The following is a 144,179-nucleotide window of genomic DNA, read 5'->3' on the forward strand; positions in this document are numbered from 1 at the left end:
TGAACTTCTTCAGCATGGGTCCACTCTCACAGACAGCAGCCACACTGCGCCTGCTGCAGCATGAACTCCCCCCTTGGGCAGACAGTCATCCCAAAACTGCTGCAACATGGGTCACTTTTTCCATGGGGTGAAGTCCTCCAAGGACAGGCTGCTCCAGCCTGGAACAAGGGCCCTCTCCACCAAGTCTCCTGCTGGATCACAGCCTCCTCCAGACACAGACACGAGCTGTGGGTGGATCTCTGCATCCCCCTTGGATCCCCATGGGCTGTGGGTGGATCTCTGCATCCCCTGTGGATCCCCTGGGCTGCAGGGGAACAGCTGCTTCACCATGGTCTGACCACAGCCTGCAGAGGAATCTCAGCTCTGGTGCCTGGAGCACCTCCTCCCCCTCCTTCTGACCTTGGTGTCTCCATGTTGTCTCCTTCACATGTTCTCACCTTCTGTCATGGTCCGTCCTTACGAACGGGTTTCGTGATGGTTTGTGGATTGACCTCAGGGTGCAAAAAACCGACACGGCACAGGGGATTTGCAGTAATAATCAAAACAAGTGCACGTTTATTGAATGACCGCAGAAAAATGAGATAGAGGGATTAAGGGAGAGAAAAAGATAGAGAAAGAGAGAGAGAAGAGAGAGAGAAAGAGGGGGGTATAGCTACCAAATGTAGAGACGAAGTCCTTTGGTCCAGTCCAGTTGAGGATCCGCCTGTTACGTCGGGGAGATCTCAGAGGCACAGTTCATCTGGACCCCAATTATACTCTTTTTCTATGGGGGAAGGGGGATGGATTTTGCAACCGAAACAAAGGTAGTTTATTGTATCTTCAGGGGGGAAGAATAAGGGTACTCACAGTCCAAATTTGGCAGCAGGCAAGAACCATTGTTTTCGTGGCCCAGTGGTCACACCTGCAGGGAAACATCTCGCCTTGGTCAGCTCCCCCACACACCTCCCCCGGGTTGGGGGTTTCAGTCCCAGTCCATGGAAGGAGGAGAGGGGCCTTTTCACACAGGGATTTCATGTCTCAGTCCTTGAGAGAGAGGCTTCTTACATCTCAGTCTGTCTGTCACGGTGGTTGTGAAACAGGTGAGGTTTTCTGTGGGAGACCATCTGAACTCAGGAGAAGTCCAGCCAGGCCGAGAGGTGGGACAGCTTCCAAGGCTATTGTTGTAAAAAAAGCACAGTGCCCCCTTCTCATTGGGCTCAGTGTAGCATACAGCAAGCAACACCTGTGAAAACAATAAGCTAGCACTGTGCTCTCAGGTCTCAGGCATATGACTTTCTCCTACAAGATCAGCAGACAGGAGGGATCTTGTTTCTTCGGTGGTCCCTAAATGACAATCGTGAGACAGATGAGGGATATTTCAGACAGACTCTCACACCTCCTCCTCTTCTCTGACTAGAAGTAAAAACCTGTGACTTTGTTTTGATTTTCTTCTTAAATATGTCATCACAGAGGCATACGAGCCTCTCTCATTGGCCCAGCTTTGGTCAGCAGCATGTCCATCATCAGAGCCATCAGAGATTGGCTCTGCAGGACACTGTGGAAGCTTCCAGCAGCTTCTTACAGGAGCCATCTTTGTGGCCCCCTGCTACCAAAAACTGCTACCAAAAAACTAGGCTGTACCAAAACAATAAATAGGGTCAGAAGCAATCTCTGGAGATCATCCAGTCCAACCCCCCTGACAAGGCAGGGTCACATACAGCAGGTTACAAAAGAATGAATCCAGCTGAGTTTTGAACGTCTCCAGTGAGGGAAGCTCCATGACCACCCTGGGCAGCCTATTCCAGTGCTCTGCCACCCTCAATGTGCAGGCACTTATCTCACTGTGAAATTACAGTCAGGCCTTGTAAGTGGGGAAAATCAGAGTGGTGTTTGTTTTTTGTTTGATTAGGAAAATCTGCTCTGAACTTAAGGGATTCAGTTGAGGAAAAGTTATCCAGCTCACCTCTCATTTCAGGAGCTTTCAGTTAGCAAGCTAGCACTTTGGTGCCTTCTGTAGTCTCTTCAGATGTTATTTAGTACACCAGGAAGGTTTTGCATCTGGAAACAATGGATCTTCCCCCTTCTGAGAAAAATAATCCAAAAAGAGCTGGAGTTTTGGGATCTTTCCTGGATGTGGGTTTTATAATGGGGTCTAGAATTGTTACAAACTAATGTCTACATCTAGGTGTCACATTTTGCTAGCTGGATTAGGACCACTGAGATGAGAGAACTTCCAGTGGAAAACATATGCCATGGTTTCACCCCAGGAAGGCCCTTGCTCACTCTCCTGCCAGTGTGGCTGGGGAGAGAATGGGAAGGGCAAAAGCTGGAAAACTCCTGAGTTGTGATATAGACAGTTTAATAAGGAAGACAGTATCCATGTGCATAACCAAAGCAAAATAAGAAGTTATTTCACCACTTTCCATGGGTAGGCAGGTGTTCAGCTATCTCCAGGAGAGCAGGGCCCCATCATTTGTAACTCTTATTTGAGAAGACAAAAGCCATCACTCCAAATGCTGCACCTTTTCTCCATCTTCCCCCCACCTTTACGTACTGAGCATGATGTCACATGGTCTGGAAATCCCTTTGGTCAGTTTGGGTCACCTGTCCCAGCTGTGTCTCCTCCCAGCCTCTCATGAGCCCCCAGATTCTCACCAGTGTGGCAGGGCAAACAGCAGAACAGGCCTTGGCTCTGTGTAAGCCCTGCTCAGCAACAACAAAAACATCTCTGTATTATCAACCCTGTGCTCAGCACAAATCCAAAACAGAGCCCTAAAGAAAATGAATCTACCCCAGACAAATCCAGCACATTATATTTCTGGTGTGGAAATAAAAGTTGAATTTCATTTTGAATGCTGTGCCTTGGGTACGAAATAGAATAGGAGAACTGATTGAGTCACTTTTACTACAGAACTGCAGGTTTCTGTTGGAAAAATGCTTTTTTGACACTCTGTTGTCTTTTATTAAGAATTTTAGTGTTTCATGTAATAGAAGTAATGAATTTATGTAATAAAATTATACCAAATCCTTTTTTTTTAAAGGAATTTCCTGACTTATGTTAAAGTAACTAGGTACTATTCATCAATCTAGTAATTCTAATACCACTTATTTTAACAAATGTTAAGGAAGAATTTTATAATATTTGTTAGAAACAGGTACAGTGTCTGAAGCCTCACTAATTTTTAGAAAATTTACATAATTCAACATAATGACAGGTAGCAACAAAAGACAATTTAATAATCAGGTGTGGGAAGACAGTATGATGGCTGTGATGTTACAAAGAGCAGGGTTCCTATTGCTTTTACCTCAGGTCAGTAATTTATAGGGGGTGAGAAGACTTAACTTCATAAAACTGTGTTGCTTAAGAAAAAAGATAGTGACCAAAAGCAGGGAAGATGGATATGCCTCAGTGTAAATCCGTGGGACAGAAATGTTTTGATGCTGTGTGTAATTCTGGACCTGTGTGCAAAAAGACTAAGCTAGAAGGAGAAAAACAGATGATCACAGGTAGACAGTATCTGCCTAAGGGGTTACTAGAAAAACAAGGTCTCTTTAGTCTGGGGAAAAGTGGAGAAGGGTTTGCTAGGAGGGACCTACAAAGTCCTTCATGCCACTTGGAGAAGTGGAAGAACCGACTTTGCCCAACCTTTGAGATCCCAAGGACTGGCAAAGCAAATGACACAACCAAGGTGGTGCATGTGTCCCCTGCTTACCCTCTCCAACAGGCATTCACCACATCAATAAGCTTTGGAAATCCTTGCCATGGGGCACTGTGACTTACAGGCATCCATGAAGCAGCTGCACTGCTTGATAGGAGAGTAAAAAACCACCAGGCTATTAAATAAAAAGACAGGCATCCCCAAGATACAGATTGCTGAAAACTGATGAAAACCTCATCAACGTTTTTGAGAGTGTCAAAAAAGATACAGATTGCTGAAAACTGAGACCTGTTGCTTTTACTAAGAATGCAGTAGAATTTGGGTATACAATGTAGTTGTGTCTACTTGTCCAACACAAAAAAGTTGATGAGGTTTTCACTTTAGTAATTTGAAAACTGAATTCAGTAAAGATATTTCTCTTTTTCCTTTCATTCAATATCCATTCTTTCCTTATTTTTTCCTTATTCTCACTATTTCTTCAATTCTTTGACAGCTCTAGAGATAGGTCCAAAACTAAAAGTGCCTTTGGAGCTCTGTTGGCCATTCTGGTTTTCAGTCAATCCACATCATCAGTTAAGGTCCCTTTGATGTCTCTTTCAGACATTTTAAAAGCTGATACTATCATTCTGTCTCCCTGTTTCATTCATTAGTCTTTAATATCTACCTCCATGGCTAACTGCTTTGTACTCCGATTTTTTGTAACCTTTTTTTTGCTAAACAAAGGAAATTACTTTTGCTATAAGTTGAGTGTGTGGAGCAGTCATATCTTAGGAGCATAGAACAACAAGGGACCCTGATCATTAGATAAAATTATTTTCTAAACACTGCAGTGAAATGTATTTATCAAAGATATCCCAAATTTACAGCTGAAAAATGATGAAGACATACAGCTTTCAATGTTTCCAAGGTATATAGTCTTCTGGAGGCGCAGATATGTACGTATTGAAGTTTTAAAAAATGCTAGCTTTCATCCTTGTACAATATTGAAAGTCAGTGCTATGCAAGGACCTTTTGAAGGATCTGCAAACATGACCGAATGTTTTAACAAGTGCTTACAACCTCATGGCTCCAAGGGGCACAACTCCAGGTCAAGCAAGAAATCTTTCAGAGTACCAGGAATTGAAGCCTTCAGCATATAGCTGTGGCATTAGCTGCAAACCCATATTTCCTTCTCTTTGATAATCACAGTTTGAATCCAGTTTTAATGAAGGTGCAGGATTACAGTTATTTTATCTTAGCTGGTTTGTTAATTCCTGGTTGACAACACATTTGCTAATATCAGAGTAATAACTTCAGCACATGTAGGAGCTGTAATCATGCCAAGACATCCTGTCAGACTTTATAGAAACCACAGAGGAGTTAAATAGGCCTGTGTGCAAGGCCAGACTAGCAAGTAGAAGCCAGATAAAACATTTGAGCATTCAGATTTGATTAAAGGGCATGGAATTGGCAGCATCCTTGATCTCTCAGCAGAGAATTACATTGTGAAGAGGTGAAGCAGCACCATAATATAATATAATTTAATGTGGATGAGCTGATATTTCATTAGGAGCCAATGATTTGGAAGAATGTTTTCAACACATTGCTTTTGAATACGTTATATATTAAATCCATATAACTAACAGTGCTTAACTAGGTCTGAAGGATGGTTACAGCATCTGTCATTGACAGATTCCAAAATGACTGTCTTGGAAAAAGAAAGAAAGAAAAATGAGATGTCTCAGCAATTTGACTAAAATTGGCTAAGAAAGTTGTTTTGACTGGTGACTTCAACATATGAAGTTCTGTAATACTGGGTCTGCTTTTAGAAAGCAGGAAAACAGTTATTTGCTGATTTTTCCTGGGCTTGAACACTTTATTCCTAGTTAATAAGTTGTGAATAAGAGAGAGTTTCCTTTTTAAGTGTTTTAGTTTTCATTCTTGTAGACTAGGTCTCTGCATTCAGGGGAGTATGTCCTTCAGAATTTGGATAAATTGTAGTGTTCAACCCATCAAATATCAAGAAAACAAGAGTTTGGGTAGGGCTCCAAAATTTGGCGGGCTTGAACAGGAGACCTCATAGGTGGTTTATGTATTTCATAAAATGTTCTGGATTTTTGCTTGGTTTTCAGTTAACCTAGCAGATTCTATAACTATCCTTCTCTTTCTTCACACCCCCTCCACCCTCCACTTTCCTTTCTTCTTTTCTCCCTTTCTCACTTTTTCTCCTTCCTGATGGATCTTGACATTGTGGTGGTCTTAAACTGGGCTGTTTCTTTCATGCAGTACATTTTAAACATTTTAAAGAAACTCCTTAAAATTACTCACTTCTTTTTATAACCAGGACACTCAGATACTAAAATCTGTGGGTCCACGTTCTCCTTGATGTCCAAGATTTAGTGCTTTTTGTTTTCTTCATCATTCTCTTAGAAGTTAGTAGTAGCTCTTCTTTTCTAGTTACCGGGGTGGTTTTATTTGTTAATGTCACTTTTAATTGTATCATCCAAAGTACTTATGAACCTGCTTTGGTACATCAGGCTTACTTCAGAACATTTAACCTGTTTAGTTGAAGAGGAAGCAGGAAACATTTTTAACCATTTTGAGTCAGAAATATCTCTCTTGGATGTCTTTCCTGTAACCAGCTGTGCACACTGACTGCCATTTCATTTCTCCCACTCAACAAAACACTAGCTTTAACAGATTTTGGGCTTAAATACCATTGCACTTTCCTAAAAATGAAATTTTCTTGTATTGAGTGTGACGCACTTGAAGGAAAGTCTTTCTTGAATATACATTAGGAGATTATATGAATAGTGAATATAACTAATATGATTTTTGGAATTCTGTTATAGATGGTTCTTTAAAGAAAAAAGTATTTTAGAAAAATTTTATAAGTAACTTCTTAGATCTCAAAATTCCTTGTGAAGTCATGTTAGAGCTCTATCTATTGATTTGCAATAACTAAAGGTGTGTATTTTTATTTAAAGCCTTTTATTTACTATTTTTAAAGAACTATTTTATTCTTCAAGATATTTTCTTTCAACCAAAATCTCTCAATGGAGTTGAAAGTAACTTCATAGCATGACTGTGACAGAACTAACTTGCCCAAAGGCCAGAGTCACAGATGAATGGGAGGGAAATTGAAGGCATCCCCTTAATCTTCATAGCAAGAGTTAAACTGCCACATTGCTGTATATTATTTAAATTCTCTTTGTAGGTAAATCTGAAAGAAAATATGCTGTCTTGGCTGCAACTGCTTAACATGTGTTAGTTTTTGATCATTTTTTTAGTCATAGGACTTTTAACAAATGCAGAGTTTAATGCTGACTTTGAGGTCAAAAAGGTACAGAGGTCATTCCCTATGGAAGAGTCCTGAGGAGTGAGGAATATCTAAGTAGACCTTTTCACACTCCCTTCTCTTGCAGACTTTCTGCTGCTCTACAACTCCTGTGCCATCCATGCAGGAAAACTGCTGTACTCACGGGGAGCCTGCCCTCCTTCTGTGGTAGAGAAGTGAGCTGGATTTGTTTTCAGTCTTTGGTGTTTTTACTTCAGAGGAAGCAGTAGAGGCGGACATGGAGCTGAAGATCCTTCGTCTAAATTGGTGTCTATTTTAATTGACTTGTTGAATTCCTCACTGAATTTGCTTTTCTTATATGTATTCTTTCATGTTATTAGACTTCTGTATTCCTTCCACTATCCGCTTTTACTCTCATTGCAGAAGTTTTATGTGTCTTTTTCCCAGTAAAAAGTGGCTGTTCAGCAGCCTTTGAGCTTGTCATCACAGATTTAAAAGGAAAAATTTACTGGCTTGTTTTTCTTTACTCTTTGGCATTGTCCTTGTGCAGCTGGTTTCTGCAGATGTTTTCTGAACAGAGCTAGAAACCTTGCAAATATCATCAATGTTACAAGTTTCTACTTTGCTTGGAGCAGCATCACACAAGATGCCTATGTCCTTTGCAAGATCTGGCTGCATTCCTTGCCTTAAATATAACCTTCACCTCGCTGTAACTATATGTTTTCTCACAGCAATAGAGTAAGTAAATGAGTATCTGTTATTGATGCTGGAATCGCCTTTCTAATGTGAAAACCATGGTTTCAAATGAGCTGTATGTTCCATTCACAGACTAAACATGCTCTTCCAATTACCTTTGTATAATTTTATACTGCATTGATTTGCAGCTGAAGTTCTCATTAAGTATTTTTTCGTTTTAATTCTTCTTTACCCTCTGCATCCTTCTGTTGTTATCCCTTGTTGTCTATTTCCTTCCTCAGCTTTCTCTATTTGATTCCCTTCAAATGAAGAACATTCTGCACACGCAAATCTTCCATGTGTCCTTTCTTCTTCTGACTCTGAGAGTTCCGACCTTCTGTAAAGCATTTTTTGCACACCACATCCACCAAGTGCTTTACCTTTTGAGATTTTGAAGGAAAATATATTAGAAAAACAGAAATGCTCCTGACAAATACCCTTTATTCTGTTACACCTGCTCATTTGTTAGTGGCTGATTAGGATATAGGGAACAGAGGTCATTTATTCAGTAGGTGGTATATATGTAGGCAACGTTGTACATATTTCTAAGCATTGTAAAGCAAATAGTGGAAAGTGGAGTTTGGTTCTTGTCTGTGAAGAACTTTACTGGCTGGAGTATGCATCCTAAGGGGAGGGGGATTGGAGGGAAGCCTCTGTATCACCATATCCTGTATGGTATAAAATCCCCAAAAGTTAGGGCATTTGTTTTTCATTATTTGGGTTTTGTTTTAAAATAGTGAGACTCTTTCTAGTGATGGCAGGCCATATCTCCTAGTTTTAGAACAGAACTATTTTACCACTGGTGGTCCATTAAAAAAAAATGTAGTAGGAAGACAGACTAGAGCCCATTGCTTCCCTTACCTTTCAAAGATTCTTACCTTTGGGGTAGAGTGTTTGACCTAAATTTTACAGGAAAGGAAAGGCATTTCAAATGCTGACTTGAAAATGTCCCAGGAAAGAGCAAAAATGCCACTGGTGGAAGTGGAAAATTCTGTCAGCTTCAGTCTTTGATCCCAAGTGTAGAGAAGCCAATGCTACCTTCAGAAATCAATTCTTTCTTCAGTCTGACTGCTCTTATAAATTAACAAGAGGGAGAGAATGACACTGGATTTGTTACTAGTTATGTTTGGATTTTGTTTTGTACTTTTATAATACAGCAGGTACTTTGAAAAATTCTTATGAAGAAATCTCCAGTGGTTTTATTATTGGTTAAATATTTTCTTATATAAAAATATGTTATTTTCCTAGAGGGGAGTATGGAAGGGGGATAACATGAAACAAGCAAGGAAAAGGAAGATACAAGTCTGCTTTATATTCCTTTATTTTGTGAAACTGGTCCTAAGTGAGATGCTGCAGGGGTGCTGTATCTCAATAGCACCAATTGTATCAGAGATTGTGATGTTCTCAGTGTGCGGAGAACTCCGCTCAGAATAGCTATGTTAGATTTCTTGAGCTATTCCATATGGGGTTTGCCTGATTGGGATTTTGTAATTTGTAAAAATGGTATTTTAAATTGCTTTCTTTACTTCCAGAAACATGGATTTTAAGAGGGTGCTTACAACTAGTCTAGGATTTACTATGACAGATATTTATATTTAATGCAGAGCAAAACACAAAATACACTTAACCTTTATTCAGTTGCATTGTAAATGTATTCTACTTTCAACTGAAGTGAATTATATTAATAACTTGTTATTGTTGAAATGTCAAGAGTATTTTCTTTCTCTTTGAATTATCATTTCTTTGCTCAGGGTATTGAGTTTTGCTTATCGCTCCTGACATGGAAAGGAAGAAATGTAATCTTACGTGAAATGTTCAGACTTCTCCTGAATAGGTAGGTTATTTCTTTTAGATTAGCTCAAGTAATAGTTACAGAGCTGACATATGGAATGTGGAAGGAGACAGGAACCAGACAATGCACTGAAACTGAAACGCTTCCTCATTTAAAGACAGGCTCCCTGGGACTAATAGAGTGATGAGCACAACATGTCAGGCATTGCTGTATGTGGCACTTCTTTTTATTTTCACCAAGCTGATTTCAAGCATGTAGCTTTTATTTTACTGTGACATTATCAAAATAATTTACATTCACCTTGCAAAGTTGAAGTATACCTGTTTGGGGATGAAGTCAGAGAAGTTCAGGAAGGAAAAATGTACCACAAGGAGTTTTGAATTTCAGTCCATCTCTGCAGCTGAAGAAAAATATTCACTGTAAAGTATCTGGTTAATCAGATAGACCTTGAATGGTTCTCCCCTCTCACCACTACAAAAACAGGTCATTTTGCCTCTTAAAGGAAAGCTACATTATGGGAAATATGTTCATCCACTGTCAGTCTAGAAGGGTTGAGGACTGTGTGTGGATTTTCTGTTTGAGAGAACTTTCCCACCTAACTTAAAAAGTAAACAGAAATGTGAAGTTAAATTTTTGAATAATGGTATTGTTCTTAATCAAAAATATATGAGATACTCCTTCTAATGTCTTTAGTCCTGCAAGATAAAACAAATTCAAATGGCTGTCTTCATCACAAACTCTGTTTGTTTCAAAGATGGATGTAAGGTTTCAGTTTAAATTATTGTCCTTCCTTCTTTCCAGCTTCATAGAAAATAATGCAGCTTTATATTTCATCAACAAGGACAACCTGGATACAATGCTGGCAAAATTTTCATTCCAGTAGAGCTGGTTTAAGCGACATGTGTATATTTTTACATTTTCTTTTTCTAATTAATTTGTTTCCCACCAGCTCCTACTGATTCATTTATAAAACTATTGGTGAAAGAGCAAGGTTTAGGATAACCTTTTTTCTGTGCATTTTTCTTTAAAGTAAACATTTGACCCAAGAGTATTAGTAATATTATTGTTTTCCAGATTGAGTGTTTTGTTTAAATATTTATTACCTATTTTTATAAATGTATTAAATTAAAGCACAATGTACTACACCTGGGTCATGGCAATCCCAGACACACTCACAGGCTGGGTGTGGACAGGATTGAAAGCAGCCCTGTGGGGAAAGGCTTGGTTGATGGAAAACTCAACATGACCCAGCCATGGGCACTCACAGCCCAGAAAGCCAAACGTGTCCTGGGCTGCAACCAAAGCAGCATCCTGGGCAGCAGGAGAGGGGGGGGATTCTGCCCCTCTGCTCTGCTCTGGTGAGAGCCCACCTGGAACCCTGCATCCAGCTCTGGGGTCCCAGCACAGGAAGGACATGGACCTGTTGGTCCAGAGGAGGCCACAAAGTTGCTCAGAGGGCTGGAGCACATCCCCTACAGAGCCAGGTTGGGCAAGTTGGGGCTGTTCAGCCTGGAGAGGAGAAGGTTGTGTGGTGACCTCGCAGCAACCTCCCAGTAACAGGAAGGGGTGTCCAGGGCAGCTGGAGAAGGACCCTTCACCAGGATCTGTAATCATAGGACAAAGAATAATGGGTACCAATTGAAAGAGGCTAGATATTAGGAAGAAATTCTTCACTGTAAGGGTGGTGAGGCACTGGAACAGGTTGTCCAGGATGTTGTGGATGTCCCAGCCCTGGCAGTGTTCAAGGGAGGTTGGATAAGGCTTTAAAATCAACCTGTTCTAGTGGGAGATATCCCTGCCCTTCACAGTGGGGGTTGGGACTACATGATCTTTATGGTCCCTTCCAACTCTTAACATTCCATAATTTTGGCAATGAAAGGAATGTAAAAGTAAATCTTAGTTTTAGTATCTAGATCCTACAGTGATGCCAGAAATTTTCATGTGCTGTCTTATTTATGAGAAGTTTGCATATACTTTAACACCACTGGTGTGATATCTTTTGTGACTTTAAATTCTGAAGAAATATTCTGTTGTTGTCCTGTCTAATGTCAATCTCAGCTCCTTTTCCAGTTGTATGACCTTATACCTTCAAAATTAAAACTATAAATGGGAGTACCAGTCAGAGCTGGGGAAAGCACCACTCAAACCTCATTCTAACCCACCCACAGAACAAAACAAACAAACAAACAAACAAAAAAGGAAACTAAAAAGATTTCTTTTATTTTAAAATCACTGTCATGTATTATTCTATGCCAGAAAAGGAGGTTAGAATAAAACCTGGGCTTGCATATTACAGAGTCTGGGTGAAGTTGTGAGGGTTATCTCATTTGTGAACTTCCAGGCATGCTTCCTATTTCTTTAACAGAGATGCTAAAATATGAAATCAATTTACTTTGCAGAAAATTTATCCTGGCTGTCTGACATTTGCAAATTTTACTGGATTCCAGTGGGATGGAAAACATATTACAGAGAGTCACTGTTTTAAAATATTGTCCCTTGTCAATGAGAGATATTTTTTAAAATTGTACTCACGGTTTATCTCCCCTACCCAGCCCATGGAAAGGAGTGAACTGAATATGTTTTGGAGACTGTTGTTCTTAGTGTGACTGAAAGGGATAATAAGAAGCATTTTACTAGTTCTTAAACCATATTCCAGAGAACAATTACTTGTCATTGGTGTGTCTGGAAGAACAGCAACTGCTTCCATCATCTTGTCTTGTAATCCTAAAGCTACGTACAGTTCCACTCCTTATTGCTGAGCCAGTTTGAATGACAAATTAGTCCTGAGCTTTGTGTTTTCCCAAGAGCCTCCCAAATGAATGGGCCAAGATGTTATTAAGGGCATATTTATACTGTGTTTAAATCCTCTTTATAATGACATAATTTGAAGTTAAGGATTGTTAATGAGTTGGATTTTTTCCTAAGATCAAGTGCTTGCATGAATATAAACACAGAAAAATCCTGCATTCATCTTTCCACCCAATAAAAAACATTTTTTGAACTGAAGAATAAAGAGAAAACAAATAGGTATGTTCCTAAAATGGTTTGTAAATAAAAACAAGCTTCCATCTATTATCTACTTAGAAGAACTATCCTTTTTTTTTTATTGTGTTTATTCTTATTTAATGTCTTAGAAAAAAATAATTTGCTTGTGGGATAGATAGAAATAGTGGAGGAAAATTCTTATTTAACCTGCCAGGAAATGTCTTAGTGAGTAGTTAGGTGGCCCAAAACAGTGCAATTTTGCTTTGTAAAAATGTATGTGTTTTGTAGAAATCAGTTTTGGAATGAATAGCTGTCTAGACATTTCACATATTTAATAGTAAAAAACTGAAGCCCTGAATTAATTTAATACAAATGCTTGAGTGGAAAGTCTTGTGTTTTATATATGGGGCCAAGAACCATAAAACCTTGGACTCTGGTCCCCCTTTTTGATGCTGAGTGACCTTAATAATTCTTTGCACTTACATAGCACTTGGCAAACTTTATTAATTTAAACTTCACAGAGTCCCTGTGAGGTACAGAGGTGTAATTATCTGACTTTTTCAAGTGTGAGAATTGAGACTTGTGGAGGTTATGCTCTGCAATAAAACAAGTTAAGAAAGGGGGTAGAAATCCAGGTCGCTTGGCACTTACTCCTGCTCCTAATCTGCTGGAATACTGCTGAAAGCCTCAGCTCCTTAGCCCAGCCCATGGGGTTAATGCTGCTTCCCAGCCCGTAGATGCTCATGCTGAACTGTGTGCAGGGAGATAAGGAAGATACACATCTGTGGCATCTGTCTTCCAGAAGGTACCACTGACCAGCTTTGAATTCATAGGAAATTCCTTGTAGGCAAGGATAGGCGATTCTAGCCCAGAAGAAGGCAATGAAAGGATCTTTTATTTTGACAGATATTGAAATTCCAAGAGAGGCTGCCACAAATGTACTTGAAGTGGATGCAGAGCAGAGCAGTAGATTGATTGCACAAGCAGGACTTGAGGCTGTCTTGATTACTCATTTCATGAGTCTGAGCCTGGCACTTGTCCTTTTTGAGCCTCAGATTTCTTTTTTCAGGTTCTTAATTTGCTTTTAAGCCATGTTGTGCTGCCTGAGCTTAGGAAATGTTGGATTTTAATGTGGTGTTTTATGGCTTTCAGATTAATCTGACTGAATTTCTAGTGCAGAAGCTTTTTCCTAACTAAGGCTTTCACTTATTTGTTTGCTGTTCTAAGACAGGTGAAATTGCTGAAATCAGAGGACAAGATGACATGATGTGAATGTGCAACCTATTTTTATTGCTAGCATTTACATCTGGTGGAGGTGCCTATGGGTGGTCAGATTGCAGGAGGGGCAGCATAGGAACCCTATCTGAGACTTCCAGCTCATACATTGTGAGGTTTTCCATTCCTGAACCTCATTCAAAGGCACTGCAGAGCAGGAAGAAAGAGGAAATTTAAATTTACCTTTCTGACTGATACTGAGTGCCAGCTACAGAACAACAGGTGCAATGGTACTTTTAATTTATCATAATCTATACCAACCTGCCAAAGTGGCCTTAGTGCACCATTCTAAAGTCATGTGTCTTTTCCTTGTAATGTATGTGGGCTGCCCCTGGATCGTGGTGTTTCCCTTACTCAAACAACATTTTGCTTTTTGTGGATAAATTTTACAATAACAAAATATGCTACCCCTTTGCAGAATTCAGTAAAGCACTTCTGTTTATTCCTGTGATTTTTTTGTTGTGGTTTTTTTTTCACCTTATATTTTTGGGGTTTTTTTTCTGTTTTTGTTGTTTTGAGGGTTTGTTTTGTTTTTCTCCCAATTAACAGTTTTTCCTTTTGTAAAGGTGGTTTTATTTGCTATGCATCCCAACACTTCTTATATGTCACTTATTCATAACAATTTTGATATAGTGAATTATTTTTTACACAAGTGTGCATTTCTTTGTATTTTTCAGAGTCTTCTGTCCTCTTGGTTTTCCAGTAAATTATTATTTTCTCTGTATTACTTTACATGCTGTAATTGCTTTGTTATCTATAAAATAAAGGTAGGCTTAGTTTACTCCTTTCATCACTGCCAGAACCTCAGTGAATGAACTGCAGTTCCTCTCATTACCATAGCTTTGTTCTGCTTTGTTCTAGTGATAATTGCCCTTGTCATCCTCTTGTAACATTTGCTGTGAAAACTTGTGTTTAAAAACAGACAGAAAGTAATAGGTGGTGTTGGAGAGAGATTAATTAGGCAGAATATTTTGCAAAATGAGTTGATAAAGAAATGTTTGTATTTCACATCATTAAATAACTGAGTCAGAATTGATTATGTAAACAGCAGCAGACATAGAGGAAAGGCTAAGCTGCTTTACTGCAGCAGATGCAGGAAGAATATGTCTGAGACAAATTGCATTGTTGATTCATGATGTACTTTTGGTCAAGTGAAGACAAATGAAAGTTTTCAAATGTCTGTCTTTAAACTTGTTTTTTTTTTCTCTCTCTGGTGTCCTTTGTCTTTCTTTCTTACAGCCTAATCTCCCTGTTTTTACACTTAAGAGTTATTTTTGTAAGATGGTTATACTGCTTTTTAAACCATGTCTTTATGAATCCCTTTCCCAAAGGCAAAGAAGAAATGTGTTTTGCTCACAATGACCAAATTAGTGAACAAGTATGAAGTTAAGGTCTGTTTTGTGCTGCTGGAGGGCTCACTAACACTGTCAAAAACAGTTTCTGGGATCTTGCAGCCACAAAATTTAGGTGATGCCACTAAGACTTGAAATGGAATACCTTTTTTATGAGAAATGGGTGTGAAGTGACCAATAGAAGATACAAATAATAAAAATATAAATAAGAGATTCGGCTTCATTGATATGTATACATTTTTTCCCTAGTTCTGGAATGCTTAGTCAAATTATATTTTTTTATAATATCCTCCAGTAAACACAGACTTCACTGCTCCTCATTCAGCATTATTTGTGTCCTTAGTGTCTTCCAAAGGAAACAAAAGATTTGGCAAGGCCTGGAAGCTTATACAGAAGACTGTTTAGTGTAGGGGAGTTTGGAAGATAAAGTTGTCATCAAGGAAACTAAGGTTACCAGGTGAAAATGAAAGATAATGTTACTTTATAACAGGATCCATGACGGAGGTGTTCCAAAACAGTGGAACCAGTTTGGGAAAATACCTGAGACAGAAGCCAGAGAGATAGTTGCAAGGGCAGTGGGCATGTGTTGCTCTGGTTCTGTGTCTCTAATGACATTGTGATGGAGCTACCCTGTGTCTGAGATGTAACTCTGCTCTTTAATACATGGGTGTATTTCCTCCTCAGCGCTTTTAAATAAAACACAGATAAATGTCTTTTTTAGGAGAGCTGGTTGCTGAAATCCAGTCCTTACTTCAACACTTCTAAGTACCATGGAATGGATGATACAAGTCCTCATTGTGAGCACAGCCACAGTGCAAATGTAGATGTGATCTGTTCTTGGAGGACAACACGACAGTTTTTCAAAAGACTCACATCAGGCTGTTGGTAGAGCAAGGGAATGTGCATTTGAAGATGTAAGAATTCTATAGACCACAGATGTAGTCCTGTCTCCAGCAGTGTTTCCAAGCCTATATCCATTACAGCAGAGAGCAGCAGCTGTTGTCACCACAGGGTGCTTGCTCAGTTCATATGGAGAGGCGTGGAAATCCACAGCATATTTTTTCCTCTTGCTCCCTCCAATGGAAGGTATGCTCAAATGGAGAGAGATATTTAGTGATTACATTCATCTGTAGAATACTGGTAGTTGCATATTCATGATGTACCATTGAACTGCACTAAAATCAAGTTGAAAAGTCAACCCTGTTGATTTTGACGGCTGTTTTTGTGTGTGGTATGTGATGCAGGAGAGGAAGGAAAGCACTCTCTGCTCTTAAACAGCTGCCAACTGCACTCCGGTGCGCTGGAGCTGTGGTGTCTGACCTGTGACCTGATTGCCACAAATAAAATGAATACATCTCAGTATTTTCATAATTTTAAAAGAGCCTTTAGTTAGATATACAAAGTCTCATAGAATTAAGTAAATGAGAATGAACATCTACCTTTAAATTTTAAGGAATGGGTAAACTAATTGCAATTTACTGTTACAAAAGTACTCATTTTTTGCCAGATACATAATAAAAATACTCTGAATTCAATCAGAATATTTGACATTGATAAAGAAAAAAGTGCAGAAAAACCTTGGAAAGACAGGGCAAAATATCAAATAAGTGAAATGGTTTCTCTGTATATAGCTGTGATTTAAGGTCCAATATGGCTCCAACTAACTTACATATCAACTGAGGAAGGAAATGTTTTCTTCAGTTGATTATAAAAGCAATTGATTTTTTCCTAATAGGTTATGTACCCTGGTATTTGTCACAGCAATGAGAAGGCTCAACTGAGAAGCTTCTAAAGCCTGTTAATTAGGAATGGACTGGATACAGCCCTATGCATCTGCCCATAATCTGTGAGAACCAGGCTAACAATATTCTCTCTGTAGATGGAGTTCGAGTCAAGTTAATGCTGTTTGTCTTTCTCTATATTTTTATTTGCTCAGTCTGCTTCAGTTCTTTGACTCTTGTTAAGGAGCTATTGAAAATGTTGACCCAATACTCATATCAAAGTTTATTTTCTTTTTTTCCCCCCTGTGTTTAAGTATTACATCTCAATTCAGTGATGTTTTTTTTTCAGAGAGGTAAGTGCTTTTCATATAAGAATCATTATATCCAGTAGGAATTCCTCATGCACATAAACATTTGATGAACCATTACCAGAGTGTGTTTGTGCAGGGAGACTACAGGATGTTTATGAGACAACAGATTTTACTCTCATATGCTTTAGCTTTCCATGTGTTTCCTCTCTTGCTCTTTTATTTTCATAGGATACATTTTTTTTCTCCATGAACATTTCCTTCTCACTACTTTGCATTTTGTTTAACAGGAAGGAAAAAAAAAGCAAGTTTGTTTATATTTATAATGAAGAAAGCTTTATAATGCAGAAAAATGATGCAGATGAATAATACAGAAATGAAAAATGGTCTGTTCTCTCTGCTTTGATTTATAGTCTTTGTGAATTACATAACTGTCCCCTATTAATGCTGATCTCCAAGAAGAAACTCCTACCAGTAGGAGTAATTTTTAATATGAAATGCAGAGTCTTCTTCAATTTTACTCCAAAAAGAAATGAATATTTTTTTTGGCTCCCTCTAGAAACTCCGTTTTTATTTAAGAGAGACTGAATCTAATTATCACAGAGTGTCTCTTGAACCACTTAAGGATATCAGTATAAGAGTATAGCAAGCAGTCCCTTGACCTGTAGGTAATAATTTCTAGCTGTGCTACTGTAATAGAATTGAGATTCTTCTCCTGAAAACAAGGTGAGTATAAGTTCTATCAAACTGTTCAGCTTGCCAATGCAACTATTAGTAGGAAAGAATTAAAATCACAGTTTGAACCAGGAATATTTCTGTCTTACCATCAAGTAAGTAGTCTGTTACCATAATGTAAAAGCATAATCACTATAGTTATTCCTTCTCTAAGGAGGTGAAAATACAAAAAAAAAAAAATCTGCAGTCTTGCCTTTAATTATATTGTTTATAGCTAAAATATTAGAAGATGAAGAATTAGGAAAAATCCTTTATTAAGGTTTTTTTTTTTTTTTTATTAAGCATATAAATCTGTGGAAAGCAAAAACATGTACATTTGTTAAAGGCATCAGAAAGAACCAATGTACTGCTGAGAAAAGCTGTTGTAGTCTTGTTGACACCAGCCAACAATGTATTTCTGCTAAAGGTCATTTCTGGTGGGTTTTTAAAGGCTCCCATATTTATCTTCATGGGACAATTGTATACCTTTCATGGTTTTATCACTTTTTTTGGTCTTGATGATAGGAAACACTTCTAAACGGACTTTGGATAGTGATTTATTTTATTCATTATTTGCAATATCCTTTTTAAACCCACTTCTATTTTTCATTTGTGATATAATCTTAGCTGTGGCATATTTGTTCCTTCAAGTCATCAAGGGTATTTGAATATGTGATCTGGGATAAATATGTCTTGGTATGGTCTCTTTCTATATCAGTTTTAATTTATTGTTATTGTTATTAATTTTGCAATAAATTTACTTTTATGGCATTACTAGTATTATATAGTTATGCTATTTTGTAGCTTTAATTTTGATTATAGCTGGACCCATGTTACCAAAATTTAATTTAAATTATTTTTTTAATATTGTTTGAAAATATTTCCCTCTCTAGCTATTTTTGCAGCCTTGAGATGTAGTGTAATTCTGTCTTCAGCTTTATAGAGGAGCAGTTTAAGTTGCTATTGCTTAAATGTTATTTCCCCTCCCCCACCAACAATTTAGTATTTTAAAGAAGTGATTCAGCTTTTAAACTGAGCTATATTCCTCCCTATATTTCTGTGAAGGATTTCTCAGTCCTTTTACTTTATGATCTGAAGAAATTGCTAATGTATTCTCTTGTATCTCTTTCACTGATTATAAAAGTAATGCTGTGAGGCAAGAGTGTTTAGTTTTTGATTTATGCAAATAACTCAGTACATAAATTAGAAGTTCCTTCCCTGATGGCTACATACTACCTTTAAATATGTTCCAGAGGACTGGGTTCATTGGAGCTCTATTTTTAAATTCTAAAACTACTAAAGAACAATAGTTTTTCTGGCGCATAAAGCCACGAATGGCAAATGTTCAGAAAATGAAAACTAGGAGCAGCAGTAGTAGCAGATCAGCTGAGAGAGAAAAGAAAGAAAGAAAAGAAAAACCTGTTTAGATGAGCAGGCTGTAATTTCATATCTAAGTATATCTATTGACAAAATGGGGGTGTAACCAAAGGCGGAACAGAGGAATTACTGTAATATTTAGGTGGTTGCTATTGAGTATGCTCTGTCTTTTCTGTAGCATTATCCAAAAAATATTTCTGAAATCACTGAGAAAAATATACCAAAGATTGTAGGTTATTTGCTAAAGCCAGCATTAATATCCAAGAAATTATCGAATCTTAAGCTATTGTGAGAGATACTTTCTGAACCAGGGCAATAGAAAGAGCTATTTATAAGAATTCCTTCACTTTTAATTCTATGTTTGTAAGAAAAAAGTAGGAATCTTCACTAGTAGTAAAAGGTAGTATTTAATTTGTCTGAGAGAAACCGTAAAGTCAATAAAATTCTGGCTGAAGAATTGAGTAAAATAAATGAAACCTGGATTTACAATTACTAATAATTTTAAATATCTAGAGACTTCAGTGTCTGGAATTACTGAAGAATTTTGCAAGTCTCTTCTCAGCTCTCCTTTTTGTCCAGCACATAAAATCTGTCACAGACCAGAAGAATTGAAATGATTTCCAAAGTGCTTGGAAAGGTTAAACCAAAGGCTATGTAAATGGTTTCATTCTGATATGTCTACCTCCACAATAATTCTCCTGAGAAATTATTTGTCCCCTGAAGTCCTTTGGCTTTGTTGACCTTCAGGGCATAAAATACTTTCTTCAATGGCTTCTCATGGTTGTGGTTTGAATATTAATATTATGCATAAATCAGGCTTGCTCCTGTAAGGAAAGGCTACACTCTTCAGCTGTTCCTCAGCTGGGTAATGATGCTATACTCCAAGGTCCTGTTGCTTCACAGTGGTAGTAAAGGTGGCATAAGATCACTGACAAAGGAGTTGGCTGAGAGGCTTGGATGCTTTTGAGCAGAGTAATGATTCTCTAACTTCCATAATTTAGGCTTGGAATGATTTGAGTACTTTTACTCTGACTCTTGGAATCATCTTCTTTTTACAGAGTGCAATATAGTCACCCAATTTTTTTAAGGAAAAGGTTTTTTCATATAGCATGAAGCGATGATATTGGTCATACATCATATATGGATGTCACTAGATACACTGAGTGAAAGAGAGCTTGGATTTCTGTATGTGACCCGAAAAATTTATGTCAGAAGTAATGGGACTTGCTGAGAAATTTCAGAGAGATTAAGGAGGGTTTTCCCTGCTTGGTTTCCATTGGAAATTCACAGTTATCAATGCTTTCCCATGGATTTCAGCAAACTAATGCAATGATGCAATTTGAACAATGCCTATTGATTTGATTGATCTTTAACTTGTTAGCTTCATCTGCAACATTCTTCTATTGATTTTTATGCTCCTTTTCACTGCCTCTTGTGGTGTTTTCAGTGTCCCTGGAGTATTTTCCCTCCTGCTGTTATGTGTACAGCTCCCACCTGGTCAGCTAAACTGACAACAAGGTGTGGCTAAATATTTGCAGGGACGGCTGTTTTGTTACTCCGATCTTCCCAGCACCTGTGCTCTTTGTTAATGTATGTTTTATCTTAGGCTAACCTTGCTTTTGACATCTGTGGTTTTACAGCCCTGAATTTTCTTACATTTGTTGGTACAAACTGGGCTATTGGCCCTACTTGAAGAATAGTAGTTTTGAGTATTTTGAGGGAATACATAAAACCAAAATGTTTCCAAAGAAGGAAAAAATATCTTTCAGAAAAATATTTCTCAGAAAAATATTCTGAAAAATAAGCAGTAAGTTTCTTGAAGAACACAGAATTTTAGATTAAAACAATAGGATTGTCTCCTGTTGGAATTTTTTTTTTTTTTAAATATGACTATTTGTGCTAGCAAATTACATAAAGGGATGATGAGGACCAGACAGATGGATTTGAACAGAAATGATGCTGAAAGGGAGAATATACAAATGTCACAGTAAGGGAGAATTAATTAGCTATACAAAGGTGATGGGTACAGCTCTCCTTTTTGCCCAGCAGACCACTCTAGGTCTGGAAATAAAGGACAAAGATCCAAATAGCTAATTTGTGAAAGGAAGTTTAAATGTATATCTTTCTCCACAAAAACATTGCAGAGAATTGCAAAGCACAATGATTACTTTTCCAAGGGCCCCTGACTGAGTATAAACAACCATATATCAGAGGCAAATTGTGAGGAATGTGGGACTTCAAAGGCACTCCCTGTCTGATTCCAAGCCGGGAAAGAAGTTCCTGTGTCTCAGTTTAATGGGAAATAAGAAAGAAATATGTTCATTCTTCCTCATGATTTCCAGGCTTCAGTTTTGAATTTATTTTGTTGAGGCAAAATGGGAGAAGCAAAAATGAGGAAAAGATTACACTCTTTGAGGTGATGATTCAAAGCAGGTGCTCCTTAATAGGAGCAGGAATGAATGGAAGGTTTGTAGGAAAGCTTTACTACAAGAACTTACCATTTATAGCCATTCAGCCCCAGGCCTAGCTCTTACTATGTTTTTCCAGGACTTGAGATAATGTGACTCTGTGAATGCTGCAAGGGAATCAGATTCAGTTTCAATAAAAGTATTTAAAACACTCTTATGCATATATCATTTTTATATCCCCTAGTAGAAACATGTAGAAAAATGGGGACAGATGTACTCTGCCCAGGTTTATTCTAGTCATAAGTGGGTCATCCAGAGTGCAGGGAAAAAGTATTTAAGAAACTTGCATTCAGAAGGATGAACATCTACTGAAAATCAATGCACTTATTTACAAATGAGATCATTGTAATATTAAATGATGTTTCTTTTTCTCTCTTATTTTTTATCTTAGACCTGAAAGCCTCTGTGCTTACACTTTTACTTGTATGCTGAATTCTGAACTGAGAAGGATTTTCTTGAAAAAAAGGTTGCTTGAGGAGACGGAAATAGATAACTAGCAGACAATTTGAAACAGTGATGGGAGGGATGGTAAGTTATTGCTTTGTAATTCCTTTATATATGGCAATGTGGTTTACTGCACAACAACAGAAATACAGAAGAATATCTGGACTTGCAAGCATGCATGAGATTACAACAAGGAGATAGTTTATAGTTTTTGCCACTAATCCGCTGCATTTGGTTGAAGAAAAGAAGTTGGGGCCAGAGCTTTAAAAGTTGGACAAACATCTGATAAAGGATATCCCTTATTATTATTATCCCTTTTCTTCATTCCTGAATGTTGCTTTATATTTTAAGTAGAGTGTAAAACTCTTGCTAATGACAAATCTGTTGGAGAATAACCTTTTGATTATATATATTGACATAGAGATTTTGACTAAAGTGGTTACCCCAATTTCTTTTTCATTCTTTTTCCTAAGTCAAAGGAAAAATTATGTTTCCTACAGTAAGTGTTCTGCTTCCAATTTTCATGCTAAAGGCTATACTAACTCTAGCCATCATCAGTAAAAAAAAAATAAAAAATAGATCTGAACATGCCTGTATTATTTCTGAGTAAAGTTCTTCTTCAGTTTTATGTGAAGGCTACAAACACTGGATGAAAGATAAAATATTGAAGTTTCATTGACATACAGGGGGAAAAATTATGCCTTATCATCACGGTAATTGTGTACTCTATTTGTGCATAAATTGCAGGAATTTCATGGGTTTCCACAAAAATACTAGAAGAGCTAGATCCAAGTGATTTTGGCTTTTGGCTTAGAGCTAGTAGGTTTTGGTTGTGGGTTTTTTGGTTTTGTTGTTGTTTTTTTTTTTTTTTTGGTTTTGTTTTTGTTTTTTTTTTATTTTGGGTTTTTGTTTGTTTGTTTTGGTTGGTTTTTTTGTAGAGTTAGAAGTAATACAAATACTGATGTCACCTTTTACTTGTTCTACTCTTAACTATTTGATCCATACACTTTTGAATGCAGTATATATATATGTTACCTTTTGTTCATTCATCATCTTTCTGAATTTATTTGATAGTTTTGTTTGCACCTGAACTTTGGAGGTGCTTATATTATAACCTTGTCACTGGCTAAAAGTCAGAATTTGTTTCAGATATTTTCAGTGTTCCTTTTTCTGATGGTGAATGGCAACAAATTGGAAATAATTAATATTGACGTTTAAGGAAAAAGCTGTTCTAATTTAATGGTTTTTTTTACATAGAGAATAATTTCTGTTAAGAATAACAATATAATTTTATGTTGCATACACATCTGTGGAAGTTTTGGAGGATTTTTGAATTTTATTTACCTAAAAAATTATGACCTATTTGAATGACTGATCTAACTAACAGAAGTGGTTGTCAATGTTAGAGAAATTGCTCCAGATTTTGAAGATGTGGTGTATTTTGTTTTGGAAGGTTAAAGTCATTAACTGTAAGTCTTTTTCAAATGATCCCATTTGAAGGACTGCCAAAATATAAAGAAGCATATGTTCATATGAATGAGGAAAGTAGAAGATAAAAGTGCATTATGTACATGCTCTGCAGGATTTAAAATAAGGTATGAAGGAATATTAGAGTGTGCAGCTTAATGTGAAATATGCTCTAAGACAGGTACAGAGATTAATAGAAATCCCAGGATTCTTTTCACCTGCACAAATCCTTCTAGAGGCATTGACATTGGTCTTCATTGTTGTTTTTCTGTCGTACTTAATAATGAGAAAAATGGTGTGTGAAATTACACCCTTTCCTCTCTAGCCTTTCAGTGGAGGGCATGAAAGCAACTTAATTCTTCTTTTTGGAACTATTTTGCTTTTACGGAAGATGCCAAAGTGGGGAGTATAGCTAGATGTGTATTTGTGGGTTGGAATTGATTGTGATAGAGTTTAAATATTAAGCCTCATTCATTAAAAAGAATCTCCAAACATTTTGATGGGTTAGAATCTAAAAACAAATGTTTCATGAAGATACCATGGTACTCAGGTGTAAGAACAAACTTTAGTCAGGGCTTTTTATATCTTCTTCCATTCTGGTTTAATTCTCCTGCCCACAGCTCCAAACTTGCTTCCTGACAAACAACCATACAAATCACCTTTCTTCTTGAGTTTTTTTTCCACTTCTATTAGGACTACATCCCAGACTGTGGCGCAGTACACTGATCCCAGCTGGGCAGCTTAATACAAACTCAAAATCTAACTGCAGTCATGTGGAAGTCTGTAAGCAAATTCATCTGATGGATACATTTTGGGCTACAATGTGCAGATTTGAAACACATACTATTAATATTTTTATCTCCAACATCTTTCTGGAGAAGCAGGATAAACTGGTTATCTGTCAGGCCAAAATCCAGCTTTAGCATATCCTTCATTATCCCAAGTACAGATAAAAATTAAAGTGTCTGTTGATAACCTACACCTGGTTGGAAGCATTGAGCTTCATCTCTCTGCCAATTCACTTATAATTTGTAGAAGGAAGAGGGAATTCTTTTGCACTGTGTGAAAGGCTGTTGAGGAAAACAGGCAATGACTGAATTGAAAACCAAACTCAGAATACCATGTTGTCATGCAGCTCTTAAAATAGGAGTAAGAGACAAAGCAAGAATCAGTGGATAGAATCAGAATGCATTCTTCTTCTTGGAATATTTTCATCTTGCTAATTTTAGGTATTTAGATTCTCCAGTTGCTTGCATCTTCATTATACGAAGTCTTAAACTAATCTTCCTTAAAACTGCCTTGTCCAGAGATCATGTTGGAGGATGGCATGCCAAAACAACACGATAACTTTAATAATAAAGTGACTTAGATACTCATGTACAGACCTAAAATAATACATTTATAGCAAATCAAACTGGACTGAACTCCTTAGGGGTTCTTTGTTTTTGTTTGGTTGCTTAGTTTTTGGTTTGTTTTATTTTTTTTTAATTTTATTTTTTTCCCCTATATATTTGAGCCCTAGTTTACTTATGGGCAATAATTTTATGGGATTGGAGTTTTCAGAACATGGAAATAAATTATCTACATGGTACAGTGCCTCAGACAACCCACATCTCTGTGTCTGTTGAGATTCAGAGTATTTATGCAAAATGCTGGAAATCTGTATCCATCAATATAAGAAAAGTCATATCAATGATCAGTTTGAGGAAAAGATAAGTAATTTTCTACACAGCTGGTCCATGCAAACAAAAATCAGTGACATTTCACTTCTAATGCAAATTAAGGAGAATAAAATTCAGCTGTAAATTTTTACACCTGTTAAACATGCCACAAATAGTAAGATTCAAAAACATCAATTCATAATAAATAAATGTAGGAGGGGATGATATGATGTACATATTTTCTGTTTGTTTTATGACCAATGAATGAGACCTTGTTCTTAACCCATTATTCTATCATTGGGCATCAGCATTGTTTAGACACATTTGTTGTCTTGCTGCCACATACTGATTTTATCTCAATAGAATAGTGGCCCAACAATAAATAGGTAATTTCAGTTTAGCTTTTCTTGCTGTATGTATATATCTGCTTGTCTTAACATAATAATGACAAGTGACATGGATATAATTCCAAAAACCCCTTCCCTGTGCAGGTTGCTCAGAGTCCTGCTTTAGCTCAGCCTAAACAAGAATGTTTTCAGGAATGGAGCCTGAATATATCTCTCTAAGCAACCTGTGCCAGTGTTTTACCATCCACAGTATTAATTATTTTTTCCTTTATTTCTAGACTAAATCCACCCTATTTTGGTTTAAAACTATTACCCGTTGTCCTTACTATAGGCCCTGCTAATTGTTTGTCCCCATCTTTCTTATAAACCTTCTTTGGCTACTGGAATGTGATATAAGCTCTCCCTAAAACTGCCTTCTCTCCAATCTTGATAGCCCCAACTCTCTCAGTCTTTTCTCATAGATGTGGTGTTCCGTCCCTTTAATCATCTTCAATGCATTTCACCTAAATAAATGTCTTAAGTCATTTGAACTTGTCCTTTCACTTTTCTATATGTATTTGATTTCTATTGTTTTTTTCTTGGTTGATTTGATAATCAGAATTTTCAATGGGCTAAATATACCTCGTGCATTAAGCATTTATATTATGGAGCAAATGTGGGGTTTCACCTTCTTGGAAATGAGATCTTGACAGTTGCAAATGAGTGTCTTGGAGCATTAAGTTTTCTTGTCTTCTGTATTCTGTGTTGAGACAAAGGCCTCCAGCTACCAATATCTGTCACACAGATGAGCTGACTTATGCAGTGAACAGTCAGGGGAATAAAATAATTGAATTCCGCTGCTAATTTTTTCTAAATACTCCAGGTATTAGAAAAATCCAGAATTCTTCCAAAACTGCCTTGCCTATGTAGAAAACTGCAGTTTAGGTTTTTCATTTCAAGTTTAAAGCTCATTCAGACCTGGCAGCTTGGCCTATCTCTCATTACAGAGAGAGAGAGTGAAAACTCTCTGGAGGTGTGAGTTTTTCAACACTCTGTTTTTTGATCCTACAAGTATTGTCAATTAAATATTTTTACCTAGTCTTTTCATAGCAGCACTGAAAGAAAAAAAAGGGGAATATACATATATGTGAAAAAATAGGCAATACCTTCTGTTTAGAATTGCACCCAGACTGATGTTAGTACATCAATTCTGCCTGCCCAGTCTTCCCAATTTTCTTGTCTGTTTGATATAGTCTCACAGCAGAGTCTTTTTCACTCTTCAACTATCAAAATTTGGACCATAATATCTAGCATAGGTCATTATTCTTTGGAATGTCACTCTGTTCCCACCCTCCTTCTTCCTGGCTACTAAATGATAGATTTGGTGGTTTTATGTACATAGGAAGCTTACAATAGGATCTCAGTTCTTTACTATGGAAATTTAATTTATGTTACTTATAGATTTTCTATTACCAGTATTCGTCTCTTGTAATGTTGACAAAATTTGAATTTATAAGAGTGGATACAAAAGAAATCCAGCCAATTGTCAAGGAATTGCTCTGGAGGCAGGTAAATATGAGACAGTTATGACTGCCTTGTACTGATTGATGAATTTCAAAATATTTTGCTTGTGCTGATAGAGTGATTCATTATCCCTTACATTGTCTTCTGTTTGGACTTTATCTATAAAAGTTTTACTCCTTCTATTAGTACTGGTGCTGGTTTTCAAGATGCAAATATTTGTCCTCTGGGAATGGGCTTAGACTTAGAGCTATCAAACAGCCGTCAGTTGAGAATCATTTCAGTCAGGAAATCTGTTCTACAGAACGACCTTTAAAAAATATTGAAGTCTGGTTCTTTGAATTCAATTTCCAATACTGTAAGACTGGCCCATAAATACCAATCATGTATAATCTTGTTCTAGTTACAGATATTTCCACATTTGAGAAGCATTTATAGCAAGAAAAATGCCTTTTAACCAAACTAATTGGATTGAGGCAATGTGGTATTTTGACTTGCTGGAAAACAGAGAAAACCCATCAATTTATGACTGGCAAAATGTTTCAGGAACTTTATTGTCTGGTCTTTTTCTAATTTAAAAAATATTAACTCACATCATTCCATCAGAATAGTGTTCAAGGAAAGATATCCAAACAAAAGATGGGTTTGTAGACTATCAATTGAATTTGATTCTTTAAAAAATTGTTAATGTTGTAGCCCTAATTTATCTGACTCTCTTAAATGAAGCTGAGGGAATACTTTAACTTACCTTTTGTTCGTGGAACTTACAGATGCAGGCCTTCCACCTCCCCTCCCCCCAAAAATAAAAAACCAACCCAAACAACAAAACTGAAACCAACCAACCAACCAACCAAACAAAAACCCCAAATCAAATAAACCCCAAACCAAACAAAAAACCCCTCAGGACTGAAGAACAAATCAGGACTTTAAATCATCTTTTGGCATGACCTACAATAGTACTATTCTGCCCACCACCTCCTGTAAATTACTGAGCTGTCAGTCTTCCATGTTTCTGCCTGTGTAAAAATAATTATAATTGAATGAAATATGGGACAAGTGAAATGGCAGATTCCGTTCTCAGATTTACTAGAGTTTTGTACTGGGAAAACTGAATATTTTATTATCTCAATAGCATAAATGTGAGTTTTCTAGGTAGATTTTTAATGCACATGAAACCTCCTTAAAATGTCTAGGAAACACTGCATTTTCCTCTTCTCCAACACCCACTCCTGGGCTACATCAGTAAAGCAGAACATTGCAGAGTATTCAGGAGAAGTGTTTGTCATATGTGATCATCAGCCTCATCTTGAGCAGCAAAAAGCAGAGTCCTCAAAACTTGTGAGAGTCTGATTAGTTGTGCAGTAAAGCTAATTTCACAGAGAAAGTAAATTCCCTGTGTCCAGCAGAGTAAGGCTGAACAGACATGGTCATGTCTTACTTTCATCAGTACTGAATTGTCCTCCAACATAAATATTAAACCAAAATGTTAGCAAAAGAAATTCCTTTGCTTTAATGTATAAAAATCATTGAATGCATTTCCAAGCACTGGGATTGAATAAATTGATTATAAGGAATTTGCATTCTGAATTTTTCTTCCTTCATTATCAGTGAACTGTCAGCTATTAGTTTGTCTATTTCTTGCTGCTTTCAAGGGCAGTTGTCAGGGGAAACCATTTTGCCATGCAAAATGAGTAGGAATTGTGCTATATATCCTCAGCATCAGCTGCAATCTTCTTATCTGTTAGCAACCATAAACAAGCAGGCTCTGGAATGTTTCTGCACAGTTTTCATAACTTAGGTCACTTGTTGAATAACTTCTGCAAATACATACCAATTACTTTTTAGAATCTCATTTTTCAGTCTACAAAATTCAATGTGTGAGCATTGATGAGTTCTGATTTTTCATATACATGTCATTATTCTCCAAATAATGTGTAACAGGAATAACAGAGTTGATACACTAGAGAATCCACTCTGTCATGGTTTGACCCCAGCCAGCAGCCACCCAGGCAGCCACTTGTTCATCCCTCACCGATAGAACTGGGGGAAGGGTAGAAGCTGGAAAAGCCCTGAGCTGAGAGACAGACAGTTTAATAGGGGAAACCAGATCCATGTACACAAGCAAAGCAGAGCAAAACAAGGAATTCATTCCCTGCTCCCCACAGACAGGCAGGTTTTCATCCATCTCCAGGAGAGCAGGGCCCCATCATGTGCAGTGCTTATTTCAACAGACAAATGCCATGACTCCAAACATTCCCCCCTTTCTCTTTCTTCCCCTCAGCTTTATGTCCTGAGCATGATGTCACATGGTCTGGAAATCCCTTTGGTCAGTTTGGGTCACCTGTCCCAGCTGTGTCTCCTCCCAGCCTCTCATGCACTCCCAACTTCTCCCCAGTGTGGCAGTACAAACAGCAGAAAAGGCTTTTAGTATTCTGTAAGTCCTGCTGAGCAAGAGCAAAAACATCTCTGTATTATCAACCCTGTGCTCAGCACAAGTACAAAATACAACCTCATGCCCAGAACTGGGAAGAAAATTAACTCCACTCCAGCCAAAACCAGCACAACCGGGCATTGAAAAGTAGGTTTTAATCTAAAAGTATATATGTCAGTCTGCAGAACAAAGAGAATGATTCTGTAAATTTGCAGTTATAGAAAATAACTAAATCCATAAATGGGATTGTAATAATTATTTTAAAATTGCTTGCATTTTAACTAATAGCAAATTTATGGAGTTTCCAGTAAAGTAACATTACAAAGTGTGGTCTATGCCTCAAATGAAAATATTGAATGAAATTGTCAATTTTTTGTATGGTTAGAAAGGAAATTGATATTTGCAAACTTAATTTATCTGTTTTCTCCAAAGATTAAGATTTTTACTGATTCTACATATAAAACATTGTACTTGAGTTGCAGAAGAAAGCCATAATAAAAAATGGAAAAGTAGGTGGTTTTTTTTTTTTAAGACTGTTTAGAGAAAATTATTTTCTTCAACTTTATTATTTTTATTATTTTTTTGGGGGCCCTTTGTTTTGGCTATATGGGCTTGGACATACTGTCCATTTTCTATGTAATTTCAATTTCAGATGTTTTGATATTGGACAATTTTAGTGGAGAAATTTATACATTTAGTCTATGTTATATATTAAATGACACAAAACATGATGTAATCTTCTAGTTATTTTGACTTATGGTAACTGTTGGTACATGGTTTAGAGAGAAGAGGAGACTGCAGCTTTTAAATACAAACAGAGGTTGCCTGTGTTCATGCTACCTGGGAGGTTTGTGGAAATCTATATTTGGAATGTAAATTCTTTGGGGTAAGTCAAAGTCTGCCAAGAGCATTGCCCGTTCAGATGGGAGTTGACTCATAGTCTGGAATGTGGAACCATAACATACAGTTGCTTGGATAGGCTGAATATTATTTTGCAACTGGCGCTTACAGAAAACTTTTAAAGGCCTAAAAGAGCACAAAGTGGCTAACCAGGGGAAAGCTGTTGAAAGCATGTGGGTTTTCCAGGGGCAAATTGCTGAAATCTCCTTAGCACCAACAATTCCACAAATGCTTATCTTAAAACCCCTTGTTGTCTGTATTGTCCCACCATGTTTTTGGGATAAAAAAGACTGCTGAAGTCCAGGACATACGGACCACAGTGAGAGAGAGTCAAAGAAATGGTTGCACAATTGCATTAATACTGCACAGAATTCCAAGAAAGCACTTGGGGTTTCTCTGTCACAATGACTTGTACTGGAACAAGATGTGCTTTCTGGACCATATGGAAAGACAATTACTTTTTCTGCCAATCAATCTTTCTGGTAATGGAACATATTTAATGTTTTTTTAAAATGCATTTCTATACTGCTGTGAAGGTAAGCCTGACTCTAGCAACAAATAAGAAATTACCACATTATGCTAATTTAGAAAAGAAGATGCAGAGAAGATAGTTTTCAGTATGGATATATCCACCAGCCCACAGACATGATACTCTGAACAATGAGAAAAAACAATATTATTTTACATCCCTAGCTATTTGTAATCTAGACATCCTGATTCAGTAGGTTGACTACTGTGTCAGCAAGTACAGGGTGCCCAGTAATAAATAAGGAGAGAATGTCAGCTATGTTGGCAGGAAATGGCCAGTCATACAGCTGACAGCCAGTCTTGGCAAGGAATATATGTAATGGCTTGGTACTGCAAGCTGTTTGTAGTTAGCATTACTAAAGCTGCCAGCCAATTGCCTCATAAGGTCTGCTGACAGGCAGTAATCTAATCTGGCCTCCCATTTGTTCTTTGTTTTTATCTGCTAAACACGACTTCATCTTTCCCATGGTTGAATTGTATGCTATTTGAAATCTGAGCATTGCGTTCAATCTTGTGGACACGAGAATAGCAGAGGTGTTATAATCAAAATCATATAGAACTGGGCCTCTGGAAACAATTTTTCATGAAGATGTGCTCAGATTTCAAAATAAACTTACTATAAAACAGGAAAGAAATGTGATGCATTATTTTCCTCATATTTGTCCTGTTTTAAGCTGAAGCTTGAACACAGGGATTTTTCCCATCATAAGGAATTCTAAATTGATATCAGGGATAGACTGGAGGGAGGATTGCAGGTACAGTGGAAAACAGATTCAATGTTGTTGGCCTGATAAAAGCACAGAAATAAGTAGCATGCATTGTGCTCAAACAGGGTAACTGTCCTGGTTTAGGGCAAATTTGGTAGAGAATTTCCAAATTAGGGCCCCTCCAGAAAGCAAACCCACACAGCCCCTCCCCCCAACTGGTTTGGGAAGGATTCCTCAGAGAGAAGTGGAAAGAACCTGTTTATTTAACAGGCACAGCACCCCCCAGCACACAAAATGAACAATACCGGATGGCACCACTCTGAAAAAGATGACAAATTCAGAAAGTGTCTCTTGGGCATGGTCGCTCTGTTCTCAGTCCCTCCGGCGCTGGGGCAGCTGCTGCAGGCCACAGGGTGCAAACTCTCAGTGTTCCCAGGTCCCAGTCCAGAGCAGGTTTGAAATGGTCAGGAAAGGGAAAGGAGAAATGGTCCAGGAAGAAATTTGGACAGTTTAGCTAAACTGGCTAATGAGCAAAAGCAAGCAGAAGTGAAGCAAGCAAGAGCGAGAGAGAGCAAAGCGAATAAGAAAACCAAAACAAAACTTTGCCTCTTCGGAGCCATTCTTAAAGGTACAGAGCATAATATCCAACATTAACAGAACACATGAATGGGGATACAAGCATCATAACGTCACCCTAGGACAGTAACTTACCTGTAAAATAAGTGAGGTTGAATAAGATATGTTCAGATTTGCTGGCTTTATTTTATGTTATTAGTTGAAAAGCTGTTGGTTTAAGATTCATCACTTAGGAGTTAATGTGTTCTTGCCTTGATTAATGGAATGTTATGTTCCTTGAGTTAATGTGCCTTGATTGACAAGAAAACTATTATTTCAGGTAGAAAAGTACTAATCTACTATGTCTGTTCATATAAAGTCAGGGTGGCCTAGTGGGAAGGGTGCTAAATTGGTGACATTTCTTTGCTCCTCCAGAACCTCCCTGTGTTGTTGATGGCATATTTGACTAGAACTGGCTCAAGAAAAGTGTTGTGTATCAAAAAGTGTTCCTAATGAATATTAACTGCCTCTGCCTAGCAATTAACTTCTCAAAACAGCCAGTTTAGTAGAGCTGAGCCTTGCAACTGCCAGTATTTTCAGATGTGAATTTCCACTGACTAAGTGGCTGCTTGCCCTGTGCTTGTGCCCAGATGTGACTCGCTCTGGTCAGCACATAGCAGCTTGGCATTCATGGCAACATCCCGCTGGTATTCCAGACCAGGTGTTGCATAACTCTCCATGCAAAGTGAAATGAGCCTATCTGGTTTATTGTGCTTACCTCTGGCCAAATGATGTTGGTGAGGAAGATGTAACCCCCGGAGATGCAGGGTCATCTGTCCCATGGTGAAGCCAACTGGCTTCTGTTCCATTTCTGTCCCATGGTGAAGCCAGCTGGCTCTGGGTTTTCTCTGTTGGCTTCCCTTTCCTCCAGTGTGATGTTATGAGACCCACTCTGAAGTGCTCTTTGGAAACCTTGCTTGGGGCCATGCCTTCCCTCCACCCTGGTCTTCCTGCCTTTCTTTCCTAACAACATAAAATCAAGGGATAGGAATGTTCTGTCTTACATGAGATTTTGTGAAAAAAAAAAGGTGAAAAATTCATGTGTTTAAGAGTAGATGCCTGCTTGCCAAAATATACTCTTCATTGTCTACATTCCTCTTTCATTGTCTACATTCCTCACGGCTGGCAGCACGCTTCTTACTATTGAAAGAACACAGATGATAAAGGTGTTCAAGCTTAGGAATTGTTTTTTCTGTAGTGTCAGGGGGTTACTAAAAAATCTGAAACTGTTACCCAGAATCAGTAATTTTTAAAGCACTGCTGGTAGCACAGCTTATGACAAGGTTCTGTTTCCTGACCTGGAAATATTAAGAATCAATTGGGTGAAGCCTCTGGGCATCAAGGAAAAAGTCTTTTTCTGACAGCACAAATCTTCAGAGATCAAAAATACATTTGCCAAAACCATTTTAATATGTGCCAAATTTAATCTCTAAAATAAATATTAAGAACAATTTATATATTAGAATATAATTTACATATATCATATAGCATTTTTATATTATCTATGCATCAAAACATAAATTATAAAATAACCTAATTTTAACAAGTAAAATAGAATGAAAAATTACCAGTATGAGTCATTATCTGTTGCCAGTCTATTACTATTTATTACTTAGTAAGAAAATATGCAACAATTTAATACAAATAATAAACCAATATCCACTCTTATCCCCCCTCTAATTATTTAGTGCCAGGTGTCACATGGACATTTAAGGATGTTCAGAATGAAATGCTGAGGAAGAAGTTGCAGTCAGCTCTAGATAAAAGTAAAGCTTTTCCACTCACTGATGGGAGAAGAAGTGGGAACTGATGCTTGAGAGAGGAGAGAAAAACGACGCCAATAACGTGTGTTTTCATGGATTTACTAACTGTATTGTAAAATCTATAAGGACAGTGTCATCCATAATAAAGAGGATTTTTTATGCAAACTCCATTAGAAGTCTCCTGTTTTGCAATTTTCTTACAGTAGTGGGAGAATAATTAGATGGGCAATCAACACAATACCATTTGATCTATTTACTTATTTCCTACAGCTTTTCTGTTTTTCTTCCTAATACAGGTGTTGTTTGATCTTTCTTGAAAGGACAAGATGTATCTCCCCACTTCAATGAAATGCCTGAAATTTCTGTTGCACCTGCTGAAGTTTTCCCTTGCTGTCTCCTTATTCTAACAAGATCTCAAGAAAATCAGGCATTGATAAGGAGATTTGCCTGCAATAGACAGGGTTCCACTTACTAGGAGCCTCTAGATGAATAGAAATAAATAGAAACTTCTTTTGTATAATCTGAAACATATGTTCCCCTATAAGAATTATTTATTTTCAGAATTTATTCCTCTTTTCTTAGCTCAAAGGGAAAAGCAAACGTCACCAGGCTCAAAAATCACTGAAGCCCAAAAAATTTGCCGAGATCACAGGTCTGTTTTTCAAAGTACATCAGAAATTTGCAACAGTAAAATACCAGAAGAGGCAGCTAAGATGAAATATGGATATCAGTGTGTCCTTGTCCCTTTGTGCCTGTAGGTTTTTTTTTCAATCAATAAAAATGTCAATGATAAGAAGTATGTGTTAGACTGAAGATATGTGGGGGTTTTTAATGGTTAAAGAAACATTACAGGAACATATTGAGATTCTGTCAGTTTGCCTAGCTAATAAGGAATTTTCCAAATCAACACAGATGTTTTGGCTTGATATTTGTAAACTTAAACATTTTTGAAAAAGGCCAGTATTCTCTCTTGAATGCACCATGTCCATGCATGACAGCCAGGCAAATTGCGCATAGAAAACATGAGAGAAGGGGCAGAAAGGAAAGAAAGAAAGGTCTAAAAAAAAAAAATTGCATCTTTACTGATTGGTGGTCTGTTTTGCATCTACTTAAATTTTTCTCAACTCATTTGAGGCTACAACAGCTATGAATTGGCATGATGTAAAACCCCAGTGGGGAAGACACTTTTGGGATGAAGTTTTTCAACAAACAGACTTGAAAAGGCACAGTCACATTGTTCTTCCCATACTTTGTGCTCATAGGAAAAAATTGGACCCTACATCAGTCGAAGTGTAATTAATAATGAAAATGAATTATAAATTTCAAGGGAATAAGTTTCTCTTTTCCACTACATGAAAACCAGAATGGGTTGGATCTAAAGAGCATTGAATAATTCTTCCAAGTAGTGCAGGACAATGCTTATATTTGGGGCTTGATTGAAGTAAAATTTTACATGTGATCTTGTCCAGATTGTTACATTTTTTGTTTTGATGATCATGATGATGATGATCGTAGAGTCATTCTCCAAAATGCCACTTCAAATACAGGCTCCAGTAGAAGGCAATAGGTCAAGGGTAATTACTTTAATTAGGAATGTGCTGAAGGTGATTTTTCTCTATTGATGATTACCCCAGGGATAGTGGAATTAATACTAGGGGCCACAACCCATAATATATAATATCATTGTTCTGAATTATTCTTTGCATAGTATTAATAACACTCTTTAATCTTAATTTCCATACAGGAAAGTGACTGAAAACTTCTATATACTTGTATTAAAATTTGTTTGGTTTTTTGTGCAGAGATAGATTTGAATTTGATTTTTTAAGTGATCAAAATACTCTTATGTCTCACCTTGAAAGTGAAAAACTGAATACTTGCAGGTTTTAGGCTTCTCAAATTCTAAAATGGCTAATCATTTTAAAGAAGAAGAGGAGGGGAAGAGAAGTTTTTGAAACAATTCAAATTGCAAAGCACATTGTGACAGACTATGATGATAAGCTTCAGAAAGTGATTCAAATGATTCCCCCAATCACTGTGGGATTTTTACCATTTGGCTATCACTTTGTCCAGTGTTTGTTGCTAGCTTCCACACTGAGAGACACCTTTGAGATTGAAGTCCTACTTTAAATCATGATCTCTTTCAACCTTATTGAAGCATATTATTTATACATAAAGAATGAGTTGAGAGGCCTGGAAGGAGGTTTAGGTTTTTCAAGATGAATTCAGTAATTGAGACAGAAGATTTTTTCATAGTTCCAGCAGAACATGAAATATGAATTCAGAGCTGACTCAAAATTCTCTTTTAATGGTGATAAGAGATTGTTGAATTAAAACCTATTTATGTGCTATATTTTAAACCCTTCCCTTCCCTTCCCTTCCCTTCCCTTCCCTTCCCTTCCCTTCCCTTCCCTTCCCTTCCCTTCCCTTCCCTTCCCTTCCCTTCCCTTCCCTTCCCTTCCCTTCCCTTCCCTTCCCTTCCCTTCCCTTCCCTTCCCTTCCCTTCCCTTCCCTTCCCTTCCCTTCCCTTCCCTTCCCTTCCCTTCCCATTTGAATAGTGTAACGAAGGAAATTTTGGAGAGCACAAATTGATCCCAAGTGTGAATAGGAAGCAAAATTAAGATATTTAAGATTTTACATGTGTATTTTATGTTATAAATCAGTTCAAATTGAAGAAACAACCTGATTAGTATGCATTATTCCTTTCATGTTTGGGGTATTATTTTCTGACTTAGGCACTATAGTTCAACCATCTCCATGACATTTTCACTTCTGACAGAATTTACATTTATTAGGTTTATCTTAACATCAACTAGTACAGATGAATATACTGGAGATAGTGATAAAAACATAGTGCTAAGCACAAAGGACAGGTAAAATATTCCTGGTGGATTGTATGTTATTGGAACTGAAGGTATTCCAAGGATACTTTTGATATCTTCCACTTGGAGTGTGTTTACTTTACACAGCAATAGCTTTATTTATTATACTCATTATTTATCATGATTAGATATGGGATTAGATTAGGATCCTATACAGCTGCCATGGGATAAATGAACATTTACTTATGAATTTTTTAACTTTACTGGGAGGGAAAATGAGAGAATGTTTATTGTTGGTAAGGTAATTTAGAGTGGAAGTGCATTGTACAGTATTGGTATCAATTTACTGACATTTTAAGTGTTTCTAATAAAACATAAACCTTGGAATTATTTCCTCAGAATATCACATAAGGTAAGCAGGCAGTAACAAGGAGTAACTGTTGCATTTGTTTCCATCACTAGCTATGAGTTTTGCTCTTTTAAAAGTTGATGTTTTGCATGGGAGTAAGTAAAGAACTGCAAAATAAAAGAATTTTTCTTTAGTTTGCAAATGTCTGAAGGCAGTTCTTGTTAGTTCTGGATTCTTTTGAACCTCCATCATTAGAAACAGCTCAGAACTTTAACTCAGTCATTTGTGATAGAACATCAAACAATCAAATGGAAATACATGAAAAACACATGTTTATGAAAAGCACCCACACGTGCAAAAACTCTTTTAATGGTGCTCATCATCTCTTATGTCAATCCAAATTAAACTTACATTTTTAATGTATTTCCACTGTACTATCATATTCAAATCTGGTGGTAATAAATTGATCAAGAGTAAAACTTTTAGTAAAGCAGTGTATTGAACATGACATGCTCTATTAATTTAGAAATTCGGTTTTTATTGACTTCAGTTTTCTGCTTTCTCTTTTTCCCCCAGCTGAACTTCGAGAAGGGCACTTTTGACCTTTCTTTTGTGCCCATTCAACACTTCTCTGTGAATTAGTTGCATATGTGCATTTCTGTGTGCTTTTTACATGTAGATGATGGAATGTAAATGTGGGAGAATTCTCTCATGTTTTCATGAGGATGGGGTTTTAGAAATGCAGCCTTGGTACGGGAAATATATTTGACTGCAAGCTGTTTGATTTATTTATATACAACTTGGAGAAAATGCTGTTAAAATCAGGTGTTGATTCCGTATTGAAAAACTGTGCAGAAAATGCTGATAACTTATTTGTCCAATTTATTTTGGAGAGACTTGCTTATTTAGTTTATTCAGTCTTCTGTAAAGTATATCTTTTATTGTGCAGATTGGTGAGCAGGTAAGGGGCAATATTTGAGTCATTTGCAAAATTTGAACCTGCATCCTGAAAATTCTTTGTCTTGCTCTTTTTCTTTCCCCTCTACAGTTTATTGAAAATATCCTTGGTTTTATCATCTAACTGAAGTTTACAACTGTAAGCCTGGAATCTGTGATTTGGACTCCTTTTGTGGGGATGTGGAAGTGCTGCAGGATCTGTGTTGTACTGTTCTTCTCTCCCCTTGCTCTTCTCCTCCCAAATGTTTGGAAAGCAAGAATCCAGAGAGCTTTAAGACTCACTGTGATTTTGAACATCTCAAGCTCTATTGAAACTTGCATGAAAATACAGCATGCCATTATTAGATTTTGGTTATTATAAAATGATCTTCCCCCTTAGTTCACTTAAAGGCATTTAGAAAGCAATGTTTTAACCACTAAGTCATGTAGTCAGGTATTAGAAAAGACTAGTCTGAGTGTCATGTACACATACATTCTTATGTTTATTCGAATTTTTTGTGTTTTATAACAAGACCTTTTTCATATTTATTTGAAAAATTGTTGGTTTTTCACATTAGAAACATTTTAAGAAGAGGTGTTGCAGTTTGAGTACACGAAAACTTAATGAAAAATGCAGCATAGAGGAGCTAACTGAAGTTTGAAATTCACTTGTAGACATAAAAGGTGCCATGGATATCCACTGCAGTTCTTTGTGGGATTAAATCAACACAAGTTAGCGTGGTGTATATTCACTGATGGCAGTAGAATGTTATTGCTTTCTGGATGTGTCTGTTTTATGTGAATCTGACTGCCAGACAGGAAGAAAATCCTGCTGTATTCTCTGGATGTCTGTTTTATGTTAAAAAGAATTTAAAATACTATCTTAAACACAAAAATACAAAACTAAAGAGATACAGAAAGAAATAAAAAGTTGAAAAAATAACTTTAATATTTTATAGAAATTTATGACTTTGTTTGATCATGCAAAATTTTAGTCAGGATTCTTTTGTTTGCCAAGTCCAAAATATATTTAGCAATAAGGGAGAAACTAATTTGATTTGCATTATGCTTTTTTGTTGCGTGAAACTGGAGATTTAGAATGGGATTCACAGTGAATTTACTACTCTTTTTTTCTTTTTTTTTCCCCCCTCTTTTTATAAAATTCATTCTTCCAGAGGAAATAGATGCAGTTTCCCCACCAAGAAAAAGAAGGTAGTTTGGTTTTTTTTTTTAACGTCAAAACAGCCTCATTATATATTTTAAAAAGATTAAACAAAGATATTTTGCTTCTTTTGCAGCTGCTAATTCATCACACCTTATCTTTACACACAAGCTTTTACCATAAAAATAGTCATTTCCTTTATCCATCATGTCATATTTTAAGACATGCTAAAAATAACACAATGAAAGGCAGGATATTGCCACAGTTGAAAACATCTTGTGTTTTCAACATTTGGATTATATTAACTTTGTGGTCTCCTTTCATTGCAAAGGTGTAATGTTGGTTTCCCTAACCTCAGAGCTGTGTTAGAAGAACTTCATCCAAGCTTGGTTACCAGAATAATATAAATACTACTTCATGTCCTTCGAATTTCTTATTGCAATTGCTCTTACCTCATATGTTGACTGGGTTGGGCTTTTTTCTTTGCAATAGTGAGCACTGATTGGTTTGCACTAGAAAGGTCCCTGTGTTTCACTCTGAACCACTTATTGCTATGCTATATACAAAAAGACAGCTTCAATTTTTTTAAAAAATATGGGTGCATGGTAGCAGAAACTTTTCAACAGCCTTATGTAAAATCCCTGAGACTAACTGTATTATTATGAAGCAAACTCAGAGTAGAAACATTTTGAATACAGAAAGAAAACTTGCAGAAAAGCAAGACGTTTTCCTTCTCGGTTACATTCTGAAAATCATACTGAGTTGTGCTGGCTGTGGTTCTGTACCAGTAGAGGCGGTGAACATGTTGCACATTTGCTCACAACCTGAATCAGCTTTGGATTTGCTGACAGTCACAACACAGAAATCATTTACTACTTGCTGTCTGTTCGAACTGCCTGTTGCACATCCCTGAAAGGCAACCAGGGCTTTCTTAGGCTTCATTAGACGCAATGGAGGTTTGCACTTTAGTCTCTGACCCTCAAAGAATACTAAGGCTTCTGTGTGCATCCACTTATAAAAGAATTTTTGTTCGTGCTAATTTAGCACAATGCTGTAGGTGACAAATACCTAAGTACACCTAAGAATTTGAATATTTTTTCCCAGTGCATCACTAGTATGGAGAGAATTTATGTCATCTCTGTGCAATTGTCCGTGGTGTTAGTAATGCCAAGGTCATGGGTTTGACCCCCATCATATGGGACATTCACTTAAGAGTCAGACTCAATTATCCTTGTGGGTCTCTTCCAGCTCAGAGTATTCTATGATTCTGTGAATCTCTTGCAGGAAGGTTAGCTATGATTGCCTATGTCATGCATCAAGAAGGAGGTACTTACATGTCCAAAATGTCATTCAGACCTCTGAACAAAAATATGTTAATTGAGAAATATAGAAGTAAATCATAGTGGTGAAGAATTGTAGAGCAAAAAGAGCCTGTCTAATAGTTAAGTGCTGCAATAATTTGTTCAGCAGCAATCTTTAACAGAAAGAAACAGACAGTGGATTAAAAATATTCTCTATGATACCACTCTAGAAAACTACATAAAAATGAAGCAATTAATTAATTATGAAGCAATTTTCCCCCTTTTTCTTGATAATCTGACTTGTCATAAAAGTGTCAAGACTTTTATCAGGCATTCATGAAACATTATGATCCACTGTCCTGCTTGAAGGAAAGGAGGAGAGACTAAAACTTGACTATGATCTGGAAGATGAATTAAGCACTCATTTCCTGATTTTTGTGGGAAACTAGAAAAGGACAGAAAAATATCCCATCCTTTAAAGCTCTATAAAGTTTAGAGTATCTGAAATTCCTTTGTATCATGCTTCACATATCACACACATCAAATAACTTTCTATATTGTAAAGCAGTGCAGATTACTCTGTAGCTCCTCATTTCAAGAGAAGCTATTCTTTAACAACTTATTTACTCTGTATTTAATGGCACAAAGTGCCTCATACAGGAGTAGAGGCAAACAGACAGAAAATTGTAAAAACACACTGAGGAGATACAGAATTCTAAAGAGATAATAAACAGAATTTGTTTTTCTGTAATTAGGACTATGGCACCTCTGGATGATCTTTGATTCCAATGTATTATGATGTGACAGATACATATTACTGTGATTTCTCTAGTGATGCTCCCTGTTGCTTTCTTGTCAGCTTTAATAGCAAAATAAGAGGACAGGCTAGATTGAAATGATTTATTCTCTCAGAACTTCATAGTCAAAACAGATTATCACAGTAACAGGCTAGACTTTCTCCTGTATGCACAACAGATTTTTCTCTTGGAACCATGTCATGCTTCATGGTGTCACTGATACTACTATGCTTTACAGAATGACTTTCTTGAGGTCACTTCCTCTGCCCTGCACTCTGCCTTCTGCCTCCTCCTCCTTTCTTCTGTTAAACAAGAACAAATGTTATCCTGTATGTTCTCATCCCATTCTTGCTTAAAGAATCTTTTTTAATAGTTGAGCTAATACTCGAAGTGACCAGATGTTATCCTTCTTAATCTGTGAAATAGTTTATCTGGATAATATAAGACTGTTCTCTGTGTTCACTGAAGGGGAAGAAAGGTATTGTTGGAAGATTGAGAGGAAAGTGCAGAATCTTGGAACAAACTGTTTCACCTCACGCTTTTAGTTTTGAATTCTATTCATGTTATAGCCCTTCTTTTCTGAAGTTTGTGGAATTTAGTTTCTTAAATTAATGTATATACTTACTGCATACATTACAGAGAAGTAACTTTCTGTGATGACTTCTTAGCTGCATCAGTGAAATAACAATTAAGCCATGTTAAAGCAGTTTGTGAAGGAGGACTGTCTCTCATGGGAGAGATCCTATCCTGGAGCAGGGGAAGAGTCTGACAAGTTGTATCACTTGAAAGAGGAAGAGGAGCAGCTCAAGGAGTCAGAGCAGAAACTCCCCTTCAGCCCATGGTGAAGTCCATGGTGAGACAGGCTGTCCTGGAACTCACACATGTTGATGGGGAAGATTCTAATGAAAGTATCTTTTAACAGTTGTGTTTTGAGTTGCAAATTATGAAAACTACTACAGCAGGAAACCCTTGCTGCAACCAGACTAAGAGAAAAGGGGAAAGTTCATTGCAATGTTGAATCCTGTATCCTGGCCCAAAGGGATCACGGGGGAAGAATGTAATGTAATGAAGAATGTAATGGAAACACATCTTGGTTGAAAGCCATGATTTGGGTTGCATGTTACAGGATTGTAACAGGAACAACCCGCGCCAGCGGAGGAGGTGCCTTACAAAAAGCAATGCAAATTACAGCAGAGACTTGTGGTGGCCTCAGTGCCCAGGAACTCCAAGAAATACACCACGTCTCCTATCTTGAGAGACCACTTTAACAGGTGGAGCCCAAAGTCATGGACTAAATGAACTCAAAAGACATTTTGTGAACATTTGTGGATGTTTTACAGACATTTGCAGGGGTGTTCCATAGGTCTGAGGTAATGATATCTGTGTATAATATTCAAGAACAGGAAGAGGGAGCATGGTTAATTATGGTGTATTGAATAGTGTCATCATAACATACATAGTATGGAATTAGGGTGAGATAAAATGATGGTTTTGTCTATGCAGAGTTAATTTTCTTCACAGTAGCTAGTACAGGGCTCTGTTTTGGACTTTTGCTGAAAGCAGTGTTGGTTAAACAGGAATGTTTTCATTACTGCAGAGCAAGGTTTACACAGAGCCAAGGCTTTTTAGCTCCTCACCCAATCCACCAGCGACCACGGGAGTGCACGAGTTGCTGGGAGGGGACACAGCCAGGACAGCTGATCACAACTGACCAAAGGAATATTCCAGGCCATATGGTTCATATGTAGCACATCAAGCTGTGGGCACAGGAAAGAAAGGAGAGGAGGGAGACACTTGTAGTGATGGTGTTTCTCTATCCAAGTAAGTGGTGCACATGATGGGGCCCTACTATCTTGGAGATGGCTGAACACCTGCCTGCCTGTGGGAAGCAGTGAATTAATTCCTTGTTTTCCTTCAATTGTATAGTTTTTTCTTTTCCTTTTAAACTGACTTTATCTCAACTCTGGGCTTTCTCAGTTTTACTCTTCTGATCCTCTCTCCACTGAGGCAGATGAGCACCTGTGTGGTACTTGGTTGTTGGCTTGGGATAAATCAGGACATGGGAAAAATATTTATTGCTGTGAATCTAAGACAGATGAAGGTGATTCCTGAATGCCTGGTAAAAGTACTGATGAGTTGCAAGAGGTACATTTCAGATGAAGTTAAGCCATACTTTAATGTTTCACTGTAGTTATCTCAGTCCAGACTGTGAGAGGGATGTTGCTTTTCAGGGGTCCCAACTTCAGTGACTGCCAAGCCACTTGATGATGATGAATAGGAGAGATGGGATTTGCCTAATACCTAAGATTAAGTTATTTAAGACTTAGGCATCCCAAAATTCAGCACTGTGGGCTCCTACATCTGGAGGTTTCAGACTGGAACATTAGTGAATTTATGTGCAACTCTGCAGACAACAGTGTATGACAGCAATTAATGTTCAAGATCAGATGGTTAAGTGGTAAAAAGAAAATTATGATAAACATAATATTGCAGCACAAACCACCTCTGAATCTGAACCCATTTAAACTACTCAAGATACATCTGTGCTTTAAAGTTCTTGAAAGATTATGATCATGATTAATTTAATTACTTACCATTCAGCAGCTTACTTCTGCTTGTGGACAGAAGATATTTTGGTCTTTATTTATGCTATCATTTTTAATAGCAGCCATTTACCAATTTCAAACATGTTTACCTAGAATTATACCCAGAGGGAAATATACCCAGTTAATTGCTATTAGTGTTTGCAGTGCCTGATTAACTTATAATAATATGCTAGTAAGGCCGTCATTTAATATTAGGATTGACATAAAGAAAGAAGAGTGGATGATGTAATTTTAATAAAATCCTAATTATTTGCAAATGGAATGAAAGGACAGGGCAAGTAGTATTTATTAATTGTGTGTCTTCTGCAAGGAGAGACTAAATTCTACTTGATTTTCTACTTTTTTGGTTTCATTTATCTCTAGACTAAAGGAGTACACAAAGTAAAGGTAGTACACTAGTACACATAGTGCATGTATGAATGGCTTGTAAATATTATTTGGTATGTGAAATGGGATGAAAAAGTATGTCATGGTGCCTGAGTAATTTTTTTGTGTTTTTATTTTCATAAAACTTAATTATTCAGCTATTAATAGTTAATGGGATTACTATGTTTATGTACTGGCATCATAAGGGAGTTGTTAAATATTTTAACTGAACTCAAATTTTCCATGTAGAAATTAGTAAGAAGTGAGAACTAAGTGTAACTAAATGTAATGCATAGCAACATATTTTAAGTAGAGGCTGTGTTTGGTGAGATAATTGCAATTTTTATTTTATTTACAATGTTATGCCATAATACTGGATTTGTTTCTGTGATGGCTTGCCACAAAGGTAAAAAACACCTTTTCACTACAAATTGGAAAATTTTTGTGAACCATGAAGTAATTCAATTGAGTTGCAGGTAAGAAAAATACATTAGCTTTTCAACAATAAATTCAAAATTTTGTTCTATTTGGGAATAAAGGCTCCTCTAAAAAAATCTATCATCCTCTGAGTATTGTATGTACTCTACTGGTAATGTGGTAATTAACTCATTTTATTTTCTTGATTTTAGTGAAACAGTTTATATTGGAAAGCTAGTCTGGTAAATGCTCATGATCTGTAGGCTAGTATAAATCATTAAGCAGTCTGATAAATAATATTTTGTATGAACTTATCAGGTGAGATTCTGCAAACTTATAGGTCATATTTTTTCTTAAATCATGTAAAGCCTCACACTGTGCCAAGTCAAAGTAACTTTCCTAGAAATAATGACTTTCTGTATGAAAATAAATCAGAACTTCATTTTCAGTCAGCACAATTTTGCACCCAGAAAAAGAAATTAAGCACAAATAAACAGTCACTTTTCCCCCTCCCTGTGATTAATGGGGTATCCTGACTGAACACACCACAAGGCTTTTTTTCAATGAAATTTTGAAAGATTCAGTATTGTAGACCAGGACTGGGAATATGCATTCCTTTATGATATAAATCAGAGTGGCTTATTTGAAGGCACAGCTTCATTCATGTTTTAATGTCAAACCTGTGATTTTTCAATTATACCGTAGTTTTAACTTCACTTGCAAGAATTAAAGCCCAGAAATTAGGTAACTGCTCTTTGCAGTGTTTCCTTACTTTAGATGATGTGCTACCTCTGTGGAAGGAAGTGCTCTTCTGAGAATTAGTAAAATTGGTGTGGTTTTATGACTAGAATGGAAACACCTGATAATTAGTTCTCTAAGTCTTAGAACTGATTCTGCCTTCTGATAGGGCCACAGCTGACAAACTGGCTGGCGATTTCAGATGGGAAGCCCAGTACCAATAAGCAGTCAGGGCAAACACTTCTTAGAGCAGATGATTCCTTCACATCTGGCAGGCAACATATTGCCAAGGAGGAGAGCAAGGTTGGTAGTACATCTTTTCTGTGTTTAGCAGCAGAGAGAAGTTAATGCCACTTCACACTGTTACCTTTCTTGGGTTAAATCTGTGGTGACATCACTGCAGATAGGGCCATGTGAAAAAGTGTGGTGATAATGTGCAGCTCACCACAAAATACCTCATCAGACAATTCATGCAATTGGTATTTACAAAAATCAACAAGCATGATGATCAGTTCATAATGAACTTCTATTAAGGAGTCCAGAGTCGCTTATCTTATGTTTGTCTCACAGTTCGTGAAGAAACAGCACCTCAAACCATAATAACCAGATGATCTCAGGATGCAACAATCCTTCAGATGTTTCTAGAGTCCACTTAAAACATGCTTGCATTAGAAAAAAATAGGAAATTAATTTCCAGTCCTTTTATATGAAGAGGAATTCCCTCCAAAGGGAATTCTGTTAGCCGAGTAAATGCGCACTTGAGTGACTCAGACCAAATTAGTGGCTTATGAGGTTTCCTTTGAGTATATTTACTATAGTAACTTCTTAAAAATCAGCTGTTTGAGTTTGTGTGTGAGATAGATCCATTTCTTTACATTTCCAAGTTATTTCTGATTCCAGCTCACTCACATACACCTTATGTGAAATTTAGAAAGCATGTATCTATTCTTTACCCTTCCTTCAGAGTCCTTTGTTCTTTCTTCTCCTTCTGCCCAAGCATAAAATACTCAAATATGTGCCTTTGGCTCATCCTACTTTTTTTTTTCCAGTGCTAAAGAATTATTTTGATGAATCAGGCAAGCTGAATACCTGTACAATTTGCAATAACTCTATTTGCTAGAAGTATTTAAAGGAATTCAACTATCGCTTCTCACAGATTTTCTTTATTTCTGCTAGCTGATGTTTTCCAGGCTGCTTGCTTATTAAAAACATGTGTTTGCAATGCTAGTAGTCTGCACTTTGTTCCAAGAAAACTGAAAACACATGTAAGAAAGATGACTTAGCATTCTGTAGCTTCTCTGTGGAACAAAATGGTGAATGTTTGTGTGTGAGCATAGTATAAAAGTTAGTTCATGTGTTTATTTCATAGCAAGGAAATAGTTACCGAATATTTTCCATACCAACATAATGGAGTAATAAGTGTGCTGTGTTTAATTGACTGGAAGTCATTAAAAGTGCTTTGTGGCTGGTAGGAAGTTTTATTCTTAATTCAGCTGTTCCCCCATGCAGTCTATTGTTAAGGACATAATAATACACTCAAACTTTGTAGTCTGGAGCCACATGCCTAACTCCACTACCCTCAGAAATAAAGCAAACAAATTTGGGTATCAGTGGGAGAGCAAATAATGCCTTACACTTTTCTCACGATTTCTGTCACAAATGTGAAAAGATGAAAGCTGATTTTGATGATTGCAAGCTGGTGGAATATCTTCACGTACCGAATAAACCATGTATTTTTAGTAACAAATCAGGGCCAGATTTTCCAGGGAATATATGCAGACTGTATTCACCAAAAGAATGCGTAGATTCTTCTTCTTCTTTAATGCTTTTTCTTTCTCTAAGCCACAGTCATATTTACAATGTCTTGTAATATTTTGGAAAAAAAAGAGATGTGCACATGTGGGAACAGAGAAGAAAATATATGATTTTCATTAGAAGTTGTCAGAAATGAGAATACTCACAGTCAAACCAAAACAAAAGCTTTCTACTAAAAAAGGTAATGCATATATTTTCTTATATAAGAAGGCAATATTTTTAAACTATGGTTTTTGTAGGTCTGCATTACTCCCTACACAGACTTTTTGTTTCCCTAAATCACTTTGAATATTTAAAAGATAATTCTAAATATAATTGCACAAACTTAATAGTCAGGCCTTTTGATAGCAGTCTGTAAACACTAGTTCTTCCCTCCATAGGATTTGCATTATTCTCTTTCCCATAGGTTTGTGTTTTATTGATGTTAGTGTATCTATCCTACAGGTATATATTATTTTACATATATTTTAGGAAATAACAAATTCTATTAGCTGTAAGGAAAAATTTCTTAAAAATTACCCTGCTAATTCAGGGTAATTTAAGTTTCATTTAGAAAACCCCAACTATCAAACAGTGAACTTCTCCTTTGTCCTCAGAATAATCCAAACTGCATCAACACTTTGTCTGTCTCCTTTTTTCCAGGTTGATTTAGTGTAGGCCCAGTTAAGCTACACTGCCATTGCAACACTGATATGTTTCTCAGAAAGTTCGGTTCTTCCTCTAACAGACACTGTCAATATCGCTTCATCCAGACTGACTCACAGCATGGTATTTCCTTGGCAGTAAGGGGTGTAGGATCTTCATTCCTCCAGCTGTGCTCCTCAACTGTAGGTTTACCAGTATGGGAGAGAGTGTACATAATTTTAATTGCAACCAAGCCAGTAAACTAAACCTTTCTGCTTTCATTAGATAGGCCTTGGTTAAAGGATGGAGATTTGAGTTCTGAATTACCACTCAAATTTGGATTTTTCTTTTATTCTCTGCCTTGTATACATGGAGAAGTCCTCTGACCTCGAGTCATAAAAGGCCTATCAGAGGTGCACACTAAGTTTTCTTTCATTACTTTCTTCTTCTCAGGATGTCAGATACCTTGAACAAATCATTGACTTCTGACAATTGACTGGTGAATACTTAGGCAGGTTTCCTGTGACAGATGTGCTGTAGGCTTTAAAACACACAGGAGCTCTAAGCCCCATGTTTCATGATGCTGGCAGTACAGTCTAGAATGGGTTCAGCTCCACACTACAAACAGTATTCATCTAAACAGCATTTTTATTTTGGGAAAAACTTGGATAATTTTGTTTGACCAGCCTGACAAAAGCCTGTGTTAGGGGCTCTACTTTGAGAAGTAAACATCAAAATTGGTCAGGAAAAAATGCCCACATGAGCAGCACAGTTCATATTTGGCAGCTGACATGCAGTACTAAAAGATATATGTATTAAGAAATTGTGGCCATCAATTTATAATAAAATTAAAACTAATATAAACTAATTTAAACTATATAAACTAATTAAAACTAAAAAGTATAGGTTTTTAGTTTTAATTAGTTTATATGGTTTAAATAGCAATGTTGCAATTTCCATTTAATGTGCAATAAGTATTTCATTGTTGAATGAAGCATTCTGATAGACTTTCACTGATGTTGCAGTGAACATCACTGTAAATTATATACATTCCTGGAAAGTATTTTGTGAGAACAAAATTTGTTGTCTACTGGTTTTGAAGAAATTGCATTTGTGAGCTGACTCACTGCAAGATCTGCAACATTGATAAAGCACTTACCTTGTGTACAGTTCAGTAGCTGTGCAAAATTTTTTCGGTGAGTTCTGCCACTGAGAGGCCTGGTTGTAGAAGTCACTGTATAATCAAATTTTGGTTCAGGGGATCAGAATAAATCCAGTCTGAACTAAAATCTCAAAGAGAATATAGGGTAGATGCTGTGTGCTCATGTGAATTAGAAATTTTGTGGTAGATATTATAATAGCAAAGGAAAAAGAATTTGGATTACTTTTAGTAAAATATTCCAAAATATGTTTAACTTGAACCTGATTCTTCTGGAATTCACAGAGCCTTATAAGAACAGAGAGGCAGCCCAAGAATCATATGAATACAGAATGTAGCTATAATCAGACCACATATATGAAGGCAGGAGAATTAGTTCAAAGAGGAATGGGATGAAGTCACACAGGATGGAAGGATAGCCTGCTTGGGCTGTTCATATCTGAAATTCAAAACAGACTTGAGAGAAAAATGAATAAAGCAGAGATCACTGAACTTAAAGTGAACCGAAACAAATGAGATTCATATGTCTCTAAGAGCCAGTTGATGAAATCTTTAAATACATGAATATTCTTTTAAATGTAAGTGCAGCTGTGACTGCTTAGGAGCATGTGGTTTTGCTAGCTAGCAAGTACTTTGTGCAATGATTGATCTCTACAAATTAATTTGCTAAGAGAAACAAATAATGGAGTAAGTGTTCCCATTTCTCAGGACACAGTCAGTTTCTCCCTGTTGGCTGCTGCCTGAGTCCCTTTCTAATGAATCAGCACAAGGCTAAGGTTATGTTATAATTAGGTGATTACAATCTTTGGCTGTTTAATTAAATATGACTTTGTGCAAATATTTTGTCACCAGGCTGTTGAAACTTGCTAGGTACACATTTTTGGAAAGAGCACGTAAACTTGGGAAATGATAGTCTTTGATCTTTGAGATTTTCTGTTCTTTGAAGTTTTTTTCTAAAGTCAATGCAATACAAGTGTTAATTTAATACAGCAGAGTGGAAAAATAATCTTAAGTCGGGGAGTATTAACATACAAAACATCCTAGCTTTTCATGTGTCTCTTAAATTTAGTAATCCTCCCTTTTCTAAAAAAAAGCTCTCCTAGGAGATTTTTTTTTTCTTAACTATTAGGAGCTCCACAATAACCCTTTTTTTAAAAATCTGTGTGCTTTAGCTTATTCTTCTTTCATTCTCCATTTTTTAACCTTTTAGTTCACTTTGAGAGGTATGTTTTATTCTATACTTAGAAAGATTATTGAAAGTATAAATGTCTATTTGTTAAAAATTCCTTATATCTCTGATGACCACTCCTCTTTTCCTGAAGTTTCCTCTCTGAGACCTCTATTGCCATGATTCCAGAGCTTCTCATGCTGTTTTCAATGATCATTTTCAGAAATACTGTTATGAGTCTAGCAAATATTATTTCCAATGTGTGAAACATGGAAGCAAGACCTCTGAATGCAGGGTTTCCAAAGTCCAAAGTCAGGAACCTCAGAGTTATTTCACAGTTGTTTTTTTTAAACTCTCCATGTTTGTGATCTTAAATGCATTATGTAAATACTTGATTTTTCTCGAAATATCTCTCAACATCTCTTAATTATATATATGGAAATACTCAAATAGTTTTTTAACACTAGCAGTTTCTGGGGTATCTCTTGAGCATGGAAAGCTTGTTTTCGAGGGATATGTTTATTTAATCAGGATTTTGAAAATGCCTGTGGACTTGGGAGAAGGATGCAACCTAATCTTTTTCCTATTCTTTACTACTGTGTAAAGGGAATACTGAGTGTACTCCATAATAAAGTGGTGTTAGGGACAGAGATATTTCTGTTATTTGCTCCAATTCAAATGTTAGAGGTTAATAATTTGTGATGTGGGTAGAGCAGAGTTAAGCAAATGCATTGTTCAGATTGCAGGGATACAAAATACTGTTTAACTTTCAAGAGGATATGAAAAATATATTTTTCTTCCTAGATGTGGTGGTTTGACAGGAAATGTGTTTTTGGGATGCTGTGTTTTGGGCCAATGGATATTCAGGCTTTAATATTGGCATTTAACCTGGCCATTGGGACATGGACACGCCTCTGAGAACACGGGGTTAAAAGCAGAGCTCTCCCCTGGGAGGGTCTCTTGGGTTTCTGGCGGGAAAGAGTTCGGGTCTCTCCCCCGGCCCAGCTGCTGGCTGGGCAGGGGGAGGGGAAAGCCATGAGGCCGAGAGAGGTAGGCCTGAGCCCGGGGGTGGAAGGGTGGAAGAGAGAGAGAGAGAGAGAGAGACACCGGGAGCCATCGGGCAGCCCCCCCTGAGAGACACAGAGAGAGAGAGAGAAAGAGAGCCGCTGCCTGAGACTGTAACCTTGAAGCTTGATAAACATGGGCCTGCGCCGGCAGCACGGCTGGGACGGAGATGAAGGGGGGAGTTCAGCCAGCCGCTTGTAAGAGCTTTTAACCCCTTTTCGGAGAATGAGAACTTTACAGATCATTGACCTCTCCTGGAAGATAGAGTGGAAGATGAAGAAAGAAATGTGCAAGTGTGAGAGAGGTCTGGGCGAGTGAGAAAGAGTGGAAGAATAGAGAAGAATCCTAGTGGGAAGAGATGATGGAGTGGCTTTTGCTGGACTCTTTTTGTATAGCCATGGACAGAACCATGTTCCTTGTGACACAGAGACTGCATTCTAGGGGGAGGCAATGGCCACAGAACCAAGAGGGTTCAGTGTTGGTGCCCCTTGGCCCCAGGGGGTGAAAAAATATGGGGGGGACAGGTGTCCCAAAGGGGAGAGATTGTGGGGACAGGTGTCCCAAAGGAGAGACTGTGCCTTTTTTGGATCGGGACAGAGCATCCTTAAAAAGACAACCCTAGAAGCAGTTCTGGTCTGTGTTCAGTAGTGAGAGCACTGGACATGAAAGGAAGAGGTCACGACGGCAGATGTACTCCGGGCGATGCCACGAGTGACACGGAAACACACGAGGCTTCGACTGTGTTTCCAGGGGAAGCCCATGGTACAAGAAAGACTCCTCTCCTCTTGATGAACTGAGGGTTGATTGTCTAAAGGTGGTGCTGGACCGAGAGTTGGTGATTTGAGGAATAGATGCATTGTATTGGAAATTTGGTGGGGGGAGGAGGAAATGCATTTGTGAGGTTTTCATTTCCCCTGTGTGCGTTCCTTTTATCTGTAGTTGTAGAGTAGTTAATAAAGTTTCATTTTCTTTCTTTCCTAAGTAGGAGCCTGCTTTGCTTATTCCTGGTCACATCTCACAGCAGCTACCAGGGAGAGGGTATCTTCATGGGGGCACTGGCATTGTGCCAGTGTCAAACCATGACACTAGAATTCCTCCATAATTCTAAATGGGTCTTTCACTCTTAAACTATGTCTTGCTGGAAAAAAAATTAACTTGCTCATAGCTTAGAACAAATAATTGACTGCTATCTAATGTGATTCAGCAAGCTACAGTACCAAAATAGATCTCCTTGCAGTTCTCTGTTGCTGTCTTTCCAGCACTGAAGTCTCTGTCTTCATGGCACAAGGCATCACGCTTCTGTTTCAGGGAAAAATCTGCACTGCTGGGGCTAAAAGTATGGTGGCTAAAAGTGATTTCCTAGATGTGTTTATCAAACCATATCCAAACAGCTGAATTTTAAGAAATGTGGCCCTCTAGAGCTAGTGGCGACACCTGTTTAACAGTAAGTCTTCAAAATAGGGTGTGATACATTCTTTTTTGCTTCAGAATAGTAGAGTCTAAGTTTCAGTGTAAATATAATTGAGCTATTGCAAACAAGAGAGAGCCTGCCTGTTTTATAGGAAGTTCCTTGTATTCATTCACTTTTTCCTTCAGAAGGATTTTTTTTTCCTGATGTAAGCCAGAATTACTTGAGTTTGCCCAGTTTTACTATATGCTTGTTACAATTTTTTAAAATTTCCTTCTGCTGAATGATGGTAAACAGTGTTATCACTATGTCTTGTAAACTGCATTTTCTATTCTTGCATCAAAATTGTGACTGGATTTGAAACTGAACAAACTCTTTACTCGTCAACAAATACTTGTTTCTTTTCACTTAAAGAAAACAGATTAGTAAATTGACAGACAGAACATTTTGGCAGAAACATTCTTCTAAATCTGATTAAATTGCTGTGTTTTGCCATGCGAGTATTACTAGAAGTATTGCATTTTCCGAGTGAGTGCATCAGTGTTATAAACTATCTTTATGCACTTTCCACATATTTTCATATGAAATAGTGATAAAATCTGTGCAACTGAAGAAAAGGAGGGTTTGTAAACAAAAAGGGATGAAATAAGAAAGAGAGCGAGAGAGGGAGAAAAATCTTTAATTCACCAATTACTTGTATATTCAGGAGCATAGTGGTTAGGAATGCATGAAACATCTTTCAAAAAAGGTGTCCTTATAGCAAGGTTGTTCCTTTCCTGAGATGTCTGACTTTCTGCTATACTGAAATGCTACTTTGCATCTGAATTAAGCTTTCCAAATGGAAACTTACTTACAGCTCGACATTTTCAAAAAAGCATTTTATTTTAGACAAAGTATTATGTTTCTGAAGTAGAAAATTGCACAACTACTACCTGAATAACTGTACTAACCTGGATTTAAAAATTGCTGACCTGGAACATAGGCTTTTTTCAACCATATTGGTATCTGAATATTTACAAGAGAAGATTATGTTCACGTTTAATGCTTCATCAGAAGATGTTTCAGTCTACTGACATTTACTATATATCTTAAGATAAAATTTTATTGATTATTGCTTGCACAATTAGGAGGCAGTGGGATCCTGATAACTTGCTGTTTCTGGTATACACAGGGCCTGCATTAGCTTGGTTGGCATCTAGGAATTGGCTAGCAGGACATGGCTGGCTATAATGCAATTATTTGAGGTAGGCTTTTTTTTCCCTTGATTTCCAATTATTTTTTTAACTTGGTGTATAAATAGTTATATGACATTAAGAGTGGGGTCATAAAAATTCATGCATCTAATTTTTTTATTATTTTTCATATCTCTATATTTTTTGTTTCATCTATTGCACATTTCACTTTTGTCTGGTGCTAGTGTGGGAATTTCCCCAAGATTCCCTTTCAGCTTCTTTAAGTTACCTACTCTACACAGCATTAAATGCTTTAGACGGCTTTAATTTTAGCTCATATACTGTTTTTCAACTGCTTAATTGACTGAAATACTGAACGTTTTAAGAATTGAATGAATTTGATATAAAAGTCCTTCAACCATGACAGGGAAAGGGTGATTGGTTGGGTAAGAATGGATAACTGAAATTTGTTTCGTTACTCTTCAAGCCTTTTGCAATGATAGTTTAGTGAAGTTCAAAAGGCAAAGAGCGCAATTTTATTTGTAAACTAAGGATTGTCCCTTTTCAGTAACCACCTTTTCCCCCCTAGTATATCTGTTGTGTAAAGAAAAACACATAGTTTATTTGGGAGAAATAGAATAGAGATTGCCTCAAGAAGGTGTTTTCCAGACTTTACGGTAGGAAGATGATAAAATTTCCTTGTCTGTGTAAATAATGCCGTTAAATGACAGATTGTGAACCTGAAAACTAGTCAGATAGTCTGACATGCTGAATTCTGATTTTTTATCCACTTGTAGTTGCCTACTACCATTTCAGATGCCCACAGTTTTCTGACACAACGGTACAGGGATAACATATAAGACACAGGAACTGTGAAGAAGAGTGCTTTTCTTGTTGGCATTTGAAGGCTGATAAAATTATACTGGTATATCTGAAATGGCACCAAACATATATGATTGGTTTTAAAGGGATCTTAATATCTAACCTTTTATTAACCTACTGTGTTGGTCTTTTATTTTAATGTTTTGATTGACAGGAAAGTTAATAGCTAGATGGCAGTAAAATTTTTGTTGTTTATCCAGAAGCAGCTCTGTACTTTGGACCTCACTGTGGGAAAAAAAATGCCTGAGCCATGAGGCTCGACCACAAAATTCCTGGATCTTACCCATATCTAATCCTCTTTTCAGGAGGGACCTGCAGAAATTGTCTATATGGGGGTAGGTGGGGGACTGGAATGTTCTTTCAAAGGAAAGTTCTTTCTTTCCTTTGACCTTAATCTCTTTTCACAACTCTTCCTTAGAATGCTATTTTATTAGGAACTCATTTTTATGTAGCAGAGGAAAATTATTGAAATATGTTTTATCCTTTCTTTAGAATTATATATATATATATGTATAGTGGAAATGTGGGATGATGGAGGCCCAGAGCATCACCTGACTTTAACTGAACAGCAATTTGCTGCTCAGCAGAGATTGATAATCTCCTGGGATCCATACCAGCCAAAAGTGCTAAGGGTAGGAATAGGTAAGGAAGTGCTAATGCAGTACTAAGTTAGATCCACTAAAATCTCATACATATCAGCAGGATATTTTAATGATTACTTTGGACTTGAAATCATATGAATGGAGACATTTAGGTTTTTCTTTTCTTCAGGTTGCACCTCAACAGATCAAGATTTTTTCTGCCCAGCATTTGAGCAAGAACAAGATTGCATTGGTTTGAAATAAATACTGCAAATGTAACCTTTGCTGGTAATGACAAGGCTTCTTTCCTAGAGATATTCTTGTTAGCTGTGCTTATCTGAATGTGTTAGCAGTTGACTCATGGAAAAATACTTATTGTTGGCTGCAAAGTAGTTTTCGAAATTGAACATGTAACTCCTAAGGACTTTTTGCCTAAAGACAAAGGTCATAAAAAGGTCTGTGAGCCCTGAAATCTCTTTTTACTGCTTCAGAATAGGAAGTCACAGAAATATTGATCTTGGATTTGCAGTCAGATTTCACTCTTTACAGAAATTAACTTAATTCCAGTTCAGAATCTCCCTATGGTGTTACAGCATAACCATACAAGTAATTAAAATAATGAATTGTGAGTGTTGCTGACTCTTCAGGTAGGATTAGATCATCTAACAGCGTAGCAAGTTGGAGAAAATCATGAAAGTGCTTTGGAATGGAAAGCTGCATAAACATCCTGATTTATTAGAGGCAAAGAAAACTCCTCTGGCAATTTAATTTAAGATACATCAATAGTCCTTGGTGTGTGGACAGGTATCATGTACTGATATCTCCAAGGATCTGCTTCATATCTCCAAGAAGCTGCTTTCAGCATAGGTTATAATTTCCTTGCACTTTCATTCTCTTCTGGATGAGTCTTGCATTCTCTGCTGCAATTAGTCCAAAATACTTTTTTTTTTCTGTAGTGAGCTGAGTTTATAACTGACTGATTTATGTTTAAGAGGTTATTTACAATTCTCTATCAATCTGTCCCTGCACCTGAGTCCCCAGCCTTTTAAGAATTGTTGTAGTATTAAATTCAAGAAAAACTGTGACTGCTAAATATTGAAATATCATTGCAAAGAGTAGAACTCTTCTAAATACTCACATTTCCCAGCTGAAATATATCTGCACCAATGTACATGGTATGGGTAACAGGAGAAGCTGCAAGCTGTGGTGCAGCAGCAAAGCTGTGGTGTAGCTGCCATCATGGAGACATGCTGTGATGACTTCCATGACTGGAATTCTGCAAATAAGTTCCTCAGAAAGGACAGGTGAGGTAGGAGGGATGACTCTGTACATTAGGGAGTCCCACTGCGTAGGACGTGGAGGTTAGGACAAATTGAATTGAGGAAAACTAGGTTTTGGTTGAGCTGGATTTATGATAAAATGATAAACCACAGCTGTTTGTTCATATTATCTGTCATTAATGTGAGCTCTGTTGCATTTACCTTGTGTAGACTTCTTACTAAGTAAGGCTCCATGACACAGGATGTATTTCAACCAGAGAAATGTTGTCTGAAATGTATTCTCTGAAGACTACATAGACAAGAACATCAAGATACAGAAGGAGAGCAAAGTGGCACGGCCTCCTTAGATTTTTCTTTTCTTTGAGTTATATGTTTGTTTTTTCCCTCTATTATTTGGCTGTGAAATTAGTTTCATATGTGAAATAGTTTATGTTCCAGTTTTTCAAGACGTCACTGTTTCTCACTTTAAAGAATCCTTATGGAAATCACTTAAAATAAGGTTGCTGACTTTAGGTGACAAATAATGAGTTTCACGTCTTGAAATATAGTTCTGCATAGTAACTGAAACTCAATTCACTTGGTTTCCTCAGTTTTAGTTATAAATCTAATCAATAGCATAAATGATATATTCCTTTTGATCATTTCTATGTATTGAATCTTAAGTGTATATCTGAATGTCCCTTTTGTCAAAACACAGGATACTTATCCTACATGTTTATCATCTGGTATGCTTATAAATAAAATTGGCTGAAGGTACATGGTCAAACAACTCAGCTGAACATAGGCTGGTCTTCAGTCTGTGTTCTACTTCTGTGAGGAAACTTATAAATAACAAGCCTGCATCAACATTACAGCATGTATAAACATATCCATAGTTACTATGTTTCAAGTCCTGACACATTTTTGGTAGTTCTTACTATGTGTGCCAGCTTCCCTGCTATACTCCTTGGATTGCATCAGTGAAGGGCACAGCTGTTGTTGCCTTACCTCATTAGCATGCAGTTCTTATTTGTTTTCTGTGTAATTACTATCCTGGAACAGTACAAAATTACATTAGAAGTTAGAATTCTAGGTGTCAAGATAAAAACTACAGTTTATTTATTCTTCCACAGTAGCTGACGTTTTCATTGACTGTCACCTGGATCTGCTGGATAAGCTGAATTATAAGGCTCCTTATGGCAAGGACAAATGATTTTTCAAGATATTAAAAGAAAAGGGATCTTGCCCCGTTCTATTTATTTCTCAGATTTGTTTTCCTGGTGCATATAAGTTCTGACTATGTGTGGTTTTGAGGAAATTAATTTCACCTTGGACATTCTTAAGTTTGTGTTCAATTTTGTGTTAAAGTATAGTTTGAATTGGTGCTTGAATGTCTACTTTTCGACCAAAGGTAGAAATTTGAATTTGAATCTTACAAATGTATGGGTAAGTATGTCACAAACATTTGGATATTTTTTATATTATTGGAAAAGACTACAAGTTTTGATCAGATCTTTGGGGTGGAGGGATTGGGGTGCAGTCATGTTCTGATATAACTGCTTTATAGTGTCATAGCTGTAGAAGCAGAGTAAAATGATTATAAAAAGTGAGAGGTCTATTTTGTGTCAGAAAATTTAAAATTGTGCCCATAGACAATGGAAGGAACATAAATTATGTTAAGTTATATTTGAAATAACATCTAATCAGGCAGGTAGTGAAGATTTTTGAATACTTAATTGCTCTAAGCATAAAAATATGTAATAAAAATATTTTCAAACATATCAAAAACTGGAAGCCTGTGCTTTACTCCATAAGGCTGATAGATGTCTGGCATATGAAAATGAGAATTGAGGTTAATACTGATAAAATCTAAATGTTTTCTTTCTATTTGTGCTCATTAGTCTTAAATAGGCAGATCATTGGAAAAAAATTTTGAGCAAAATATGAGGGTAATGAATTTTCAGAGCAAAAGGTTTCACCCAAGGTGTCTAGAGAGAGTCATTACCAACTTTATGATATAAAACTTGTTGCTTGAATCCTGAGGAGAGTAAGGAAGCAAATGAGAACAAGTCTTCAAGAAGGGCTTCAAAAAGCTCTCTGAGATCTACAGACCATTACATCTTACTTCTATATCAACCACACTGGCAGAAACTATAAGAAAGAATAGACTTAGTTAGTCAGCTGGGAAATAAATGTGGCAAGTCACATTTTGCATTTTTCATTTTTGCTGCTGAGCTTTAAGTCACACCATCAAACAAAGATGAGGGCAGTGGCTAACAGAACATTGGATTTGCAGAAAAATCATGATTAATTACTGAGTTAAAATAAGGAAAATAAGTGCTAAGTTTCCACTTTGAATGTATACTGTCAGTGGTATTCCTTGATTTCGTCTACAGACAACAATCCTATTTGATGCTTATCTTCAGGAATCTTCTAGAAATGGGGTGAACAATGAGATAGCAAGGCTTGAACATTACACCTCTACTCAAGGTAGGGAAGAATTGCAAAAGATTGTCAATAAAAAAGTGAGTAATGAAGGGCTAGGTAATATCTAAAGTCAATAAATATGAAGCAACACAGATGCCAAGACAATCTTGACTGTACACACAATTAATTGCCTTGAAATTAGTAGACCCCCATTCCTGAATCAATATTTGAAATAACTGTGAACAGCACTCTAAAACACTTATTTCATTTCTTCACAACAGTGAGAAAGGTACATGAGGTGTTTACAAGAGAGTGGAAATAGAGAACAAAACAATGTGGCATCACACAACTTGTGCATAGTCTACAGACATTTTACAATGAGCATACGACAACAAACTCAGTCTCAGAAACATTTTAATGGAAGTAGAGACAGTAGAGAATGAAATGGGAATGATAAAAAGTAATCATATATTTACTTTACAAAGAAAGGAAAAGAGTCCAAGTTTTCTCACTACAGGAAAGAGATTATGGCAGGTGATTTGTATAGGTGTTCATGTAATCACAAATTGTATGGTCAGAGTGAACAGGGAGTTATTGTTTACTGTTTTTTATTACAACATATATGCAACATCCAGTATAGTTACTTTGCATGAAATAAAAAAATAAACTGAAGTAATGCTACTGAAGTGTGGAATTAATTGCTAAATAAGAGCCTATAAACAGATTTAAAAAGTCATAAGGAAAATTTGTGAAAGAAAATGTCGATCCAAAGGATTGTAAGCTCTAGCTGATGTTTCAAACAGATGATTGAAATAGAGAGGATGATGTCAATATAAGATAAACATCACCTATCTTTCCCCTAATTCTTTTATGCACTGCAATTATTATAAAAGATACAAATGAAATTACTGTTCTTAATGTATTAAAACCTTGTTTTAATATTATTATTGTTGCAGTTGTTGTTGTTGTTAATTACTATTACAAGAAGACAGAAAGTGCCTTGGCACCAAATAAAGTGTCAGAATATCGTTAGCTCAAGCCCTATATAATAATTATGCTCTTTACCTCTCTGTTGAATAGTCAAAAACACAACTCAAGAGTTGCTGGTGTACCTCTGTGTTGCAGACTTATTACTCTTTAAACATTCACCAAGGTCGGGAAGTGTCTGAAACATTTCCACAGAATTTCTTAAATACTGTTCAATATTGTATCATGGTAAGGATCCTTTGAGTATGAAGAAGTTGTATTCCTCTTCTTCCATATTCCTGCCAGGAAGCAGCCAAATTCTACGTTTGAAGAGAGCTTTTGTGTTATCTGAGATTTGTAGATTTTTGGTTGGGACTAACACTATATGATGAAATTTAAGATAAACGCTAGCACTCCATCTTGCTGTGTATGACTGGATTTTTGAACATTACATAATATACCCAAAATACCCTTAGGATATTATATATTCCCAATTAAAATATTTCTAGGCATTTCAATTAAAATTTTCAACACCGTCAAACTTTATTAAAGTTATTCTAGTGCCACAGTGAAATTTAAAAATAATTTTGATAATGAAAAAATGTCCCATAGTTTAAGCATCACTATGAAAAATATGTTATAATAAATGCATTCTTAAAGCAGGTGAAAATATGGGTTTGAAGTGAGCATTTTTTTTAGTTGAATGGAAGAAATTGTGCCTTCTCTTATGCCAGCCTTATAGAAGAATCTTCTGCCTAAGTGGGTGTAAGCCAGCTTGAACTCTACCCCACTTGCAAAAGTTACCGTCTGGAGAAGTTACCAGATGGAGAAGGGTGGGTCATAGTGCTTTTGTGTTGAAGACTATTGAGACCAGCCTGATTCTTCAATCCCAAATTTATTCATTATGAGGAAGTGAATAACAAAGTTTCCTGACAGAATGTGGCAGATGCGGCAGATGAAGTACTTGATAAAGGAACCATCTCTTGATAGTAACTGATATCTTATCTGAAGTGGCTGACTTATCTGCTCAGGCTGCTGAGCTGACAGAGCTGGCATAGAAACCTATGACTCACCATCAATCCCAGCGCTACTTTTTAAGAGCAAGGTCTTCTAATACACTCTCTTCTAGGGAGATTTCTCCTTGGAGGAGGATCTTAAAGTTACTCCTTGAGTAAGACCTATTTTCCCATGGCCATTGGTATAGGGGAGTAACACCTATCTCTACTCAATAATTACTTTGTTTTAATATTACTTAAAAAAAATGTGCATTCAATTACACCTACATATAAACTTTTAGACATTGATGAAGTCTGGGGCTAGGATTAGATCCAGCTGCACCTAGACTCCTCTCTGAGAAGACGTGTAGAAAACACAGTGGTCCTTTCTACACCTCATGACTCAAAGGGAGAATCTCCCTTATAAAACTTGTGCAAAATTTCCATTTTGTCTGCAACAACACCCTTATAGAAAACAATAGATGGTAAATATAGGTCAAGGATACTCTTTTAAATTTATGTTGAAAATATGCTAGCAATGAAATTTTCCCAGGAAAGCCCACTGGCTTATAAATGTGGATTTCTGTATCTGTTCTGATGGTCTGCTGTGTGTTCATTTTTGCATATGCCATGGATTTTTGTCAGAGAGGCAAGAGGCACCTGTACTGCCACTCTCTGTATGAGTCAATCTAGTGGATTGAATGTAGTCATGGTCTGGAGGGTGATTGAGGCTCCCAGCCCCAAACAAGCAATATTTGGTACAGGCTCCAAAGAAGGTAAAGACCTGCCTAGTTACAGGAAGAAAAGGAAAGAAACTAAATTTTGAGGAACAGATGGAAATTATGTTCATGGAAGCCCTGTACCTGCCTAAGCTCATGCAAATTAGGAAATTTATAGTGTCTCCAGAGGACTGGGATATTTGGGGTGGTCATAATGACTATGATGAAGGAAGAGAAACCTCTTGTTTTCCCTCAGGTTCCTCTGAATATAGGTATAGACCCATCATTAAAGCAGATACACTTAGATTCCAGTTGTCACCAATGACAATTGATAAAATTTCCAATACATACAGGTGCGCAATATTCAAACCCAACACATGGTACTGAAAAGAAGGTGGTGTGACCCAAACAGAAGGGAATTAAAGTCACTGAAGTAAATGGAGCATGTGTTATTCACCAAACCACAGAAGTTAACTTATGGCTCTGGAGACAGAAGCACAAACTCTCTATTTGCTTTGTAATTAAAGAGCATAACAAAAATATCTGGGGGCTTGATGTTTTGACTTGGTGCTTTCCAGATGGCACCATGTGGTTCTTCAGTACAAGTGCCAGCCACAGCCCTGGAAGAAACTGTGAGGCTACAGTGCAGATACTCCAACCATCTTCTGCACTGTTGATTAAAAAATTATCTACGTTCCATAGTATATGATTCCTGCCGTCTGTGCTGTGGAACAAAATGGATTTTCTGATGTAATAGTAACCTTAGAAAAATAGCACAATATTTCCATAACCCACTCCCCATACAATTCATGGCCAGTCCAAAATTCATATGGGAGACAGCACCTAACAAGCGATTACCAGTGCCTTAATGCCATACAGTTCCAGTAATGGCTGCAGTACCCAACATTGCAACTTACAGCCACACTACAGAAATTGCCCTTTCATCGACTAGAAACAGCCTGTGCAAATCAGAGAACCAGTTAATTTCATAGAAGTGTTCCTAGAGGGGATTGCTGCTCCAGAAGGAGTTGCACAAATACGGTTGGTCAGAAAATGATCTGCTTACTTGACAATTAACCAGAGAACATACAAGAGTTTCCAAATCACAGATGACTTTGAATTCAAATTTATTGGCCCTACAACAACTTCATAAATTGTCACCAATTTTAAATGCACCTCTCCTCACCAAAGAAACACCACAGTAAGATATTTGATTCACTGATGCCTCAGGAAAAAGGCTACATAAGGCTAGTTCATGAATCAGTGCGGCTGGCAAACAAAAAATAGGATGTGGTGGATGTAGCACATTAGTAGGAGTATAAGGATCATTGTTTTGCAGCACCAAATGGAGCAAAAATTAAATATGGGAAGTTCTATGATGGATGGGTTGGTGCCACACAATGACAATGGGAGTCACTGAACTGAGAAAGAAAGTGATGTCCTGTTTGGAGAAATAAAGCTTGGCAATTGTTATCAAATGTGGTCAGGAAAGCACCAATCAAGATGAGATATGTGAAAATTCATGGGAAGACAATAAAACAGGCTAAAAATGGAACAAAATATAGGTGCATTTCCTAAAATTGCAAAAATAGAAATAGGAACTCCTTAAACCCCAAGTGGTATCAGCTGGGATAATGGCTACACCAAAATTTGTGTCACACAGTTAAAAAAACCCACATTATTTTGTTGCAGAGAGCAGTGTTTGGCCAAGACATAGTTACTGTATAGTGGATTTTTCCTTCTTCCTAATAGGGTGACTGGCTAGGACTCTCCCCTGCAAACAAGTCTTTATTTTCCCTTGCAACATTCTAGAAGATGGCAGGCAAAAGTTCTGTGTTCATGTTAGTCAAAAGGCTGACAATGCTGCTTCTCCAAACCACTGATTGAGGAACCCTAGAGTGACTATGATCTAAAGCTCATATTAGGTGCACCGGGAGTGTTGGAACACACTCTGATGGGAGAAATTGAAATCTTTCCACCACTATCAATACTAATCAATATTTCTGCAATTAAGTCTACCTGCTCACTATTCCTGAATTCATGTTATACAGGATGGTTAGCTGGATACATGGACAAACCTGTCCTGTCCAAAATTATCCAGGAGAGATGTTTTGATAGTACATAGTGCTTCAGTATACACCGTATGCCCTATAATTGTTCTGGGATAAAATCACTATCAAAATGTCCTCTTATCCATTAGTACATAGATTATGAGCCAAACTGAATGGGAACAAATGACAAACTGTTGGTGTTGATACATGGGTTGATACATGGGTTGAACGTGAACAACAGGGACTTATTTGTGAAAATAGTACCACTAAGTCCCAAGATATTTGTCTTGACACTGAACAATGTATTTGTCACTTTAAAATACATCCTTATGAAACCCCTGAGACTGTAGTTGTATATACTGGAAATGGATGTGTTTGTCTGAGAACCTTTCGTAAATCTATATTTACACACAGCACCTCTGTAAAAATGTGTAATCACTGAAACACCCATAATTGTAATCTTACTGAAATTGTGGGATGTGACTTTTACTATTGAGCTCCTGTCACAATCTACCAATAGCTACAATCTAACTATAGATTGTTTAAAATGTTCCTGCCTACCTCCATTGGAATGAAACTCACTTTTGTAAGAATACAATTGCAATATGATCACTTGAGGACATTGCTAAAGAGAATCCAGAGCAGCAAAGTATCGCGATTAAGTATCTTCACAAAGTAAAGGTGCACCGTGTCCTAGCAAGACTGGAGTGGGATGGAGAACATAATTGGTGGGACATCAGCAACAGGAACTTTGAATCTAAAGCTTCATCCAATTGTGGTTTTGCTAGCTCTAACATTATTCTAATTGCTTAAAATAATTTTTATGCAAAAGACTGGTAAATCATGAAGCAAATGCTCCTTATTCATTATGACAAATTCCCCTATAATATAATTAATCGTAATATTTTATACTAAGAGCTGTTCACTTACTTTGGGTCTGCAAGTGTGCAAACATAGTATGCAATTAACATTAATTTTGGCACTTAAATGAAACAGTTTATCAAATAATTGGACTCTCACCACTGATCTGCCATGTATCTATGGTATAGAGGTAAGATGTAACTGTACGATGCCTTTATTAATCAATTAAGTAGATTGACTGTATTTGTGGGGTGGTCTGTGACTTATGGGCCCCACTCCTTAATCAAACTCAAAATAGTTTGTAGAGGCTCCAATGGAGATACAGTCCTGAGTTGCAGCTGGTCCAATAAAGCCTCAAAGAAACCTAAAGAGGAACACAGTGACTTTATGAACATCAATGCACATGAGAATGGAACACCAATCATACAGTTAAGGGGTGGTTTTTCTAAGATTCCCTTATAAAGAAACAAAAAAATAATTGCAGGAGTTTTATTCATACCCTTCCCATTGTAAGCAATTTGACCATGAGCCAGACATTTTATCCCATAAATAAAATGACTCAAGTGAACCTTCTTTGAGCTCTTCTTGCTTGTCACTGTGGCTGGATAGTGGTGGTCTCCCCCAGAGGTGGACAGCTCTCAAGGTTGCTCCTCAAGGTGGAGACAGCTTTTGCTAATGATAGATCTTTGGGTGAGCCCAGTCTAAGTTCTCCCCAAATTGCAACTGAACTGCACTCCAAGTGACTCTGCTTGAGCTTCAGAACAAGAGATGAGGAAAGGGAAATATATTTCAGGCTACATCTCACCTGTTGTCACTGAGTGACTGAATAGCACTAGCCTGAGAGAACTGACTTCTTCAGTAGTTTTGTGGGGGTTTTTTTCTGCCTGAAAGCCATCCTAGGATTTTACAGCATGGCTAAGTAATAAAATACTCACTGAAACCAGATTCTGAAATCACAGACTTCAGCAACTGGCAAATCAGGTAACAAACAAATGAATATCTTGGAAATAGCTCAGAACTGAACAGAAGATTTATAATTTAACTTTAAAGTGGCACACATGAATGAGTAAACAGTTAATTTAGATCAATAGCATGTCAATGAATTTGAGGGCAATACTGCAAAGAGTAGTCTGTAGGAATCAAGCGTTATGTTTTTCAACAAGCTACCTCATTAAGTTTATTGAATAGACGTATTGGGAACATACATTAAAAACTCCTGCAAGTCAGATATTTGTTTCACCCCTAGAATGAGATTACTTTCATGATTTTAGTTATATGTTCTCATCATCTGTCACTGTGCTGCATGCAGTGTATTAAAATTCATATTACAAGCTTCATAGGATTTTTGTGTTCTAGGCCTATATGCTTGTTATATTCCCTAAAACCTGAATCCTTGCTTTTCTTTTTGCAGCTGTATGAAATACTGCCTCAGATTCATCTCTGTCATGATCTTCAAGTATCAAGGCCATATTTTCTTTGCATGAACAAATAGTTCACACCCTGAAAATAAAACTACACCAACTTATTTTTTTTTTGTGCTTGATTATGATAAAAAAAGTTGGTAGTGTTAAGAGCATGGGTTTTCTGAGCAGAGACAAGAAATGGTTTGAGCCTCTTCTGAGCTCCTGGGAAACATCTCAATGATAAAATTTATTGCATTTTTCTTTCCAAAAGGATGTATGCTGATGCTTTTTTCTTCTCTTCCAGGGCTTGTGAATAGCTGTATAGGTCTAAAACAAATGAAAGTCAATTTATCTAGCTGCTGTGTTACCTGTCAAAGTAACTTAAAGAAATGAAAAGTAGATTGAAGACAAATAGAATAAGACTAACATGCTTAAATTGATATGATTTTTGAAAAGTGCTGCACTTGTAACAGCTTTTATGGGAGCCTTCAGACATGCATGTAATTATTTCTGTTTCTTGGATAAAACTGAATGTACACTTTCCTACACTTTTTATAGCTTTCATATTTCTAGCATATAAAGTATATTGGAAGAAAAGTAACAATTTTTCTGAGATTTTTTTCCAGATACACAGGTTTTTTTTTCCTATATTAGAGTTTTCTTTTTACTTTGTTATGAATTGGTCAGAGGAAGTTAGAAGTCTTTCACGTACAATGAGAGGAAGACTCTCTAGAAGTACAGACACAACTGTGATGCAGCAGATTTTTTTGCTGCCCAGCCAGTGCAGAGTGGTAGTATCTTCAGGTAAGTGCTGATGACACCCAGTTTAGAAATAACCACCTAGCTCATTGGGGTGGTTTAATGTAGGTTTGGTTTTCAGTTGTGGGGGAGGGGTCCACAACCTATGGAAGTGGTTCCCTGTGGAGACCTGGTGGAACCAATCAACTGGTTAATTTTAAAGACTGACACCTGTCAGTGACACCTAAAAGACCAGGATATACCTCAGTGAAAACACATTAAAGGATGGGCAGGCCCGTGGAAAGCTCTCTTGCTTCTGGCCTTTGAACGGGTAACTGGGTGGTGACTGGTCCAGCCCCAGACGGCCCGTGTGTCCTGCGGGGCCAGTCCTGGCAGGCTTTCCTGGGAGAGCTGGCTCCTTCCCAGGAAGCCCGCTGCATCCTGTCTCGGCGGGGTGGCTGGGACCCCTTCCCAGTGGGGTTGGGCTCCTTTCTGTTGGACCCTACCTGTCCTTGGGAGCAACCATGTGGCCGGGACCAGTGCCAGGAGTGGCCACATGACCAGCGTTGGAGGTGGCCCCAGGGCTGGGACTGCTCAGCCAAATTTGGCATGGCTGGGGAAGTGTTGCACAACCGTGGCTAGCTTGGCATGTCTCACAATGGATTTTTTTTGCTTAGCCAGCTGTGGAAACCCAGGGCACTGGGAATATTTCTCTGTCTGCTCTGGGGTGCCCTGACCCCAGGAGAGCATTGACTTTGGCCCTCATTCATGGAGAAAGTTTCCTAGACTTCAAGATGGACTAGAACCCACAAAAGTGTGAAATAGATTATAGAAAGTAGTGTAGGTGTATCGCTTAGGTGAGAAATTTAGGTGTTGGGATTTTTGGTATGTTGCGGATGGAAGCAGGACAGAGGGCACAGGGTGTCATCCTGGGTTTCTTCTTATGCTTCTTCCTTCTTCTTCATGGATTTGGTTGGCATTTTGTAATTGGACAGAAAAGTCTACATTGTGTGCTTCCAGGGATCAGTTATTTGGTTAAAAGGGAGAGTAATCTAGGTGTCCTTTCTTAATTGGATAGTTTAGTCTTAAAAGATCTTGTATCAAGAGATTGTTAGCCATTTTGTGCCTTGCTGCCGAACTCATGGTTGTGAGACTGTTTTACTGATAAGAAACAATAAACACCTGAGTCTGAGCATGAACCACCATCTCATGTGCCTTCGATCCAGACCCAGAGAAACAGATAGCCAGCCATGCTACGGACAGAAAACAAAAGCATTGGCAGCTTTTCTTTCTTTTTGGTACCCTGCATGAAGAGAAGGCAGGGTGGCGCTGACAGCCAGTGCAACTTCACAGTGTTGGTGGAGACCACGTAATGAACACAGAGGCACGGGGAGTGATTTCCCTGATTCAGAGCCTAGATGAGATCAACCTTTCAGTGCTGTAGACCTCTCTAAAAACTGTTTCAATTGATAAAGCTTGAGAATAAGTGAACTTACCAATTGTCTCATGAATCAGGAAAAAGAAAAGGGTGAAGACATGTAAAGAAAAAAACAACATGAGACACTGAGGTCAGTAAAGAAAGAGTCAAATTCTAGATGGAGGAGATTGAAGAGGTGCCTTAGTCTTGGGCTGAAATTCTCTTGTAAGGCTATAGTGAAGATATAATTGATGTATCAGACTTTTTTCCCTGTAGTTAATGGGATGCATTGGGGGGATGTAGCATTCTGACTACAGCTGTAAGCAGAAGCACCAGTGTTGAAATAAGCAGATGTTGCAGTAGCGGTGAGCATAAGAAGCTTGAACAGACAGTGATGAGAAAGATGAGAAACTTTGCCCCAGAGATAGAAGAAGAAAAGCTTTGCTCCCGGAGATAAAAGAAGAGAACTTATGTTTCTATAATAGAACAGCTCATCCTTAAAATTGTACCCCAATAAGCTGAAATGGCCTGTGGTGCTAGTTATGAGAAAAACTACCAAAATGTGTGAGGGACTTCACAAGTGCAGACTTCCTGGTGGCTGCTGATTTGCTGTGACATTAAAGCCATGAGAGAACTGTTTCTTGTGAAGACGTCTCCCTGGCATGGCAAGAGAGACTCCTCTCCCTAAGAGAACTGAAGGAAGACTATTTTAGAAGTAGTAAACTGACTGAAAGTCCCAGGTTTTACCTCTTTATGTTGTCAGTGGGAAAGAAAAGAGGGTGTGAGGGAAGAAGTGTTCTAAAGATTTAATCTGTTTTTCTTATTATTCTTCTTTTAATTCTGTTAATAGAGTTTTCTTTATACCCTTTAAAATTTGAGCCTGCTTTGCTCCTCCTCCTTATCCTTATCTCTCAGCAGAAAATGAGTAAATCATTCTAGTAGGTGCATTAGCATTTGGCAAGTGCTAGACCCACTACATTAATTAGTGTGTTGGCCAGGAAATTCAGATTAGTGAACCAAAACCACTGCACTTAATTAGTGTTTCTGCCTGGTTTCTGAAACCGCTACACTCAGGTGTGAGAGTTGGTATTGGTGGTGTTGTTTTCTTCCCATGAACAGTTGAAGGACCTCTGCTTCTTAATCAGGTCCATGAAGTTAATTATGAGTTTACATATGTGGTGAGCATTTAATAATGAGAGTTATAAAATGGATTTGGTCCATGTGAGGAATTACAGCTGCTCCTGAAATTTCAGCCATGGTACAGCTTAATACAATGTGAGTGGTAAGATAGGAATTCATGAAAAGGCTGAGGAAAATACAGCTACCTAATGTGACATCTTTCAAAAGGGCTAATAAAAGGAAGTGGCATTACTGCTGAGCTTAAAATTCAATGCTTCTTTAATCTAATTATCTTCAGGTAGTGAAGAATACAGGACAAATCAAAATTTCAATTAATATTGTCTAACAGTTTTTGGAGTTGTCTACAAGCCTCACTTGTATTTCATTTAAAATATTGAGGCAGTATTAATGTTCTTCCTGCAAGCTAGTGCTGAATCAAAATTCATTCTAACGTGTGCTTGGTGCTTCACCAAAAATGCCTGGCCATGTCCCAGCAAGTTTACAGGCAAATCAATGAGATGAAGGTATTGGGAGGAATGTTGTTTTTCACAAGTGTGAAACTATGCCACAAAAGGATAAGACTATTTTCTTAAGTTTTGGAAATCTCTGTCCCAGAGGGAATTCACACATTCCCAGGTATGAATTTATAGGTCTGAACTGTATTCTAATGCTTGGAACTCTTTCTCCTTGGCACACCGTATTAAAATTTGGTTGAAGAAATGAACAAATTCTTTAAACCAAGACAAATTTCCATTTTACTGGGGCCATTTTACTGTGTGTAATCGATCAGATTTTCTGTCCTTCAGAGAAATCATCTAAATAAAAGAGCCTGGACTTCAGAAAGGTCAGGTATTTAGTGGTCCGATGAAACTTACAGAAATCAGAGTTCAAGAAATCAGAGTTCAAAAATGGTCCTAAAAACACTCAGAAAATTAGTGCAGAACCTGAAATTAGTTGAAAAATAGAGGGAAGAGAAAGGAGGATGATAATGATGATGAACCAAGAAAAACTTGTGATGTTTCTGTTGGTACATACACGTTAATGGTGCAAGGTCTGTTAATTTTAAGATAGTAGTGGGTTTCTCCCCTAGGATTTCTGAATCCAAAGAAAAATTTTTCTCATGGGGATGTTGGGGCAAAACTTTGCTGCAGATATGGAATGCATAATCACTTTTTAGCAGGACAGGTTCCTTGTAAGTTGTTTGAAAACAAGTTTTAATTTGACTTATATTCAGGGTTTTTGCATGAAAAACAGTGTTGTGATCCCCACTGCCTTTCAGAAAAAAGCTCCTTCAGAAGCCAAAGTAAATGTTTTGAAGAAAGACTATTATCATGCCATTGTTGGAAAAGATGTTATATTTCAAAATCTACTAGGGATTTATTTTGTGTGCACACGTGTGTGTGTTTGTTTTGGTTTGGGTTTTTTTTGGTTTGGTTTGATTTGGGTTATTTTTTTGGCTTGGCTTTTTTGGTTTTAATTTTTTTTTTTTTCCTAAATAAGCTTTTAGTTTTTTAGAAAATAAGAATATTTAAACAATTCTAATATTTTGGTTTGTTTGGTTTTTTGTTTTTTTTTTTTTTAAATTATCGTTTCTTTGTGAAGAACAGGCTAATTCTTTCCAAAAGGTGATTTATTATATGGAATAGAACCTCAGTGTTTCTGCAAGTACATGACTGATTGTTTTTTTCTCCAACTCATGTGCTGTAACAAGAAGTTTAATGATACCATTTAATTTAGAGTTATTGTGCTACACAAGTTTAACAAGCCCATTTGCTTGTGACAGGGAGAACATTGCTTTCATCAGATCTCTAAAATATACATTGTGTCAAATAACTGTAATTAATCTCTGCCATTGGCTCTGTATCATCAAAACCATACTTTAGGTCTATGTGATCCAAAAGAAATCCAGTTTCAGTTTACTGGGCTCAGTTAAAATTAATCCAATCACAATTCTTTGTCAGCCCCAGGAAATCTCAGTTTATTCCATCGTAAAAAGTTAAATTTATCTGTGTTTTTAGGAAAACCTAATAAATCTTATCCATCCCATTTGTTTGGTTTCTTTGGTTTGCTTTTCCCTTTTTTTTTTTTTTTCCCTTGTGGCTATTTTATATACTGCTTTTTACAGCAACAATGCAAGGGCAGTGTGCGCTATGGAGTTGGGTGCTGGAAGTGGTTGGTTCAACCCTTGCTTTATACTGGTCATGCGAACATAAGTGGTTGTCTAAAATGAACACCACTCTCATTTTGTTCTCAAGACTTACATGAGGGCACATGTCATTCAAAAGTGGTAAACATGAAGCAGATTTGTATACTGATTGCTGCAGCACTTAAATTTAAACATTCATTATATTTCAGTTGAATCTTTAAATCATTACCTCAAGATACATTTATAAAATATTCAATTAGAAGATGTGCAAAATACCTGGACTACATGAATTCTATAATTAATTATATTTCATATGTTAAAAAATGCAATCTTGTACATCAGAATAGGTTTCAGTATGAAGTAAGTATCAAATGTGCACATTTTTGTATATTGACTAACAGAACAGATTATCTCTGACACCAGACCTGTGTAAATTATTTTGACAGGATATTCCTATAGCTTAATGTTGCTTGTGTACTTTCTGTTATTCACTATAAACCTCCTAACTGCTAACTAAAAAGCTTTTGTGACAACATCCTTTATTCTTAAAAGATAAATCTGGGTTCTGACATTTAAAGTAGAATAAGTATAAAACAGGCATTTGCGCAACATACAGCTTCCTGAGAAACACCTTTTAGCTGCTTCACATGCTACTGATTCCTGTGCATATGCACCTTTAGAACATCTGTGCAATATGTATTTTTCCAGGTAGAAGGAAATCCCATGTTTTCCAGACTTTTTGAAGTGTCTACAAATGTGTCATGACTGCGTACTTCAAATTCTGAAATTCTCATGGACAAGGGGATTGTGAGGGGTGACCACTTACGCATTTGTTATTAATGAATGCTACTATAGTACTAATAGTACTATAAACAGAGAAGTGAAGAAAAGATGTAGTGAGGGCTCTGCTATGCAATTGTTTTCATACAAATTTACATCATTTACATCAACAAGGATTTCATCTTTAGGATCTTTGTGGCACAATGGAGCTGAGGATTTATTTTCTTCCCAGCTGCCTACAGGAGCTGACCAAGTGCAAATCTTCAGTAACATTTTAGAGGTGATTGTGTCACCTATGAATATTTCTTAAAATTTCACTTTCACATGCTTTACTTTGTAAATAATATTACATTTGTTGACTGTGGACAACATCAATATGACATTTATTTATGCTTCCCACCCGATAAGTCTACTACATCATAAAACTTTAGTGTCAAAGCACAAATACATCAATAATTGAATGCCAGAAAAGGAAAAAGGGACTATAGTTTCTGCCATTAATATCAGATTTTAGGGTGCTGTGTAAAGAAGCATCAATTATATATATTTCTCTTATATGTGGCTTGTGACAATCACAGTTCTAAAATTGGAAATTGACAACTTTTATCAGTACTGGCAATTAATAACTAGCATAAAATTGAGTCACTGGTAACTGAAACCATGAAACCTGAAATGTTTTATGTTCTAGCTGTTTTTCTCTCTGGAATACACCTTACCTGGTTGTGTTTGCTTTAACATGTGATGCTCTCTTCCCAAAATCTGTTTTTTAGGAGTATTTAACAATTTAGCTCCATTTTCCTTTTACATGCGTTTTGATACTTCTGTGGTTAAAAATTTTATCTTTATTTCAGTAAGAGCCCTTTTCATTAATTTTTTTGAAGCCATTGAGCTTCAGTTCCTAAAGTGTTCTTCAAAATTGCAAACCATACAAGTTTCAAGCATCTGCTAGCCTGAAAATAGACTAATAAGATATATGTGAATTCTTTCCTGCCCTGTCCCCTCTTCATTTAAAGAATATTATCTTGCATTTCGTCTTGTGCACCTCAGTGTGAAGAGAGGTAACTGGACACCTGGCAACCATTAGTGCATTAGTGCTATTGATGCCAAGATAATTTTTGGTCCTTTCTTTTATATACCTATTATATAACTTTTATGAATCTTCAGTATTCTTAGCATGCCTACTTGTAATTCCTTAAGTCTGATAACTTAGCATAGCACTGGTATTCTGTTAGGCCAGGACACCAAACATCCTAGAGGCCTTGTACTAGGAGGTCAGAAAACCCTATGCTATCTTGAGAAACCAAGGTCCCCTCTAGAACATATCCTGCATATTAGAGATTTGGCCCATCCAGGGGGGAATTCCTCAGATGAGGGAATATCAACATTCATCCAGGCCTCCCAGTGGAACATCCTTGTTAGATATGCTAATTTGTAAGGTCTATAAATTGTATATGTGATCTATTGTGTGTGCGCATTGCAGCGCATCCCACATTGGTGAAACGGCGCACCATAAGGATTAGATCCTTATTAAAATACCAAGGTAAAAACTCCTTATCCCTTAACTGTGTCTGGCTCTCAACTTTTTAAGACCAGGAAAGGCATGAGCATCAAGCGTTTTAAATATTTTGTTTCTTCTGCTATGATATGCAGTTTGCCCAAATTTTCAGGATTTCTCCAGGTGGACTGCTGCCTCACTCAGTCACTTAGAAAAGTTGGTATGAGCTGCCTTTAGTAGAAACATATTTGTATTTGTAGCAAAGCTGCACTTTTTTGGAAATGCACAATCTAAGAAGGAACATGAATAAGTTTGGATTTACCTCATCAGTGCTGGTAGACAATAAAATTAGCATGACCCTATTTATGTTTATCCATGTCCCTATGGCATTGATGAAGTAAAGTAGCAACTTTCAGATATATACAAGCAGAACATAGTGAGAAATAGGCAAACAGCAAAATGACAGGGTTGTGTTTTATCAAGACTTAGTGATGTACTCGGATGCTACATTCTTTTTTATTGTTTACTTTGCTCATTATTTTACTGCCCCCATCCCCTTCAATTTAAACCCCTGATTCCTTTAAAAAAGAAATAGCATATTTTTTGTTATTAATAGTCTGTGGTTCGAGCTTTTCTCGACACCACAGTGTCTCTATTATATAAAGGACCACCGTAGTCAGCAAATGCATGCTCACCCATCACTTTAGTTTCATCTCTGAGATCTTGATCTGTTGTTCTCTTTGTTTGTCACATACACCTGTCCTCATACAGCAGATTGGAGTCAGTAGTGCCGAAATCTGAATTTTTTATCTCTTCCAGCTATCTTATATGCCAAGCTAACATCATAGCATTTGACATCCCACAGTGCAAACTCACGGGGTCAAAGAAAAATCTGCATTATTCTGGTTTAAGATTTCTATAAGGACGTATAGAGAGATTTTCTCATATTTGAGCATGCAGGTATTCTGAGGTAACAGACAAAAAACCCACCTCGAATATAATTAAATGCTTATTCACCAGTAAATGACACATGAAGCATAGACATTTGGGGACAGAATGATCATCTGTGTAAAACTAATAGAAAATAGCCTATGTGTTCACCTTGAGGTGTCAATTCCATTTGGGTTTGGTTTTTTAAATTTTTTTCAATTCCTTATGGAGATTTATTAACAGTCAGTCATGCTTGGTGCCAGACTCTGATAAGCTCTTGTCCACACTGTAGTGAATTCAGATGATCACTGGAATAAATTATAGTTTGATTTTCATTCTCTGAGCAGCTCAGTATTTTGTGAGCAGATTTACAGTGAAATGATTATATTAGAAAATTTAGCAGTCTCATGAATGCAAAGCTAAGTTCCACAGGGTGATATTAAATACATGTTGTGGGTGAGCTGCCAGGGAAACACTGCTTTTGGGCAAAGAAGGTTTGGTTGTTGTGAATAATGGCATTGAGAAATTTCTTTTAATGGTCAGGAATAGTGACAGAAAAGGTGTAGCTGTGTTTCTTAAAATGCCTTTGGAGATCAGTGGAAAATGGTCTCTGAAAAATTGTCCACATCTCTTTTCCTATTAGTCTGTTGCAGGTTCTCTTTGTACATTGACTCTATTCTACAACTAAAGGTATCAGCAAAATTTTAGGTCCTCTGTGATGAAGCAAGGATTAAGATTGAGTGTACCTGTTACATTCAAAACTACAGATAAAAACAAATTTCCAAACACAAATAAGCATGGAGTCATGTCTCTGTGCCTTGTCAAGGATCTTATAGTACCTATTAAATCATCTTTCTCTTTCAACTGTGTTGTAATTATAAATAAGTTCACAGTGGATTCTCAATTCTGAACATGTAAATCATGCCACATATCATTATCTGATAGAGTTGGGTAAGGCATGCATGGCTGCTGAGGTGCTAAAACATTAGGCCAGGCAGTCAGCTGTATCTCTTAGCAATAACTGCTGTGTGTTACAGACTAACAGAGAGGCAATGAGTAAAAAATTCAAAATTTCTTTGAAATCTGGAGCAATACCAAAGATGAGTAATGATTTGCTTGAAGTCTACTTAAATGCAGACGAGAGTGAATAAGGAAAAAAGAAATCTCAGCAAAGGGGTAAAACCAATCAATTGTAGACAAAGTCTATTTGTGACTGACTAGTATTTTTACTCCTTCTTTAGATGACTAACTTTGATACTACTTTTCTATTTACTTTTCATTACTCTTCTATTACTTATTTTAAGAAGATGCAGCTTTAAAGGATGAATTCAGTATGTTTTATCACTAGAGAAGTAGTACCTGATGAGATTTATTCTATTAGTGATATAAGCTCCTTGTGGATGGAAGCATGCTGGGAGAGGGGAAACCTCCTTGTGTGTCAGATAACCAATGCTCCTTAACAATATGGACTGTTTTATATTAGCTTTCTTTTTTAAAATTGAAATTAATTTACTGCTTAACAGTAAAGCTATGGAGAGTGCACTTTTTGGTGCAGTCCTTTTAATTCTTTATGGGCTGCAAAACAACGAGCCTCTTTTATACTTTTCTGTGGGAATTTTTTTCTTCCTTAGCACTCCAAAAATATATGTGTGGAGCAGCTGAATTAATGTTCCTTTAATGAGAAGGAAAAGCTAACTGACTGGAGCTTATAGAAAAATAATTTTTATTTCATTTGAGTGCTGCTTTTTATGCCCAGATTGTGTTTTAATTAACTATGACACAGAGACTTAGCTGGTAAAATTTATTCCGATGAACCACAGCATACAATGAAAATGGCAGGATTGAGAGTAACACCACACTTTTCTGTTTTTCCCCTCCCCCAAATTTCCCCTAACTATTGTGTTCCTGCATGAAACCAATATTAGGAAAAAAAAATGAAGACAGAAAGATGTGAGCTTTTCCACAACGAGAAAAATATTGTTGATTCTACTGGCAGAGTAATTCAGCAGCTCATTTCCATCAGCTTTTATTTCACAGCAATTGTAAAATAAACCACTCGTAGCACATGCTGTTAATCTTTAGTCCCAGGGGTGTAACTGCTGTTACACAGTGTGGGTCATGTGCTAGCTAGAGTGTGCTACCTTAAAAAGGTAGAAATTAATAGTAGTAGATCTCATTCCAAGCTAAATGGTATTCAGTGGACAAGGCAATTCCCTTAATGCCTGCCACCAATAGATTGTCGTGTATGTTTCTTTTTCTTTATTCCTGATTTCCTCCATGTACAGAGGAAAAAGCAAAAAAATCTGCTATCACAGCAAAGTTTGAAGAGAATTCACTCAAGACAAAGCCTGTGTGTTACTGTGATGTTCATCTGTCCTCAGTTTCTTCCCTGGCTCATCTTGTGCAACTGCAAAAATTTACCACTAGCGTTAATATGTCAGTATTATATTTCCTATGTGGTTGGTTACATCACCTGGCTTCTTTTACCAGTCTCAAAACTTTGGCATTAGATTATATGTCCATTCAGTGGCTCTCTCATAAAGTATATTGTAACGAAGAATATCAATTTTTTTCTTTCTAAAAAATTGTTCACCTGTAAAATAAGCATTGACCCAGTTTCAAAACATACAGAAACTTTTGTACTACTGAATTCTTATTCAATTTTTTTTATGAGAGTACTTTAATTTTAAGGAACAATGAAGCCCTTGAGAAAAACTGCAAAGTAGGAAATAGAGACAGAAAAATATGTCTGCAAAGCTGCATTTCTCATTGCACATGTATAAATAAATTAAAACTCAAATCTGGGTTTGGAGCACATTGAGCATCTTGGTAGCACTTTGCATATCTTTGAGAATATTGTGGTCTCAGGGATTTGTATTTTGTTACAAGAATATCTTCAAACTTCCTTTCCCAGAGCATGAAACATCCAATCTGGTTCTTAGTGAAGCGAGTAGAAAAACAGGCATTGATTTCCATGTGGGAGAGGAAAGATTGGTCCCCAAATGAATTTACCACTTAATGCTAGCTTTATGCATTGTAATACAGGATAAAATGTTCTGAATAAAATAACTCTCTCCTTCTTGCCTACTGCACATCTCATGGTACTGCTGAGTTGGCATGTAAGGAAGGAGTGATAAAGAGGAATAATCAACTACTAGCCTACATTTACATTGACAAAAGCCGACTATTTCCCTCCTGAGGCAAAGGAGGCAGCAAAGAAAAATGTGTAGTTCTTAACTAGACTGTTTCAGCAACTGCTCTGTCTCTCTGCAAGGAAGATTAAGTCATCATGAACCCTTAACTTCTATAAGGAGTGACTGTTAAGGAACAATAGAGAACTTCAGATGGAACCCCCCCCTAAAATAACCGTTAAACCCTAAAGTTATAATCAGCAATCACCTTTTTTTTTTTCCTGCCTGGTCTGTGATAGAATCTCATTGCCATGCCTTTCTACCAATTATTAGTTTATTCTTGGTGCATCCTTGATAAATAGATACTTTATATGTGGTAATGTGTGTTTGTGTTTTATTTTGTAGCTTCCTCGTTCTGCATCAAAAATAAGGTACCTGGAAGGAAATAATGCTGTACTAGGTGTTCTTTAATATTAGAAATACATGGCCCTCTCTCTTTTTTTAATTATAATTGTTACAGAGCTGCCTTTAAAAAAATTTAAAATATTGGAAATTTATCAACCTAAATCTTAGCACCATAACAATATTCTTCTAATTTCTTAAACCATATAGGAAAAATATCTGGAATACTATTATAACATTCATCTACTGCTATTAAACACTTATATAAAGAGTAAATAGATAGGTTGAGAGAAAAGGGATACTTTATATTCAACAGAAGAATGTATTAATTAAAAATTTTTGAAATGTTGAGTGTTTTCAGACAGTTGAAGGTCTATAATTTTACTGTGTATGTGTTTGAAATCTTGCTGTCATTTTTTAGTTGACCTGCTTTACTTAAACAGGACTCAAGCAACTAAAGAGCTATGTTTTATAAATACAAAGATGTTTGATTTCTCATAAGAAAACACTTTTGCCCTCTACCTCTATTTTGAGTCGGTTTTTTTCTTTAATATGCAGGCTCTGTTTCTGTGTGACTGGAGAAATGTCAATGTTTCTTGACCTGAGAGAAGCCTTCTAAAATGATTTTTCCTTTTAAGGCAATACTGTAACTAAGAATTCACACAGCTGTTTTTGCAGGACTATGTCAGACCAAGGTTATAGAAACTTGCTTGTGTTTGGATATTACATAAATAAGTCTTTAAAAACCTTGATTACCATGAGTTTGCAGGTCAAACTGTGGTACTTCATTCCATTGTGCTGGCCTTTTCAAGTCAGCGTACAACTAAAGTATGAGGGGAACTTGTTGAATGAGCTATGTAATTGAAATAAATCTGCTTTCCCACCACTAGTCTTTGTCTTGGCTTAAATGCTGAGTTGTATGAGCAGCTGTAACCTCTTGCTAGTTGGATTGAATTTATTAGGAGTTCCAGGTGTTTGGATTTCATAGGAGTTAGAACTTTAAAAAAAACCATTTTTCTAATGAAGTTGAGTATGGGGAGGGCAAAAGAAAGCAAGGGTACTAAAATGTTACATGGCGAGGTTTCCTAATGAAATCAAATACTTGAAAACTGTTTCTTCAGCACTCTAGACATGCTTTACCTAAAGAGTCCCTTTTTTCTCGGGCTCAGTATTAAGTTACTCACACCATGAGTCTGAGGTGCCAACTGGCACCAATCCACAGGCAAAATATTCACTAGAGGGAAGAGTTCAAAAGGCCAGTTCTGCCTTCTTCCGGGGGTATGATGCTTTCTAATGTATTTCTCTACTTTAAGACAGAGTGGTTGCAGGATCAAACCAGTAGTGGCAGAGATTAAAAGATTCTTTCTGTTCTAAATGTATTCTGTATTTCTAGCAACAGCCTACTTGAAATATTCCCATATCTCATTTCAGTGTTACTTGTTTAAAGGAACTCAGCTGCCAGACCAGTGGGCATGGTCCCACAGTCAATGCTGAGAGGGAAGGAGAAGAAACAAGGTGGAGAAAAATATCACTATTATGTATTTGGCACCCAGAAATTAATAGTATACTTCTTGTACTGTGCATGCTCTGTTACACCTGGTGATTACACGTAGCTCAATATAGAGTTTGGAATAAGAACTGATTTCTCCATAGGTACTTTTTTCAAAGAATTAAAAAATGTGACTACCATATGCATTCAATATTTGACAGTTAAAATCCTCAATGTTATACATTCCAGTTACAATATTTTTAAGTGAATGCTTTATTTTGTGCAAGGACTACTTAAACATGTGACAGATAAGTCATAGCTATTTCTGTCAAGCATATTCCAGTGTAAATTGTCCCATATTCTTTATATTTATGTTTATTTTTTTCAAAAGGAACACCTTCATTTCTGTTTTTAACACCTTGATTGATTTTTATGGTTTCTTATCTATATTCCAAAATACAGTAGTACCATTTCTGTGTCTTTTTATTTCCTTGGCAAATATTTGGTTTCTACATGGAAAATGGAAAGATACTCTCAGGATGTTTCTGGCATGATTTAAAAGAAAAATGAAAGTTATACCATAAACAATCTGCTCTGTGAAATGTAGAACACAGTGGAGATATGGTAAAGAATGTCAATACAGAATGCTGATGGAGAGTGAAGAACCAGACAAATTTTCTAAACTTTTTATTCTCACTGCAGTCTGGGATGTTCCTAAATCCTTCCCACCAGTAATATACCGTAGCTTCACCCAATTTCTTTATTAGGCTTGTAATTACTTTTCTGATAAAAAGAAGTCATTTATGGTTAGCAAGTAATTAGTGACAGTTATGTTGGTAAAGACTAATTCAGAATCTGCTTCGGACTCTTACAGATTCATACTCTATGTACCTGAATGTAGTTTTCAAGTAGCATTCAACTGTTTATCATTATCTTTTCTATAAGAAAGAAGTGCTCCTCAAAAACAAAACAAACCCCTTCATTTTCTCGCTTGTCTACAATATTTGTCCATCAAACTGGTATTAACTTTTTAGTACTGAAAGGCAGTCCATCATCAAATGAGCTCAACTGATTACAACATTTAGACTGTAGAATTGTTTCTGCTAAACCCTGTTATACTCAATAATATTAATAATGAAAAAACTCAGATATATGTATATAAATAATGCATATAATGTACAAGCTTCAGAGGCAACATCACTCTGAGCTGACATCCAACACAAGTTTTTTTAAAATGTTGTTAGAGAATGTGACTTGTGTTATTAATCCTTTATCTTTTTCTGCTAACTCCCTTAATAAAAAACTACTGTTTCCAAGAATGTTTGAAATTGCTAGCACCACATGCTAGCACAAGTGGTGCCTAAGAACATCAGATGGTAAATCCAAGCATATTAATTACATCATTAAACTAACATTTGGTATACCACTGAGATACATTACAATAACAATAACCTTCATGTGTAATAAGATGCACAGGCAGCGTATAATGTGGGAGCTATGTACAACTGAGAGAGTCTATTCTATACTTGCATGGGGTAATTGAATTGATACAAAAATAAGAAAGAACGCACTGCTTTAAAACTAGCACTGTCCTGCTTTTTATATAAGTCTCTATATATTTAAGGGGTTGTGTGCATTTGTGTTTGAATATTGTCACACTGTGAAAGCCAGATAAACTATTTCAGAGAAGTCAGAGTTGCTTGGTTGCATCTGTTGAAAACAGTCTGTTCTGTGTATGAGAGCTCATTTCAGTACAGTAATTACCATAGCTGAGATAAAACCTGTGCTAAATGCCATTTTCAGCTGACAAACACATGAAACCAACTAAATGATTTGGTTGTTCTGAGAGTGCTTCACTGTATGTCTGGGATAAAATCATTTTTCCTGACTGCAAAATAAATAAACAAAGGCAAAAACAGAACAGAAAGAAACAGCTTAGACCAGAGGGTGGAAAAAAAGTCAGTTAATGTACCTAAGGAAGTGGAGAGAGAAGTTTGAGAAATATCTAGTAGCAACCTTTAACAATTTTATTAAACACTTTCTCGTTTGCTACAAATTGCTTAAAGATCATCAGGATACAAATTTCCACCATGTTAGCAAGTAACCAGAAGAATGTTCTTCCTTAAATTGATAGCAGTCTAAATGTGTTAAAAGCATAATTTTTAACAGATTGCCAAAAGACGAGGCATGCACGTATTACAAAGAGTGGGGTGTTTAGAAGTTATACATCATTGCTAAAATATTCCTAAATATAGAAAATGAAAGAATGAAGTCGTTTTCCATAGCCCTTTGCATTAAATATAACCAGTTTTTTAAAATGTAAGGAAAAAAAAAAGGGAAGGGGGAGGGATGGTGGGGGAAGTCAGATGTCTTTCCTCAAAAAAAGGAACTGTTAGCTCCAAGCAACATTTTTTCACACTGGAATAATGTTGGACAATTCCCATTGAGCTAGAAAAAGGTTTATTGACTTCAAAAGGTTACTGATGCTGGGTGACATTTGCTAAATATTTTATGTTGGAGGAGAGGAATGTGGCGTAGCTGCCTCTGAAATACAGTCACAAGATAAGAAGTTACTCTAGCTCATGACAAAGTGTGATACAGTACAGACAAATGAGCTTGGCCTCCAAAACCTGAGTAAAAAGACTAATATGATATCATGATAAAGGTTAAATGTCCTTCCTCCACACTGTTTGTGCTCTGTTCTTCATCTAGATGTGATCCACAGTGATTAAAACTGGCAAAGGTGGTGTGTGCATCATCTGTAGGATTTCCTGCATTGTACTTGCAGACCCAGCTGCAGAGCTCTTGTTGGCCAAATGCTTGGCAGAAGCCTAAACTCAGCATCCATTTAATTTTATTTAATGTGTTTGAAATCCAGGCTTTATTTTTTGTTTCAGCTTTATTGTAGAAAGGAAAAAAGTTCTGCTTCTCATTCAACTTTTTGTGTAATAGTCAGGACAGGAGGTGTTTTCCCTCTCTGAGGACTTTACAGTGTATTTCTCTCAAACACCTGGCCATTTACAGTCCCTGAGTGCTGACTGTCATGTAAACAATATGTAATACCGTGCTGTTACACGAGGAAGGATACTAGAGCTGAATGGTGTGCTGTTAGTACCAGCAGAACTTCCGTAAGGAGAGAATGTGTGGAAAAAGTCATTCAATAAGGGCAAGGACATGAGCTATTAGCATCTAAGATAGAAACTAGTCAAAACCTCTATTTAAATGTCTTTCTTTGTCCTTCTAAACATTTTATCTGTTAATGAATGAAGAATGAATGCACTGCAATTTGTGTCACTCATATTTGCTGTCAGTGACAGAGATACATGTGTAAATAATTTATAGTAAATATATGATAAGATGATTAACTGAATTAAAAATTGACCTCAAATTTTGCCTGTATGCAAATTAAACTTGGAAAGGAGCAGATCAAGAACATGAAACACAAAATACACAAAAGATTACAGGATGATGTTTTAAAGTGGTAATACTGTTTTCAGACAAGATTACATTATTATTTTTCAGACATGTTGCTTTTGTCAAACATGTGATATATGAATTATCAAAAAGTAGTAAATATGCTGTTTTCTTTGCGTTGTAGAAAATCTCTCATTGTTCAAGTAAAATATATTACTCTTATAGTTTAAATTTAAAAAGTTATAATTTTGAAGAAAGGGAGAACTCCCAGGTAATAATGAGTTAGGATATTGAGAGAAATTGTTGATTTTTTTCTTTATCAAATATTTTAATCAAATTTTGTGTAGATAGGGCTCTTATTTTTCAGTAGTCTGTAGCAAACTGTTTCAGATGAGACAGAGCAGTGGGGTTGGTATCTGAGAGGTCTGTCTCCATGGCAAGAATATCTAATACCACTCTATCCTGTTTTCAGGCAGCAGCCTGTGCAAGTTGCACTAGTAAATTTGTCTCACTGCTGGGTATGTCCATTAAAGGATTTTTCTTTAGCATATCATGGGGGTTTTTTGGGAAGTCATTCTAAAGCAGACTGCTGTTCTGGTATCTGAACTGTGCAAGTTCTGGGTGAAGTGTGCAAGTTCTTCATAGAATCATATGCCTTGTTTTGGGACACCCCTCACAGATTGCCTAGTTTCAACCCCCACACCACAGGGATACCACCTACTAGAGCAGGTTGCTCAGGGCACCATTCAGCCTTACCTTGAGCACTTTGAGAGTGCCCACTGCCTCTCTGGACAACCCGTTCCAGTGCCTCAACAATACCCTCACAGTAAAGAATTTCTTCCCAATATCTGATCTAAACCTGTTGTCTTTCAGTTTGAATCCATCCCCTTTGTCCTGCCACTTCAGGCTCTTGTAAATAACCTATCTCCAAATTTCTTGTAAAGTCTCTTCAGGTACTGGAAGGCCTCAATTAGGTTCAAAGCCTTCTCTTTTCCAGGCTGAGCAATTGCAATTCTCTCATCCTTTCCTCACAGGAGAGGCGCTCTCTCCCTCTAATCATCTTCATGTCCCACCTGTGGACTGGCTCCAACAGGTCGATGCACCTCTTGTGCTGGGGACCGCAGAGGAGTACTTCAGGTGGGTCTCATGAGAGTGGAGTTCTTCACCTGATACTCTATGGATGGTTTTCTTTAGGCATGAAAGCAGAATTTCAGATTCTGCTGCTAGATAGGATGATGATGATGATGTAGCACTGTTCCTGTCAAGAGAACCAGAGGCTTGTAAATGTGCCATTGTCTTATGACAGCTTTGAAGGTCATCAGGTGCACTGCTGGCAAGCTCTTGCTGAAATTTGAAGAGAAGCAAAAGCATCTGCCCTGCCAGTAGTATCAGGAGTGGGAGTAAAAAGAGAAAAATGTGAATTGACATTTCCTTGGATCAGATTTGTACTCTGATAAGTCTTTTCTGGGCTTCTGCAGTACATGCTGACTAATGAGAAAAGATTGAGCTAGAGGGTTTTGCTGACCAGTACTGGCTGCTAAATACTGTGATGGCAAGTGACACTTTTCTGGGATGTGTGCAGAGCTTGGCTTCTGCGACAGCATTTTGACAGCAGAAGGGATTTTTTGCTGTTTGTTTACCCAGATGATTGATTTTAGGTAGGCTCTGCTGTTATAATAATGTTTCTCAGCCCAGCAGTCGAGAGTGTTAGCTGTAGATATGCATGTGGAATGAGACTTATGGAAACATTTTCAGTCCTTCTGCAGTGGGCCTTACAATGACTGGGTGGAAAGAAATATTTCAGTACAATGTTTCAGCATTGTCAGGTCTATCAGTTTCAAGATACAAAGATATGAAAAGATGTATTATACCTGGGAAAGCTGAGAATTTTAAATCTATTTAAATACTGGACAGTTTAAGAGACACTAGCTTTCATTAGCTATGAACATGAATTCCAGGACTGAAATGTCTTCTCTTTATATGGGTCCTTGCTTATCATATCTGGCTGTATTTGGACTCAGAATGATGATTTTGCCTTATGATAAGGTTAGGGACTCCTTTATTTTACAGATGCATGGTGTTTGCACATTACCTAATCTGTCTGAGATTAGCATTTTCTGATTATATGAAAGCAGCTGGTAAAACAACACATGCAAAAAATGTGTTCTGCTGATATGTGACCAGGTTAAATCTTTATTTTGATTTCAAGATTAAAAGCTTCTATGCTAAAACTAAGACCAAGTTAATTTCATAAAGATTTGATTTGGTGTTATGTACAGGCATTCAGAAGCACAAAAATATTTTGTGAAATTACCTGAAATATAAATGGAATTTAATATTTAATTAGTGCTCATATAATTCTCCAACAATATTTAATACAAAATTGAGAAAACTCATGAAATCATACTGCCCCTTATAAAATATTTATGAAATTGCAGTATTTTCGGAAACACTCCTTCCTCATTTAAGAAACATTGTTTTAATAAAATTTTACTTTTCTTTAATTGTGTTTTACATCATTAAATAATATATTTTTAAAAATTAGTTTTAATTTTTAAATAGGATGGGAAATTTTATCAAGTTCTGCCAAATCGTGATATTTGAATTAGCAACAAGAAAAGTGCAGAAACAGAGCTCAATACACTGAAGTAGTGTTGTAAGGCCAATCAACAATAATCATGACTGCCCAACTCTTTTCTAACAGTGCAGTGTGCAACTTTTTTTGACTATTAGTTTAAAACTGTGTATAAATTCAGTCTTTTGGACTTGCCTATTGCCTGACTGCAAACTGTAAACCAGTTTTTTTTATGCTCAAGCTCTTTAGAGATAAGAACAACTGTTCTCCAGCATGTTTTCAAGTAAAAAAGTCTGGCTGTCCATGAGCTTTGCATTTCCTGGTTCTTTATTTAACTTGCAGTGAAGTCCTGTCCTTCCCCTTGTGAACACAGGAAATTTTTTTTTTTTTTTTTGTGAAGACTGCTTAGAGTTTTCTGAAGATGTCTTCTTTACTGCATTTTTTTTTCCTTTCCCTTCTTCTGTTGCATTTGCCAGGCACCAAGAAATAGATAAAGCTCCAATCCTTAAAAGCAAGTCAGCCCAGTTGCATTGAATCTGGGAGGTGAGGAGAGGAGCAGGCAATTACTGGGTTTTGTTCAGTTGCCATGGTACCAAATGGAAAATATTTTACATTTCAGTTTCGAGTTCCTGTCATTTGAGACTCTTCCCAGTGTTGGCTAGTGATAGCCTATGCCTTGGAGACCCTTCTCTTTTATTTTCTGTAGCTCTGGGAGGATTTGCTTATTATCAGTGTACAGTGGTATGTGATTGCTTTGCAAGTCTGAGGATCAGGATGTTGTATGTGGCTTTAAGAGAACACAGGAGTCAGTGGAGAGTGGAGGGAGAGGGATAAAGAGGACCAGGAGAACTACTCAGGGAGAACAGCAGCAGGTTAGCACTACTGGTACTTGTTACACTAGAGGATGTATCACTCCTTTACTTGTACGGAAAATAAATGTGTCCATTTGTGAAAGCAGAGGCCAGCCTGGAGAGCCTGGAAACCCATTAATAACATTATTTCAGATGAAACAATAACCAGAAGAGTCCCCTGTGAGATGTGGCAGAACTGAAGGAAAATAGCTCCCTGTGCGGGAAGGAGATAGAGCAATCTAGCCCTTCAAATATTAGAGCACAAATAGAACATTTTTTGTCATAAAGTTTGCTTCATATCCATTGTAAGTGTGTAAAAAGCTCACTGTGAATATTTTGCAAAGATTGTTTGGAATTTTCAGCAACATTCTGAGTTTATCATATCACTGGTGGCATATTATCCCTATGAAGCTTCATGTGATACACGTGTTTATCCCAAGAAAATATTTACTCAGAAGAATTGTATTCTCTTCTGCTGTACTTCTGTCTATTGCTATGTCAATAAAATAATAAAAGTAATAAAATCTCTTTGAGCATTTTCAGACATAGCTTAATTCTCCCTTGTCCCAAAGCACAGCTAAACAAATTCAAACCTAGTGCTTTAAAATTTTGGATTTTTACAGTAATATTGCTAAGACCTTGAGATTTGGTAACGTAGATAGTGTACAGCTTGCACAGTATTTAATAAACATATAAAAACAATAGATCTTGTTACTTGATATTGCTCTGACAAACCGCAGTACGGGATAAATACTTTGAGTGTGTGTCATGACACTTTTTCAAATTTCACTTGTAGATTTATACTGTAATGATCAAAAAACAATGAGTGTAGGTGGTAGCCTGGCTGGTGAAAGAATTCATACACAGTTCCAAATAAGCCATGTACTTTATAATTTTTCCTCTCGCTTTCTAGTTCTCAATTATAATGAGGGTGTGAAATAAAGAATTAGGGAATGATATCTCATTCCCTAATGAGATACTCAAATTATTGACAGAAAAATAAATGCCCCGTATTGATTACTGAACACTAATCATTAAAATTATTTAGTCACAGTGCAAGTAGTTTAGGCTATGGTTTTTCTTCAGGGTTTTCAGATGATGCATGCATTTCAAACTTGTGGACCATTTACAGCTTTTATAATTGCAAGAAAACTTATTTCCAGAACAGACCTTTTCACATGAGTTCTTTTCACAGTTTTGCTCCTGGTTCTCTGTGGTAAATATCAGAGATCTGAAACAAGATTCTTCTGTCATGCTTTGAGTCTGCATAGCCAAAAAATGGCACAGCTAAGAAATATCTTATTTTACTTTCCTTCAAGGCTCATTTCAGTGTCTTCCTGATTACTCAGTCCATCCAAGTGTGATCTATTTTTACCCTTATTTGGAGTTTGTGTCACCCCATGATTTATTCTGATTGTTCATCACGGGTGCTTCTTGCACATTCACTTAGTGGGGCACAAACTTTTATCAGATAACAGCTCTTTAGTCAGTTTGTAACTACAGAGTAGTAGGATGGATGCAACAAGGATGGCAGAATACAGAATTATGAAGATTCTTAGTGGACAAGTGCAGTGTAAAGCAGAAGACCTTCTGCATAAACTTTTCTCCTCAGAATTTATTGCACATTATACTTTGCTGGTTATCAAACCATGTATGTCAGAGAACTGTCAAACCAATGTGTTTATCCGATGACTAGGTTTTTGTGGTTCACTTCAGGATACAAAATAAGCTTTAAGAGTTACTGAAAGAGGACAAATCTTAGGTGAAAAGATTTTCTAGACTCCAGTTTACATTGCTTAGTCTTCAAAACGGAGCCTTCATCACTTATACTAAATGCTGTGGAGCTGAATGCAGAAAACAGGCACATTGAACTGTTATGTTTTCAGATCATATGTTAGCAGGCACCTAAACCAAGACATCACGCACAACAGTTTAAAAATGCAGCAAGCTCAGCTGTTGTCTGTTATGAGACAATGCTTTAGGAATGATTACAAAATAAGTTGTTTGCCAGTTTACTGAAACTGTTTGGAATTTCATGCCAGATTTCTGATCTCTGTTTCATGGTGGATGTTTGATGACAGTTAAAGGATTTAATTTTGGGAGAGTAAGCAGGGGGAAAAAAAGCTGATATGAAGGCCAAGGCACAAAGAGACAATGATACAATTGCAGAGTTGGTGGTTGGTAATACTCAGCGTATTTATTCTCCAAACCCAGAGATTTCTTAATAAAACTCATTTTCACAAGGCTCTTTTTTACTTGCTGCACGCTTTCTCATGGCATATAGGATTAATGGCAACTTCTAACATTTCACATTTGTTTTGCCAATAGTAGTTTTGCCAATAGTAGTCCATAATTCTAAGTTCATCTCTTTTCTAAAATGATGTAATTACAAATTAAATAACAAATTTATTTTCTTAAAATAGAATGAAATAAAATACTGCAGTGAGTGTAACCAAAATGCTAATGCCAAAAATGCAATAAAGAGGTAGAAATTAAACTAAACCTAACAATAGCTTGGTGTTATGCACCTAGAGCTGTAAAACTGCTGTTTTGGAAAAGAAGATAGGTGAGACTGGAAATATGATATACTACTTTTCTGAATTTAAATCCAGTGCATAAAGAAAGGAGTCTACAGGTAATTCCATTCTCTCTGCCTTCCAGATACCTGTAAAAAAGACAACAGAGCTCACAGCAGATCATTAGGTGGTCCTTTTTTCAACCTAGTTGATTCTGTGGTTTTGTGATCAGAGGTGTTGGTAGAAAGGAGAGGGAGGGGCTGTGCCCCTGCTTCCCTTCACCAGTGTAGTCCCTGTCACTTAGGCATGCCAACAGCAGCTGCTGCTGTGGATATCATCATTATTTTGCCATCTGATGTCTCCTGCTGGTGAGGGTATGAAGCAGGCAGCCTGCGCAGCAGAGGGAACCCTCTGGAGACACATGAAATGCCTCTATCTCCCACCTTCCTCTCCTTCCTTCTCTTCCCACCCTCCTTTCACAGACCCCTGAGACTGAGCAGCCAAAGACAACAGCATCTAATGGGATGGAGAACAGCAAATTGCCTAATCTGCAAAAACACCAGTGCACCTGGTCTGGTCAAACCAGCCAGATCATCCTTCTCTTTACCATAATGCCTAGGTTTCAGACCCATTTATCAAAGTCAGGAAAAGCTCCTTTTAGTCATACATATGAATTAGTCAACAGAGCCAGCTCTTTCTGCCTCAGTAAAACAACTGCTTGACAGGATAAAAAACTTTGAGATCTCCATTAAAAAGGGACATTGATAAGTTTTGTTAAAGTTTGTGTTGCTTAATATTAAAATACTCTGTCATGTTGTGATTCTCATTCTTTTGTCTAAGTCATGCAAACTAAGTCATGCAAAAACTAGGCCATCCAAACTTTGGCATGAATCTCTTGGCATGTTTGTTGCAAAAACCCCAAGTGTGCTGAGGTCTTGGTAGTGAAAATCAAACCTTGGGAGTGAAACACCTCTAACTGAATGTCCTAATTACTCTGTCAAAAATCAACACTGAACTGACCCTGCCAATGTTGGTGCCTTGTTGTTTTATTTTGTTTTATTTTTAATTTCTGATAAAACCTGGTATTCTTTTTTTTTTCTCTTTTTAAATGTAGCATGCTCCACTTTCCAAAAAAAAATAAATCACACAAGTGTAAACTGTTCCCATCTTTATCAGTTCTAAACATTATTTGTATGTGAAAACAGGTGCACATCCTGTGGCTGTAGTGTAGCATAAAGATTGCTCAAGTATAACATACTCAGAGACACAGATCCCAACCTTGTCAGGGGATTGGCAGAAATTCAATAAAGAGACAATTTAGGGAGAGTCCTGATGTCCTTGGGATAGCAGGTAGTGGTTATAAATTGAAGGTGATATGCTTGGCCAACAAGAAAGAGAACAGATAACTTCTTGGAGGAGAGCCCAGACAGAACCTTCCCATCTGGTTTATACATAGGAAAACAGCAGGGACAGAGCAGTAGGACTTAGTGGGCAATTTCATTATTATGTGAAAATATTGATAGCAAAAGATTTTTTAGTAAGCAGCAACACAAAAAAGAATGTCAGAGGATTTTGATCACAAAATATTTATGTAAGGAATAGAAAGTAAACTCTATTTTTTATAGAGTAAAAACAATCACAAGCTAGGTGTACTTAAAATAACAAAAGATGCTGAAGATATCTGACTGAGGAGGAAACAAACTAGAGAATGGAAAATAGCTATTTCTTGATGTATTTTTCACATTTCAACACCAGGCAGGTATATCTTGATATTTTATGTTGCAGTATTTTCTCCTTTCTTAGGTTATTAAGCAAGTCTTTAATAGAAAAGTTAACAAATACTAGAGCAGACATGATTCTCTGTCCCACTGCCTGCGAGCCTTCAGATCAACATTGGGTGCATTTGTGAGAAATTGCTATAGTTGGACCCAGGTTACTGAGTTTACACAGGAGCAATTTTTTAAATCTTGAGATGAAGATATCAGATAACCTATTATCACAACTCTGTTGGTTGCCTAGAAAATTTTGCTGGCCTCTTTGTCACACTTTTGTTGACTGATAACAAACTGTGTTAGGTGACCCTGCCTTAGCAGGGGGGTTGGCCTAGATGGCCTCCAGAGGTCAAGATGGGTCCAGAGGTCCAGAGGTCCTAGATGGGTCCAGAGGTCCCTTCAAACCCTAACAATTCTCTGATTCCTTCTGTAATGCTTTTCCCTAAAGAGCAGTTGTCAGGAATTACAATTCCTGGATCTTGATGTTTAAATGCCAAATTATGGTTTAATACACTTGCTGTCCAAAAGCTGTAATTTAAAAAAGTGAGAAAATGCACAGTTAAGGATCTTAAGGATATACTTCCCAGCTGCCCTGATTGCATAGACTCCTTTCATGTGTTTTTTAAAACAAAATAATAATTTTCATTATTGTAAGTGCCCTGAAAAATGCTTAGGTTTGCCTCCAGAGCCTACATACTAGCAGGGCTGAGTAGTGAATAACTTGCCTGATCAGACATCACATCACAACCTGATTATGTCTGAGCCTGTCACTGGGCTTGATCTGAAAAGATTTCTTGGAGTGCCACTGTGCAGATGACACCATCAATAAATCATAAATGTGTTACCAGAGACAATGGCTCTCCTTCTGCAGTGTCTAGTGGTAGACAAAGTGCATTCCCCAAAAAAGGAAAGACATAACCCTCTGCCAGGCATTTTCAGGGAGCAGAACTCTTCTCCTCATCTGGGTATGGTTTACAGGTGTCAGGCCTCTAAGTGTCCTTGACTCAACACCAAAAGATCTTCCTGTCTTGCATTCAGTGACTAATTCCTTGGCTGCTGACGTGTTCCTGGAATGGTAAGCAGAGACACAATCATTTTCCTTTCCTTCTCAACCAAACTACACCTTTTCATCAAAAAAATACTATGACAGCAGCACACATTGCACATTACAGCAACATCTAGCCCCTTTGCAACAGGAGCTCTGGCTCCCACCTGGAACCCCTCTGACAGGCAAAAAAATTAATGCAGAGCATCTGCTTCACTGGGACATCTCTAACCCTATGTCTGAGGAACTGTTTCCTAAAAGATGAGAATTTCCTCTCCTCTTGCCTCCTGGGAAAGTGAAACAGCAGTTCTTGTTTAATTCTTTGAAAGTGAGGTGATGGCAATCACAGTTATGGAGGAGTTTTGGCAATCGAACACAAGGGATCTCCATCTGTAAGGGGGGGCCCTTGAAGTACAAGGGTTCAAGACTTAGTTCTAGGTCTCTCTATGCTTTACTAAGCTGGAGGGAACATCACTTTAGGAACCAGGTGTTCTGGAACCATTTTTGAGGGAATAAGATCGTATTGAACAGTATTGAATGGTATTGAACAGTGCACCTTTTTTAGGCAACTAGAAACCATTCATAAGCATGCATTAAAAAGTCTATTTTGGCAATCTAGGCCTAGACTCATTAAGAAGTTAACAGTGGTGAAAAGGGTCCTAGAAGATGTATGATCTGCCCTAATATACTAAGAGGAATACTCTTTCTAGGCAATCACCCTCAGCTGGAAAATACTCAGTAATATTTTTCCTCCTATTTAATTTTTTCAAGTTCTTCAGTTTAGAGAAAGAAACATGAAGATGGGAAAAGTAAAGATGATTAGATGGAGGAAAAAACCTTGCTATTAAGAAACCTGAGTACTCTGCTTCTCTGCCCAGGAAGCCTGTAGAAGACTTGTCCTCCTGCAAAATGGCCAGCTCTGAGCCCTTCAGATGGGTAGCAGGTACTGTAATGAGCAACAAGAAATGTAAAAGTAACTGGAATTGTTTGACAAACTACTTCTGAGAAGGGGCTAAATGAGCTAAAAAAACCTGAAGAAATTTGGAAGGAAACAAAAAGGAAAAATTGCAATATGGTGCTCTCATTCTTTCATTAGCTTACAGAGATCTTTCCTGGTCATGGAGATGGGGAAAAACACAGAATATGTTCCCTGGTGTGAGTGCTGAATAGCAACACCTTACTTGAGAATTACACTCAGATATATAACTATAGAGAGAGAATTATATATATAGAAAGAATTATATATAGATATATATATAGAGATATATATAGAGAGAATTATATATATACATACTAGAGAATTACACTCAGATATATACACTCATATACATTGTGTTAGTTAAATCATATTACAAAGATGTGTAAACATGGGCTTTTTGACATATCAGGAGAAAAGTAACACAGAATATCTTTCAAGAGTCAGAAAACAAGTTTTTGAAAGAGTTGATTCCAGATTTTTTCCTACATTGTGCTATGTTTCACTTGTCATGTCTTCTTTGATTTCTGGAAAATTTCTGAGGATCACTACAGCTTTAAGGAAACAACCTTAAATTGAGACTAAATTTGACTTCAGTTGGTGGAATTTCTCTTAGACTGCTACAGTACAGGAATACTGTTTTGTTTTCTTGTCTATGGACTGGTGCAGTTTTACATCTTTCTGTAATAAAGTCAAAAAGGCCAAGCCTTCTGCACCTGTCAGTCTATAAGTCATATATATTCTTATTTATTTGATTTATTTATATATTAGCTTTAGAAATATTGCAAGTGGTACCTGGTTTCGATATAGGTGTCAGAGCTGCTGCAGATTATCTGTTTCCAGTTAAAATCCAATGCCTTATGACTTTTGGCAGTACAATAAATACACAAGTATCTTAGTAGACTATAGTTTTGACTGTATCTAGCAGTTTCAAACTTCTGTGCTTTACTCAACTTAAATTTTAGATGAAAATAATGATTTTTTACTATTTCTGAATACTTTTACTCAAATGATGAAGTAGTTTCTAGGCAACTGGTACTTTCATCATACAGCTTGCTTCACATTTTGAAATAAGTTCTGTTGTATGCTTAGTCTCTGTAGGTAACATTGTCCTTCTTTCTATCTTGTGAGTGTTTATGCATTTCATTTTTATAAGACTGGGTAATAACAAAATAATATGTTCAACTTAAAAAATGTAACTGTAAAAAATGAGAATCCATCTCTCCTAAAAGTGGTAGTTAGCACTGTGTATCAAATGATGAAAATGTCCACTATAGTAAGAATTTAGAAAATAGGGGTTTTGCTAGCCAGCTCAAAATACAGAGAAATAGTTTAAAATAGCCTGATATTACAATAAAGTGGCGGGTACTACAAAGGACAGTGATTTACTACAGTAAAGAAACAGAGATCTGTTTTTATTCCAGATACATTGATTTTTTGTTGAGATGACTTATGAAAACAGGAGATTTATGTTTATTTCCTGATTTAATTTTCTGGATGGCACTAAGTATGTCCATCATGTATTCATTCATTCATTCATTCATTCATTCATTCATTCATTCATTCATTCATTCATTCATTCACTCAGAGACATTTAACATATTTCAGGGGCAACACGGAATATCGTAGTGAATGCCAAAACAAATTTCTATCTACATATTCAGTTCTTCTCATCTATGTGTACATCACAATGCTTGAGATTTTATTGTGGACAAAGATGTGCTTGTGATCAAGTGAGTGTGCAGTTCCTTGCATAGGTCACAGGTACAACAGTGAGTATTCGTCAATATCCTTAATGCTTATGAAAAAGAGACTGGTCTCACAGGAAAACAAATATCTTCTCAGAACCTGAACTTCAGAGTTAACTGTTGATTGATTAAGTAATTCTCAAATGTTTTGACGTCTCTGTGCTGTATGAAGAATTTCAGCATGAGTTGATGTTTCATGGTATGAAGATGAATGTAAAAGGAATTTTTAGGGACACTGTAAGTTGTTTCATAAGGAGAATTCATTGCATACAATTGAAAATATCCAAATCTAGAAACTTTATGAAACTGCACATCACTGATTACTACACACACTTTGTCACATTTCCAGTGGTGGTGAGGCTATTGTTTTCTATGATACATGCGTTAGTCATCATTGCACACACACAGACCGACACTGCATACAAAATTCAAGGCATGGTAAACCTTGCCAGAATACATATGTTTAGTAAGGCAATCAAGTTGGTCAAGTTTCAGGTCACCCTCCTCCTGGTTTTGTGTCAAAGATTTTTGTATTTACAGTGGTTTTCTTTCAACAAACAAAATCCTGTATATCAGCAAAAAGATTCTCTAAGGCTGCAATTCTCATGAAAATGTGAGTTTTAGAGCTGAGGTGAGCAATGATTATAAGTATATGTCAGCCCAAGCAATGGCATTGGACCCTGTTAGCAAGTTTGTGGCTGAGTTACTGGGGATTCCAGAAACACTTATAGGAGACTTTGAGGATTTCAGTTGTGACAGGGTCTATGCTAGACTTCAGATAGTCAAGGAGGAGTGAATAAGTTGAAATGACTCAACAGTTCATTAAGATCTTGCTGCCAACCAAACGTGTTTTCTGTTATGCACTCCCATCCAAAAGACAGGTTTATCCTTTGTCGTGGTTTGCAAAGGAAAACTTTACATTTAAGGCTGTTTGGTACCCAACTGTTTGTGTTGCTTAGTGATGGCAGGACTCACTTCATTGCCAAATTGCCTTTCATAATTATATGAGTTCAATGAATATTTTCTAATATTAGTTTATTTCTTTGTGCTGATTATTTGGAAACTCATATCCTAGATTCTGATCTTCTGCAGAGGAGGAAGAATAATGTATATGTCTTAAGCATGCACGAAAGAGTGATGAAACTGGTAGAAATTGATTTGTTACTGTTCTGAAATCAAGCTAAGAAAAAAGCCTGGACTTGTATTTTGTCCTCATATTTTCTTGAGGAAATGATCCACTCTGAAAGGGGTAGAGGGGGAGGGGAGAGAACCTTTTGTCTAACTCATCTTTTATCTCTCATTCCCATGTTCCTGGGTGTTTTCTCAATGACTCATAGAAGGGAAAGTGATTCACCAAGTCTTTCACCAAAAGTAGGATTTAAGCCACAATGTCTGAGCAACTTTGAGATATTCAGACAGCTGTGCAGCAGCTGACAACTATTTAATCAGGAAATAATATTTTTTGTATGAATTACAGAAAACTTAAAAATTCTCATATGACCCTTTTGAATTGTTGTGTAACTGTAATTTCAGTGCTAATAGTTCAAAAATCTGATTCTAGTTGCCTTCAAATGGCTTACTACTGTTTCTCTATTCCAACATTTTGTGAAACTACCCTTATAAGCAAAAGATGTTTTCATCTAGCATGATTATGTCCATAACTTGAAATAACAAAAAAGTACCAAGCTAAAATTTCAATGTGGCTATTTTGGTATGGTGGATTTTTCTTTGCAAACTAGACTTGCTGTGCAGTCATTGGTCAGAAAATATGCGACAGCTCAACATTTCACACCATTAAGCTCTGTCTCAACATAATTAAATTACCCAGTATTGCAGGTCTTTAGAAAGAGTAAAGAAGAATATTTCTTATCCTAGAACAGGCTCATCAGCTTAGGTAATTCTGAAAACAAGACAAAATTCTTTATCTACACAGCTTTCCTGCTGTTTGCTCTGAAATTCCCTACTATTTGCACTGAAATTAGATTGGGGAGGAGGGTGTTGCATTATCATCTGAGATTCATGTATGTCACTGAACAGCTTTAAAGTAAAATGACAGAAGGCCATCACCTTAAGCTGTTTAATTAAATTTGGAAAATTAATGAAAAAATTGTGTGGATTTATGTTGGGAAGTATATTATATGAGTATTGAATTGTAATACTTTTTTTTCTGCAGAAAGCTTCTATGACAGATTTTTTGCATTAGATGAATGAATGCATTGTCAACAAATGACTTCTTCACATTCCTTTGGGGAAGGTGTTTCTTGTGCAAAATTTAGTAAGTATCACTTAAGGTATTTATAAAATAAAATTCTTCAATAGAACAACAGAGTTCTGTAAAGTTATGGCACATTCAGTATCAGCAGCACAAAAATGAGAGCAAGCCTAATTCCAGCAGTCCAAGTCACTGGCTTTCCCAGACAGAGTGATCTCAACAATATATTTGCAGTATCTGGCTCTAAATAATCATGTAGCTGGAAGTAAATGCCAGAAAAGATGGAATTTACTTGCATCTAGTGTTATCACTATACAGGTTAACTTATTGTGATATACATCAAACAGGTCAGTTTACCTACCTTTTTTTTTATTTACAGCTACACAATTGGCTCTAACCTAGTATGATTTATACCAGCTGCTAAATCACATGGGAGTATACCTGCCATTGAAATAATAGCATTACCACCTGCTGGTGACTTCCTTTGCCTTCCTTTGCTGTGACATGCATTACATTCTACAATTTACCTACTGGTCCTGTGCCACAATCCTGCAGAATTTCTAGTAGATTTGCTGCAAGTCTGCTCCTTTTTTTTTTTTTTTTTGATTCTCAGTTTTTTGACTCTGGAATTTGTCCTAAATTTACAGAAATAAACATACTTAGTGTAAAGAGTTTGGGAGTTTAATTAATAATTTTTAAATTATTAATGGTTCCTAATTTTACAGCACCTTGAAATACTGTGTGCAACATCTGAACCACTCAAGCAGAACAATGTATGTCTTGGTTTATTTTGTAATTTATTCTATTGCATTAAATGGTAGACTTATACTGTAACTATTTGCTCTAGTGGTGATAAAGTTAAATAATTAACTGAACTTGCTTGAAGTCCAAACAGTTATTTATTCTTATAAGTTTGCTATGAAAAGTCACCTGTAAAACTTAAAGAAACTAATTTTTTAATGATGTGTACAGCAAAACATTTGACTCTAAAACTTTCAACCTTATGCAGGATTGGCAGTCAATTTTTGGAGGAACTACACCACATTTTTGGAGGAACTACAATCCTGCAATCTTATGCAGGATTGGCAGTCAATTTTTGGAGGAACTACACCAAAAAGCAAAGTTTATTTTTCAGAAGGGTCATTCTCAATGAATGTAACAGGTTTTAGTTACCAGTGGGAACGAGCATCTTCTTGAAGAGTAATGAAGCAGAAGGCTGAGAAGAAGATAGAATGTAAGTTTATTTCCTGTGACTATGTCTGGTAATACTGTCCTGATGCTGTAGATCAATGAACTATGCTCAACACGTAGTTAAGCACAACACATAGCTCAGTGGGTAATATCCATGGCAGTCTAGAAAGCAGGATATATCAGAAACAGAAGCTAAAAATAATTTGAAGAAAGGATAGGGTTCATAATGCTGCATGCCTGGGACACTGCCAAGACACCAGGTCTCAGTGCAGCAATATAAAATGGAATAGAATAGTTGTGGTGGAAGGAAGTCGTTCCCCTCCTTTAAAGGTAAAGTACTTTAAATCATATGAATTACACCAAATAAGTCAGCTTATATTCAAAAGGTCCTTTGGTGATGAGGCCCAGACTCAGTGGAGACGTTCTAATAAACACATTTTCAACTTCTTTTTGAGAAGAAAATATTAGATGATGGTATTTAAAATAACCAGATGCAGCTCACACAATAGAAGGAGGGGAATCCATCCAGAGGGGAGTGGGCCTATAGGAATCTCATGAAATTCCATGAATCATGGTGCAAGGTGCTGCACCTGGATTAGGGCATCTCATAAGTACAGACTGTGAGAAGTCACTGAGAACAACCCTGAGGATAAAATCCCAGAGGTTCTTGTGGATGACACAACCTGATAGGTCCTGAGCCAACTCTGTACACCCACAGCCCAGAAAGCCAAATGTATCCTGGGTTGCATCAAAGTAACAGGGCCAGGAGGCTAAAGGAGGGAATTCTGTCCCTCTGCTCTGCTCTCATGAGATCCCACCAGGAGTGTTGCATCCAGCTCTGGAATCCCTGACATAATAAAAATGTAAAACTGTTAGAATGTTAGGGTGTAAAACTGTTAGAGGGTCATGAAGATGATCAGAGGGCTGGAAAACCTCTCCTGTGAAGACAGACTGAGACAGATGGTGTTGTTCAGGCTGGAGAAGAAAGGGTCCAAGGAGAGCTTACAGTATGAAAAGGAGGTTTATAAAATGGGAAGATTGCTTTTTGCACAGGTATATAGTGATAGGACAAGTGGGAGAGGTTTTAAACTCAAAAAGGAGAGGATTAGATATTAGGGAGAAATTCTTCACAGTGAGAACGGTGAGGCACTGGTTGCCCAGAGAAGTTTTGAGTACCCTGTCCCTGGAACTGTTTGAGGCCAGGTTAGTGGGGCCTTGAGCAACCAGATCTGGTGGGTGGCATCCATACCCATGGAGGGGGGACTGCAGCTAGATGATCTCCAAGATCCCTTCCAATCCAAACTGTTCTATAATTCAATGTCCAGTTGATGTTCCTTGCTTTCAACAAAGATGTACAGAATCAGCTTGAATGTGCTCCTTTGAAAGATTTTTAAAGGGACTGTTTATTTATTCATTGGGTGAACCTTAGGTGCAAAATATCTTCTAGGTCTGAACTGTGCTAGTGACTGTAACTTCAGGAATTCATAAACTTTATGATTTTTTTTATACTTTTCTGAACTGTTACAAACTCAGGAGGGTGATCAATGAGACTATATACAAAGTACCAAGACAATAATCACTTTTTGACAATTTCTTTCTTTACAGAGCATATCTTCTTATGAATGCCAATGAGTAAATGCTCAACAGCTATGCCTCATTAACATTTAACCCCCAAATAAGTGTGATCTCAGAGCTAAAGAAGTCTGTACTACTATTCTAATCTGTTTTAAAATACAGCCTGAACAAGAATGAGTGTGGTAGTTTAGGATTATATCCCTTGTGCTCTGGGGAATAAAATATATCTGGGAGTTGTTTCTCCCATTTGATGGAAAGGAAATATTAATGAGTAGGTCAGAGTCTCTGACAAATTGATTCCATTTAGCTGGCCTAACGCAGATAGCACTTTAGCAAAGTGTTACATTAATAATCTATCCTTTTAGCCTTCCTGTTTTCTTGTGGAGGCAGGTGCCACTGTTTTCCTATTACTTTAAACAAATGTAATTAAGCAATGGTTCAGTGATTTGACTTCATGAGCCAGACTTTGATTTTTTTTCTCTGCTGAATCTGCTAAGTTGCTAAGCTTTTTTTGTCTCTTAAAACAAGATCAGGACCTAGCTTCATGTGTCTCAACCTTGATGAAACTTCTCAGTGATGAAAGCAGAGAATTGCTATTTGTTTTCAGATGCCTCTTCAGTAAAAAACTACCTAATAGCTTGACAGTTTTCATTATCTAGGCATCTATATGAGTAAATTAGCATCTCTTGCAAATCACAGGTTTTACTTGTCGGGAAATATATGAAGACTTGCAGCTGGACTGTAGTTGAGAAGGTTATTCATGGATCCACAGTTTTATTGCAAATTATTTTACTGCCTCATCTACATTTTACTGCCTTTTTGTGGTCCATGTATTTCAATAGATACCTAGAAAAGCACAGCTATTGTGGTAGAAGAAAGTTCACTGAATACCACCCCAGCTACAGGAAGAGTGATGTTAGGCAGCATGCCTGGACTGCATGGTCACCCCAGCAGTCATTCCTGTGCAGGCACCTTGACTCTGCCTGTGTCCTGAGAGTAAAGCCTCAGGGAGATGTTTGGCTCTGCATCCAGCTCACAGTATAAGCAAAAACCCAAAGTTTCAGAACTGGATAGGGATCCTGGAAAATTTTTCCTTACCCAGAAAGCAACACTTTTATTGGTCTGTGGGGAACGCTAGAATTGGTCTAAGGGGCAGGTTGTCAGAAGGAAGTATAAGGAAGTAATACAAAATTTCATAGGAGCCAGGACAGGCAAAAGAAAGTGCTAGAGCTATGGAGAGACACAGGGTAGGGGGGCTGCAACACAGGAAAAAGTGTTCCTTCAGCTGAGAGGACTGACTAGATGCTCCTACGCTCTTGACTATAGATCTAGAGGTTTTACCTAGTTTGGTGATAGGAAAAAATGACAAAACTCAGTGACAGTCCCTTCTGTCCCGCCTTTGCTAATTGATTTAACACTGAAAGAATCTCCCACTGAGGCAGCTGTGTCATTAGTTCAGGCACTGTCTGCTCATCTGCTGGAATTAACAGTTTAAACATCCTGAAGCTCTGTGTGGGTTCCTGTATTGAAAATTTATTTTTAAAAGTAGGAGAAAGGGAAGAAATTATAAGGGCTATTAGGGGTGAAAAGGCAAACACTTCAAAACTAGGAATTACCAGTATTTGAGGCAATAGCAAGTAATCATGTAGTAGGTAATCATGAAGATTGTATCAAAATACATATGCACGAGGGAGCCAATTAGGTTTGCTTAAGCAACTTTGCACACTGTGTTTTTTTCCTGAGTAGAGCACTGAGTTTTGAAACCTGAAGGATTTTTAAATGTAGGCAATCATAACCAATATTATAGTAATGCCTAATCTTGGCATCCTGCTAAGATAGTAATTCCTAGTGATATGTTCTATCAACGATTTCTGCATTTCTGGAGTTTTGTTAAAATATTGTTTCCTTTTATCAATTTAAAATTTTCTGCCTTTCACTGTCTTCTTTACCTCTTTATTCTTATGAAGAATGCCAGGCAGGAGCTGCTTGATGTATGTTTTTCTGTTACAAATATGCTTTTATATACATCTATCTTATTTTAAATCTATACAACTCCAGCTTTCTCAGTTTCTCATGTGTTTTTATGAGCTGACATCCCTAGGAGGTAAATAGAGCTTTTTTACAGTCTTTATGCCTTTCCAGAAAACTTAAAATTATGTTCAACATTGAAAATTGATGAACTGGTGAGGACGTCATAGAAAAAAAGCAAATAGATTTAGGAAAAAGAAAAAGACAGATACAAGAATTGCTGGATACAAGGGCAATTTTCTGTTTCTGAAAAAGAGGAGGGAAAGGCATTGTTTACAATGGCAAAATATAACAGGCAGTGACTGGAAATGTTAAATATTTAGCCACATAAATGTCTCAGAGTTCTCACTGCATGTTCACATGTTTCTGTTCTTCCACCTGCCTTTCCCACTATACCATGGAGATAATTTATAACTGGATGACAGTCACTTTTACTGTATCGGTCCACACTGGCACAGTATTGAATGACATTCAATCTCACAGCTACAGCTACTGTGGGTTTTGGTGTACAGAAGTATTAACAAAATTGCAGCCAGTGGGTTCAACAAGATAATTACTCCTGTGTGTTCATTGCTCATGAAACCACACCTGGAGTGCTGTGGAAGGAGTCCAGTGGATGTCCTCCAGAAGAGGTGAGGATTGGAGCATGTAGTACATAGAAAAAGACTGAGGAATCTGGGTTTGTTCAGTCTCAGAAATGAGATTGAAGTGACACCATTTTGCAACTTATGCTTACCAAAAAGGAGGAAATAGGGAAAATGTAGTCAGACCTGTAGGTGCAGAGTGGTAGGAAAGAGAGTCAGGAGCTGGAAAACAGGAACTTCTGACTATATCAGAGGAAAATGTTCACCATGGGGACAATTAAATACTGGAGCAAATTAACTGGTAAGGTTGTGGGATCTACGTTTTGGGAGATTTTCAAATCCTAACTTGATGAAGCCCTGAGCAGCCTGACTTAGTTGTCTTTAAGCAAGGTTTGAACTACCCATTTCCTCGTCAAATTCAACTATTCCACAGATTTGTGTGAGATCAAATATACTCCAGTGGTCAAGAAAAAAAATTATTTCTTAAGATTTACATTTAAAAATCTTAAAAGTTCATATACTAATTTATTTTTATTCACTTAAAATAGAACTGAATGGAAAATGTACAATCAAATGAAATATGTTGATTTTTTGTTTTCATATCAAAATCTTTTGCAGGAACAACCAACATTTGCTTGTAACATATTTTAAGATTCTTTTGTCAGCATGCCTTCTTGTTATGAAATCTTTTTGTATCATCTAAAGATGCAATTCTTGATATTTAGGGCTTTTTTTCTGATCCATTTTGAGGGCATATTAATACCCACTAATACGAAATGTAGAAAATGAATAATTTTGATAATATCCTGACTCAGAGATTTTGTCTGTTAACTACTTTTTGTGTGTGCGGTCTTGTATGTCTGGTGATTTGTATCTTTGGAATCATACAGTATGTTCCCAAAGTACACCATAAAAATAACATAATCATGATGTTATCTGTTATGTTGCAAAGTATATGACAATATTGTGTTTATTGTTAAATACAGCTTCAAGGACCTCATGACAGTGCCAAACAAGTAAGTTGTTTTGAATTAAGGACATTGTCTCAGTGCTCAGTAAACGCAGAAGATTATTTATGTATGAGCTTGATGTTGTTAGAAAATGTGTAGCGGAATCATGCAGTTCAGCTTTTATTTGGATGGAACTAAAAGCAACAAAGACTAAGCACAACTATAGAAAAAATCATGCCTACAATAAACCTAGATCATAGATGGTTAGTTCATTCTGTATTGCTTATAATGTATGGGTACCCCTAATGATTCCATTAGAGTTCAAATAACAGAATTCAGCACAAATGTATTTCTACTGAGCAGTGGAAACACAATTTCTCTGGAACTGCAGCTGCTGTAGTTGAAGATTAGTCTCTTACTATCCCTTAGGGAGATGACTGTCTCTGCCAGCTGACTTAGTTTTTATACTGCCAGCGATTTATTAGATTGCTTTGCTCTTAAGTGTGATAATAGGCCTTATGCTTAGCAAGGTTTAGAGACTTCCAGTGCATTAATATTTTATGGCAATGACAGTCAAGACACATTTTGTTTACCTAACAAGACAAGCCAAGCTACAGATGATGTGTACTGGAGATTAGATTTAACTGGTAGGAACTCTGCCAATTATGTCTTTAATGCTTTGAAATTATTTTTATAATCGTAATCTAATCATTTATATATTTGATGCATCAACATTTTGTTGCACTACTGTTTTGTGTGACTCAAGTGCTACAGAAACATTTGTCTGTAGCCATTTTACTCTGTTCTCTGGTATCTATATATTTTCTTTAGATAGTTTATTCAATTAGATAAACAATATTTGGAAGCTGGGAAAACTCTCAGCTTGGATCCCATATAAACCTGCTTGGGGGATTCCTCAGTTTACAATGAAATTGATTGAATTTTTCAATCTTGTAGACATACACTCCGGTTGCTGTACTTGTTCTGTATAATGGTCAAAATAGTACCCTGGTTTGCTGTCACTCAGTTTCAGTGACAGTGATAGCTTTTGCTGCCCAAATAAATATTGCACATGAAGGAGTCCTGTCCTGATTTCTTTTTTGCTTCTTCTCAACAAAGCAGATTTATCAGCTATTAGTGGTAGAAGACAGAGAGTGAAGATCAGTGGGTCAGGTGTCTGGCATTGATTCACTGTTATCTGCAAAAGAGCTCCAGGGACAGGATTGAGCATATTTACCAAGTAATTGCATATGGAAGGGTTTGATGCCTCAATTACTTAGGCACAAGTATATCAGAAGATGTTAGATGTAGGTTCAGCAAGTACTGATATTAGCAGTTGTATGGTTTCAGCTGCAAATGTGTGGTGCTTGCGGCAAGAGGAAGAAAAAAGACAGGCAAGCAAAATTCAGCTTTTGTTATGAAATGCGCTGGTCCGTGGTTTTAAACACTTAACTTCTCTTTGCATTAGGCTTTAAACAGACTTTGTAGGATTTGAGTTCATACTATTCTTCAAAATCATTTAAAAGAAAAATTTCCTGTAGAAGTTCAAGGTAACCCATAGGTTACCAACACATTTGTTTTTCTCCATGTCCATAAACATGATGAAATAGAGTAAGAATTTGCAACATATCTATATTGTTTCTGAGGATAATTTTTAATTGACTGATGGTGTGAGTTGGCTTGGTTTGTTTCTTTTTTAATACTTCTATTGAATATAATGGTTTTTTATTTTAGTGGTCCAGAAACTGAGACCTGATCTTTGAGTTTATATATTCATAATAATGTAGAGGGCAAATGAGACTTCCACTCTGCAGCCCAGTGATGGCTGGTGAGTTGAGCACTGCAGTTTCTCAACTGTAATGATTTGCAGAATGTGCAATGTGCTACCGCCTCTTCCCAGACACCCTTGTAGGTGAAGCTGTAGTAAGCTGTGATCTCAACCCCAGAGAGTCCCAGTGGAGCTGTCTGTGTGCTGGTCAAGAGAAAATTGATCACATACAAACAGGCACACATCTTACAGAGTAATAAAAGGGTGGGTATGTGCACATGGAGGCATAAGGCAAATTTCAGGTAAAGTGAAAATAATAGTAACAATAATTTTCTCTGCTAAAGTAATTCTTTTGTCTCAGTGAAATTTGGCTTGAACATTAAATGTTCTTTTGGCAAACCTCTTGGGATGCACAGACAGAGTAACAGATATGATAAGTCACAGGAATAATTATGAAGTCTGCCTGTCATTCAACAAGCCTAACAATACAATCAGGAACCATAGCATTTGTGAATAGCAGGGAGCCAGGTAGGATTTTCATTTTCATAGCAAGTTAAAAAAAGGAGTAGACCCAAGAAGCTGCAGTAGGCTGCCAAAATTATGGTTGCAGGATCAAATTTTTATCAAAACTCTGTTTTGACAGTGGCCGGTGGGGTTGAAAACTCCAGGTTTTCTACCTCATTTGTCACCTATTTGTGTGCACAATTTGCTAAGGATGGTTAGATGTCTGCTCCCCTGTGTTTCTGGCACTGTGGAGGTTTGTGGCCTGCAGGATGCTCAAATACAGCCTGTGGGAGTGCAGTGTAGCAGTGGGGGTGGAAGCAAACCATGGGTTTTCAGTGAATTTAAACAGTCAGGATTATCTTGTCAGTGGTACTAGCTTAAGCAATTGTCATGGTTGTGTGTATGCTTATATTTTCAAGGGATGAAAATGTATGTAGACGTGAATGTCAATTAGGCATGGCCCTCAGGCTCTTGGCAAGAGGCCAGTGTGGCTACTGATGGCAAAAGATATAAGTGTTTCTCCTGTGGCAAATATGAAAGTGATTTTGGCTTGAGTGGCTTCAGGGACATCACTGTGTGTAGCCTTAACCCAGATTCAACAAAAGAATGGTGAAAAAAGAAGGCATCAAACAACAGGTAAAATGTATGGATGCTCCAGTTTCTGGTTTTTGTCTTTATGGAGTATCTGTATCACACCATTTGATCTTCTCTGTACTGGTGGTCTCTCCATGTGCTCTTCAGGAATTTTCTAATGAGTCATTCTACATTAGGTTTATTTTAACAGGAAAATATACCTTGTGCATACTTTAAGAAAATATGTGCTAACATTTGTTTGACAAACAGTACAGATTTATGCCCTGCAGCCTACATTTATGCACCTACTTCAAACATTCAGATGAGCAAGTTTTTGTTTACTCAATGCATGTGGAAAGAATGTGTCATAAGTACTGGTGTGGATAGAGGAGCCTAGCTCATGTGAATTGTTCATTCTGAAAATGCTTTGTAAAAGTATCCTGAAAGTTTTTCTGTGTGTTCTGCCAAATTGGTATAGGGAAGAATACCATATTATTTAGCTAATCATCTATTTAGACAAATATCAAAATCACAGCAAATCATAGGTTAGCAGTAACCTTTGAAAACACAGAAAACCTCTGAACAGCATAGTCTACAGGCACCATTCTGAAAAGCAATTACACTTTGAAAATTAACATCTCTTTTTATACAATTTGAACAGAGATTAGCAAATAAAAAATTTGCCTTCAGTAGTTCCTGAAATCTAATTTGGCATGAATATTGTGAAAACTAGCAATTGAATTTGTTTACTGTTAAAGTGGATTGAATATTCTTTCACTTAGACTGAAATATAGTCTAAAGCAACAGTTTCCTTCCATTCTAATTAGCTTCTTTTCCTGATTACCTCTAAGAATGAAATGAAAGCAGTCAAAGATTGAAATAATTCCTATATTTTATTTTGTTATTTAGACTTATCTTGCTTGATACTTAACCACTGTTTTGCATCTAATTGTCAAAACATGAGGGATAATTAGTCCAAATATATGTGCCCTTTACTTGAAAATATTTGCAAACTGAATCATCTAAATGTATATATGATATGAATTGAAAAGTGGGGGAAATAAAATCAATTACTCTGTTTTACAGAAAAGAAAATTCCCCTAGAGATCTGAAAAATAAGACCATTCATTATAGAAGGGAACCTTTAAGAAATGTATAACTTTAGATGAAGTGTACCTTTAAAATCTATTACATGACTAGAAAAACAAAAAGTCATGTCAGAAAAACTTTAAAAAGTTGTAGCACCTATTTATTTTTCAGGAAAATTTCCAAAGTATACAGGAAATAGAAATCTTGCTCAGAGTATTTTAGTTTATTGAGTTCTCTCTGCCTTGAAAATCATAGCAGAAATCTCCAAGGACTCCTATAAAGATGTATTACATCATAAAGCAAACTAAGGATAGCAACCCATGTTATTAAACTGTCAACATACATTATACTGCAATCTATCCCCAGTCCAACTCAACTTAAAGCCCCACTTTCGGCAGAAAGTTTAAAACATAAGACTACTCTCTAATCATCTAAAGCCCATGGTACTTTGGAAAAAATGTTGTAATAATCGCTCCACTACTCCATTACAGTATGTGTGAATTTCATTGGTTTAGTACTGCAAATGCTCAACCATTACAAGGAAGGGTTCTGAAGGATTACCACTTCAAAGGTTTTATTAGTGATGCTGTAGATTTCTTATTTCACAGAATGTTAATAAAGGTTTGGTATAACAGAAAAAATGAAAAATAAATCTTAAAACCCAGTGCTTAAACCTTACTTAATTTCCCCATTAATATTTAATAACAAACCAGATAAAATTACGTTGATATAAAGTCTGCCTTCTCAACTAAAGAAAATAGGGCTATTGCTTTCAATGATGAAATACTGAAGATCAGTGTTACTTGGCAGGAATTATGATAACTGAAAATTTCAGGTCTGCTCAGAGCATATATTGAGAGAAGAGAGTCCAGCTCTAAATATTAATCTGGCAAGAGGCCAGTGTGGCTACTGATGGCAAAAGATATAAGATATAATCATTGTTAGTTTCCATTTTAGCATTCCCAAGGAATCTTGAGGTTTGTTGTAGGTATTCTTAACCCATAACTTATCATAGGAGGTGTAACATATAAAGGGTTATGGACACAGAACAGAAAGATAATTTAATCAAGTAACTGCCAAGGAAAGGTCAGTTTTGAAGTTTTTGTGAAGTTTTAGTGTGAAATATTTTGTCCTCTTCTGTAGAATGGAAGTGATTGGTACTTTCTTTTTTCCTTCTTCTTTATTTTCTTTCCCCCCTCCCTCAGGTGCCTTAGAAAAGGAAAAGAGGAAAAAGAAATGGATGTAATGGGAAAAGAAAGACGAAAGCAAGAGACACTGACTGACTAGCTGGGGGGAGTTGGGGTGGGTGGGGATTGTAAGGGGCATCTGCTTGGATTGCTAGATCTTGAGGTGATGGTAATATATGTGAAGATAGCAGAGCAGCTATACTAATATATTAATAATGACTATTTTTATCTCTTCATAACAAATAAATTGTGAAACCTCTTGCCCTAAAATGCCAAACAATGCAATTATGTTATCAAGAAAAAGATGTCAGCTTGTTGCAATAACTCCTCTGAGGTATTTTATTTAGTTTAAATATGTGTTTCTAAGTTGAAACATCAGAATCTAAAATAATTTAGCCTCTAGGTTGTTAAAGATTAGAAGTGGTCAGAAACATGAGTTAAGACAGGAATGTTGGAAATGGTAGGAACTTAAACTCTCTGTTGTACCAATCTGCCCACAATCCACATGCAATTAAACACTCCTGCTAGAAATTCAAGAATTAAATAAATAGGTAACAGACTTGATACGAATTCTTAACCAACATCATGTCAGCAATATTGCAGTAGAAATGGAATATTTGTAAAACTTCTTTTAAATCTAAAGTTTCACCTCATTGAACTGTCAAAAGTACATTTACCTGTCTCACTCACAGTGGCAAACTATCATTCAAACTACATGGTATGATATTATTTTGAAACCATCATTTCTCATTATAGCTGCAATTAGATTCAGCCAATATTTTGGTATGGGAAATAGGTTAAGGAGGTATTCTGCTTTCTTGGACATATTTCTGTCCAACAGTTCCCACAGCAGGGAGCCATATTAGGAACATGTGAAAATAATAGAGAAACAAAATGTCTAATGTAAAATTTATTTACAGTTTTCCTGAGCTAGACTGTGGTTGAGGTTTTGTTGCTAATGAGAAATTGCAGTATGCAACACAATGCTGCCAAAGAAAGCATCCATGCAGACCCTGTAGTGTGCATCTGAAGACTAAAATTTCCTGAATATATGAATATTTGGACGGAGTTGCACTTTGACACATTCCTTTCTGGGATCCTTCAGATTTCAGTCCAACAAATGCTAGCTATTTTTTTCCTCCACAGTGGGGTAAGGAAAGAAACAACTAGCCAACCCACAAGAGAAGCAGTAAAAATCACTAACACCCTCCAACCTCCTTCCACTCCTTCAGCCAGGGGCCCTTAATACTTGCTGATGAACATCCTTGCAGAATAGCTCTTGCTTGCTTTAACACCATATTAGTGTTTTAATGATTAATATTAAAATTGGATCAAAATAGGATAGCAATTGTGATACTTCACTGTGTATGTTTTAGCCTTTAGCTGAGAGAATATTTCATCCCATGCTGTGCCTACTGGAAGATATAATTTTGCATGGAAATGTTGGTGTGTAGTGCTTGTTTTGAAGTTAGAGTGTAAAAGAAGAACTCCATAGTTCATGCAGCAGACACTGCATTTCTAACTGGCTCATCTGTAGGTTAGCTGACCACACGCCTTTAAATACCTTGCTGTGAAGTGTCACAGTGTTTAGGGAAAGTTCCTCAGATATGTTACTTAGACAAGCAGTGTTTATTTCATACAATAATTCTGCAATAAGCTGAGGAATAGATCATGCTCAGGTGTCCAGCATTGAGGGGGTGGATAAAAAAAAAAGTTTTTCTCTTTTCTTCAGGACTTGAAGGTGAAGGAATGAATGTTACTCTAGCAAAATGTAAAGCCAAATACAAACCACAGTACTTTATATTTCAGCATCAATTTACATGTCTCATCATGTTGAGGAATTATGTCTTACCTCACAGAGGTTAGTGGTTGTCTTTGGCTGAAGTGACAACCCCAACATGCATGTTTGTGGGCTTGCCTGCTTTTCCACTTTCTGATTGGAAAGTGGATTTGCAGACAAGGTACTCCACAGGGAAGAATTCCTTGTAGCGTGCAGAAGCCCTTGTTACTGTGAGTGTCATCTAGGATGGGGCTAAGAAAAATTCATCTAATTATCCACAGGTGTGCAGAATTCACTAAAGAGGGGTTCTAATTCATGATGATGCTCCCATTCTACAGGCATTTGGCCAAAACTGAAAGCTTGCTAATGACCTGGGGAAAAAACAAATCCTTCAAAAAGCTAAAACTGCTGAATTTGAAATAATGAAATGGAAAAAAAATTAAATTGAGTACTAAAATAGTCAAGACACTGACTTCTCTGTGTTACTTCTGTATTTAGAGTTGATGCTCTGTGGCTACTGAGAGAGAAAGAGTTTCCATGGTGTTCTTTCCCTGTGTCTAGATTGTTATTGCATCACAGACAAAGAAATACTAAGCCATGCCAGATATTCTGTGTCCATGCTTGAGTAAAAACAATTACAGTGAATAGCTAAGTGTTTTTTAAAAGCTAAAGAAAAGGTATATGTAATTTTTATTACAACTTTAATTTCCCTATTTCAATGTGACAGCAGAATTTTTCTTTGCAAAAATGTGAAGGGGTATTCCTAATACCTTGATTTAATCTCCTCTGCAATGTGGGGATGGTTTATATCAGAGGCATTTCTTGAGATGTTGCTGTAACTAGCTGCTTCTCAACAATGCCAAGAGCATTCATGTGCTGGAATTATCTCCAAATACTTGGATAGAAATGCACATGTCTGCAGAAATAAGCAGTGGTCAAAAGACCATAATATACTCTTTTTAAACTGTATTCCAAGATGTTTTGACTTACTCATTTCAAAATCATCAGTCATGGTGAATCTAGCAGTATCTAGGGGGTGAGCTGCTAAATGTTGTGTGCTTAATTAACACACACTTTAACAAGAGAGACTCTCTCCTCACCTCCCCCATTTCTATGCTCCATGCACAAAGGGAAGAGAGGTCATTACAATACATTTGTTGAAAACTTAGAAAAATAAATCAAATCTTACCTGTAGTACTTTAACGTATTAAATATCGATGTCAATAGCTTTAGTGAAAACCATAGTGAACCAGTAGTAGATATGTAAGCAGGGAGTACTTACACGCTCTGCAGGAGCAAGGGCTATATAGCAAGCAAATGGCTAAGATTTTAATTTCCTTTTTAAGCAAATGTAGTATGCAAAATGAGCTTTTGATCTTGAAAAATTCAGTCAGTTGTCAAAAATCAATTTGAGTAAAATGTTTTGCCCATCATAAACATATAATCCCACAGAATTTGTACTGTTCTTTGCCAGCTAATTAAACCAAAAGGCATCTGGGGTACATAACTTGTATTGTTCAGTTCTGTGGGAGACTAGGATTCAGGCATAAAATTAGTGTGGGAGGTGTTTCCCACACTCGTCTGCTCAGCTCATGAAGGCCAAAAAGAACCTTGCAGCTGTGAATGCACAATTTTATATTTCTGAGCTAATTTTTCCAAGATCTGGATTTACTGTAGCATGTTTCTTTACCCACAGAAATCAGATGAATGAATAGTTATGTGGAAATTTCTATTTGGACTTCCTCTTCTCCATTCTCTTCCACGCACAGTTTCTCAGTTGCTCAGCCATATCCTTTGGTGATGTGGTGTTATGGCTGTTCACAAGTTGGTCATAACCTTCAATTAGGGCATGGACATCAAATGAACAAGAATTTAAATGTCTAGCCTCAGGCATGACAAAAGGACTAATTTTCTTGCAGAAAGATATTGCTACAATCATAATTTTGTTCTAATTGGTCATCCCTGCTCTATACACATACCTTTATCTCATTTGTTCCATTTCCTTCCTTGTCTTGTTAATTTCAGTGCAAGTATACAGGCATCTGGGTCTGCTATTAAAATTGGCTGTATGCCAGTTGTGGGAGAATCTCAAGGTCTGCTTTTTATTTTTTTACTCCAGGCATTTTGGAAAAGACAGAGCTCAGTGATGTATCATTTACTGACAATAGTTCCCTGCGCTACACAGCAAGGCTGGGGAGAATTTCAGAAGTATGAAGTGGTTTTCAGAAATGCCAAGCAGGGAGGAAGAAGCAATGCTGGCAGCATCCACATCAGAGATATCCTTTGATGTCTCCATATGGCCTAAGCCTCTCATTTTTGGCAGGTTCTTTCCTCCCTTCACTGCTGCTTCTCACTGACTGTGTGGACTCATCACAATTATAACCAAGTATGCAGTTCAAAACAAATGCTTACTTAAAACAATAAGCCAAAGATATCTTTTGCAATAAAAAGTTTTGAAAATTAACTGAAAAATAGCTAACAAAATCAGCAGCTGGTCACAGCTTGAGACTGGAACAAAGAGCAAGAACAAATAGTTAATTCCTTGAGACTGGGTACAGATATGCTCAGCTCAAAATAGACTTTGTTTAAGATTAAAACTTTCAAACATTTTTCCACCATCATGTAATATTGGTACACGTGATGCTGGTAGCCCTTGCAGAGACCAAACAATTCTTTTGCTCCATCAGCTCAGGTGGAAATCGATTCTTTCCACTGATATGAATAGATCAATTCCTGCCAGTGCTTACTGTGGGCTTTACTACAGAGCTGCGTAACAATTTGGGATACTTCTGCAATCCTGGCTTTGCTTTTAAGTTCTGCAAAGTCTGTGTTCTGAAGTTAAAGTCTTGGAGTCAAAGATGGGTGAAATGTAGGTTAATAATGAAAATATTTGAATGTGTGGTAGTCTGATCTTGAACAGGTTTTTCAAGATCTGGCTCAGCAGAGCATTACTGGATGAAAAACTTCTGCTACTTAAAGCATACCATATTTTTTCTCTAGGTTCTAACTCTGACAGATGGAAAAACTTCAATGCACTGACATTACAGCAAACAACCAGCAGCAAAAGTGAGGAGGGACTGGTTTCTCTACAATGGAAAAGATTTGGCTTTGTGAATATTTCCAGTGATATCAGAAGAGAAGTATTAGATAATCTGTGTTTTGCTTGCTTTTGGTACTAAGAATTCCTTGAAATATAGATCTTTAGGAAACACTGTTTGTTGCTAGTAGTCATAATCAATTTGTCCAATCTTTACTCTGCTTTATTGCATGTATGTTCCTGTACTCTGTTTATTTTTCATTCTGAACATTTTAAAACTGACTTCTTCCACTTGAACTTGTTTTCTGTTTTGCATTACATTCAAAATAAGTTTCAGACTTTCTATCAAGACATATGCTCAAAAGTGTTCATGTCTTTCTGCTTCTGCAGGGATCAATATTAAAGTTCCCATATGTTTCAGTGGTGCTGGATCAAGCCTAATGTTACAAACATCAAAGATAATGTATTATAATGAGCATTTGTATTTGTGGAAGTGTAGCACATGTTGTGTACAGTATGGACATTTCTGTAGCAATCAATTTACATTTAAGAGGCATCTTTAAATCTGTGACGAGATGCTTATTAGCAAAAATATAAGTTTATAACTAATTAATAGATCTGAAAAGCTATACAGAATCTTATAATAATTACCTTTTCCTTTTTGTTCTGCTCTCATTTTAAATGTGTGTTCCAAATATTTTACAAGCAAAAACTCTCAAATTTTAGGACCTAAATCAACATTAGAACTGATTGCAACTTGTCAGGGACTACTTCAGGGATTTCCTGCACCTCTTTCATTAATGAACTGCCATTTTCATGTTGAGGATGAAAAACAAAGGAAAAAAAGGGTCTCCTTATAATGACAAGATCTGTTTAAAAGCAAGTATTCTTTTCATCTCCAGGTTGTTCATCAATACTTAACTATCAAACACACCTCATGAATCTGTTCATACTGCAGCTGAAATAATCAAGGATGTTGACACATGAACAAGGACAGTATTAGTTTTTACAGCATTTAAAACAAAAGATAAACTCACTGCCAAATGGGCAGGGACACGAATGTTAAGGAGAGATATTTTGCATCAGACTGAAACATGATTTGAAAAGCAATAAAGTAGCAACTGTACTGAAATGACTAGATGACCTCCCCAAAAATTTGAAACTATTTTCAAAATAGAATAGTAGAAAATAGAATAAAACATGATAGAAAACAGTTATAAAGGCACCATGTCTTTACTCAAAGAAATCTCCAGTAATCACTGTAGTAAATTTCAATATCTAGAATATTAACATTTCCCCCTTTATCTTTGTTTGCTGGATGATCTAAGTGTTAGTTATTAAGTTATTCAAAGGCAACACAAAAGTTCACCTCAAAGTTGTGTATTTCAAGACTGGCATCTGACAGTAGTTTAAACAAAGATTTATACCTGGTATCTCCTGTTTTCTGTGATGGCATTTAGGTATTAAGCACTAGCCCAGTTAAAAAAAATGTGTGTAAATTTCTATGTATTTTTGGTTTGAGAATTTTTAGGAGAATATTTCTGAATAACTGAAAAAAATGTTTAGAAAGAGAACTTTTAAAGATTTTTTTAAACCTGAAATTACTTTTCAAATATTTCTACTAATATAGGCATGCCAAGCCGTGACAAATATAGTACAGCCATATATATTATATATAATGTAAGTTTTGCATTATGAAACAGTGCAGATGTGGCATAGGAAAAAAAAAGGATATTAATATCATCCTAGATAATTGTCACTGATGTGCATACAGCTCTTGGAAAATCTGGTACTTAACAGCTGTGCCACTACTCAGAGTTAGGGCAGCCGTCAGGTCTAAATCTTCCCTAGTGTAACATGCTGAGATGGGAGGTGTAGCAGAGTGCAAAAGTTCTCTCATATTGATCTCTGTATGCAGCTTTAAGATGTCCAGACTGTTTCTACAATGTTACAGAAAGTTGTTAGCAAAATTATCTGTGCAATTTTCCAAGATACTGCTGTTAGAAAAATAAGAAAAAACCTTGGTACTGATGACAACCATCAGCTAAAAGACAAATGGTGTGGTCTCTGTGTGTGGAAAAAACTGGAGGGCTTCCATGGGGGAAGGAGGAATAGTATGGTTCTTTTCCATAAATCACTGCCTAAATATTTTCCTATCAAAATAATGTAGAAAGTAGTTTATAATTCTGTACTCTACAGTTATAATAAAATATATGTTAATGAAACACTTTTGCAGAAAATAGGGTGTCCTAAGTCTGTGGGTGGTTGCTTGTCTGCTATGATGGGTTTTATTTCCTCTCCTTCCTTCACCATGCCAGACCACAATTTGCCAAGAGCTACCACACTGGTGATCTCATTTGAAGTGTGTTTTCTCTAAGCAAACTGTGAGACAATTTTATCACAGGCAGAAACTGCACCTTTTCCTGGCAGCCAGGGTTTTCTTGAACTACACTAGTCATCTTCTCATGTGTACTTGGACTTAAACAGCACAGATTCCTCCTGTCAGGAGCAGTTTTACACCCAGGTGAGCAGCTGTGTCTGCCAGCAGCCAGAAAGCCAATATAAACGAGAGGGTGTGGGGAGGGCAGGCGGTGTTTGCTTATTGCGAGGGAGGGAGGAAGGGTAAGAGAACTGTTGCTAGGCAATATGTTTCTGGATGACAGATCCTCTGCTTTGCTAAGTGACCAGAGTAATTATTTTTGGCAAATCTATGCAGTGCTCTGAAGGCTGTCATTGGCTGGTAAAGAAAGAAATGGGAGTGTATAAATATACAAAATGTATTTGATCCTTTTATAAAATTGGAGGTTTGCAAGAATTAGTCATCTGGTACACATGCACTTTCCTTTGCCTTTCTGTTTTTTCTTCACTCTTTCTGAATTGGTTACCTTGGTGTGAATCAAGGTTGTTCTGATCCTCCTCTAAGATCTCCAGCTGCTGTTGAGGCGTTTGATCCATGGCATATTTCTTGGCACTTCCAGTCAGAACGATGGAAACCCAATGAGCCAATACTGCTCTTGGATAAGCTGCAGCAGCAGCAGGTGCTAACAGGGTGAATTGATAACAGCCACTCAAAAACCCAGTGCCCTTGCCAGTTTTATCCCAAGCAGAATTGTGCTGTGCTTGCTCTGGCTGCAAGGAGTTCTTCCAATCAACACTGAAATGAGAGATGGAGATAAATAGCTCTGACCTTTATTGATAGTGTGTGAATTAAATGAAGAAGCCTAAAAATACACTTTGAAATTTTTTGATAGCATTTCCAACAGCCATTAAAAGATGATTTGGACCCTGAAGATGAAGACTTTGCTTTCTTGGTAATCCTGCTGAAGGATCTGCAGGGCATGCCCCTTAAACCCTATGCCAGAGGTATAAACTCTTGTTCTCAGACTCCAGAGACTCAGTGACATTTTTTTAGTTGAAAAGTATTCTGAAGTAAAAATTCTATAATCTTTCTCATACTGATGATGTTTTTCATCAGAAGGGTGACATGACATATTGTAAATTAATGTGCTTACTTATTATCTTAGGGTTGAATATAAACCTGTGACTATGACTTATACTGAAACCTTAAAAATCCCTTAAACATAGCTTGTTTTTGCCACAGACTTGAAACTTAGTTTGGGTCCAGGGAGGGGGTGGTGAACCATTTTTTTCCCCCATAAGGCTTTTTGAGAAGCCTAGAAGTGATTTTGAGGTTTAACATGCAAAACCCAGAGAAACTCAGCCATTCTACTTTCCTTTGTGGGAATACTTTTTAATGCTTCATTTGAGCTTGAAAATGAACCCAAAACTCAGGAAAAAATTTTCCCAAACATTAGAAGTGGAGAAGCTTTATGTAAACATCTGACAAGCAAAACAGCTAATTTTACTCAGCCTGTGCATTTGCATAGCTGTGTGAGATGCTATTCTCTCATTCTAAGTTCCATCCCCATCTTGTCCGTTTAAGCAGGATATCGGCACTGCCAATCTCAAATCCTTCTGGAAAAAAATCCCAATCCAATTTGTGGCAACTTGCAAGTGACATGGTCAGGGGAATGAAGTGAGAAAATGATGCCAGGAAGGGCCAAGTCACCACTAGAGTGTCTGGGAGAGGTGCTGCAACAGGACATCAGCCTTGTGAAATTTGTCACAAGGTGTGATCCTTGCAGAAAGAACGGCAGAGAGTGGAGGAGAGAGGCCTCTTTTTCTTGACTGAAATTCATGCTTGGTCATTTAGGTTGATGTTGTGGTGCAGTTCCCCTTGCTAAGGGATGGAAATCAATCCCCAGTTTCTTAAATAAAGACAGGAGGATGCAGCACACTGTAATTACCTTTGAAGCATGTATTTTTTTCCTGCTGCATGTTGCTGCTGGTACAGCTCTGACTAAAAGAGCTTGCCTGGAGCATCAGCACTTTTTCATCTGCTGCTTTGTTCTCAGGGGGCTTTCTGTAGTTGCCAGCCTTAGTGGAAGAAGATCAAATAGCTCTGGCAGCTTTTATAGCAAGGTAGGATGTCATTTAAATAAAATGATGCACATGTATGGTGTAAGCCAGCCTCCCTGCTGAGAGGGCATAACAAACAATTAAAGAGCAGTTTCCTCTGGGGATGAATGGCTTTTGGGGAACCATTTCAGTTATATGTGAATTATATATGTATTACTGGGGACAAGTGATCTTGTAAAGTGAAACAGCTGAGAAAATCCTCTGACAACACTGTGAGTAGTCACAAGGGAGCTTCCCTGTGTTTGCTGAAGATGGGGAGAACTTTGAGTTGATTGCGGTCAATAAAATACGTTTAAAAACCAGAATAATCATAACTCCTAGTTAAACAGCAGAATATGAACGGATAAATTAAAGTAAAATAAACAGTTTAATTCTAGCTTGAAGATCAGAGCAGATTGCACCCAGTTTATTGACTGCCATGCTGCCGTCCGAATGGAATGTGCATCAAAGCCAAAATCCAATGTTAGATGGAATTACATGGAAACATCACAGACTAAAGGAGTGTGTCTCTTATTTACTGGAAAAAGGACTAAAATGAGGGAAAAGGGAACAAAATTGAAGAGATAAGAAAACTACTGTAATTGGCACTCATCTTCTTGTAAAGAAGGAAATTTTCCATAGGTGACTTGAGGAGCTGTTACATAGTGTTGGGTCATGGCCTTATATATATTGCAGAGGAAAAGCAATTGAGATTTTATGCTTACAACAGCTGATGGCTGCTAATGTGGTGACTGTGAGAACTGCTCAGTAGTATAGCTACTGAATTAACAAACAGCAGGAGTCCTCTAAAGAGATTTTAACATCTTTTGGTAGAGACCTCTAGTATGGGTTGCTATTAGAGATGTGCAGAAAAATTGAAAGAGAGGTCCCTCCAAAAAAACTTTTAGAAAATTACAAACCCTGCAAAACCTTTTCTGAAGTACTCTTTGAAGTTGCATCTGTGGGAACAACAGAAGAAAGGGGACATTTACTCCAGACTCGAACTCTAGATGAAAGGAAATTGAAAAGTAGCTTGACATTTTTAAGAGATGAGTAATATTAAGAAGCTTGACCCTGTAAAACAGGAAAGCTGCTGTTTCAATGATTGTGGAATTGAAGACTCAAATTTGAAACAGATAAATGGAACCACTTTTTATACAGAGCTTAGCTTGCATTAACTTGTGTAATTCTTTATTATGTGAAGGGCTCTACAGGATTCTGAGAGGAACACAGAATGTGAACAAATATATATCCAGTGGCATAAGTATTTTCATACAAAGGGATATAATTTCCTGTAATTTGGGGCTCAAAGCTATTATTTTGAGAAAATAGCAGAGAAAGAAAATTCCCTGACAGGCAGCTTTTTCCACAGTATTGTGCGTTGTGTGTTATACACTTCTCTAGGTCTTTACTGCATATTTTACTGGATCTTTACTGAATGCTTTTGTTCACTGCCGGCTCTGGGTTAGGTTACACTGTCAAGTACCTTCTAGAAGGTAAGAAAAAAGGTTTCTAGAAGCTAAGAAAAAAATGACAGTTCAACTGTCTAAGCTGAATGGCCTTCTCTGAGAAACACAACGTGACCGAACAATTAGTTTATCCTTCTGTCCTTTCTCATTTTTTTGATTGCTTAAAAGGATTCTTCAAAAGTTTCCACATGACCTTCATGTTTGCAGTCTGATATGCAAACATTGCATGTTAAATCATTGCTTCACTTTTTATAAAGATTGAATCATGAAGGATTGCCTAGATACAGCATTTATTGCTGATACATGATAATTAATTATGATGCTATTTTGGCATTAGTGTTTAATCCCATCTGCCTGCCTGAAATTTAGTTGCTCATGGGAGCAATCAACCAGCTTTTCATTCTTACAATTTTGATATAGAAAGGAATACAATATATAAACACAAATACGTGCACTTTCAGATCTGACTTTAAAGTCTAAAGCTTTCATCTACCAGAGAGCACTGTAGTCTTGCTACTGTTGCCCTTTCACTGAACTCTTAGAGATGTTTTATTTTATGGAAAGCTACTTGGCACAACTTGCTTCAATGTGCTCTTATTTGCTTTCTTCTGATCAGCACACTCTGACTCGCAGCACTTTGAAGTAAGAGCATTTCAGCTCTTTTACTGTTAATGTTAACTTATCATTGTTTCCAGGTTTTTAGCAAGCAGAGTCTTCTGTTGTTTTTTCTGCTGTACCTAATGTTTGAAGATTTCCATTGGCAAAAACCCAATCTGAACAGACTCCTGCAAAACACCTGAAAGATCTTTTTTTTGTAAAGTATATTTTATACCTTTGTGTTGTGCATATGCAGCAATATCTACACTGCGACCATCTCTTATGCCTATACTGAATCTTTATGAGTATTTTGTTTTGAGACAATTTTCCAGATAAGATCCTTCTGTTATTGATAGAAGAGACTGAGAAATTATATCTAAAGATGCGCAAAGGTACGTAGAAGTTGTATAAATCTTTAATGGGATTACATTTAATCACAACTGTGAACAACCCAGAAAAACACAGATTTATTCTCACAATTTTTTATATGAAGCTTGAGCTGAATTTTTTTATTCATGAAATTAATGTGTATCTAGTGTTTACTAAAAAATTAAGCTGTACATGAGGAAGGCTGATTTTGAACATAATTAAAGATTCATAATATGGGCTCATAAAAATATTCTTACATAATCTGTGTGTTTTTATGTAGGTATTTTGATTTGTTTTTACTCCTGGGATAATATAAATCAGCCTTCTTCAAAAATTTAAATTACTATTCTGTCACTTAAAAGTCTTTTTTACAGACTTGGAGTGAAAAATATTTTTAATATAAGAAATAAAGTTAGATTTTTGAGCATGTCCATGCATAGTAATTTACAATTATTGAAGCAGTTTGATTTAATAGGCTGTATCTCTCTAAGAATAAGAAGCACTTACATTACAATGCACAAGCTCACAAGTCAGAAACCGATTACTTTTAAATGGAAAAGCTTATAAAAAATGTGAAGTACTCTAATAATTTTAAATTACTCTATATTGCACATTTTCAGGTCTCTGATCACCTCCAAATTCAAGTGCTTATAAAACTGCTCCAATAATTTTAAATTGCTATGTGCTGAGTGATTTAAAATTGTTAAAGTGCTTCAAAGTTTTTTAATAATTGCTTTAATTTAGAAGTGAGTTGAGCAATACTCCAGTATAACTTCAAGAGATTATTAAACTGATGTGAAAATTTACCATCTGTAGAGAAAATTAAACTATTTCTTTTAAAAAAAGAAAAAGAAGTGGGGGGAGGAAGAGAGAGGGCAGAGGTGCAGGTGTAGGAGGTTGCAACATGTGAGTGGTGGAGAATACAAGGATGAGAAGAAAAAAAAATATAAACCCAAACCTCACAGAGTAACAGGTTTGTTTGTTGTGTGAGAGACAGGACTTTGAAACTTAGAGCAGCTGCCTAGACACAGCCATAAAGCTCTCCTTAAAGTTATTGCAGCAGCACCCAGAAGGTTAGATAGGGTTAATAGTGACAGAGGAAAAAGGTCTTTGCGGTTTAGGAAGAGCACACCTGACAGGCTCTGCACCTCTTAGGCTTTCAACACCTACGCTGTTGACTGGGCTGGAATGCAGATGCACGTTTTTCCTTACCATTCCTTATGCTTGTGAAGTTGTGTGGAACACTTAAGTGGCAATTATTTGTGTGAAATAAACAACTGGTTTATTAACTGATACCTGAAGCAACGGTTCTAAGAAGAGCATTTCTGCTTAATAAAACACCCTTCCATAATGACATTTCCTGCTTTTGTTGTGTCCCAACCCATCATGTTACTTGATTTTTCTGCTAGAAATTTGTAACAAAGATACAAACTTATTAAACACAGCAAATATCTAATTGCCATTGAAGTAATGAAATTTGCACTTCAGATGTTTCTTCAGCTGATGTAACACTTTTTTTGTTTTAATCATTTGACTTGAAAGTTGACATATTAATGATAAGCTTAGCAGGGAGAGACCTCTCTATAAAAAGTAAGAGAGCTGAATTATCAGACCATCTACTTGTAAACAACCAAACCAAACATACAGCTATCAGTTTCACATGAAATTCTCGTTCAAGTAGGAGTGTTGATATGATAGCCTTAGCTGAATTACCTTGTATGAATATGTATGTTTCCTGGGTGTATCCTTGCTACCAATCCTCAGAGCCTGGTCCTGGCAGTTTTGACAAATACAGCCTGTGTTCAGATTTCTGAAATACAAGAAGAAATATCCTGATTTTTCTTCTTGAGAGATATCCAAGGAGGTACTGGGGTCACTTGGCTGCACTGATCCAGGAGGAGCTGGCAAGGGCACAGAAAGGACAAGGACTATGTTGGCAGCTGGGGCTTAGAAGGCAGAAAGGATGAGACAAGCCGCTATTTCCCCCTCTGTTCTCATTTTCTTTTTGCTATGGGAAGGACAGTGCTTTGTTTAGTGGGGAGTGTACACAGTTTTTTCAGTACTTGCTTTGACCTTTAATCAATAATGATTGATTTTGTGAAGACCTGAAGTCCCTGACCTCTGTCTGGCTTTGCAAAAGTAAAGTTAAAAGGTGCTAATATCTTTTAGTTACTGAAAATGCCATAAATACATCAGGGACAAAACCAAACACTGCTTTCAAGCCCATAGGATAACTCTGGCATTATTTAAGGTGGGTGCCTAAATGAAAGCTTTTAGTTTTCAAACTCAAGGTACAGAAGTGTGACATTGAATGTAGGTTGATGAGAGACCTGGCATCATCTTAGAAAACTAGAAACTCTTTCATAAACAGTAAACAATTACACAGTTCACAAGTGTCAGAGACCATCAACATGCCTTCATAGGCTCATTTGATCCATATGAATCACTCATTTTAAATTGGTCTAAAGAAAAAATTGAAATCAGCCCATATCTCCTTTATTATAGTGTGGACCTATCTTTATTTCTCATGAACTCATGAGAGAGCTAATTCAACAATCATGCTGACTGTCCCTTTTTCTACAGGAAACAATTATTTAGAAATAAAAAAATCTTTCCTTATGGTCATGAAATAAAGAGCACTGCAAAAACTACTTGAACGGTTAGTCATACATTTGGCCTTTAAAGAACTGAACAAAAAGATCAATAACCTGATTTCCTTTTCATCTGCCTGGACTGTGAAGCATAGACCTTTTGCTTTGTTTATTGTGTAATGAAGGAGGTAAGGCAGTGTTAGGAGAAAGAAAAGATTATCTCCCTCTGGTAAATATATTGATGTTACAGACAGAGGCACAGTACAGCACAGAGAGTAATGAGAAATTTGACTGCTTTTCTTCCTTTCCTTCCTTTCCAGCTTAGCACTGCTACATCCCAATGAATTAGCTGCTACAAAGAGAAGGAACTCTTTAAAGACTGGCAACTGAGAGCATTTACAATTAGCTGAATTGATTAACCTTTACAAATGCTGTTACTCTACAAGGTGTTTTTTCTTCCACACTAGTGTAACAATATGCCTTATTGATTAAACATACTTCTTTATGGTAGCACTGATTTGTCTATGGCTTCTCCAGTCATAAAGCTGCCTCTGTAATAGCTGCTGCCTGTTCCTGTCTTAACACTGGAGACTGATTGGCATTTGACTGGAAAATGGAGACTGATGCAAACACTGAAACAGACTGCCCAGGGAAGTGGTTGCATCACCATTCCTGGAGGTATTTAAAAGACGGGTTTCATGGGCAGCTAAAGGATATGGTTTACTGGTGGCCTTGGCAGTGCAGGCTTAACAGTGAGACTCAGTCTAGAAGGTTTTTACCAGCTTAAATGATCTTATGATTCTGTGATTCTATGATTATGTAAATAGCTCACCATGTCTTTAGTATCAGGAATCATACTGCAAAAGCAAAAGGAAATTTGCATTCCAGCTGCTCCTCTAAAGTCAGGGCTTGCTGAAACAAAGGGAGTTATCCTTTCTATTATATGTCACCTAGCCTGCACAAAACACATTTTTTGTCTAGCTGGGAAAACCGACAGCTAAACATAAATAAGTAAGGAACATTATTTGTAGCAACATTTATGGCTTAGGTTATGGTATTTTTTTGTGTGTACATCACATGGGAATTAGGCGATGACAAGATTCTGCTTTTTGGTGATATGTGTTTTTAAATCTCTTTGAGAGCTTTTTTTGCTGGGGGTGTGATTGGTAGTGCTTTGGCCTCCCTAAAAGAAAGACCTCTGAGAGATCAAGATCTCTTGGAAGGTGTATATGGTGCCAAGTGAGTTCCTTCTAACCTTGCAACCTGTGAAGTTTCACGAGGATGTGTGCAAAATACCACCTGAAGTTTCATTCTCATTTTTGGAGAAGGGATGTGTATGTGATTCTCATGATTATGAAGGCTGATGACCGCAAGGGCTGTTTCTCTAGGAGTTCACCGTGCTCTGCCCAGTGTTAGTGCTCACTGCACCTGGGAGGACTCTGCTTTAAGAAGGGAAGAGTAGAAATTTAATTTCCCTGCCAGTTCAAGCTGAGGCTTCTTCTGTGCAGTCTTTGATGTATTATGAATCATGCTGAATTACACATGTTGTTCCACAATTTGCTTTTCAGCTCAGCAGGGACTGAACAGACAACGCCAAACTCATTTCACTGAGGACTGTATGTGGGTTCAAGGAAATATCCTTCAATGTGTAAAAAAGACATCAGGCTTTATTTATCTATATGAATCACAAAGACTCAGGATTTTAGCAGCACTTTTCCAGATTTTCAACAGAAAAATGGCTTGCCAGTAAAAATTGAGGACATACAGAACATGAAGGGGCTTAAATTAGACATTCTTTCAAATGTAAATAAACTGGTTTGAAGAGATCTATATTCTAATGAATTTTGATAGGGAAGGTGTAAATATCATACATACATACAGTTTGTATATTAAGATATATGGTAACATGTACATGTAATATATTAGCATGTACATGTGATATATTAAACATATATCATCAAGTATTTAATGGTTAATACGAGGAAACTGATGTCATTCCATGGATCAGAGGAACAATGGTGGCACTCAGCCATTTCTTTCCTGAATAGCTGCTGTGTTTTTTAAAAATAAAAAATCAGAGAGCTGCTGTAGCATAATCTGTAGCATTCACAGCATGACAAACAAATTAGAAAACAGCAGATGCAGCACAAATTAAGATGTATTTAGCACAGCAGCCCATCAGATGTGTGAAAGTCTTTTGTATATCAGCTTTGCAAGGTTGATGTATTGCACTTTAGACAGCTGATAATGAACCCTTCTAGCAATTAGAGGTGGAAATACTGAGGATTTGAAATGGTGCTGTTCCCAGTGGGGGCAGGGGGGAAGGGGGAAAACCCTTAGTGAGAAATTTACTGCTTTGTGTGTGTGCACTGAGCAAAACAAAGCAAATGTTTCAGTTTATGCACATGTAGATTTTGAATTTCTCATTTATATTTTTTACATTTAATACTCATGTAATAATTATTTCATTATTTTGTAATTTAAAAAAAAATGTGTATTTCTTTGTTGAAATTACAAGTTTTATTGCTGGTACAATCTCTCTTGGTTGATGGGGGCTTTATTTAGTCATCTGATGGTAGGACAGTAATCTCACTAATCTAGTCTTCAAACTGCCATAACCCTTCTAATGGTTTAAATAATTTACATCTTTGCTGTTCTATTGAATTTTGCTTTATTTTTTTTTTTTCTCCAGTGTTTCTGTTTCCTCCAGTGTTCCTCTTTCTACCTCGTTTTCCACAGCCAAAATCACAGTTTAAAAACCATGATGGGAGCTTTGCATAAGTAAAGGTTGTGAGATTGAAGCCCAGAATCAGTTCCGTGTTTGATCCTCCTAGGTGCTGAGTGCTCTCAGCTGCAAGGAGTTGCAATGGAAATGGAGAGTACTTAGCAGCTCACATGCCTGAGCCCCCTGAGGAGAACAGCATATTACTGCAGAGCTGGGATCTATCTGCTATATAGATAATAATAGTTTCCACTTATATAGGGTCTTTCATCTGAGAATCTCAAAATGCACTACAGATTATGGATGTGCTACAGCAGTGACTTTGTTATGGCTGCACAGAGATTTGAAACTGAGGCAGGCGTTAAAGCTCTTTGTTACTTGCGAACAAAAGAATGTATCTTAGTGCCCCCTCACCAGGCTTATTTTGACTAGGCTTTATAAAAAGTAACAAATGCTTTTTCTGTGAACTAACATATCTATTTAAATTGAATTCTGGTTCCTTAAAAATGTCTTTGTGCTGGTGTGTGTGGCTATCATTTTATTATTATTAGACATGGTATTTGTAACTCCCCACTCTCAGCTGCCATGCTGCTTGAAGGTGAGTGCCTTTTGAGAAAACACATCACCAGAATCAGATGGGGCAGCAGGGAAGCTCAGGCTGAGAGTACAGCCTCATCACAACCCTCTGCATAGCAGTGTTGATGGCAATCACTATTTCCCACAGAAAGAGCAGCAGCTGATCTCACCACTGATATGTGCAGAACAGTGGTATTGTGAAAATGTTTCAAGGGTCTCAGTCCCTGTATTACTGTTATGCAATCAGAAGATTGAGCCTAAATTACATGAACTATGCAGACCTCTGCAGAATGAGGGATTTCATGAATACTCTTCTTTTACACTGTAGAGAGTGGATACTGTGCTTGGAGACTGTGGGGAAACCATGGGGGATCTTGGGCAGGAATGACAGGGCCCCTTTCTTGCCATTCGGCATTGCCCCTGCATTTGTATTTAAAACTTGCAGCTGATGACAAAATGAACAAAAATTGTGTTTTGACTTCTACTTCTGTTTAATGATTGTAGGAGAAACTTTCCATCTTTGCTTTGTGTCATAAAAGACAAAAGGATGAGAACTGCTGGCATATAGCGGTGTGGAATCTGCCTGTCTAATGTGATACTAGGCTGGTCCACTGCCCTAGAAAACTAGGTCTGATTGGTTGCACTAGGGGTGGTACCTCCTCTACTTTTCTTTTACTCACTGTTCTTTTGGCTCCTGGGTGCTAGTTCTTTGCATTTTCAGTGGAAATGCACTTTAATGATACTTTTCCCTTGCCCATAATAGGCTTGAGGACAGTTGGGTATACATACAATTTTGATGTACTCTTTCACAAATTCTGATAGTCATTCTATGTAGCTACAGTAAGAAATTCTGTTAAATTCCATAAGCAGTATAATCTGAGATTCTGCAAGTAGAAAGGCAGAGAAACCATATTGTTGCACTGCACTTTTGCTAGTGTTTTTTGTTTGAGGGGTGAATAAAATATCTGCTATGCACATTTGTCATAAGGACCATTTGGATAGTATATCAGGGCTCTGAGCAAAGAGTAAAGAGCTCTTTCCATCAGCAACTGTAATCCTGTCTTGGCTTTCAAACCAGAGCTTTTGACCTTCATTTCAAAGCTGTATAATACTAGTAGTTATTAACAGTGATCACTTGGTACGATAGTTTTTAAATTAGACCAGATTGCCAGCAAAAGCACTCTGATTGCATTTAATCAGGAAATGAAGATGATTCTCTCTGGGCAAATGAGTTACCTTTACATCACTAAAAAAAATTAAAAAGCAATCAGGCAAGATTCTGTCATTTCCAGTTCTTTATTGAGATCTAGAATTACGGTAATGTCCAATACATAAAACATTGCCTAACTCTTTTGATTTTATGAAGCCATGGTACAGAATTATATCCCAATGCAGGCTAAATATCACTGTGACAGAGACCAAAAAGTTATTTTCTGGGTCATACATAGTTCAATTTTTATACTTAGGGTTTTTTTTCTACTGACTATGCTCTGAGTGATTGTCTTAATTTTCAGCTTTGATTGCACAGATGTAAATAAGCCATGGCATTTGATTGTATACTAGTGAATTAAATGTTAGAAGTTTTAATAATGGTATAATTCCTAAAGTTCTTATAATTATTATTGAGTTTTAACAAGCATGTACATATGTAAAAATGGTTCATGCTTGTCATGAGTAAGTTTTCTGCATGCATAAAAGGGATATTTATTATTTTGGAGGTTTTCCCCATAATTTTGTTTTACTGTATCTTGAGATTACTTGCAAGAATGCAAGACAGTGCTGGTAAAATCCCCCCCTCCCCCCAGGATTTTCACTAAATAGCTGTAGAAAACATGAAACATGGAGTTAGGCATATGATAGACCAGTTTATCAGAGAAAGCAGTAAGGATTTTGCTTTTGCTATTTTGTTCTTGTTCTAAGATGAGGCTGGAGAATAACTCAGGGTCACATGAAATTGCTAAGACTCTTGAGGAAGTATCAAGTACATGTAGATTTATAAGTCAAGCTTTTTTTATCTCTTTACCTTCCTCTCTGAACCTGAGAAACAAAATGGAAATTTTTGCAACTCTCCCTTTTTCACATCCATTGCATCAACGTAGGAACATTTTCCTTTTTATCATTACCAGTATTAGCTCCCAAAATGTGTGAATAATTGTAATTAAAATATGGCAAATTTTAATCTGAGCAGTTTGCATATTTATATTGTGTTTGTAACAGAGAAGATAGAGAAGGTTTGTGTTTTGTGCAGTGTGCTCAACAGCATACTTTCTGGTATAAGATGTCAAAAGAAGGCCCACCCTGTAACATTTCTAGCGCACAGCCTCTTTCCTACTTAGTCAATGATAAGCCCTTGAAAGGGCCATTGCTTCCTGTGAAGAAAACTCAACAGCCCATCCTCTCATCCTGATGAAAATGCAGACACTTAACATACTTTATCCTCCACAATTGCAAATAGCTAATCATAATTAGGAATCCTGCTGTTGGGAAAACTGCTCACCCTGGCACTAAAAATAAAAACCCACCGAAGTTGTAATTTTCCTTTCTTGTATTCTTCAAATCTTTGTAAAGCTAAGTGTATACACAGTTTGCTTGAAAGTAACATATGGATTCCTGTAGAAAAGACTCTTCCATTGACCTGTCTGTGCTCCCAACTCAATATATTTTCTGCTTTCTTACTGTAAATGAAGAACTAATTGCATATGATTCAGTCTCCATTCATTCCTTTGTAGGATGTTCCTTGGCATGAGACTAGAGAATGCATTTATTTCACTTGTATTTTTTTTATTTCTGTGTAAAATCCCCTGATTGGTTCTGCTTACCTGAAAATTGTATCTCTGCAAGCAGAATCTTCTAGTTAAAAGTACATCAGTATTGAAGAAATAATGATTGAGGTGTTTAGAAATGATTCATGATCACTGGAAATATAAAAATAGTTTGTAGCATAGTCAAGGACAATTCATTCCTGCTGGGCAATAAGTCTTACAAAATTCCCTGTGTGCCAGTTCTAATGTAGTTACAATGTAAGCAAATATAAAACATTTCCTTTCAATATTTGCCTCATTTCCTGTGTTTTCAGTTACAAGTCAATGGAAATCTGTCTTGGTATCTTATCTATGTTGCATAATAGAGACCTGTGCCCCACATATTGGCCTGTCAAATGATGTACCTCCAATCAGTCTGCAAGTGTGTGAACTCTGAGGCAGACATGTGCCCTAAGCCTTAAGGAGAGTGTTTGCTGCACTTTGAACCTGTTCATCAAAATTTATAAAAAAACCCCTCTTTTGAATTTTGACCATTTTGGGGATGTAAGCTGGATGCAAGTGCCAGCTTGCCTTGTTTTCATGTTCCTGGTGAAAGATGCTTCTTTACTGGGGGAAGGGACACAATAAACTGAATGATGCAATTTTTTTCCTGCTATCTGCATTCTTGTGACATTCTATTGAATTTGATTGGCATGCCATTAGCTTTACATTATTTAAAAGAAATTCCTGCAGTATTTCCAGTGCAACCAAATAATTGAAAGACATGTCATGCAACATCTCGGTTTAATGACATACATCACCATTCAGTACCATTGTAATGACATCTCTGCCACTTAAGATGTCTAAACCAATATCTGTGGTTTTCCAGTCACCCTATATATCAGTATACAGAACCAAAGTTTTTTAAATTTTGTGGGTTTTGTTATTTTTTTTTTTGTAGGAGGAGGAGATAAGGAAGTTAAATATAACCCTTCAAAACTGAACCAGGTCATAGAAAATGGCAGTGTTTATTTGGTTTGCATCATTAATATGTTTTCTTATGTCATCACCAAGGAATTTTGATCACCAAGGTGATCAAAACAGGAACACAGTTTAGCTCTATTAATTTACTACATGAGATCCGAATTCTGAGATTTCATATGAGCAGGAAAACATGGTAGTTGCCTCCTTAGACTGAAGCACAGAATCTACTAGGTTGGAAAAGACCTCTGTGATCACCGAGTCCAACTTATGACCTAACACCACCTTGTCAATTAGACCATGGCACTGAGTGTCACACCCAGTCTTAAACATCTCTACAGATGGTGACTCCAGCACCTCGCTGGGCAGTCCATTCCAATGCCCAGTCATTTTTTTCTGTGAAGAACTTGTTCCCAATGTCCAGCCTAAACCTCCTCTGGCACAGCTTAAGAGTTACTGTCCTTGCATCCTGTCACTGGCTGCCTGGGAGAAGAGGCTGATCCCCACCTGGCTAAACCTTCCTTTCAGGGAGCTGCAGAGAGTGATAGGGACTCCCCTGAGTGAGACAGGATAAACACCCCCAGCTCCCTCAGCTGCTCCTCCCAGGGCTTATGCTCCAGGCCCTTCACCAGCCTTGCTGCCCTTCTCTGGACACCAGCATCTCCACATCCCTCCTGAATTAGGGGGCTCGGCACAGCACACAGCACTCAAGCTGTGGCCTCACCAGTGCTCAGTACAGGGGGAGAATGACCTCCCTGCTCCTGCTTTCCAAATTTTTTTTCCATAATTTTTTCCAAATTGCTGCTTTCCAAATTTTTACTTCTGACTTCAAGTGTCCATTTTTGGCTCCCAATGTTTAGACGAGGAAAACAACATAGACATGTACACACTGTATGATATGTATACCTTCACAAAATCTCACCTCTATAACAGATAAACAGATTATTTTTTTGACAAAAACAGAAAGACTAGAGGAGAGAAAATGCAAATTCAAAGAAGACGTCTTTGTGTAAAAGTATTCCTGATACTTTATGAATAAAACTTATCTTAAAAACCTCTAAAGCAACACAAATTCTTGCTTCAAGAACAGAATTTTATGAGCTGACACTTGTCTCACAGATTTATTAGTGTTCGGGGTTAGAGCTTCTATTGTAAGGGAAAAAAGTGAAAATAGAGAAACTTTCAGAAATGCACCACTATTTAAATTTAATTTTTTAAGGAAATTTTGTTGGTTTTAGATCCTGTTAGGCTTCAATATCTTGTTAAAAATATTTTGCAAAACATATCATGTTCTTATGAAGAAAAGCATCATGGAATTTAGGGAGTTGAATAAATGTGTTCTTCTAAGTGTGTACCTGAAAAATTTAAAATATTTGTATTTTGGGTGGTTTTAGATTTGGGTTTATTGTTATTTTTATTTTCATGTGCAATTAGCTAAATGGAGAATTCCTTTCAAAATACTTTTTACTAAGAAATTTTAACCTGGGCAAAGTGTGATCAGAAGTAAAGCAAATTGGAAGGAATACCAGTAAAATCCTTAACTGTTGTTTGTAATGTGTGTCTTGTTCAATGTTGTGCTTTTCAGGGCATAGTAAAGGAATTAGTAAAATACTCTGTTAAAACACTCTGATGTGACAGGACAGTGTTTGCATTACCATGATGTTTTCTTACACCCATTTCATATTGAAATTGTCATCAAATTATATTTTCTATTAAAGCATAAGAAATTGAAAATCCAATTTCTGATAACATTGTCATATACAGTTCTGCCTCCTGTACAAAGCAGTGGAACTTGGTTGTTATGGGAATTCACTCTAGTGAATGACACAGGTATGTATCCTTTAGTATGAGCTTTTGGGTTTACATCTCAGATTTAGCTAAAACAAACAAAGTGTACCTGGATAGTTTCCTATTGTTTGTTCCTATAGGACACAAAAATATGTACATTATTTCTTTTACTCTTCACTGTAGTTTGTGCACATTAGGCCTTCCTTACATGCTTTTTGTTTATCGAAGTAATTTTTAGAAAAATGCTCATTTTGGAGAGTCTTGTTAGGTTTCAAGATACTCACAATATTATGGAATGAGATTTTTAGGAGACTGAATACTGGTAATAGTACTCAGCAAAAAATGAAAGTCAGCATGTATTCTGTGAGTATTACTTTTATTTATGAATAAATTTTCAGTGGTCTGTGCTCTGCAGGCCAGAGCTGCATTGTTTCATTGTAAATGCATAAACACATATTTGTCACTTTTTCCTCATTTTTTTAAGGAAATTGGTCAAAGTCTAAGGTCTAAGGACTTATATAAAGTTATCTAATGTTAACAGCTGTAATTTATATTCTCAACAATGCCAACCTCATTGAAATTTTTCTGAAATTCTACTTTTCAAGGGATTTAGGTATATTTAAATTCCAGCAAACTGTCTTCAGCCATGCACTATGGAGTGAAGCATCCACCTGTATTCCCTCTCTCTCTGATTTCACAAATATTGCATAAACTGCATAAACCAGCATATTCCCATTATTAGGACAGTCAGCTGGGCATATGAGTGTTATACATTTAAATTCTTCATGCTGAAGTGACAAATCTTGGTCTCCTGTTTCTTGGGTGAGATTTTGAGTGTTAAAATAATAGCAGTAACCTGAATGTGGAAGGAAACATTGCTTTTATTTTTAAGAACTCTGGCAGTGACATCAGTGTTTGAGTTGAACCTGGCTGTCATTAAAGGGAAAGATATGAACTGCAGAATTTATAAAAAAGGGACACCTAATTTCTGAGTCCAAAATGACATTGAAAGAGGAAAAAAGTGCTCAAAATATCTGCTTTATGATCGATGGATTAGTCTTTTCTGGAGTGGGTGAAGGGAAGGATCCCAACTAAAAATCCTTCTCCAAATTAGAGATGAGGTAACCTCTAAATTGGAGAGAGATGGATTTGATGAGTAGACTGTTAGATGAATAGGAAGACAGTGGGATATTCACATCCAAAGGGCAGTGGTCAATGACTCAGAATCCCAATGGAAAAGTGCATTGACAAATGACAAGTGTTGACCTCAGGGGTCAATTTTGAGACCACTGTTACCTAATATCCCCTTTAATTTAATAGATTAAGGTATTGAGTGCACTCTCAGCAAATTTTCAGAAGACATCAAGCTGAATGTGCAGCTGACACATTTAAAGGACAGGATGCCATCCAGAGGGACCTGGAGGCTCCAGAAGTGGAGATAGGGGAACATAATGCCATTTAACAAAACCAAGTGCAAGGTGCTTCATCTGTGTTAAGGCAACCCCCGGATCCACATAGTCTGAGGGATGAACAGATGGAGAGCAGCCCTGCTGGAAGGACTTAGGGTGATGGAGGATGAGAGTCTTGACATGACACAGCCATGGGCACTCACAGTCCAGAAAGGTAAACGTGTCCTGGCCTGTATCCAAAGCAGCATGGCCAGCAGGGTGGGGAGGGCATGAGGGTTTGGTCAGTTTGTCACCTGTGATTTTCTTCCATGGCACAGGGAGAGAAGTAGTTTGGGTCCCTTTGCATAGGAGAGAGTTCTCTGTGAACCTCTCTGAGGTGGGTCCAATCTCACGAGCAGCAGTTCTCCCAAAACTGCTGCTTCATGGGTTACTTTTTCCATGAGGTGTAGTCTTCCAAGGACAGGCTGCTTCTGTCTGGAATGAGGGCCCTCTCTCTCCACAGGGTCTCCCACTCAATCACAGCCTCCTCCAGGTATCCACCCACTCCCGTCTGGGCACCTTCCCCACAGGCTGTGGGTAGATCTCTGCATTCCACATGGATCCCCATGGGCACAGCTGCCTCACCATGGCCTGTAGAGGAATCTCAGCTCCGGTGCCTGGAGCACCTCCTCCCCCTTTCTGTACTGGCCTGGGTGCCTCCATCTTGTTTCCCTCATGTGTTCTCATCTCCTCCTCTTCTCTGGCTGGACTTAAAACTGCACCACCACCTTTGTTTTGATTTTCTTCTTAAATATGTTATCACAGAAGTGTTGACAAAATCTCTAACTGGCCCAGCTTTGGCCAGCAGCATGTCCATCTTCAGAGCTATCGGAGATAGACTCTGCCAGACAGGGTGGAAGCTTCCAGCAGCTTCTCACAGAAGCCACCTCTGTGGATCCCCCTCCCCCTCCTCCCTGGCCACCAAAAGGAGGGCGTACAAAACCAACACAGGAGCACTTGCCAAGGACACATCAAACACTGTCAAATGGCTACAGGAGGCCACACACTGGTGAGAATCTGCCTGGTCAGGACATGCAATAAAAGTGTGCTTGGAGCCTGGATGTATAATTTAAGAAAAGTTCATGCTCTGGCTACTTCTGCTTCCCTAACCTTATGGTTGGTAGAAACGAGTGGAAGCAGAGGCAATTGTCCTTGCTCTCACCTAAGTTTGACTTTAAGTAAGATATATATTAAGAACTTTTATATGCCTGAAGTTGTGAAGCTGTCTGTTATCTTTCCAATCGGCTTTTTTAAACAGAATTTTATATCATAGTACAGGTGTTAGTAGTGGTACTATAAATGAGCTTTAGGGCTATCAGTAGCTCCTATTACCCTCTTTCTCTTTCTTTATTGCTTGCTTGCTCTTTGCTTGTACAGTATACTTTTTGCACATAATATAAAGAAAGTATTTAAAAGTTTATAAACTTTTAAATGTTTATAAACTTAAAATGTTTATAAACTTCATGTTATTTGTAGGCAGATGAGCATAATGGGAAAGGACTTAGAGAATTCAAATTTGAAGAAGGGGTGTCAGATACAAATATATTCAAGATGGGGAAGACATGGATTAAGGACTGTCACAAGGCTGCTTGTGAGAAAGAGGAGAGGAACTCTTAAACACAATGCCAGAATGTGAAGATCTGCACTAGAAAAATGTACTATCCTTCAGACAAGGAGTGACAGAGACAGGTAAAATATTTTATACTATTCTGTGGTCAGTGTGGAAGCACTATAGTTGCTGATACTGAAAGAAAATAGGCTTGTCAGAGGAAAGTATTTGAGGAAATTCCATAGGGGCAATCCAAACTCAGCCAAACTACAAGTCTGCTTCACAAGTCTGCTATAATTAAATGCATTTTGAGACTGGAGAATGGAAATACGTGAAAAGTGTGTGTGATGCTCCTTAGTTTACTTTCATTTCTGAAATACAGAAGAAAAAGATGCCTCCAACAGAGCTTTTCTAAAATTCAGACTCAGGAAAGTATGTTATCACTACAGAAAACTAGGTAGGTCAGTGACATTTTTGTTCTTGTGACTTTCAATTCTGAAGGAAACTCTGGCAGTTTTAAAAGTTCAACAATTAATCCATAAGCATATTTTCCCCCCAGCAGTTTTTTAGACTCAAACCCAATCATTTCCATACTATTCAACTTTATTATCATAAACCCCTGTTTGTTTGGGGTTTTGTTTCCTTTTATAGTGCTGATTTGTTTTCATGTTTAATTTCTATTTTGTCTTATGTGTCTTGGCAGCATTAGGACACGAAAGGCTTGATCTGGGAATGATTATTCATATTATTATGCAGATAAAGAAAGCCAAGTGAAGAAAAGGTCACTTTAAACTTTTCCTTGTTAGGTTTACAAATATTCCAAATAGCATATTTGTAACTTCAAGTGTAAGTATTTGCATCTTTTCATTTTTAGTAACTATATAAACACTAAAACCTGAATACAAGTGTAATCTGAATATGAGAAATCTATGTCTAAAGTTTTTCAGACCATCTAGCTTTAGACTCTTTCTCTAGTCCCTGTCAGGCATCTGTTTGGAGCAGGGACCAAGGCATCAGTACCCTGCCAAAAGGTTTCATTCCCACCATTCACTGGAGCTGACATTTCTGCTTGCTTCGGTCACGTCCACACAACTTAAGGATGTGAAATCCCACTCTGTGCTATTGAGAGATGTTGGCTATAATGAGAAGAGAAAGGGCTTCAAAATAAAGATTTTATATCCCAAATATTTTATACCCCAAAGACTTTATAACAATAAAGATCAGCAGTTATAGAGGGAATAAATTTAAGAAAGTGTAGTTTGGTTGTGATAATAATTTCTGCAAGAATCTGTGTAATATGTAAGAAGTTTGTAAGAAGCATTGATTTGCTTCTTTGCAAGAGGAGAAAAAAAACCTGTCAAAGCAATACAAGTTGAATTCTTCTGGTTATTGCATTCAAACATTAATTGTAATCCTAAATTTACCTCAACCCAAACCATCTGATTGAACTGTATTCTAATTCACAGTATGCAGCTATGAATGAGAAAAGTGATGAAATCTCAGCATTAAATTTCCTAACTGGCAGGTCTGTCTCTAAAATGTAAAGCCAGTTTTGACATACCGGTATTTGTAATCCTCAGCAGATTTAGTCAGAATTTATTCTCTGACGTGAAATGGTGAGGGGTTTTTATTAATACTCCATTCAGGTGATGATAACAGACATGTGATGGTCCAGTTTGCTTGCAATCCTGATTTCCTAGAACAGTGTGGTTGATGAAAGTGAATGAGGAAGTCTGAGCACTTGTGGCACAACTGTTAATTGCTATCTGGTTGTTACTGTCATATTGTAATATTTTCATCACAGTTACCTTTTGAATAGAACAGCAGATTTTTTTTCTTAAATAATTGTATTTTCTGGTTTTATATGTTGAGATAGAGCATTCAAGGCAGGCCATTTAATAAGCCAGTGTTAATATTTTCCACTGAATTATACTTTTTGTAGCTTCTCTATTTTCTAGTAAAATATATACATTAATGTGAAATCTCTTTTCTTGAGATACTGAATACTGATTTATTGATAAGGGTTCTTTTCTGTATCAGAAAAAATCCTTTGTGATAAACTGCTTCAAGCCAGACAATGTAGAGTTAGTAAGAGGTATCAAAATTATGACCTTACTTTATTGTTTGCCACATTTTATTTCATTGTTCATAAATGGGGAATCTAAAATATCTTTATTGAGCAAAGAAGAGTAGCAATTAATCTTTCAGCCCTCAGATATTATTCATTCATTTTTCACAGCATTTCATCAAGATCATCATAACTCCATATTGTAGGTGCTAATACTAATAACTTGTGGGTTTTTTGAATTTTAAAGGTATGTAATAAAGATGAGTATTTTAATTGCTTGTTAGTCAGCAAAATTGCAGATGAAATTACAGGCTAACAGAAGATGATGGTGAGTGAATAAAAGTTCTTGCAGATGTGAGTACCATAACATTATTTCCTTAAACCTCAGTGAAAAAAAAAAAAGACCAGGAAAAAACAAATCTTCTGCAATGAAATAATTTTCTTTGGTCCATTGCAAAAATATGAGAAGCAGTCTTGTGTTCAGTCTTGTGATCTGTGGAATCAGGAAGAATTGAATTTTGTAGATTATCACAGGTATCATGAAACTCATACTGCCAAAAAAGTCTTGTGTTGAGAGTGAATCTAAGACCATTTTTATATTTGAGTTGGATAGAGTCCATCAGTGAAAGGAAACTTATGACAGCCAGGAATTGTTCCATACCTAAGGTAATTTCTTTTTGGTCTTTGTCTACTAATACCATTTCCATCTTGCTCGTGTTTGTCTTCATCCACGTGTTAATCAATAAATTTGTTTTCTAGGGCTGATGAAAATATGCTGACTAATATACAGTACTGGCCTGTGACAAACATGAACCTGAATATTGGACTCATGCTCAAGTTTGTCTGATTGCTGCTTATAGAGCTTTATCAGGACCAGATGAAACTAAACATTATGAATCTGTGCATGAGGAGATTCTGCTGCAGATCTGTCATCAACCTCTAGTCACCCTGCATGAACTGTTAGGGAAAATAGTGTCTCAGAAAATAATATCTAAATCCTTGCATGCCATCACTCTCAACCACGCTTTCTAACAGAGGCTGGGTGTCTTAAAAGGCTTTATTCTCACATAGTTTGGAGACATTGCATATACTACAGACCTTGGAGGTTGTCACTTAGTGACTAAAGGTCACTTCACTCATTGTTCTTATTTCTATCATAAGAATTTCTTTTCCATATCCTCACTGACTTCTTCTTTGTTGTGGTTTATCCCCAGCCAGTAACTAAGCCCTACTCACCACAGTAGGAGGGAAGAGGAAGAGAGAATAGGAAGAGGGAGAGTGAAAAAACTTGAGGCTTAAGATAAAGACAGTTTAATATGTAATATTAAAATTAGATAAAGACAGATAAAGATAGAGATAATTATATAATATATATATATTTATATATATAATAGAAATAAATAATAATAATATAATATATATAATATATAATAATATATAATAATATATAATAGAAAATTATAGAAAATAGAAAAAAAATATATATAATATAAAAAATATATATAATATAAAAATAAATTGAAAATTAGATAAAGACAGATAAAGACAGTTCAATATGTAATAAAAAAGCAGTGCAAAAAGATGAAGCAAAACAAAGAATTCATTCTCCTCTTCCCATGGCCAGGCAGGTGCTCAGCCACCTCCAGGAAATCTGGACTCCATCATGTGTAATGCTTACTCAGGAGGACAAACACCATCACAGTGTCCCCTCCTTTCCTCTTCTCTCCACAGCTTCATATGCTGAGCATGGCTTATCTGGTCTGGAATGTCCCCTTGGATCAGTTGGAGACAGCTGTCCCCTCCCAGGTGAGTCCCTTCTCAACTCCTCGTGCACCCACAGCATGGTTGCTGGTGGGATGGGCTGAGGAGCAGAAAAGGCCTTGGCTCTGTGAAGCCATGCTCAGCAGTAATAAAAACATCCCTGTCTTATCAACACTGTTTCCAGCACAAATACAAACCATAGCCCCACACAAGCTACTGGGATGAAAACAACTCTATGCCAGCTAAAACTAGCCCATCATTTCATGATATATGTAATGATGTTTATGGCTATCAGCTCTTGGATAAAGGAGATGTTGGTTCCAAGGAAGATTAAGGTCAAAGCTCACCTGACTGCAAAGGAAAAACTGTATTGCTGAGAAGAGAGTTACAAGATCATAGATTCATCAAATCAAAACTGGTTCAGGTAGAAGGGACCTTTAATACCACCACACATATGGTTCCAAGCCCCATGCCATGGGCATGGAGATCTCCCACAAAACCAGGTTGATTGTAATCTCATCCAACCTAGTCTTGAATACCTCCAGGGATGGAGCATCAACAATTTCTATGGGCAACTGGTTCCAGTGCCTCACTACTCTCTGGGCTGGATCACCACATACATTTGCCTTTTTAATAATGAAATACAAAATGATCACCTGTTTTTATTATATGCTATTAGCATGTCTTTCTACATGCATGAAACCATTCAGTAAGGAGAATAGAAATGCACCAGCAGATGAGCTACCTCTGAGACTTGCATTTGTTACCTTTAAGAGAGAAGAAAAATTCCTTTGTCATTTTTGCTATAGAAATTGTTTGATAAACAACAGTTTATATTGAGCTAGCTGGAAAACTTGAACTAATACTGTTCAAATATGATCTTAACTACTTTAGTTTTGAAATGGGAAATGACATATGTACATCAAAGCTAGTCCCAACAGTAAATCAAATTACCATGCCTTACAACTCTAAATCACTCACATAATGCAAGCAACACTAATCCTAAATAAATCCAAGAAACAGAATTGAAAAAGAAGTATTTCTGCAGGAAGAAATATGGAATTCCTTAAGATGGAGGAATGCTTACATTGCATCAACTCTGGGACAAAAAAATGCATCAGAATGTTTTTATCTGATATGTAGTCTCTGATACTTGAGATGATAAGTGGCATTATTCAATAACTCAGTTCAAATTGTCAGTTAAGATTCCTACTAATAAAATTGTAAAATTGACTGTGATTTAATGCAAAATCCACCTGGATTATGTAGTTAATACTGTATGCAAGCATTTATTGCACATTGCCAGTTCACATCAGGCAACCAGGGTTACCAACCCAAATAAAGCTGAAGCAGTTTATAGAATCATGGAATGGCTTGGATTGGAAGGGACCGTTAAAGGTCATCCAGTCCCACCCCATTCTGGGCAGAGTCATCTTTCACTAGATCAAGATTCCCAAAGCCCTGTACAGCCTGGCCTTTTATGTTCCCAATGATGGGGCATCCGCAGCTTCTCTGGGAAACCTGTTCAAGTGCCTCACCAACCTCTTTGTTAAAATTCCCTTCCTCATTTCCAATCTAAACCTATCCTTTTTTCAATTTAAGACTTGACCTTTATCTTGTCACTATAGGTCTTTGTGAATAGTCACCCTCCACCTTTCTTACAGACCCTGCTTATAATGGAAAGATTGCAGTAGCTCTCCCTGAGTCTTCTCTTGTCCAATTCTTTCAGACTTTTATTAAAGGAGAGACAATCTTTTGCAGGCATCCTCTGGATTCATTCCAAGAGGTCCACATCTTTCTTGTGCTGAGGGCCCCAGAGCTGAACACAGCAATCCAGGTGGGGTCTCACCAGAGCCAAAGGGCAGAACCCCCTCCCTCGCCCTGCTGGCCACACTGCTTTACTGCTTTGGTTGCAGCCCAGATTTGGACTAGCTTTCTGGGCTGCCAGTGTCCAATTTTTCATCCACCATGTCCAATTTTTCATCCACCAGTGTATTGGGTCTGTCTGAGATGGAGTTAATCAGGAAGAACATGGTGAGTGAGCATTGTGAAAGGTCTTACAGAATTACAGAAGCACAGATAGATGACATCTCTAGTTGTTCCCTAGTGATTCTGATGCAGTCACTCCATGACAGAAAGTCGCTAGAGTATGTTATGTATTTATGTGAAATATAGCCTATTACTATTTATTGCATAAATACACATGTATTTATGTAGAAGTGGGATGTATTTTATTACTGAGGAAATCCATACATACCACTATTTTTTGCACACCATTTTAAAGATAAGCTTTGTGATATCTGTAGGGCCAGACTGTGCATGAACTGGACGTGTTCATTCCTGATGGGATGGGCAGCATCCTCTGCATATTCTTCCATGCTCTCTCTCTACGCTTCGGAAAGGCTTAGAAACAGTATCACATCTCCAGAATCAACTCTGATTCACTGTGGTTATGCATGTTTGCGGTTGAATTAGAAGGAAATATAAGCACAAAACTGGTAAATCAAAAGGACAGAAAAATGGCAAGGAAGTATAATTTAAATTTAACGATTACCTCTAGTGTTTCAAGATTTTGAGACTTCCCCCCTCCACTCCCCCTAAAAAAAAAAAAAAAAAAAAGAGGGAATTTCACAATGTGTTTTGGTCAGAAAACACCTTATTTTTTCAATTTGTAGACATTTAATAAATTTGTAACCCAATTTCTACTCTAAGGACAGCAGATTGTGGGAGTGGTTTGTGGAGTGTTTTCATAGTGTGGTGTTCCATTTCTCACAAAAATCTTCTCCATTTATACTTGCCTCCATCAGAATCTCTCAATATCCACATAATTCCAGACTTATTGAATGTATTTCATGCTTCATATTGCTTAATTAGAAGTGAGGAACATTAGTTTAATTGCAGATATTCATTGGTGTCTGAAGATACTGTCCATTTTCACACAATCTCTTGTCTTTTCACATGCTCAGTTTTCCATTAAGTTGACATACTGTAAATAGATTTTTAGATATTTTTCTTAAATGAGAAAGAAAATAATTCATAGACATATAATTTTTTTATAAAAAATACAGACCCTGGATTGAGATTTGATGCCATAGTCATGAATCATATACAATAACATTGTAAATGAGATAACTGCAGTATTATATTCTCTGGGCAGACTTAACAGATTCAGTAGAACTAGGAAGATATTGTAGCTGACATTTCCCTATTTCTTTCAGAAAAGCCTTTATAAATCCTCAGTTTGCATATTGGACCTGATTAAGTCCCAGCAGAGAAAATCCTAGATTTAGTGGTTTTAATTTCCTAAGTTACTGAGTAGGAGCCAAACTTTATAACTATCATCAAATTTTACTAAGATACTCTATCAACTTTCCTTCTTATTCACTGACAAAACATTTCCTAATAAAGGAAACCTACTAATATTCTTAACAAATGTTAACTTACAATGTCTCCAAAACGTTATGCAAAGGTGGTCAGATTATTTTATTTTATTTTTTCTATTTATTATTATGTGATTCTTGACAATGCCTTAATGTGGAATTGTCTTTATTTCTCAATTAATTTTATAGAAAATAAATATTTATGTATCAGAATATATGTTTTTGACAATTTCCCCAGCCTCTTGCCTATCAGTGCAATTGTCTCAAACTGTACTAATGTCCTTGAAGGTCTCCTGTTGACTCAGTGTGTTATTATACACTGGTACACAGTGCTCTCTATAGAATTTTGTATGTCTGCTAAAGGAAAGACATTGCCTAGAGATGAAATATCCAGGCAGATTTAAACAATGACCTCATAGGTTACTGCACGAATGTCAACTTCCAGAAGTCTACCATCTTTATTTAAGAAAGCCCTTTTTCCTTCACAGAAAACGGAAGTGCTCCAGTGGTGCAACCTCATGTGCAGAGACTTTTTCCTCTTCAGTGTATGTAATTGTGGTATCTTCTATAAGATTGCATAACAATGTGTTTTTCTTGGGTGATTCTTGCATCTCATTTCTTTGTCTAGGTTTATGTTACTTAAGAGAGTGGAACAGAAATATTTCTAGGAAAAACTTCCCCATAAAGTCAAGAAATTTAACCATTTAAAATATTATATAGAATTTCATAAATTTCCTCTGTCAATTTATTTTTAGCTTCAGATTGGTTTTCAGTTCTGGGGCACCTACTAGACATTTCAGGAGACCTAATTTTTTCTGTCTACATTTGCTGTTTTATAAGCAGTCTACTTCATCACAGGGAAATATTTAAAGCTAACTGCATTTTTGACACAAAGGTAATCTGTCCTTTTGAAATATTTCACATACAAAGATTAATAAATTACACATGTTGCTATAGCAACTATGAATCAAAGTATAGTAAGTCTAGACAGTGCTATTCATGCCCTTTGAAAAGAAAATCAAATACAAATATGAAGTTTTTGATTCATGCTGCCTAGAATAATTTAGTAAAAATTAAAACAATAGTGATTTATTTTACCCTGGTCTGTCTGCTTGTAGAATTAATTTTAGAGGCTCATGTTTAAACACCCATGTTTTTTCCTGTGTATGTTAATGTGTTATGCTCTCAGATTTTTTAGCACAGGTGTCCCTTATGGGCCATTTTAAAATAAAAAAAATTCTGATTCAACAGTGACATGAAAAAAATCATTAGTATAATGATCAACTATTTCTTAATCAACAATAGACACAAGTGATTTTCATTTACCTATGGGACAGGTGAATGCAAAATGTCCTTGAAAATAAATTTGCTCCCTTTATTATGTTAATAATGGCATAGAAAGTCTAGGATTAAAATCTATGCCTTAAAGTCAGCTCTCTAGCCTGAAATGATGGTGATGACTCAGTCTAAGAGAAGGATTGACCAGGTAAAAATATGATGGCCATGTATCACTTCTCTTTTACAGTTTACTAGGTGTGCTTTGTTTGCATTTGCAAAATAAAAAGGCAAATGTTTTAAAAACCCTTCCCTTTCCAATTAATTTATACTATTTGTGAAGAGTGTGGCAAGTGGGATAGGTTCTAGTGAAATAGACCAAAATATGAAGAAGTGTCTGTCATGGATTTTGAGTGGTACTTAAATATTTGTTGCATCCACAATGGGTATTAAATTTTTTCCCCATGAGAACTGTAACTCCTGAGTTTAAAAATAATCTCTGCCCAGGGAATGAGTGACAGTGAAGAGATTACAACATAATATTCACTCATGAGTGGCATGGAAAAAATGAATGAGGAATTACTATTTCTTCTCACAATGTGAAAACAAGGGAGCATCACATGAAATAGCAAGACAGTATTTTCAAAATAAAAACGAAATTGTTTTTCAGTAAATGTGTAAAGTTCTTTCCACACAGCACATGAATGCCTGGAGATTACAAAGATTACAAAGATTGCCTGAAGATGTTCAAAGCAATTGAAAAATGAATTGGGAAAAATTGAGAGTGCTTGGTTAAACACAGAGATGAGACATTTGGGTCAGGAGGTCCTGCAGTTAAAATCATGGAAACTGAAAGGGATTTTGGAGAAGTTTTGTTTTGTAATAATTCTGTTTCCTATACTTGTCTTAGGTGGTCCCTGTTAACCGTTCTTAGGGAAAGCTTACTGTGCATTATAGATAATAGGTGTGCCCTTGTAAGGCATTTTTTAAACTGTTTATTATGTGAAGCAGTGATAACAAAGTTGCTAGAAGAGAATAAAAGAGAAGAGGGATTTAAAAGTATTTTTAAAAAAGATTGCGCATTCTAGCAGCACCTTATCCAGTCAAATTAGTATGCTTTTTAATGTTCTTTTCTACAGGAGCTTGTGTTTTGTAGTTTTGATTTCCATAAAGCCAAGAATAGAATCCATACACCTCTAAAATTAGAAGGGGGCTTAAGACTTTTTCCCTCAGAAATATTGGATCCAATTTTCTGTGTCCAGCAGACCTTGTCACTTGAACGTTTGGGAAAATGACATTTTTGCAAAATGTATTCAGTGTTATGTTCCTA

The sequence above is a fragment of the Molothrus aeneus genome, chromosome Z, assembly GCF_037042795.1.
Source record: "Molothrus aeneus isolate 106 chromosome Z, BPBGC_Maene_1.0, whole genome shotgun sequence".
NCBI classification, from domain to species: Eukaryota; Metazoa; Chordata; class Aves; order Passeriformes; family Icteridae; genus Molothrus; species Molothrus aeneus.